Raw genomic sequence first — 121,896 nt, 5'->3', positions numbered from 1 at the left:
ACCCATATTACAGCTGAAACCAACGATAGAAAGTTCCAGGCAGAAAGAAGAGCTCTGAGGAAGTACTGAAGGAGTGAAAAGAGGGGTTTATATATAAAGTCTCTAACGGAATTCCCCAGTAGACAAGAATGGCTCCCTCAAAGCTACTGGGGTTTTGTGGTGTGTTTTTTGTTTTTAATGAGCAGTTCATATTTAATTACTTACTTACAATTTTCTGCTTTGCTGATGCATCCATCTCAGAAGAGACTTTATCAAATTAAAAATAAAAAAACATTTATTCAAAAAGAATCATTACTTTTTCTTCTCTGTTTCAGTATGTAGATCAGTAACATGCATTTAATATAATCTTGCACAGAACTTTTTTTTAAAGAAAACAGAACAATATCCCTAAGAACTTTAATAATCATTGCTCAGCGTGTGCCACAACCAGCCAAAACCCAGTAAATCCAGAGAGAATGCTGGCACTCCCTAAATTCACCCATTTGGTTGTGTGGGGAGAGATGGAGCAAATGCAGTGTGTGAATTCAGGACAAGCATGTCAGCCTTAGCTTTGAATTTCCTGGCTCTGTTTGGTGAGCTCGATTTTATTTAGATCTGGGGAGAAGATTACACTTATATTCTGCAAACCCCAGCTTAAGGAGAAAAGTTTGAACTCCCCTCAAGGTGTGAAGCACAGGGCTCCCACCTCCTCTAGTCTTGAGCTTCAGTGCTCCCCCTCCCCTGGGCTGTGAAAGTGGAGAAGAGGAGCAGGAACAGGAACAATGTCACATGAAGGGAATGCTAACTACACTGCAACCTCGCTGCTTCCAGGCAGCTCCTCCAGCCTCAGCCTCTCTTTCTCTCTGGCTGACTTGGTTAAAATCATTGTTTGGCTCCAGCATTAACTACATTCCAGAGGGACGCAGCGCCCAGTCTCCTTCCTCGCATTCCTGCCCCACACAAAGGAGTCCCTCCCTCGCCTGGCCTCTGTGCATCTCTTCCAGCGCCACAAAGACCCTGGGAGCCGGGAGCTGCACTTGCCCCCAGGCTCGGAGTTTGTCCCCGGCGCTTGGTCTAGGTGCAGCTCTGCTGGGAAAGGGGAAGAAGGCAGGCAGCTCCTGAGTGCAAATTCCTCCGCGCAGCGCGCCATTGACTGGCCCGAGCAACTTATTTAAGGCTGGAAATTGACACACGGGGGCTTTTTCTTCTTGCCTCTCCTCGTTCTGCTCGGCGAGCGGGCCGGGCGACGGGCTTTAGAGCAGGGATGCCTTCCAGGTGACCTGGTGCACGGAGCGGCTGAGTCACCTGGCTGCAGATCTCTGGGGCAGGGGAGCAGCCGGGGCAGAAAAGTGCCTTTCCCTGCTGCAAACTTCCCAGCCGGCGGCTTTCGTGGTGTGTCCGTCCCGTTCCCCCCCCCCCCCCCCCCCCAGCGCGGGGCCGGCGGAGCATGGAGAGGTACGAGGAGGACTTTGCCCGGGCCAGCAAGTTCATGGAAGATCTGTCCCTCTACGAGGCGGGCCAGGAGGGGCTGTACAGCGGCCGGGGCTGCAGCAGCAGGAGGGAGCTGCTGGAAGACGCCCAACGGGCCATCGCAGCCCACATGACGGCGGACCCGAGAGGCAAGAACATGAATGGCACCGTGGCCCCCCCGGGGGACACCCCCGCCGCCTCCGGCAAAGGGTTCCAGGCTGCGGCCGCCCCCCAGTTCCGCTCGCTGAGCGCCGGCAGCCGCGGGGGCGGCCCGGAGCCGGGCTGCTGCGAGGACGGGCTCTGCACCCGCTCCGAGGTGGCGCTGCCCTGCTACGGCGGCTTCGCGGACAAGAGCCGGCGCTATTCCTCCGAGAGCGCCCGGCACAGCGCCGGCAGCGCCTGCGAGGGCGTCTACGTGCCCAAGCCGGGCGGCAGAGCCCACGCCGGGCCAGAGGGCAAGTACAACGCGGCCAGCCCCAGGGCCAGCCTGGCCTCCTCCTGCCAGGAGCAGCTCAGCCGCTTCTCCAGCCCCCGGTCCAGCCTGAGCAGCAGCGGCGCCCCGGGCTACGAGAAGTTCTCCAGCCCCCGGGCCAGCCTGGTGGTGCCCGGGCAGGAGAAATACACCAGCCCCCGGGGCAGCCTGGTGCAGTACGAAAGCAGCGCGCTGAGCCCCAGGTCGAGCTACGCCAGCACGGCCAGTGATACCAGCAAACACTCCAGCCCCCGGGCCAGTCTGAACAGCTACGACTGCGGGAGCAAGCCCAGCAGCAACCGCACCAGCGGCATCAGCATGGGCTACGACCAGCGGCACATCAGCCCCCGGTCCAGCACCGCCAGCCAGTACTCCTGCACCACCAGCCCCCGCTCCAGCTACTCGGACTCCCGCTACGGCCCGTCCGGGAATCCCGAGCTGGACGGGGCTGGCGGGCCTGGGCTCTCCGTGGTCAGCCCCAGGTCCAGCCTTTGCAGCCAGGACGGTCGGACAGGGGCGGTGGGGAACTGCAACCCGTCCGTGATCAGCCCCAGGTCTAGCATCTCCAGCCATAGCTCCAGAAGCTCCAGAGGCTCCATGAGCGCTTACCCGGAGCTCCAGCTGCCTTCGCCCCGCTCTTCCATGCTGGGACCAAGTTTACAGGAAGAAAATCCCACGCAGGAGCATGGAGATGCTTATCCCAGGCACGAGCAGCAGCATCCTGCTGCCTCCAACCCCGACTCGGCTTCAGGAGCGTTAGCATCCTACACCTACAGCCCAGCCAAAGGGTCCGCTGCAGCTCCCAAATTCAAGCTTCCGTATCAGGTCACCCCGTCCAGGGAGAGTGGACCCAGCCAGGCAGAGAGGAGGTTGGAAGCGTTGACGCTGGAGCTGGAGAAGGAGTTGGAGATGCACATGAAGAAGGAATATTTTGGTAAGTGTCATCCTCTTGCTTGTGCCTGGGAGTGCCTGGCCCTGGGGGGGGGGGGAGGGGGGAGAGGGGATTGCATTGCTGTGGCCGCAGACTGGAGCTTGGAGTGTACCTTCCGCTCCACACGATGAGCGGAACTGCTTTAAAGTTGACTTGCTGTGTACATTCCACAAAGGCATGGGGTGGGGGGAGAAATCCAGTCATGCCGTGATTTTTAACCAGCCGATTTTTAGAGTCTTGAAAGACCCAACATTAGAAGCATTAGCCTGTAAGAGTCAAACTATTCAAGATGATCCCTTATAAGACCTTATTTTTACTAACAGTTTTACCTGTAGGAAAATAGTCACTGACATTCATGGCCATTCTCTATGCAGGTTATTTACCCAGGAACATATTGTCAAAGTCTGCTATAGTCCAGAGCTAAAGGACCAATTTAAAAAAAAAAAGTTTTCTTAATGGTATTCCTCTGGCTCTAGATTGCATTTCTCCTGATCCATTCCACTTGTTACACTAGATCTGTTTTTTTTAAAAAGCTGCTTTTTATCCCATTCCTCTGTCAAAAATCTGCGGTTTGTTTGTTTTGGACCTTTTCCCCTTCTGTTTATCCCTTCTGTAGTTCATTTTCCTTGTTTTTCCCCTCTCTGGTGTGACTGGAAACAATGCACAAAGTATTATTGAAGCACCTGTTTGTGCCAGTGTGGTTTGATGTGGTAGGTTAATTCTCTTTCCATTATAAACCAAACTTTTCTGGACTCCCTAACTCTAGCATACAAACAGGTTTCAGAGTAACAGCCGTGTTAGTCTGTATTCGCAAAAAGAAAAGGAGTACTTGTGGCACCTTAGAGACTAACCAATTTATTTGAGCATGAGCTCACATCCGATGAAGTGAGCTGTAGCTCACGAAAGCTCATGCTCAAATAAATTGGTTAGTCTCTAAGGTGCCACAAGTACTCCTTTTCTTCTAGCATACAAGTTAATGTAATCTGAAATAGATATGTCTGAAGTCTTTTGCCCAGTATTTTTGTTTTTTATAAATAATGGGCAACCTGGAGAAGCCAGTCTTAGTACTTGCTTCCATAAAATCTTTGCCCCGATTGAACATGAGAGATGCTCACAGGAGCCTCTGGCATGGATTGTTTCTGGCCTGCAAGGCCTTGCTTGGCTCTTCACAGCACACAAGTGTGACACAGCTTGGATTCGCACCTAGAAAGCCAGAAGAGATGATTGGGGCGATGAGATCCTTTCCTGCCAGGCTGCACCCTGCCTGCATATGTTCTCCTTTCTTCTCTCTTTTTCTGTCTTTCTGAACAATAAAAGTGCTGTGAAACAAATGAATGCATTTTGCAGTGAGTCTGCAGTGTAAATTAAGACCATTTGGTATTTTTTTTAAAGTGAAAGGAAATAGCCAAGATATTTGCATTTGAAAGACAACTGCAGAGAGCTTGCAAATACTGCCCCATTCTCTACAGGTGCTGGGGATCTCCCAATGCAGGCAAATGCGGTGTGGGGTAGGGAGGGAGGATTTTGGAAGATCTCATATAGACCACCGCATGCGCTCATTAGAGATCCAGTTCTGCAGAGGGTGCGCTGCTTGGTTGTGTATAGCAGGCTCCATGAGCGCTTACCCAGAGCTCCAGTTGCCTTCGCCCTGCAACTTGGAGGTGGGTCAGGGAAAGGCAAGTGGATGCACTGATGCATCCGTCCGCTGGTCATTGCTCCCTGTGGAGCAGTGAAACAGATGCTGTGGCCTTTTAGGGGAAGGTTCCCCCCACAGTGCCCTGCCCTTTTACTCAGACTGGGCGCAGAGGAGAGACCGACCTTACCTATTAGGTATGTTCTTTTTAGTTCATGTGAATGTTCTGGAGGACCAGGATCCAGTTTATTTTAATGGATTTAATGAGCATTTTGGATTGTGTGTTAGTGTTCCACAGGAGAGGGAGGAGCCGAGAGAGGGACACTCATGGCCACAGCCCTGCAAGGGGTTGGAGTGCCAATGAGGTGCTGGCTGGCACAGAAAAGGACCGAGAAGGGCAGCTGTGGTAGTTGAGAACATTCCAGAGCAGCAGGAAGGACCTGTCTTGCACAGATATTTATGCTATTTATAAATACATTGCTTTGTGGTTCTCAGACTCCTGTGAATTGAAATAGGAATTTTAATGCTGGTGAAACAAGAGAGTGAGCAATAGGAATTGGGTTAAGAGACACATGCAGGAGACAAAGATGGGTAGGAGAGCAGATTTTCATTCACTACATAGTTGTACAATACCTTCCATCTGGTTGGAAGTCTGAAGGGGCTACCACAATATAAACTATCATAATAATTATTCTGACTCATTAAGTAGCCACGGAAGCTGAATTGTGAAGTTAATTATCACACTAGGCAAAGTAATGTTTGTCTTGCAAATCTCAATGGATTTCAGTGGAAGTGCGAGCACTAAGATGCTTTCAGAGCAGAGGATATTAGCCTGATAGCCCTGGCCCTCTAAAAGCTGCCTTCTGGTGCAGTGAAATGGCATGGGAGTAACTCAGAGAGGATGGAAGAGTCCATTGGGAGACAGACTGGCACAGGGTGTATGGTGGGGGTGTGTGTGTGTGAGAGGGGCTCTATTCTACAACTTTTTAATTTACAAGAATTTGCCTGTCACAACTGTTGCTAGGTGCATGTATATTCTATAAAAACACGTTACAATATGCCCCAAAGATCAACAGACTGAGGCTCTGTCAGACGGATGGGAGAAGCACATTTCAGAGTCTAGGACCCTCTTTTAAGAATGTCCTGCCTCCATTGCTCAGAAATTCATATCTAGGAGAGTTTGAAAACCTCCCAGCAGACCTTAACTAGTGCAATGACACACAGAAATCTGTCTGGTAGCCAGATCGCACACCAGATAAGGTTTAAAACGGCATAGCTCAGATTATCAGTGTTCTGTAGCACCTATTTAATTAAATTACTGCTGTTTTAGTAGGACTATGTGGGCTTGATCCTGGAGTTCTTTCTGAGTCAAAGCAAAGGGTGAGTTTTGCCTGAGCGAGCACTTCAGGGTTGCGCCCTGTGTGACTAAAGATTGAAAGGGTGAAGAGAAATATAATCAGAGCAGTACTAGGAGCTGCAAGAGGCTCAGAGTGATGGGGTAGAAAACGGTCTTCTTCTGATAGATATAATGGCTTGGCTAGTCACTTGGATACTGCTTAAGTGGTCTTTGGAAGCCTCTCCTAACACTCACGGCTAGTAAAGCAAAGGCAATAGAAATTCATTACTGCATTCAGTACTAAGCGTCTGGCATATACCTATATAAATGAACTTAAAGGTCTGGCTATCTAGTCACTGTAGCCTCTGTACCCAGATCAGTACGTAAAAAGAGCTTTCCATTAGGAAGTATCCAATTAGTCTGGAAGACCTTCAAACACCTGCAATATTTAGGCATGCTATAATTTTACCAGTAGAAATTGAAAGTGTTAACCCTAATAGTCTAACAAACAGGGCAATTGGTTTAAAGCTCCTTAACTGGATCAGCCTAAGTATCTAGTAAGTACATTTACATGTTGTGACATTGCTAATTTTAGTATCTTTCAACACCAGTCCTCATAACCTCTGTTCAAAATGAAGGCTTGTCTACATGGGGTGTTACATTGAAGTAACTTTAATTTATATGCCTGACGGTACCTTGTGTACAATCTTTTTTAAAGCAAATTATTTGGCATCTTTAGCTATTGCAGCAAGGGTATGTCTATACTGCCCATGTTACAGTGCGGCCGCGGGAGTGCTGTGATGTGGATAGTGTACACACGGTTTATTGCCAGGGGAGAGCTCTCCCGATTATTTAAAAAACAACCGAATGAGAGTGTCTATACTGTCACTTTTTAGCGCTAAAACTTTTGTCGCTCAAAGATGTGTTTTTTCACACCCCTAAACGACTAAAGTTTTAGCTTTGAAAGTGACAGTGTAGACTAATCCTCCTTGGGACAGGAGTAACTCCACTTTGCAGTGAGTTTGCTTTAAAGTTCAGATGATTCCATGACTCTGCTGCTGGCAGTCATCCCACTGCTATCGCACGCTGCATTGCTTCTCACCTGGACTGCTCTGTCTGTCTACTTGTATGGACACCACTACTCCAGGGTCATCTTGTCACTTCTCCTTTACATGCTGGCATTCAGTCAGGTGAGCCCCTTCTCAATACCAGGTAATGGTGAGTTCACCCTTCCAGAGTCACATCCTCACTATAGCAGCTGTGCCCTGAAGCCTCCACATGGATGCCTGCAGAGCTCCTGGACTTGATTGCCCACTTTGGAGAGCTGCGTGTCCAGTCCCATCTGTCTCCAGAATGCAGGCATGTACAAGACCGTGTCAGAGCAAAGGAGGAAAAGGGCATGCCCGGAGCTAGTCCCAGTGCCAAGTCCAAGCAAAGGAGCTCCAGGAGAAGAACCTGAGGACAAAGGGCCAAGCATGGCCACTCTGGTAATGCTCCACTGCCTGCCCAAACTGTGAGGGCCTGGATTATGTTTTTGCAAGCGATGCCAACGCTATGCTCAAGAATTACGTGGTGGACAGTTTTCCAGAAGGCACCGCAGACAGCATGGCAAGCTGGAGCCCGTATAGACCATAGGGTCTGACAAGGAGCAGGTTTTTCTGGATGGCCAAGAACTGCGTGACCGTGCGGGGACAGCTAGACAAACTGCTGTGCAGACCTCTACTATCAGCCAGCCTGAAAACACGGCCGGGGGAGCTGCTCAGGAAGTGTGTGCTGTATTACAAGACAACAGCATAGGGGGATTTAAACTACTTTTTGCTGGGTACTGGCTGTCTGCTGCCTTGTTAGGTGGGGCTAGAAGCCTCTCCCCACCTAATGGGTGTTTAACCCCTTTACTCCTGCACTGCGCTCAACGTGACATCTGCACCGGAGATGTAAAGCTATATACTTTTAGTTCCTGGCCATACCAATTTCCACACCCATCAGCCCCATTTGCCTCTATGCACCCTTCTCAAATGGCTGCTTGCTCTCCTTCCCTTCTCCCTGTTCCCTGCCACCCTCTTTCCTTCTCCACCCAAGAGAGCAGCAGCACGGGGGTTAAAACAATCAAAGGTGTTGCATAGCAGGCATGCTTATCATAATGGCAGACCTGGAAAGAGAAAAGAGCAACAGAAGAAGTAATTTGGCTCCTGGTTCTATAAATATCCTCAACTTGAACTTGAACCCAAATCAGGCTTCACAGATGTTTCAAAATGCATAGGCAGTACAAGGCATTCGTGGGTATTTGACACTCTCTTGGATTCGGAACAATGATTGCAGAGTTCTGTTTATTTTGTAATGCACTGTATGGTGATCTGCCAGTGTCATAAAAGAGAATTTAAGGCACAGCTTGTATTTTGGCACACACATTGCAAGGCAGTGCTGCTCCCCTAGGACTGACCATAGCTACCGTTTCCCTTCCACGCCTGCTGCAGATGGAGGGACACCATCCTGGCAAATAGCCACGCTGCATATCTTCCTGGTTTACCCTTTGTCTTTTTGGAACAAGACCCTTCTATGTCTCCTGAGGATTTGCCTCAGGGAACATCCTCCAACTTAGTCGGCCTGCAGGGGTGTATATGCAATTACTAACCTGCCCTCTGCCCACCTAAACCCACAGAGGTCCCTTACAAAGGGGAAATAATCTGGAATATGTCTAACCACCTTGAAGAGAATCCCCTCCCCGCACGGAGTGGGGAATGGCATTCCAAAATTGTTGGGAAAGCAACATTTTGTGATCATTGGCATGGAGACTAGGAGTGGTACAATAAGTCCTTGTGCTTTACTGGTTTCCCTGATTTCCACGGCCCTGCTGAGAAGCTGACAAACCTTGGAAGGAAGGAAAAAAAGACGAGAGGAAACATTCAAGGTACTAGTGACTGCATCCTGACATGGGGCTGGGGAGGGATGGTTTCCAGGAGCAGTTGGAATGGAGGATATGGGTCTTGACAGGGACACAATGCGGAGGCAAATCACTATGTGGGAGCATCTTTTGTTACAAAGGTCAAGCACAGCAGCCATCTTGGCAATGGCCTGCACACTATGAAGAACACATCATACTGCGACCTCCCTTTCAGTCAGCCACTTTTCATGCTCTTCTCCCAGCAATCTAGCTGGATGGAGAAGAAAAGGTGACTGCACCTCACCTGCAGGACTTTGTGAGCCTTCTGCATTTTGGGCATGCCACAGTTCTGTTGGTGTGAAGTCTGTACTACAGTCTTTATTCTTCTTTTTTTTCCATTCAAGCAGTGTTATTTATTATCTGTGCTATTGGAAAACTCAGTCACTTTTTTCTTTTGGTTCCACTCAGCTGAAAAATGTCATTATGAACAGCTCCCCCCATCTTTCATAGAACATCCTCCCACCCCCACCCCCACCATAGAGTCAATTCCTAATAAAATCGATACACAAGCACATTTCAGTCATTTCTTTGGTTACAGCACGTTCATTATTCACAACTACTCTCTAGCCTCAAAGTAAGAGCATAATGCATCCCTGACCCCATTTCCCTGGCCACTTGGGGCATTTGTCAGAGGCACCCTCTCTGGCTGTCCATAAGGATCGGAAAGCCGTTCCACATCCTGCTCCCGCCCAGACTCCCGCCCTCGGATCTCACAGATGTGTGCAAGAGATAGCAATCCCTTATCCCACGAGCCACATAATGAGAAGCATCCAGCCTTGCAGTCATTCAAGCTCATGCTCCACTGTCATTCAGCAGCTGCTCAGTTAAACTGTTCCTTTCTCTTGTCAAGTGTCCGGTAAAAGGCTTCATCAGCCAGGGAAGCAGGGATAAATAAGCTGGGTCTCCCAAAATAATGGGAAGAATCATAACTCCATTTAATGTCCGTAGTGGTTCAGGGGAGCAAAAATTCCCTAGCCCATTCCAGCAAATGGGCCTGATTCTCTAAAGAAACTGGTATCATGGACCTTTCCAGAGCTCACATTAATACTGGTGAACCTTCCACAATGGTCAGTCAGGTCTTGCAGCACCATGGAGAAATACCCCTTCCTGTTGTGTTTGGCCTGGTGTTAGCGGTAAAGAATAGGCAAGTGTCCCATCAATAGCCCCTATACAGTTTGCGAACACCATCCGTGCAAAGCCACCAATAAGCTTCTATTTATTGCTAAGTTTTATGACCCAGCCCAGCAGCACCTTCCCCAGGGCATCGTAAATCTCCATGACAGCAGCCCTAACACTTGATCTACCAATACCAACTTGATCAGCTGCTGACCAGTAGCACTTTAGGGGTGAGAGGCTGCCAGATGGGGCTAACAACATGCTGAGGAGAACTCTTACGCTGGTGTTCTGCCTCTCCAGCTCTTGGGTGAGTGCTGCACAGGTCTCTAGGAAAGTAGCCTTCTGCACTGTGAAGTTCTCCTGTCACTGCTGGTCAGCCCAGTTGTGCATCACTCTCCCATCCCACCAGTCTCTTCTAGTTGACCAAGTCCAGGAACATGACTCCACTCAGTGAAGCTGCTCCAGATAAAGGCTCTGCAGAAGTAACTGCTCAATTTCACCCTCCTATTTCTCCTCTACTTGTAGCTCTATTGCGTCTGAAGCCGTCCAAAGCCACTGAGCCACCCATTCGGCTGTGTGACTGCAATAGAATGCTTGTTAGTGTCAGTGACTCTCATGATTGCGACTCTCAGCAGTGTGTCATCTATGCTGCCTGACAGCCGCTGGAAAGTGGCAGTGGCAAAATTTGGATGAATTATGGAGTGCCAGGAGAGGAATCACGGGAGTTTGTTAGTTTGACCCACAAGTCCCACAATCCTTGTAGGCTCTGGTAGACATTATGAGAAAAATCCCAGAGCACAGGGCTGAGTGATGGAACATTGCACCATTGGATATCTACCCAGAATGCTGTGTGGTTAATTTGAACATATGCAGAGTTGTGTGGGCACAGTGATTAATAAGGACAGAATCTTAAGCCAGCATGATGAAGTTGTGGGGGTGCCTTTCAGTTCACATGTCTAATCAATGCAATTACAGCAAACAAGCTAGATCAATGTAATATTGCCAGGCAGACAAGCCCTAAGACACTTGTTTGTTTTTATTGTTCTTGTAATAGAAATCCGTATAACTAAGACAGTTGTATATAATCATGGTATATGTGGCATGTAACATGTACATGTGCAGGTACGTGTTCCAGCAGTGAGTCCATTCTCTTGAAAGTGCAGGCTGCAGTCTCCCTCAAATGATGGCTTAAATAGGGTCTCTCAGTCAGTGTGTAGTGTAATTTATGAATTTGTGATATAATGTTGAACAGAGCCACGGGGAATGTATGAAGCTCTAAAAACGTACTAAGACCATTAAGGTATTTGTTAGTTTGTATCTTCTGACAAATTTTAAACATTAATTTAGTATTTGTATATGTAGGTTTCAGAGTAGCAGCCGCGTTAGTCTGTATCCGCAAAAAGAAAAGAAGGACTTGTGGCACCTTAGAGACTAACACATTTATTTGAGCATAAGCTTTTCGTGTAGCTCAGGAAAGTTTATGCTCAAATAAATTTGTTAGTCTCTAAGGTGCCACAAGTCCTCCTTTTCTTTTCTTTTTTTTTTTTTTTTTATATGTAGAGACATTTAAATGACATCAAGGAACTGATCTGGGGCCTCAGACTTGACTTGTTTGTGAACAGTTTTGTGCAGCCACACTTCCTTTTCACAGGCACCCTCATGCGCAGGTATTAATGTGAAGAAAGCCTGCATGCACAAGTGGAGGCTAGGTTGAGACTAATAGTGGTATTCCAGCCCCAAATGTTGTTTGTCACTTACCAGCCCAATTTGTAAATCTGAATGAAATTTAAAGGAACTGGGCAAAAGGCTGCTATTAGTGCCCAGAACACTTCTGCTAAAATATTACTCTACAGATTCTAATTTCTTAGGAAACTTTAATTATAAACTATTATGTCTCTCCTATTCCCACCAACACAGAAAGATAACAATTGATACACTATAGTTGTCTTTTTAAGCAAAATCGATTCTGGGGATTATTCTTTAATTAATCTTTTTTTATCCAGGGCATGAAAAATTCACTCTCCTTTGACTAGGAAGCTACCGGGTGAGTGCCATCAATGTCTACATAATCTAAGCATTGCTTTAAAAGAGTGTCTAGACATTATGGTTACAACAATAGCCTTCCGAACATAAATAAAGTGTAGAGCTGTGCCATGCTTTAAGCCTGTTGTAGCTCCAGTGCCTCTGGGTTGCTCTCAGCTTTGCTAAATTACAGCAGACTGAAGGTGTCTCAGTGCTGCTACTGGAAATCCTGTGGGTACCCATGAAACTGACCAGAATCGTGTCAATTTCATGCTGCCACCCCTTGGAAAGCTCTCAATAGTAGAGTTAGATCTGCTCACAGGAGAGGGCCCCAAAACAAGTAGATGCTGGATGGGGGGAAGCTGCAGCAGTGGTTGATTATCAGAGACCAACCATCACCACCGCATGAGAGTGTGAATGCTGCTTCTCTCTTCCAGAAGCCAGAAGGATGCTCACATTTATCAGACACTTTCTGCCTAGAGACAACAGAAGATGGAACCCAAAGTAGGGCTCAGGGAGCCCCCTGATAGCAATCCCATTACCCTCCCCTTCATAGACACTGGGGGTTAGAGGAGATTTGACTTTGCACCTAGGTGAGACTCCTGGGTTGGGAGATGGGGGCTCACTTTAATTCGGGCCTGTGTCTGAGGGTGTGGATACGTAAACAGATGGGGCGAGGGTGTGTGAGATGGGGTACATGGATCTAGATGGGTGGGAGAGAGGGAATGACTGATGGGCTAAGTTAGAAGAGAGAAGTAGGGTGAGTAGATAGAAAGAGTAGGGACACAGGGGAGGAGGCAGAGCACATAGCTCAAGGAAAGAGAGGGAAAGGGCTAGAAAGATGGAGGGGGAGAGAAAGAAAAAAGGGCATGGGCACTGGAGACTGTGGGAAAGAAATGGGATAAAAAGTAGAGTGAAGCTAGGAAGGAATAGAAGGCCTGAGGAAAGCAAGAGAAAGAGATGGTAACTTACTTTTAAAAATATATTCGTCAAGTGACCGTACTTTACAATTGACGGTGTATACTATAAATGGTGACAACTGTCATTCCTTTAAATTGCAGGGAGCTTGGCTTTGGGGGTGGGGTGGGGTCCATAGAGCAAGTATTTTTTCCTCTGTCCTAGTAAGCTTCCTTCTCACGAAAGCTTATGCTCAAATAAATGGGTTAGTCTCTAAGGTGCCACAAGTCCTCCTTTTCCTTTTGCGAATACCGACTAACACGGCTGCTCCTCTGAGACTTGTCAGACTAGTGAGTAGGTCTGTCTCCAAGGCGCTTCCCGGGGAGTGAGTTAGTGTCGGTAGTGCCTTGTGGTTAAGGCCATGAAGCAGGATGTGAGCAAGCTGGGTTCTCAGTTTTCTGGTTCTACCACAGACTGTCTGTGTGACCTTGGCCAAATCATTCAATCTCCTTGTGCCTCAGTTTCCCGTCTGTAAAGTGGAGATAATTCCCTCCGTCACAGGGGCATTGTGAGACTAAATCGATTCGTGTTTGTGAAGTGCTCAGATACTACAGCAATGAGCACCCTAGAAAATTCTACAAACAAAGTGTTTTTTAAAGCTTTGTGTACACTAGCAGTAAAGCTTAACTGGTTTTGTAATTGATTTAGTGCATCCGTGTCCCATGGCATGAAGAAGGCCGGATCCTATTTGCTGAGCAGTAATTGACTAAAACCATATCAGAGTCAGAATCCTGGTTGGGGTTCTGCCTCCTGACTCCCCCAGGGAAGTCTGAACACAGTTCTGGAACCCACTGATTGCGTGATTTATATTTTGAATGGGTATAATGTGGCTACAGAGGATACTTCTAAGCCATAGTCACACATTGACTTAGGGCTCTGATCCTGGGATTTGGATTCAGTACAGTTGACTGTGACTTGCATTTTATGGGCATGTGAGCTACCACGCTGAAAGTAAGTCTCGGTTTAATTCTTAGAATTTACACCCCCCCTTCTACTATCACCATATGGTTTGGAAATTCTACCAGCACACATGTCTGTGAGAACACCGTGGCTGATTTTCTAAGCCACATGATGATTCAGGCCATGTGTCAAAGGGGTGGGGGAATGAGGCATTCAGTCCTATAGATCTGAATTAAACACTTTCATTTATAGTTGAAATGTATATAGAGAAAGAAGTCTTTTCTGTTTGTCATTGACAATTAGTACCTTCAGAGAGAAATGAGCTTATAAAGACTGAAGATCAGTCCATGCTTCAGATTGCTTTGTTTTGGGATGTGTTAAGCCTCCTATGTTGTTGGTAATTCTGAAGTGACAAGTTCTTATGTATAAAACACTGAGGAATTTATTAGATCTGTTAATCTCTAGGACATAGTCACTAGTTTGAAACTAGATTTATATTATGCTCCTAGCTGATTTACAGTGTGTGTGGGGGGGAGTCAAATTCTTGGATATAACTTCAGACCCTTCTCTAGCATTCTCTGTTTAAAAACAAACAGCAGGATTCATCTTCTCAGATGGTCAAGGAAACATCTTAAGAAACATTTTAGCAGCTTAAGAAAGATTCAAAGTGAGGACTTTTTTCCATCCGAGTTTAACTCCTGTTGGCAGCTATTAGTATAGTCTTTGTGCTTGAGCCTCCTCAGAGATATGTAGGGGTATATAACCAGTGTGGTGTTAAATCACCTACCACACATTCACAGTTCACACACATTAGCAGTAAATCATTTTATGAACTACATGGCAGTGCCTAGCTGTGTATCTAAGAGTGGAGCTTAGCCCCACATGAAAGAGCCACTGTCTAACTGGCTATATTTAATGTGTGAATAAAGCTGATACAGTTTGGAGGGAAATCTCTTCCAGATTGTACATTTCTATTTTCAGAAACAATAGCCAGTTTTTTATGTGTGACTCAGGTTTAAAAAAAATTGTGTTTTCCCCCATGCGGGTTCTGCAGCAGCAGCAAACTGACAGACCCTATATTCAGTGCTGTGCTAATATAATTGATGCCTTTGATTAAGAACGAGGAAATAAACAGCCATGTTGATTTCAACTGCTATTAAAAAAACACACCAGGATTTGCCAAATAATAAAATGACAATTTTGGCAAGAGAAGACATATTTTTATTTTCAAGTGTCTAGAAGGATTTTGCAAACAAAAATCAAACTATAATGGCAGTGAGCCAAAATCTGAAATGTACCTGGGTAAAACTCCCATGTACTTCAGCTGGAGTTTTGCCTGAGTAAATAGTGAGTTCAGAACTTGGCCTAGTAACAATTTTACATCCCAAAAGGTATGAAAGGACTGCACTCGACACCATCTGTTCGACCCTGCAACAAAGTTATTGCATTATATTTTTCACCCACCGTCCCATCCTTCTCTGCAAGAAGTGAGCCGTAGTGCTCTGTTTCCTCAACCTCACTGTGTTTAAGGTGGCTGTGTTCATTTCCTGGGAAACATACAGTGTCCTGTTTGTGCTAGGTTGAGATTATGATCTTTTTGCATACGATGAGAAAGCAGACTGCATTAGTATGAATCCGATGTTCCAAGGCTGCCATTTCTTAGTTATTGGGATTCTTTTATCTCCTATTCTGCTGTTCCATGTCTCAGCAGGGAAATGTGGGGTGGCTGTATTGGAGTAGATCTTTCGGTAAATTGCAGTTAGCCTCTTTCAAAGCACATGTGATTTATTTTGTAGGGTTTAATGATGCAACAGTTCTGCCTTCTGAATTCATTTGGGTCCAATACTGGTTTTTAATTTGTAGATGAAGAGAACGAATGTCATTTAAAATGATATAATACAGTATTTGACTTATGCCAAACCGTGGATAAAAAGTTTGTGATGACTAGAATTGGTAATAAATTATACAGAGCAAAACTGAAACAGCATAAAGGAATTCACTGAAATGGTTGGTGACTCCAAGCATTGTTGTTAGTTTAAGAAGGCATTTGCCATTCATGTCAGAGCACTGCATTTAACTGCCTGAAATGTTCAAGTTCTAACAGGAAATAGGTACCTAAAACCTGTGTGATGTGGCATCCCTTGGAAATACCCCAAGGCCATGAGCTACTCCTTTTGAAGTCAGTAGTGGAACTCCTATTGACTTCTTTGGGAGGGGGATCAAACGCCAAATGCTGACAGACTTAAAGATTTGCTAATAATTACAGAAAGAAAAGGAGGACTTGTGGCACCTTAGGGACTAACAAATTTATTTGAGCATAAGTTTTCGTGAGCTACAGCTCAAATAAATTTGTAAGTCTCTAAGGTACCACAAGTCCTCCTTTTCTTTTTGTGAATACAGACTAACACGGCTGCTACTCTGAAACCTAATAATTACAAGTGACTGAATTATGCAAACGAATGTCCAGGAGCATTTGGTTGAATTTTGAATTGAACTTGCCCTGTGCGCCTTTCATCAAACCTTTGAGCAATGCAAATGTTGTGGGAAGCAAATTTCATCAATTACACGCTCATCCAACTGGTGAAGCAGAAAGAACGCCACGTGACTTTACCAGGCCAACTGCAGCTGAGCAACACAGCTCCAAATTAGAATGTTCAGGGTTATCTGAGAGAGCAAAACATAAAAAAATATTTAATCTCATAGCACATGTGAGGAAACTGATCTTTTTGTGGAAAATTCATGAAGAGAGAAAAGTTTGAAACAACCATATTGTTAACTGTGGATTATACATGCACTTCTCCTAGTAATGTACATAAGAGCCTAGTCCCCCAAAGCCCCACAGATGTATTTTCACAGTACCATCTCTCTTCCTGATTTCTGGCATTGACTTGTGTGCTGTATTCTTTGTCTACTTCGGTCCTTCCCCAACCCCCAGCAAGGTTTTTCCTCCTTCCTGTCCTGCAGTGAAGTCACGAGGCCAGAATTTTACTTATCCTGTTTTGCAGGTACAGTTTTGTGCCCCCACTTTTGAACTGATAAGGATTTTGGGTGCAAACATCAATAGTTAGGCATCTTATACCAAGAGTAGGCACAGTATTTCCAGGGAGCAGTGCAAGTTTAAGCTGAATGCCATCTCATTTTAAAAAAAAAAATCCACCACCTTTTTGGTGTCCTTGTTTCTGTACTTTAGCAGATGTTTCTTCTGCAATGCATGCTACATTTTTCACTACAGTTGATTTAACTCTATCATGCTTTGTTTTAATTTTTGATCAGCATAACTCAGCAGTGCCTTGCTGATCATCTGAAATCTAAGACAACAGCATAACAGGACATTGAGTACTATAATGGTTTGCAGTGCAGCAAAGTACGGCATTCTCTTCCTACTGGAAAATTTCACTTCTGCTAAAACCTAATCCCAGATTTCTTTGGAATGGTTTTATTAAATCAGTAATGTCATCACTGATGTGTGCCAGCAAACTTTTAGAAAAGACCCTATGACTCATAAGGGAAAAATACCAACCATCAATGTGGTTTCATTTAGTGATCAACCACAAACTACTGTATTTATCTTTTTTCCTAAACAGTCTCAATTGATAAATATCTCTGATTATATGAAACATTCATATTGTCTGAAGTTAAATATGGATGCAGCTAATGAGCAAATTATCTGGCTAGTCACTGTTCAAACTGGGAGCAAACCCAAATTGGTTACGAACACGTAGACCGGTACAGCTTCCTTGATCACTGTGACCAGAGTTTTTTTTTGTCTGGGAGCAGAGTTAGAACAATATTATCATACATGAATAGACTATTTGGAGCCCTGTCTCTGTAAGAAAATTAAACTTGCTGAAAATGGTTTTCCACAATGACGCCCTGTGGATTTATTTTGAAAATGGGGAAAGTGCTAAGTGTAGATTGGGCAAAATCATTTTCAATACCATTTCACAAAGTGGGACTGGGATTTGGTGGGAGTGATGAACCAGATCCATCCTAGTGTAGACAAGATTGAGGGTGCATAACATGTTCCTATGGCTTTCATATCTGTCAGCAATATTTGAATGAGGGCAACCTTACTTATGTCGCCAGGGTGTTGTGGGGATTAATTCACTCATGTCTGTAAATGCTTTCAGCTCCTCAGAAGGCACTGTAAAAATGCAAAGTGTATTAATATTGCAGCTATGATTAATATGCCAAATAGCCATGTAGTGCACAAGGTAATGGCTAGCTATGTTTTTGTGTGTGTGTTTTAATAGCTTGTCCATAGTGGTCAGATTTTCAATTAAAAAGTTTACAAATGTTACCATTTTTGTGGAAAGTTGAGCTACTGGGAATTTTCTGAAACATTTTTGTAGCCCTACAAACTTTTGCTTAATTGGCAAACATTTTCACTGCAGGCACCGCAGAAATTCTGTAAAGTGAAAACAAGCTGTTTTCTCTCTTTTTATATGGTTACTTAAAAAAAAAAAAGAGAGAGAAAAGCTGTCCTCAGATACAGTTTGAGCCCTTCAGGTGTGGGCCATTTAACAGTCACACTGATTCATGGCATCCATGGATACCCCATGGCCTCTCTCAAGCATGGGAAACACCCATCCTTTCATTGCCTGGGCACGTGGAAAGAAAGACAGGATTCAAGGGATGTGGCTTAATTAGGCCACAACTTTATTATTTAACTCATCTGGGAACTAACAGGGAGTAGTTCATACAGTGCAGGTCATGATTCCTTCCTTAATCATTTCCATCTAGTGGGGGGTGGTCATCAGCCTCCCCAACTCTAGAGCTGGTCCCAACTGATTGCTGGACCCCCACTGCTCTATGCCCATATTGAGGGGGAAGGAGCTATAAGCAGGGAATTCTCTCCCAGCTGTTCCAGACATTAGGAGATCCAACTCCTTCCCCCAGAACTCTTAAGGGGATGCTTTTCCCTGAGCCCACTTCCAATCCAGTTTATCTGGGAACTGGCGCCCCCTATGGAATGAGTGCCTGCACTGGGCATCTGCCACCTGCTGCATTGTGACCTCTTGAACCTTACTTAACTCCTGATATACACCACCAGGTCCTGGAGCTGCTGCAGGGAAGGTGAAAAACCCCTCCCTTCCCTGGCCATTCTGATGGTGAGGGAAAAATCCCTTCCCAGTCCCAAATGAGGCAAGGAGCACAATGCCCACAGCAGACCAAACCCCCCGCCCTCCAGGTCCCTTCCCAGCCATCTTCTTCCCAATTCCCAAGGGGGGGGGAACCTTAAAAGAGCCTCCACCCTTTTTTTCCTGCCAGTCCAGACGAAGTGCCCCTGCCTTGTCTGCATCTTCTCATCTGTTACAGACCCATTCCTGTTCATAGTTAAGGAGTACTTCTGGCACCTTAGAGACTAACCAATTTATTTGAGCATAAGCTTTCGTGAGCTACAGCTCACTTCATCGGATGCTCACGAAAGCTTATGCTCAAATAAATGGTTAATCTCTAAGGTGCCACAAGTCCTCCTTTTCTTTTTGCGAATACAGACTAACACGGCTGCTACTCTGAAACCTGTTCATAGTTAGTGCACTGACAACTCTGACATCATCAATAGAGCATGGAGTGGGACTAAAATGGTTTGATGGTAATAGGTGCTGCAGCTGGCTTTCTTCTCCATTACCGTGAGGATTCTGGCCTCCATTGCCACAAGGAGCATCAGTAACAAGGTCACTCTTGAACTTGGGTTTCCATTTTGTCAACAGGAGCTGTTGTCAATCCCAAATGATCCATGGAATTTTTGTGAATTACAACAAAAATAACATTGTGAATGTTCTGAGCTAAATCTTTGATCATTTGAGACCTGCATGCATGCCCAAAAATTAGGTACACACATCTACACTGCATTTGCACATGCAAGCCAGGTCATCACACACACAACATTCCATTTACAAGCCTATCTGGGAGTTTTGTACCTGCAGATGCATGTGAAAATGGATGGAATTTTTGGGCATAGCCAGCTGCATTCTGAACATTTGGCTATAGGGTTTAGTATCTCAAAGATGTTATGAAATGCAATGTTTGTTTTATACAACCTGAAATGTACCTTGCAGCTTTGTCAGCATTTGAAATAGGGGTATTTGAGGGGACAATAGGAGCAGTGCGTCAAGTTCTGCTCGTATTTTATACTAGTGACACTGATATAACTAAGAGCCATACTTTTTAACACCATTGAAATGTACTGGAACTGGAGAGCTTCTGCAGAGACGTTCTGTGGAAAGTGCTATTTTGCTAAAATAAAGCAAAATGTGGACAGTCCCTCCTGAATTGGGACAGTTGGAATTTAGGCTTTTAGAGCCCAATCCTGCATCGTGGAAGCCCATGGAAACTTTGCCAATGACATTAGTGGGCATAGAATGAAGCCTTTAAGGAGCATATGTTCTTGCTCCTTGTATAGAATTCTTCCTGAGATCCATTTGTGTGTGCAGAGCAAGTCTGAATATCCCCCAGAGCAACTGATTAGAAACGAAACATTGAGGTGATCTGATTAAGGGAACGTCTACACTGGAGCTGGAGGAGTAATTTCCCGCTCAGATAGACATACCTGTGCTAGTTCTAACTGAGCTCTTGTGGGTTGCACACACTAAAACAATAAGTGTGGAGAGACTAGCTGCCCCAAGTACAGTCCCTTCCAAGATGCTACATATTTACTAGCAGTAGTGGGTATGCCTTCCTGCTGCCCTGGCTACGCTTCTATTTTTAGTGCGCTAGCTTGATTTGTTCTAGAGCAAGTATGGCTACTCAAGCTGGAAATTACACCTTCCAGCTCCACTGCAGACATACCCTTGGAAGAGTAGCTTAATAAATAGAGAGTGGACTCTAGTTTTGTCTTTGGATTCCAAAGAAACATTGCTTACTTTACCTGGCCATTTGCTATCTAGCTGCTTGCTCAGCTGTTTTTGCCATTGACTTCAACAGGAGCAGGATTTGCTCCCTCAGTTTACACAGAATCCATCATTAAATCACTTGCACCCCCCAAGGAATATTAAATTTCCTTTTAAAGAGCCAAGAAAAATGGAAAGAAGCAAAACCTGTTCTAAGAAGAGCATTGGAACCTAGAGTTATACAAAATTGCTACTTCTTCTCCTGGACAGTTGGAAAGAACAACAGTTGAGTCAATGCTGATGCATCTGTTCCTCTCGGAAAATGTTTATCCTAGAGCTGTGGCAGTTGACATGTTTTTAACCTTTTGTGGGTTGCACAACCTTCAGGAGCAGAATGGGGAAACAGCTAATTGCTCAGAGGCAAAAGAGGAGTTTTAATGAATGGCAGTCATGCAACCCTTCATGCCAAGCAGTTATTCCCCATAATTGGTGTGCTGGCCATTCGTTAATCAGGGCCATGTTTTCCAGATTTAAACACTAGAGAGAAAACAGTGCTATACAACCGGCACGTGTATTAGATTCCAAACTTGGAGCTGGTCTGAGAAATCAGCATCTAATTTTTTCCATAATCTATTCAAGCACATATTGTTGGTATCCTTAGAAACTGAGATTTGTTTTACCTAGTCCTTCACATAAATCACAGAGACAGTGCAGGTTGTTTTCCCCTCAGCTTCAGCAGTGTAAATCAGGAATAACCATTTAAATCCATGGAGTTATTCTGTTGTAAAACCAGTGTGACATGAGGATTGGGCCATGTTTAGCTTTAGTGCCCTAGGTGGGAAAACGTGCTGAAAGATCGGATTTTCTTGAGTCACATCTCATACTGTGATACAACTGATTTTGTGCTGCATTTTGCTGTGCAGCTTCCAGAATGTGCTCACTATGATACTACAGAACTACCCTGTTGTATAATACTTAAGGCAAACTGTGCCTCATTTAGACCACTTCTATTCTGTTCTGAGTATCTTAACTTTTAAGTAACTAATCAGTTTTATTCCTTGAATTGATACAAAAAAGCAGTTAAAGGGACACTGAACACTTCAATCTCTCTGGTCGCGTGATTACAGACATGAAAGTTGCGATATTACAACAGAAAAACTTCAAAACGAGACTCCAGCCAGAGACTGTTGAATTGGAATTCATTTGCAAATTGGATACAATTAACTTAGGCTTGAAAAGAGACTGGGAGTGGCTAAGTCATTATGCAAGGTAACCTATTTCCCCTTGTTTTTTCCTACCCCCTCCCTCCCCAGACGTTCTTGTTAAACCCTGGATTTGTGCTGGAAATGGCCCACCTTGATTATCATACACATTGTAAGGAGAGTGATCACTTTAGATAAGCTATTACCAGCAGGAGAGTGGGGTGGGGGGGGAGAGAAAACCTTTCGTAGTGGTAAACACCCATTTTTTCATGGTTTGTGTGTATAAAAAGATCTTCTGTACTTTCCACAGTATGCATCCGATGAAGTGAGCTGTAGCTCACGAAAGCTCATGCTCAAATAAATTGGTTAGTCCCTAAGATGCCACAAGTACTCCTTTTCTTTTTGCGAATACAGACTAACACGGCTGTTACTCTGAAACCTGTCAAAATGAACTGACCTGCAATTGGAACTAATATAAAATAACATTAAAATAACAATCCTGATTCATGTGTATATATATAAGGGCTACAGTCTAGCAAAACTCCCAGCTTCTCAGGTATGTCTGAAGTATAGCTGCACAGTTGTGGAACTGCAGCTACGCTGCTGTAGTGTAGATGCGTTGGAAGAGGTTTTTCTGTCCATGTACGAAATGCACCTCTCTGCAGGGTAGTAGCTAGGTAAACAGAAGACTCCTGTGGGGACCAGGCCCTATATGGATACCTGATGAATGGCTAGTTTGTTTGCAGTCACACCCATGCACACAAGCCTTGGCCCTGCACTCTGCTGACAAGCAGGCAGCTTTTTGGGAATGGGATGTGCAAGAGGTGGAGATTTGTAAATGTGTTAAAAGTGCTTTTCAGACAAAAGGGGAAGGTGCCAGTTTCACACCCCTGCAGAGGGAAAGCCTGCATCTTATTGTTTTAATGATTGAAGCCCTAATGTTGCTCAGCATCACAATGGCCCTGTGCGCCCTCAGGACTTATACTACCCAGTGTCTAGTAAAGTGGTCATGATAGGGTTAATGGGGTTACCCAGAGTATTATGGGATGGAGCCATGCCCCATTCCTCCCTTACTTCCTGTTTGTTTAGTCAGTAGGAGCCCTCCCCATCCCCATTGTGATACAGTTGGAAAAAAGTGTCATGGGCTCAGCCTCCAGTCCTGTAAATAGATGGACTTCAGTTGCATTGAGTAGGCCCTTTACAGAACAGTGAGTATGTGAAATCTGTGCTAGAACGGGCAGCTCACTGGCTCTGCAATCTTCCTTACACTGTCCCCAACCCTTATCTGCAGGTGCCACCTCTGCAACAGAGAAAATCCAGGCCTAGATGGCTAACATGGGAGCTGATGTAATGTTAACGTCTGATTACTAGGAAATGGACTGGCACCACCAGTTCATTTTGCACAGATCAGCTACCAAATGTTAATGCCTTTTGGGGGCCTGATCCTGCAATCTTCTCTGATCCCCTAATCCGATATATAATACTTCCGGGGGAGCGAGGAATGCAGGATCTGGCCTAGAGTGGAAAGGGTCTTTAGCCCATTCCCCAGTCTCCCACCTTATGTAAGCGTCATTACTCTCAGATTTCAGAGGAACAGCCATGTTAGTCTGTATTCGCAAAAAGAAAAGGAGTACTTGTGGCACCTTAGAGACTAACCAATTTATTTGAGCATGAGCTTTCGTGAGCTACAGCTCACTTTGCTGTAGCTCACGAAAGCTCATGCTCAAATAAATTGGTTAGTCTCTAAGGTGCCACAAGTACTCCTTTTCTTTTTGCGATTACTCCCAGAGTAACTTTGCCCTATTGACCGGGACACTGTCCCTTTATCTGGGGTACATCAAACACTACATTTTCATATGTGCACATTTTTATTAGGCCTAGCTATTCTCACATGCTGTTTCTGTAGCATCAGAGTACTGCGTCTGTACGTTGGTGGATGATATATGATGTGTTTGGAGTTCTTGCAACAGCACTTCAGGGAATTGCAGTTTTACTGTGGACATTTTGAAGTGCTTGATACAAATTTCAGCCAAGTGGTGCCAAAAATAAATGCTCAGATCACACATTAAAATTCTGGAAAAGGAGAGAAATCAACAATTAAACAATTATGATATGTTTAATGGAAACACAGATGGTCACATTAGTCATACTTAGCAAGGCTCCCACTTCAAGCTACACTAAACTTAATGGAGTTGATTCTGTTCTCTAATAAAACAAACTCCCCACAAGGTACCAACTTATTAAACTTTTATTTTGAAATTGCAGCTCTGATTTGGTAAATTAAACCAGACCTCCCTAATTGCTGACAGTCCCATTCTTGTGTCGTTGGGGCTAGTTAGAGGAGTTTTTGGGTCAGTCTTAAAACGTTTTTGTTTCTTTGTGTTGCACTATGAGAGATAAGGGAATAAGTTAAACTTGCCTTTCCATCTTATCTTTAACCTTCTTTTCTGCCATGCCTGCTCACTCCATTTCAGTATGTGGATATACATCTGGCTAGATATACAGAGTAATCTGGTATGAGATTACTCTCTGCTTTCAGGCTTTGGTGGGAAAATCTATGCTTTGTTTTTGTCTGAATAGTTGGTATCTTGACAGATAGACATAGTGAGTTCCTAAAAATTACTACACCTATAACAAAGAGCAGATGGAGCAGATGATGTAAATAAGAGAATTATGATGCATTAATAAATTCATCTGCCCTGTCTATGCTGATACTGTACAAAACTGGCTATCGGCTTTAGGTTATCTAATCATTCCCTGCCTTGACAGGAGATGAATTTGAATACCAAGAAGACTCACCCTTGAGAAATCCAGGATCACACTGATTCATGAACACTCCCTTAGTGCCTGTTTGAATGGTGCGGGTCCTGAGCAGCTGTAAATCAGTGTGGCTCCATTGTGACTTAATTTACAGAAGAGACCAGCAAACCTCTGCTTTTCTTTTATGTTCTCATTGCTGGAGGGGTTTGTTTGGTTACTAAGGCCAGATCTCCAAAGGTATTTAGGCTCCTAACTTCCATTGATTTCAGTGCAGGTTAGGAGCCTAAATACCGGCTGGGCCTAACCTTTTACTACAGGTTAGAAGAGGGTCTCACGCTTCATTGCATCTGTAGGCTTAACTCATTGCCCGCACCAGGAGCATCTTGCATTCCTCCATTTGCCCCACCCACCCCACCAGCTCCCTGCACGCCTCCTCCCTGTATTTCAAGGACTCCCTGCAGCCTCCTCTCCTCCCCCCGCCCCTTGTGCCAGGGGCTCTGTGTCTCCTTCCCCCATACCGGGGTCCCTCATTTCCCCTCCACCCATGCCCAAGGGCTTTGTGTACCTCTCTCTCCCCCATGTCCAGGGACTCTGTGTGTCCCCATGACCTCCTCCCCCCCATACCATTGTCCTCCAGTCTTTCCCTCCCCCCCCATTTTCACTCTGCCTTGTGCCGGGAGATCTGTGTTATATCTCCCTCCCACCGCTCCCATACTGCTGTCCATCTTTCTCCTTCCCCATGCCAAGGGCTCTGTGCGCCCCTTTCCCCCAAGCTAGGGACTCCAGGTGCCCCTCATTCTTCCCCTCCCCCATACCCATTTCCTTCCATACCAAGGGCTCTGTATGGTTCCCTCCACACATGCTTCTTTTCTGTCTGGGAGGTAAGTCATTCAGGCTGTCAACATTTTACACTTCACTGGGATATGGGTGGAAGGGCGGGGGAGGGGGTTGTTGTGCTGGAAGGTGTGAATGGCTGCTATCAATCAGTTCTTTGATCTATAGACAATTACAGAGGTGTTGAAGCTGGTGGTTGTACTGCCAGGGCTGCGTGTGCCCCCCATTTCCAGGCTATTAGACACAACTCTGGGGAAGACAAGGTGTTTTTGTTTTGTTTTGTTTTTTTACTAAGGAGAGATAGTGATAGGAACCGTGGAGGAAAACCCAGCAGTGATGAGAGTGTACTGACCAGCTCTGAGCATCATGAATCTTGGGTCCAGCAAATACAATCCCTCAAAATGGGTTTTGGCAGATTCTGAAAAACAAATCCAAGACTTGGCATACTCGTGATATTTACAAAAAGAAAAGGAGGACTTGTGGCACCTTAGAGACTAACCAAATTATTTGAGCATGAGCTTTCGTGAGCTCACGAAAGCTCATGCTCAAATAAATTGGTTAGTCTCTAAGGTGCCACAAGTACTCCTTTTCTTTTTGCGAATACAGACTAACACGGCTGTTACTCTGAAATCGTGATATTTAGGGCTCTGAGATCTGTGATATCCCTGAGCAGAGCAGGGCATGGCACGGTTTGTCTTTTGCTATCTAATCCACCCACCATTCTTTGTAGGAGTGGGAGAGGCGTGGTGATCCACAACTATGTGCATCCACTGACTAGCCAAACCCTGGGGGAGGGGGCTCAGTGGCCACAGAGGTTAGGGCAGCCCTGAGTGGTTCTGCTACTCCTTCTCATCCCTGGATCTTGCCAGACCACAAGAGCAGCCCTATTCTGATCCCCTTCACTTAGGCTTGACTCAGGACAGAGGATTTGGCTTGTTGTGGTGGGGGGAGCTCCTGAAAAGGCTCTTTCAGAATTTACCAACCAAGTTAACTTTCCGTTCATTTTCTGATACCCCAACGCTAGCACCAGCATTTCCCCCAACCTCAGCTACATGCCTTAAGGGAGCTCAGGCCAGTGAGGAGCTGGCCCAGAAAGAGGCAATCTCCGGAGGCTAATTTGCATACATTCACAAAAAGCAAATACTTTGAAGATGTTCCAAAACGCAGACTTGCAACGCAGTCCCCCTGCAAGCCCAGCATGTGCAGTGCTGGCCTTCCCTGCTGCCTCTGCTTAACACTTTGCAGGGTGTTTACTTGGTGTCCTCCTGTGGAGGAGGAATGAACATTGGAGGGGTGAGTTCGAACCAGCTGTCTGCACTGCCGAATGACTCCACGTGTGTTCTGACTCAGCTGTGGTCACCCTCGCTTGGGTTGTTTCCAGCGAGTTTATGGGGAAAAAAACCTTGATCCCAAGTTTGTCTCTTAAGGCCAAATCCTGCACTCCATACCCAGGCAAAATTTCTATTGAAGTGAGAGGGAATTTTCCCTAGTTAAAGACTGACTGTCTGGGCCCATAGAGCATTCTGTTGTTCCTGAGTCAGAGAAAGGGGGTATTATAGTGTTGAATAGGAAGTATTGTTTTGACGAAGTACTAAACTGATCTTAAAATACTCAGCTCCCGTTTGGTTACTCTGCACAGCACACTTGCGAGGTAGGCAAGTGTTGCTCTCTCTGTTATGCTGATGTGGCCACTGAGGCTGATGACTTGCCAAAGGCTAGAGGGAGTCAGTGTCAGACAGCGGCTGCAATTTACATACTCCACTGCTCAGACCAGTAGGCCTCCCCTCTGTCTAACTAACACAGTATTTTGTGTTGTACCATTGTTCGCGAACCTTGTAAATACAGAGCCAAATCCCACCCTCTGGCACTTGAAGTCAGTAGGAGTTTGGCATGGGTGTGGCAGAAGGCAAATCTGGCCCACAGCTAGAATTCAACAGAGGAGGATTAAGACTAGATTGGGCCTGGATCCACAGATATTTTGTGGGGAAGGGGCAAAAAAATTGAGATGCACACTCCAGATTCTTCCACCTGCCCCCCCCCCATGTTCCTCCTCTCCCCCCCCCCCCCCCCGCATATCTTATGGTTCTTCGCTCCAGGCAGCCGGACACTTTGTTGGCTCCATCCCACACATTCTTGTCTTCCTAGCCTCTCTCTCTTTCTCCTCTTCCCCCAGGGAGAACAAGATCCCCAGCTGCATAATTCCATTAAAATCCATGGAGTTAGGCTGATTTACACCAGCTGAGGATCAGCACCAGAGATTAAGTCCCTTACTGACTCTCTTCTTCTGCATCCAGGGGGACCTGACCCCAAGTATACTGCCTTGTTCCACCTCTGGGAATAACCATGGCTAACATAGGGTGGGTAGATTGTCGTCTAATAATTTCATTCACTTGTTTTGTGCTTGAAAATCAGGCAGCTCTGATGCAGGAGATTTCCATAATTCATTGATCTACAGTGGGCCTCCTGGTACACATGTCCCAGCCTTTGCACATGAGGTAACTGCCCTTTTCCTGGGGGGTTCCAGCTAGTTTTCTCTTTCATTCTTTAAAACTCGCCTGGACAAATCACTCAACAGTACAGTAAAGGGAGCAGTTCTTCAGGAGCCACTGCAGTGTAGGCCCATATCCAAGGATGTGTGACTATGTTATGTGTCCACCCTTCTCTGCACCTTCTGTCACATCAGGAGATCACTGGGTGGACAAGGCCAGAGGGGCAAAGAAGTGAGGGAATGACAAAGTTTCAGCTTGTCTGAGGTGCGTTGGGCCATTGACTTTATATTCCAAATGTAATATTTCAAAGCACTCTTTGTCCCTCTTACTTGCCTCATTTGCTGCCTGCTTTTATTTAGTGTGGTTTTTTCCTCTAACTTCTGTACGTCTCCCCCCTAATCTCATCTCATCAGTGAGGCTTCTGCTCCATTCCCCACTAACAATTTGTTGTTTGTGCCTTCAAGAAACATTATTTACAGATTGCTGCCTGCAGCACTTTTAAAAACATTTTGAAGGAAACAACATGCGCCTTGTTCTCCGTTTGTAAACAGTCCCCAGTTAAAGATGCAATTTAAAGGGATGCTGTCATGTAGAGCAGGCCCAAATTCTATTTTGCTAATTTATATCTATGTATGTATTTTCTGATGTGAGGCTCCCTTCATCTCTCCTGCTGAAGCTGTTCCTCTCTGGATAAATAATAAATACATGACAGGAGCAGGATGACGAGACCCAGGGTCTCCCAGCTTGGTGCCCAAACCACTGGACTACAGAGTCAGTCTCATTCTCTTGGGCCCCATGACTATTCCATTGTGGATAAACACTTGCTTCGATCACTCTTGCATTATCTGTCCAGAGTGGAGGGAGCCCCACCTCAGAATATCCCCTGGGTCAATGGTTAGCGCGTTCTCCTGAGAGGTAGGATTTGAACAGGGGGTCTCCTTTTTTCCCCTTTGGCAGAGAGGGGGGGCTTGAACTAGTCTCCCACATCCCAGATGGAAGCTCTTATGACTCGGCTAAAAGTCATAAGGTGGGTGGCAGTACCAGCATCTCCTCCAGCTGTTTTGTGTGGACTGGGGCAGGTGCCTAACTCAATCCCTCAAGATGTGACTTAGGCACCTAAGTCACCTGACTCCAGGAGAGGGGTTCCTATTTGTGGCTAGCTAAGCAGAACTAGGTACCTCTCTGTAGCCTGGACTTCGGCTCCTATTGCGGAGAGAGGTAAGTGGGACTCGAGTCAGCTGACCTGTGTTAGGGAGCCCTGTGCTTGAGCAGTTACATTGTATTTTAATCCTAGATTAAGATTTTTCTAATGTGTGCTCCAACCTTGGGCTCTGGCATTATGACTGCAGTGCTCAGACCTGAGTCAAAGTAAACATATCTCTCCTCCCCCCGCCCCCCCGAAATATGGCCACTCTAGCCCTAGGACCATGGTGCACTGTGGGAAAACTTTACTGCCCGCCCTGTTTGTTTCCAGGAAGCAGCTCACTTTGCAAAAGGCTTGATCCCTTTGCCGTCCATTGCAAACCCAGGAGGCTATCTGATAGTCTGTTTGCAGGGCTCAGAAGAGAATGGATTAATGCTGACCTGAGCTGCTGCCCTTTGCAAAAGGGAGGTGGCTTCTGTTTTCAATAAAGTGGACTGCAGATTGTTGAGAGAGAGAGCTAAGGAAATTTACCCATGGAATTGTGGGATATTTCTGGCTGATTCATGGAACCCGAGTCAAGCGGGGCTGTATCGTGGTTTAACTCATACTTGGACCTTTCAGTCTTGCAGCCTGGGTTGGTGCAATTGCAGTGTAGATGCAAAGGGGCTTAGGCTTGAGCCCATATCCATAGGTGCTTATCTCTCCCCATTCGTTGTATAGAGAGCTTGTGCACCTAGCTCGGCTTGGTGGTTTCTGTGATGTTGTACCTGTGATTTTCCAGGTGCCAAAAAAGTTAGGCATCATGATGTTCGGTTATGCAACACCTGGTCCCTTCGTGGATCCCACCTTTAGTCTCAGCTGCATCTCACTTTCCCCAATTCTAAAGTGAGGAAATTAATACATGAAAAATAATAACCTGGACCCTCATGCTCTGGTGATGAGCACTAAGGCAATGCCTTATATAATAACACTACCTATCCCATGGGGCTTTTGTGAGGCTTAATCAATTTAAGTCTTTAAAACACTTGGACATCCTCAGAAGGAAGGTGATGGGTAAGTGCAAAGTCCTGTTATTATAAGTATTAGCAGCTCACAGTGGTAGCAAACATGACCTCCGAGCATCATTGTCATAGAATCAATTCTCTTCGCGTAACACTTCATCCTGTAATGTTATTTCGCAAAACCTTCCCCCCACCACCAAGTAGTAAAATAGGTATTTAATAAACCCACAACAAATTGTTGATTGAACTTGTCAGATGGCACAGCTTGAGAATCTCACCACGGGCTTAGTTTGAGAGAACAAAGGGAGCATTGTCTCAAAATTTAAATTAGAATAAACTGTCTCTGAGGTCAAAAGTGATAGTTTTCATCACAAATCGTCTCGGTGCATTTTCCTCCCCCTGCTCCAGGCCAGAGCATTGACTCTGAGGTTACAGAGAAAGCTGGGTGGAAAGGTGGGGCACGCCCTGTTTGCGGGGGCAGAAGCAGGAGTGCAGATGTATAGAGGGGCCAACACCACACATTTAATCATAAGTAGGAACAAAGTACAATTACAGATCACCTTTCATCCTAAAGGATCCTGAACTGCTTTGTACTTCTCAGGACCCAGCCACTGGAAAACAGTCCCCTCTGGGTTAAAGCAGTGGTTCTCAACTGGGAGTGTGGGGGTCCCTGGGGGGTAGTGGGCAGATTTTGGGGGGCCCACCAAGCAGGGCTGCCATTAGACTCATTGGGGCCCAGGGCAGAAAGCCAAAGCCCTGTCATGCAGGGCTGAAGCCCGAGGCCCTGACCCCCACCACCTGGGGCTGAAGCTAAAGCCTGAGCAACTTAGCTTCATGGGGCCCCCTGCGGCAGGGGGCCCCAGGCAACTGTCCTACTTGCTACCCCCTAACCCCAGCCCTGGCTTTTATATGTAAAAAAACCAGTTGTGGTGGCACAGGTGGGCTGTGGAGATTTTAGAGCATGTTGGGGTGGGCCTCAGAAAGAAAAGGTTGAGAGCCCCTGGGTTTGAGGGCAGTCGGCAGTGCACGTACGGGGGGAGGGGGGAAAGACGACAGCGTCTTTGTCAAAAGACACATCCCTGTTTGTATGAAAAGTGCCTTGGGATTTTAGATCTCCCGACGGAACCTCAGTATATAAGGGCTGAGCCGAAGGATGTGCCTCACCCCCTTCCCCCCCATGTGAGCATCATGGATCTCAGTTTACCTACTGTAGAAGACAAAGGGCTGAATTGCCTCTGCTAGGGTTTGAACCTGGTGTTGTAAGAATCCAGGTGTTTCACAGGTGAACCATTCCCATGTTGTATAGATATTGCACATTTTTACGTTATGTAAGTTTGTCCCCGGAAAAGCAGGGGAACGGGCTGCATTGTCAGTCTTCTCAAATCCTCCCAGCAAACCCACAGTGGTCCAGTACGCCAGCAATAAAGCCAGCTTGACTCATAGAAATCTAGTGATAGCTAAAAAATCAGGGCTTCCACCAGACACCATCACGCTGGGAACTACTGTTTCAAGAGATCAGTTAGTTTAGTGTTTCTTACCCAGCCTGAAGAACCATCTCTGTTTGTTTCTGGTCAGGGACAGTCAGAGAAGCCTCTGTGTGCCTGGTACTAGATTGAAACAGCCTCCGTTGAATGGCAAGTGAACAATGATCTGCTCTGTGAACAAACAATTCCTTTCCCAAAATGATGGAATCATCAGTATTACAGGCACCGAAGGGGGAGGCGGAAGGACGTGTAGGCATGGTTTCAGTGCTCTGCTCTTAACTGGTACAGAAACAACACAGCAGTGTTTTCTTCATTCACTCAGCAAAAACTTCCCTTATGTTCATAGGTATAATTAGGGTAGAGGCTAGAGTCATGGAGACAAATACTCTGGTAATTAACCAAATCGCCAGTTCTCTGCAAAAGTTTTAAACAGAGCAAGTTCTGGTAAAAAGGGGAAAAGTGACATTTGCAAATGGATTCCATAATGGTGTAAATGAAAGCGAGGAGTCAGAAGGGACTTTGAAGTGAAGGGAATAATCCTATTTAGTTTGGCCAGTAATAATTTACATGGTTAGGATTGAAATCTTAACTTGTATGATGCTTCTCAATGTTTTGATTGGTGGTTTACTTTTTGGTGTGACTGTAATGCCTGTGGAAGGTATCAAGGAGGTAGCCCTGCAGAACGACGTTCTCACTCTATCACAGAATAGGTACAGTGTGGGTAAGCATCCACCCTATGCCATCAACATGCCTCACTGCACTGTAGTCCATGTGTGGAGAGTAAGAGGATTGAGTTTCCATGTCCAGTCAGTCCTTGGCCTCTCTGCTGAGTCTGCTAGCAAGGATTCCAAATGGTGCCCGTTGTGATGCTGGCCATGTGGACATTTGACTACTAGTAACTGGACTGGGACCCCTAAATTCCCCTCACATAAGTCACTGAATGACCATCAGATGAGAACTTCACTGCCACCCTGAGCTGGGTTTGAACCAATGATTTAATAATAATAATTTTGCATTAATATTGTACCTTCTGTAGGAGGCTTTCAACATGCTTTATAAGGGTGGATACATACGAATATTGCCAGTTTATAAACTGCATCACTGAGGTGGAAAGGGTTACATCTCCTTATCAGTTCCATGTGTTTGGCTAATTATTTTAATTAAAAACAGATAGAGAAAATTATTCAGACTGTTTCAATTTTTTCAGTGATTTCCCCTGGTGTTGAAAATTGCATCGACACACCATGTTCAAGGGGTGATGTAAAATGGAATGAATGCTCCTTTTAGCTGCTATGAATAGAGGCTCCTCAGATCAATTAAGTGTTGACTCTATAATTGCTGTAGGATTACGCATTTCTGTTATTTTTTTTTCCAATCCTCTAAGTCATAAATTAACAAATATTTCAACACTCCATAGAACCTTTCAAACCGGTGACAGCTGAATAAAATCCCATTTATTTGGATGAGACATTTATTGTAACCAGCAAAGCAGCTAATAACCTTCCTAACAATTTACCCTTTTTTGGTCTGCTCAGTCTTTCCATAGTTTTTCAATATTGAGTTTGTTTTTAGCTGCTTCCAGAAAGGACTTAAATAAATAATTGTCCCAGAGGTGTTTCTGAAAAAGCCCTGCTACACATTTAGCCACATCTGCTCCTCTCTGCCTGCCGTTGGTGTCGGAGGAATTACTCATTAAAGTGAGTAATGTATGGGCAGTGGCGGCCCATGGGATTATAGAGCTTTTCACCTCTAGTTTACCCGTGTGAGTCCAATCCAGGTCTTCTGTCTGCTGCCGCGTGGAGAGCTGTCCATATTCCAGAATTCCACTTGATAATAAGCACCTTTGTCAGTATCAGTACAGAGTCTGAGAGCAGCATGGACGTGGAGGATGAAGTGACTGCCTGCTTCTAGAAGTGATCCCTGCCAGTCACGGTGAAGGTGACCGTGCTGCTGTGAGGTAGCTTTTACTCCAGCTGCCCATATGGCCTCTTTTTCATGGCTAAAGGAGATCTGTCTCTGGGGTGACCAATCCAGCACAAGTGCTCTATTCAGTTAAAGGACTGTTTTATTTCTCCAGGAAATCCCCTCTCCTCTAAAGTAGAGAGGCTTCGATGTTCGCCATGAAATCCCAAGTAGTTCATCACTGTTTCCCTCTCTGTGCCAAACAGTTAGTTCGCGATGCATGTTCTTTAATAGGAGCAGCTTCGCACTTGTCGGAATGACCACAGGCTTCTTTGTAGAGGTTACAGGCCAAGTTTTGCCTGCAGGCACAACAGGTCACCTGGAAAAATGGGCACAGGCATGTTGCATTTGCAGGTCTTTCCTCTGCAACCCACTGGCCCATGTGTCTTGTGTGTCCCCCTCTGTACCTGATCCACATAGGAGATAAGTGTCTATAGCTTGAGTTGAAGACTCAGGTGCGCTTATGCAGACGTCTGTCAATGCAAATTTAACATGTGGGTGGCACAACAGACATGGACACATGTTTATGCAGACCTCTTTGTGCCTGGGGATGAAAATTTGCACCAGTCTCCCCTCAGCAGGCATGCTAATTTTCATGGGCATTAATGGGAGCTACTCAAACAAGCCAACGGGAGAATAAGCCCCTTGGGCTGTGCTAATGCAAGTCTGTCTGTCTGGGCTGGGAGGCTCCCTGAGAGCTGCAGTGTAGATGTACCCTTAGACTTTCCTAGCGGCATAGTGCAACTTTTAATCCTTCCAGTGGAGGTCATGGGTTTGATTCTCCTTTGCCTTGTAGCCTGTGCCATCTTTTTCACCTGGAGGAAGAGGCTGTAAAACAATTCTGATTTGCTAGCATTTTATACCCATTTTGTTCTCATTTTTCACGGGATAAATGATGACACCAGGTGCCAGGGAGTGGTGAATCAGGCCTCTCCCCCACAGCCACTCACCGCAAGCAAAATGAGGTGTGTCCTTTCCTACGGGGCTGAGCAATGCTACCTTTGCAACCCTCCCAGCTCCCAGGCACAGCTGACTCATGGGGCAAGCAACCAGGAACAAAAACTGAAGCCATCTCCCTTCGCAGCTGTACAGAGCACCAGGCTGTCCCCTAGTGAGATGTTTATCACAAACGCAAAACTGATAGAGAGAAACAACAAATACCGATTATCTATCTTAGATCTCAGCTCAACAACTGCAACAGTGTACACATGGGAATGTGGCCGAGTCTACAGAAGCTTCCTCCATGCTACGGAAGCTGGCTGTGTGTTTTTGTTGAGCTGGACCCATAGGAAGGAAATTATCCAGCATATATAGCAATGTATTTTATTGTTTCTCTGGGGGAAAAGTAAAAAATTAGAATTTCCTGTTTACTTATTGCTACTGCTATATTTGACTGAATATCCCATGGGTTTTCCTCTTGTTGGATCGGGGCAGGCTTTTCTGGTGGTCTGATCCTGCAGAAAGCTGTGACCCTCCATTTAGGGTGACCAGACAGCAAATGTGAAAAATCGGGACGGGGGTGGGAGGTAATAGGATCCTATATAAGAAAAAGACCCCAAAATCAGGACTGTCCTATAAAATCGGGACATCTGGTCACCCTACCTCCATTCCTACTGAAGCCAAATGAGACAGAAAGGTGCTCAGTACTTGCAGTATATGCTGGGCCACTCGCAGGATTGGGCCTTGCAAGGGCAGAGAAGAGTGTTCTCTGTCGAATAAAAAGCTCAGGGAAAATGGGGTGGGTGTCAGAGGAGTTATTTTAGAACGAAAATCCTTCTCGAGCTGTAGATGGCAAAACCAGTACTGAAAAACAACACTCTGAAACTGTCCTTTATAAAGGGTGTCCTACAGGAGGGCATAAAGTTTCCTTTGTTCATCCTTACGGTATTTACAGGCCCTCCAGAGCACGTCTACACAGCAATAAAAGACCTGCAGCATGGCTGTGGCTGGCCCAGGTTAGCTGACTTGAGCTTGCAGGGCTTGGGCTCCGGGGCTAAAAATTGCAGTGTGAATTTTTGGGCTCTGAACCTCATGAGGGAAGAGGGTGAGTCTAGGCTCCAGCCTGAGCCTGAATGTCTACTCTGCAGTATTTAGCCACACAGTCCAAGCCCCATGAGCTCAAGTCAATTGGGCTCTGACACTCGGTGCCAGGGGTGGTTTATGCAGTGTAGACGTACCCTCAGAGATTCACTTTACTTGGAGCAGCCTAGTGGATTTCAGCTTATGTAAGGAGACATTTCTCAGTAGTGTATCAGCTTCCTTTGAGTGAGTATCTATCTATCTATCTATCTATCTATCTATCTATGTAGCTATATAATTTAACTTGGAAGGATTATATTTTTATCAGTAAATGTCGGCAAATGTCAATATTTTTTTTTTAACTGTACACGCACAAAATGGCAAAACAAATTTCCATAAATAATAATAGAAATTTACAGATTGGCAAAATAAGAAAACTACTGCTTGAGAACTTCTGAGGGTTTTTATTTGAGGATATTTACTTTGTGTATTTGGATATGTGATATTGACAATATTTTAACAGTTATAAAGCTTTACCTTTTTGAATCTCAGCATCTCCTCTTATTAAATGATTTTGTGACCCTCCCATAATTTAAATTGTGAAAATTTAAAATGATACAAATGAAAAGATGCTTAAAACCCATAATTTTGCAGAACTGAACATTTAAATAGATAAAAATCTTAAAAAATTAATATAATTCATCAAAATTATAAAAAATAAAAGTTGAACTCTGCCAATCCTATATATAATCTATGTACATTTACACACATTTTTAACTATCTTATTTATATCCCTGCACATCTAAAACACACACACAATTGGCAAACCAGTGACTGTAGTGCCTTTAGAGTGTAGGTGTCAAAATTACATGTCAGCTGTAGAGGATGGAATGACCTGTTTAATTTGTAACCAAACATGGTTACGTAAGACATGCTTTTTTCAGAATGTCATGCTGGTTCTGGAAATAGACCATTATCTAAGAAAATAGAAAAGTGCACCTGGAAACTTTTAGACTAGACTCCCTGTTTAATCATGAACCCATTTTAAATATGTCAAGTAAGGCAGCTGTAATATGACCTTTTTCTGCCATATATTAAAATGATGACTCACAGTTGAAATGACAGACGAATGTAATGAAAAGAAAAAGTCTCTCCAGCTTAAAGAGTGTGCAACTGATATTCTCAGATCTCCGACTTGCCTGGTAGTTTGGGGCTGTACTGGTGGATTGTTAGTACTTTTGGTATCATTTTTGCTATCTCTGGTTTCACAGATGCCCAAATACGTGGTATATAAACTTCTCCAATTCCCCCCCCCCCCCTTTTACCCCTGAAAGGTCTAGCTGGCTGTTCTCTGGAGATTTGCATATCATTTCCCAAAACACTGGGCAAAACAATTATGCTAAATTAATTATTAATGATTAAATATTAATTATCATCCTCAAAGCACTTTATAAACATTACCTGGTTAATGCTAACAAAATCCCAATGGGGCAGGTATTGTGCTCCTCATTTTATATATGGGGAAACTGAGGCACGGGCCAGTTAAATTGTTTGCCCAAGACTATCATGGGAATCGTCAGAAAGGGCATTGGAATTTTGGTGTTCCTAGCTTAGTTCAGTGCTGTGATCACTAGATGTGTATATTACAGGAATGTAATTGCAATAAACACAAAGGGCAACATTTTCAGCAGGCTTCTTAAATATGCCTCTATAAGGCAGGTTTTCTGCCTGCAAAACAGATATGCAAATATTAAAAGGGCATGAAACCCTCACAAAGCCAGAAAATTCATAATTATTGCTTCTAATTTCATCTCCAGGTCTCACTGCTCTGCTTACTTATTGGCCAGTATAGTAAGCAGTCACATGCTGTTTTAAGGTGTCTGCAAAGCTACCAGAGACAGCAGCATAAACTAGAGACAGAAGGCCAGGTTTTAGCCTCATTTATGCCAGCATAAATGTAGACTGACTCCATGGTCCAGAGCAAGCAGTAGCCTTAACTCCGAGCTCAGATGATCTTCTCCACCTGTTGCTGCAGACAACCAAATGGGCTTGTGCATATTAAAGCCCTGGAATGTATTACCATATTTTTCTTCATTAAAAACAAACATTTCCAAGCAAACTTGATTATACTTTCATGTCGCTACTACTGCAGTTGTAGTCTGAAGCTTTGGACAAATCCCTTCCATTGCCTAGTATGTGTAGCATGAGCAGTGAATTCTCATTTCTTTTGCTACTTTTTTCTTTCCTTTGGAGAGCACACAGCAAAGAACTACTGTCTCCATAAATCTGTGTGAATGCACAGCTGGGCCGACTGCCTGCCCCCAACCGCCCCAATCAGCTGAACTGCACACCTGCTTCATAGCCAGAAATGTGCAGAGGAGTCAGTCGTGCATATACAGTACTAGTGTTATACCCTCTGCTATTACGGGCTGGAGTGAGAGTGGCACTTTACTCTGTCTCCCTAGCCTGCTGACTGGCTTCCTTGCTTCCCTCAGTTTGGCTTGAGGCAGTCTCAGAAACCCAAAGTTTGGGCCCCAGGTGATGAGTGGGATAGGTGAGCCTTTAGGTTTTTAACGAGGCATGTTTCCATCTTATGTCCCCACCACAGTCCGCTCATTCCACTGGGCATCACCCCAGTACTCAGTGTAAGTGGATCTCAAAATTCCCTCTCTGTGGTAAGCACTGCAACACTGGGCCTGTTGGAATAGTGGAGAGACGTGAGGTTTCTCTCTGAAGCATCACTCTCCCACCTGTTATCCAGCGTAGGTCATTATTGCTGCTGTGAGTGTTCTCTCGAAGGCTCCTCTCTTCACCCTCATGTTTGTGAATCACCAGTGGAGCTGCCCCAACTCCTGCTGACTCACCTGCGAGAGACTGTGACCCAGCTCCAAACTCTGATCCCTCTGCAAGGCAACTCAGAGTGCTGCAGCTGAGGGACTGGGCCCCCAGAACAACTCTGTCTTCCAGTGCTTAGAGAAGGAAGGTCCTTGGCCACTGACGTTAAGTCTCAAGTGAGCATGAGTCACCCCGACATTGCCTGACACAGGGCCAAAAAGTAGAAAAATGAACGACTGTTTGTAAACCAATGGGTTGATGTCACAGTGCCGATCAGAACAAGAGGGCTGTGAATCGCATCCTGTGGAAGTGAAGCAGTATCAGCATCATGAGCATCAAAAGGCAGAATAAAGGAGAGTGGTGTGGATGCACCCAAGATATATTCTTTCCCAACAGGTAACACAGAGTCAACTCAGTGCAGATAGTTAGTAATTTCATGGTTCACAGCAGTAATTTCAGGTACTATATGAAGCAATGAGCATTTACTGCACTAGCTTCAGGCTTTCATAGAAGATTAGGGTTGGAAGATATCTCAGGAGGTCATCTACTCCAACCCCCTACTCAAAGCAGGACCAACACCAACTAAATCATCCCAGCCTGGGCTTTGTCAAGCCGGGCCTTAAAAACCTGTAACGACGGAGATTCCACCTCCTCTCTAGGTAACCCGTTCCAATGCTTCACCACCCTCCTAGTGAAATCGTTTTTCCTAATAGCCAATCTAGACCTTCCCCACTGCAACTTGAGACCACTGCTCCTTGTTCTGTCATCTGCCACCACTGAGAACAGCCGAGCTCCATCCTCTTTGGAACCCCCCTTCAGGTAGTTGAAGGCTGCTATCAAGTCCCCCCTCACTCTTCACTTCTGCAGACTAAATAAGCCCTGTTCCCTCAACCTCGCCTTGTAAATCATGTGCCCCAGCCCCCTAATCATTTTCGTTGCCCTCTGCTGGACTCTCCCCAATTTGTCCACATCCTTTCTGTTGTGGGGGGGGGGGCAGCAAAACTGGACACAATACTCCAGATGTGGCCTCACCAGTGCCGAATAAAGGGGAATAATCACTTTCCTTGATCTGCTGGCAATGCTCCTACTAATGCAGCCCAATATGGCAACAAGGGCACCCTGCTGACTCACATCCAGCTTCTCATCCACTGCAATCCCCAGGACCTTTTCTGCAGAACTGCCGCTTAGCCAGTCGGTCCCCAGCTTTTAGCAGTGCATGGGATTCTTCCATCCTAAGTGCAGAACTCTGCACTTGTCCTTGTTGAACCTCATCAGATGTCTTTTTGGCCCAATCCTCCAATTTGTCTATGTCACTCTGGACCCTATCCCTACCCTCCAGCATATCTACCTCTCCCCCCAGCTTAGTGTCATCAGTTTAGTGTCTTTCACTTTCATTTGATTAGATGAATCTACTTTAAATGGCAGAAAAGCCTTCCAATTTCCAACAGCTGCTAATCAGAACTGATAAGGTCTCCCATGACATCCTCCACTTTGCTGTGCTTGTAGTCCACTTGACTTGTAGCTAACATACCTCAATCCATCTGTCTAGATGTTCTTTGGGCTTATAACTGCTAAAACGTAGAGCCAGGGAAATGCAGTGTTGGACGTTCTACAGCAGTGCAGTTTCAGATTCCCCACCATCATCTTTACTGTATCTAGGTATGAAACCACTTACCCTGAAAATACTCCAACTGGTATAAAATATAGCCTCCCATCTACTTACCATAGCTGATGCCACGAACAAATGCTTCACCCTGGTGCTCTGCACTGACTCCCCAATGAATATAAAAGAGAGTCGAGGTTCTGTGGCCTGATATCCAAAATCCTTCATGGGATTGGCCTAGCATCTCCTTCGGTGGCCATGATCTCCCATGACAGCTATATCCTACTGGAACAATGAAATTATTAGCCAATAGACAGAGGCTCATGGGTGAGAGAATCAGAACTGTGATGGGAATTGGAGGTAGACTGTAGAATTCATTTCTGCAAGAGATAAAACTGAGCAAAACTCATCTCTCTAACTCGCTTCCCCCCAACCACACACACACACACACACTAAAGTAATCAAGCTATTTCTATTATAAGACACACAGATGCTATGGGGATGGAGTGCATTTAAGTTAGTAGATTGATAAAAATAGACAGATATCTGGAGGCTGTAGCCAGTTAGTGGCAATAGCTTTATCCTGTTTCCATGAGGAAGAGAACAAGGTTGGTAGCAACCCCGAGGAAGGTTTAATAATTAAAAAAGCTTCATTTCCTCGCACGTGACCTGATTCTAATTTTGACTTCATTTAAACAGTAATTTTACCAGGTACCAATGTAGCCTGGACAACATTTCTTCTCTCAGTGTAGCCAGTTCCAGCACTCTGGCCTGTGTGAGCTATTGTTCTATTAGTTTGCACTGCCATGTTAAGTCATTACTTTCTAAAGTATCATACAGAGCTAGTTTCTGTTGTTTAAATAGAGCCAGACCACTGTTAGGCTTAGAAGCCTCAAGATTCCTGGCATGAACAGCCTATGATTTAAAACAGGGATTTAAAATGTTTACCTGCAAATGGTCTCCATTCTTTCCTGTATCACTGTGGGGAACTTCTGCATTCTCAGGTGTATTCACATTTGAACCGAAGGAGCGCGCTCTGATTTTTGTGCAGTCATGTGTGGTTACTATGCAATTGGGTATCCTCCTGCTGGATCTGTTGTGAATTGGGCTTTTACTTATTTATATTGTATATTCAGGACTGAGAAAACTTATTAGAGCCTTAGTAACTGGAGGATTACAACCTATTGGCAAGAGATAGTTTTGATAGATGAAGGTGGCGGGAGCCCTGAGAATGAGAGTTCCAGAAGCTTGGCTTTCCTCCCCCACCATCCCCAGCCACTGGAGCCTGAGTAGGGAGTGGGTTTATACTTCCTCTCAGCCTCTGAGTGGCATGTGACTTGTACATTTGAAGATCCCTCCAATGTTATTTGCTAAAAGGGAAAGGAGTTTTTCTCTCCAGTCTGTTCAGAATCTCCTGGCTGCTGCAATCCAGGTTAGACTCTGGTTGTGGTACACAAGCATTTAATCCAACTCCCTACCTCACATGTCCTTCTTCTCTTCACTGGTTGGGCCGCTGAGCACATATTCCCTTCTCTGGCTTTTTACCCTCAGTCTTGTTCAGTTAACTGTCTCTTAATTGAATTAAGACATGTACTTGACCCACGCAGCTTCTCTCTCCATGTCCTTGTGTGTTTGAACCTCCTGCCCTTCTACAAGCCCTGACCCACCTCTGAGCTGATGTGCAGAAAGACAGTTCTCAACCAGTGTGAGAGAGAAATGGATCCTGCAATAACCCTATGTTATACATGCCCAATCCTTTTGCTCTCCCATTGCTTTGTGAATGGGACCATGTAGCCAAAGATTTATCTGTGCCATGTGTTATTTGTTAATGCTAAGTTTACCCTAATGTATAATGACAGGGCGTGGGCATTTCTTACTGTACACTGTATGTAGCATTTATCCCAGTGAGAGATGATGTGGGGGGAAAGAAAGCTGCGGTTCGTCTCTGATTCATGGCACACTGTCAAATTAAAGAAAAGAGAAAGAGGGCCAGATTTCCGTCCAACTCACACATGCTGCTCCCATTGAAGTCAGCAGGACAAATTCTGCTCCCTTTCTGAGACTCACGTTACTCTACTGACTGCCGTAGGGCTGTGCCGTTTGAGTGAGGGCAGAATTTGACCCAAGGAGAGTTCCATGCATGTAATTGAGGACGGAGGTGGACCTAAAGTGTATTTACTCACCTGCTAACCCTTTAACTGGATCACAGAAAACATGGTACCAAATTCTGGCCCATTGGTTTCTCTATCATTAGGGGACCTGGGGAAATATGTAGATCTCCAGCCAACAATTTGATGGTCCAGAGAGCACTGTGAACACCTGTCAAGAGTAGATATGGGCCCAGAAAATGCTGTTCACCAAGTCCAGGGGTGTTTTTATTACAGGCTCCAGACTGGAACTATCTCTGGTCAAAGTGCATGCTGGGGAATTCTCCAGTTCACACTGGGTCTGTCAGACTGTGATTGATACCTTTGCTCATTACATAGTGCTGTCTTCTTACCGTTTCAGTTTGGAGTAAAGTCACTGAATATATCTGAAAACATTGTCCGGGTTGATAAATTCTTAAATCAGCAACTGTCTCTCTGTGTATTAGACTGAAAACGTGTCACTGTTCTGATCTTCCAAAAAAGCAGTCACTGAGCATTATTCTTCAGCTTTGGAAAGACTTGTCCCAGTCACATTCAGATCATTGCTTTCTCAGTAAGGCAGCTTTGAGAAAGTATGTGCAATTCATCATCAAGAGGAACTGGATTAGTTTCATACTATCTGGGGAGCTGTGGGGAGTTTGCTTAGCTAATTTCAATCAAAAGTCTCAGTTTCCAGCATTAATTGTTTGTGCTCTTTTGCCGAGGTCCATTGTGCATATGTGCTTGATTATTCTCTACTTTGATTTTTTCCTTATCTTCAAGCAAATGTTAAAGTGTATGTAGTATGAGCTCAAGGATATGCCCTAATGGAGAGCAGCTATCCCATACTCACGCCCACAGAACCTTTATATTAATGCCAGTAATGCCTTTACACACAGCACCATGTAATATCTCTCCAGCTAAAAGTGATACCAAGCATCTATCAGACTCTGATCTCCTTGTGTCTGTATTATCTACATATGAAAATGCAGTCGATTCCATGTTAATGGGCTGTGAGGTCACACTGACTGCATTCTTTCACTGCTGAAGGCTGAGCTGGCTACTCCAGAGGAGAATTAATGGCCCCAATCCTCAGATGCGTTGGGGCTGCTTTGCACCACGCTGGCAGTGCGAAGCAACCCTACACCCTGATCTGGATACTGGAGGATTCTCCCTGCATGAGGGGATACTTGGATCGGGTAGAGTCATTGTGGCAGTGCCTATCTCATCCCTGCTTTCTGCAGCCAGGACATCCCTGTGATCTCCTAAAGAGGCTGTGGGTAGCTGGCATAAATTAGCACAATCCATAAAGTGCTCTAATTTACAATGAGCCTGGTATCAGGATAGAGCACAAAGGACACCTTTGCCCATTCAGTTCCACTCCATCCTGAGCAGCTCTGAACATTCTCAGCTGTAGGTCTGGAATAATCACACTGATGGGAAAGGAGAGACAAGAAAAGCACATGAGTTGTACAAAGGTTGGAAACAGTAGATTCAAACAGTGACACACAATAAAATTCCAGAATGTGATATGCCTGCTCCATAATAGCACATTCTTCATAGGAAATTCAACAGGCATTTAGAAATAAAGCTGAAACAAAATGCAGTGTTGCTATTAAGTATGGCCTCTTACCAAACTAATAACACACAGCCTGGGTTGCGATTGGTGGAAAACTGATCATAAATAACCTACAGATTAGTGATTTTTCCAGGGCATTATGAGCTCACACCACAGCTGCATATATATTTTTCAAAATATATAAATGGAATTATACATGAAATCTTATTAGAATGCCAGTCATCTCTGTGGTCATTCATTCCTGCAATAAATGACCAATCTTTTAGAGAAAGTGAACTAAAAAACTGACAGCTGCTCATAATGAATCATATGATGGGGAGAGCTGTGTAAATAAACCATTCACAATCAAAAAATTCACTTGCTTCTGATGGTGAGGGTGACCAGATGTCCCGTTTTTAAAGGGACAGTCATGTATTTAAGCCCTCCTGCTGTTGTCCCAACTTTTTCTTAAAAACAGAAGATATGGGACAATTTGCCCATCTCCCCACCATCACTACTGGCGGATCCTGCTGCTGGCCAGATCCCGGCACACCAGCCACCCGCCCACCAGCAGTGATTGGGATGGGGGGGTCCAGTGGCCGACGATGGGAATGGGTGTGCAAGGCTGGTGGTGGGGCGAAGATGCAGCGTGCGGGGCCAACCGCTCCCCCTGCTGGTCCATCAGCACTATCTTAGCTGCATGCAGACTCTCGGCCAGTAGGGCCCTGTCCCGTTTCTGGCCATCTCTGGCTGTGAGCTGCAGTGGCTGGTGAGTGCAGGAAGGCACCAGGCAGCGGCCAGTTATGTGTTGCTTCTGCAGCCCACCCATCAACCCTTTATGTGCTCCCCCTCTCACTGTCCTCTCCCTGCTTTGCCCCTCCAGCCCTGCTGCTCCACCAGATCCCCCCGGGCAGGGTGCATCCCACTCCCAGTCCTGCATGGAGAACCAGACACTGGTCAGAGCACTGAGCTCACCAGCAGCCTGGCTGGCAGGCTCCTTCCTTCCCCCACTGCCTCTGGCTGGGCTGGTGCCCCAGGAAAGCCCAAGACCCTCCGGCCTGGGGTGCTGGCCAGGAGGTGCTGAGACAAGCATGTGCCAAAGCTCCGCAGAGCATTGGCATGGGGAAGACTCCACCCCTCAGCTAAGTTCTGGAGTGGCAGGGGCAGGGGGGAACACCGGTGGGGGGGAATTTCCAGCCTGTTCATGTCCCAAACCTGCAGGCTCAACAGCTTAGCACCCTCTTCAGCCCCCAGCCCTGGGTCCTGCCTTGAGCGAGCACGGGACTGCTCCATCCCCTAGGCGCCCTCCCCTGCTGAGTCACCTCTCTGGCTGGAAAAACAAGGAGGAGTCCTTGTGGCACCTTACAGACCACCTCTCTGGCTGGGTTCGCTGAAGCCCCTGCAGTCAGGTTCCAGGAGAGGTGTGTCTGTCCCGGAGGCCCAGCAAGGCATGGAGGGCAGAGAGTGCTGGGCAGGGAAGGTCAGGTCGGTTGGTCGGTCGGTCAGTCACCCCTGCTGTGTGAGAGAGGTGTACGGGAGTGTGTGTGTGTCACTCTCCCTGTGTGGGGGGGGGAGAGGGAATAGGGGTATGTGTGTCACCCCTCACTCTGTGAACCCTAAAGCCTTAAAGATAAGAAAGTAAATAAAAATAATCCAACGACGCAGTGTTTCTTTTTAACGGAGGCTCAGTCAACTTGATGTCCATTTGAACGTTTGTACTGCAAAGTTCTGACTGATTGTTATTGAACTCGCTTGAATACAAGTAATTTTACCGGGTGTCCTGTATTCAGCATAGGGAAATATGGTCACCCTACTGATGGTCCAGTGGGTTAACAGATTAAAAAAAATGAGGTGATCGCTTTTATATGCCATGATGGTTCTTGACTGTAGTAGGTCTGGCATTTAATGACATTTGTGAATGAGATCGCAAAGAGAGACATTTCAGGAAAATGTAGACTATTGATTTCTGCCATCCTTGAAGTACAAATCAGCAGGAAAAGGGCGAAGGTGTGTCTGTATACATGAATATTCCACCTCCTAGTTGAGATGTCAGTGGCAGTCAGTCACAAGTGCACTAATGTTATGAAAGGGCGGACAGAATGGGTGAAGATGGCTGGTGGTAGTGACAGGAACTCTGAAAGGGTTGTTCTTATCTGGGTCTCTTACCCCAAATAAAATGAAAGGTTGACCAGGGCCTTAAGCTAAAAGAACAGACTGTGTTTCAAAAGTGAATGTGTGACTATTGTATTGTATGTCCAACCCTTCCTGCCCCAGGGTGCCTCTAGGGTGTTGTAAGGACATAAGAGACCAGGCTGATTCTAGAGTTTCCAGTAAGTTACAGGGAAGATAGAGGGGTTCACTGGTTACTCTCACTGCTCTGACAGTGGCTTTGTCATGTGTGGGGTCTGTTGCAACATTAGTTGAGTGAAGTGGCTGCACTTTTGGATCAGAATGTTACAGAGGGATCAATAACTTTCACCAGCAAATGAATCATTAACTTATAGTAAATAATAGTCCTCTTACCTTTTGTAATCATTGGTAAAAAAAAAGAGGTAATAGTTGAGCTCCTGCAGGTAGTCAACCTACTACAGTAAAGTTCTCATTTATTATATTAAATCTGATTTCATACTTAGCCCCAGAATCAACATTTTCTTACAATTTTGTTTACAGGGCAGTTGGATAGATCTCTCTGGAGGAGTTTTGGTATCACAGGGTTAATTTAGGGCATTGAGATTCAATGGTATTAAAAGGAAATTGTCAGGTACTTCAGCACCAAAAACTTTAAAGGTTTCATAAAATCTAATATTAATAGAAACAGCTTCATTATTATTTTATTTAAATGAAGACAATGTTTTGCTTAGGTTTAAATATTCCCCTGCTAGCGCATGGGAATCAGACAACAAAGGTGAAACTGACTAGTCTATTTTCATGATCTGAGATAGGTGAAGTCAGTTAAGAGTATAAATGTTGAAAACTACATGCAATTTGTAAAACTCTTTTTATTTAAATATAATAATTTGTAACACAAAGGAGTTTTTTCAAAATATACTTTTTTAACCCATTATCCCTGTACGTTAGTCAAAATACACAACCATAGGGAGAGACAGCAACATTAATGCTATACCAAAACTGGTAATTTCTACTCCAGAAAGAGGAGGAGGGGGGAGGAGAAATCTCTTTGGAGGTATATGGGGAGGCCAGAAAAATTGGTTTCAGAGTAGCAGCCGTGTTAGTCTGTATTCGCAAAAAGAAAAGGAGGACTTGTGGCACCTTAGAGACTAACAAATTTATTTGAACATAAGCTTTCATGGCTACAGCTCGCTTCATCGGATGCATTCAGTGGAAAATACAGTGGGGACATTTATATACACAGAGAACATGAAACAATGAGTGTTACCATACACACTGTAAGGAGAATGATCACTTAAGGTGAGCTATTACCAGCGGGGGCGGGGGGGAGAAGACGGAGATGGAGACGACACCCTTTTGTAGTGATGATCAAGGTGGGCCATTTCCAGCAGTTGACAAGAACGTCTGAGGAACAGTGGGGGGTAGGGGGGCGGAATAAACAAGGGGAAATGCATCCGATGAAGCTGTAGCTCACGAAAGCTCATGCTCAAATAAATTTGTTAGTCTCTAAGGTGCCACAAGTACTCCTTTTCTTTTTAAGGGGAAATAGGTTTACTTTGTGTAATGACCCATCCACTCCTAGTCTCTATTCAAGCCTAAGTTAATTGTATCCAGTTTGCAAATTAATTCCAATTCAGCAGTCTCTCGTTGGAGTCTGTTTTTGAAGTCTTTTTGTTGTAATACTGCGACTTTTAGGTCTGTAATCAAGTGACCAGAGAGATTGAAGTGTTCTCCAACTGGTTTTTGAATGTTATAATTCTTGACGTCTGATTTGTGTCCATTTATTCTTTTACGTAGAGACTGTCCAGTTTGACCAATGTACATGGCAGAGGGGCATTGCTGGCACATGATGGCATATATCACATTGGTAGATGTGCAGGTGAACGAGCCTCTGATAGTGTGGCTGATGTGATTAGGCACTTCATCTGGGTTCTAGCCCATGAAAGCTTATGCCCAAATAAATCTGTTAGTCTTTAAGGTGCCACTGGAATCCTTGTTGTTTTAATAAGATTTAAAGTTACCATATGTATAAATGTTTGCAGGAAAAGGGCCTTAACCAGCATACAAGTAGCTTAATTACAGAAGATAATTGAAGCAAAAGTGTATTTTATGTTCTTCTAAAGTAATTTCAAAATCACATTGACTTTATTAATTTACACTACACAATTAAAGAGACAAGGTGGGTGAGGTAATATGTTTTATTGAGCCAACTTCTGCTGGTGAGAGAGACAAGCTTTTGAGCTACATAGAGCTCTTCCTCAGCATCAAAAGCTTGTCTCTCTCACCAACAGAAGTTAGTCCAATAAACGATATTACCGCACTCATCTTGTCTCTGTAATATCTTGGGACCAACACGGATACAGCTGCACTGCATACTGCACAGTTAAATCAGGCAAGTCATGGACCAATGGACATATCAGGAAAACAAAAAATAATCTGTATGAAACAAGGTAATTTTGTACCAGTGTTTTATGTATTAAATTCCTTATTAAAGACACAGAGACAAATTAATCTCTGGTGTAAATGGCCACAAATCCATTAAAATCAAGCATGTCAGGGATTAATTCAATGTTGCTTCAAGAGTTTTAGGAGACATATTTGACCTACCTTAAAATAGTTACAATCTCATCAAGAAAAGTATCTGAACAATGGAAATTTGCCAGTTCTATATAATCAGCCACCTATCACTCCCTTACCATGAGAAAACTAACCACACTCTTTGTAGCACCTACCCAAATCACAAATCTTTCTCTGAACTCTGCAGCAGCAGTAGCTAACTGGCATTGCCACAGCTATGCTGGGATCTTCAACTGTTCTCTTGTACAAAACTGATACGAATTGCCATTGATTTCAATAGGAGCAGGAGCAGATCTTTAGGGTAGAATCCGGACACCACTGAAGTCAATGGCAGAACTCCCTGCCAGGTCTGCACCATTAGGGTCTGTCTTCAGTGGAGCCTGGAGGTGTAATTCCAGCTTTGGTAGACATACGGGTGCTAGTTCTGAACAAGCTACCTTGCTAAAAATAGAAGTGTAGCTCCTGCAATATGCACTAGGTAGCCCGAGTAGAATCCGATCTGAAAACCCAGATTCCAGGGGGTAAATGTCTTGCCTTTTGTTTTGTAAAATTCCCAGTGTGTAGGGGCTAAGTATTACTAACAACAGAAAGTTAAAAAATGTTACATATGACTGACAGGGTCATTTCACTGAGCTCCTTATGGACTTCAGTTCACTATTGATATGGTGATTACTTTATTGGAGAGAACAAAATAAATGCTTTTTTTTCTATGACACTGTTTGACCATATTGTTTGTTTTACTGGTAATGCTGAATGTAACATGTTGTGCTGAGATCACTTACCTTGTATAGAAGACCGCTGCTGTTTTTCTTTGGAAGTCCGAATTCTTTCCAGCGGGCATTCAGATTTCCTGTCCCTTCTCTACCTGTCTCCGGGGGATTTCTGTGCTTTTTGGCCAGCCTAGCTCTTCATACTTTGTTTCACCAGCCACGCTAGGATTTTCTGCCTTTTATTTTTGATTGGTTTTAACGTAGTCATTTCACTCAAGATGCCTGCCACCAATTCTGGTGTCTGGATTCTATCAGGATCATTAGTTCATGGTTTTCGGGCTTGATGAGGGTACAATAAGTGTTTACAAATCAATAGCCATCAGTTGCTTTTTAGAACTGCTGAGGATTCTGATGTTAAGTCTCTTTCTTCTTCCTAGGTATTTGTATAAAGTGTGGAAAGGGTGTCTATGGAGCTAGCCAGGCTTGCCAAGCAATGGGTAACCTCTACCACACCAACTGCTTCACATGCTGCTCTTGTGGTAAGTCAGATCTATAGTGTCTAGTGGCTTCCTTCCAATGTATGTATTCGTTTAACATCTAACATACAGCCTAAGGCCTGATCTTGCAGTCCTTACTGAGGCAAAATTCCCACTCGCATCACCAGCTTCAAGGCTGGTGATTAATGACACTGAGCATGCTCCATCTCTAAGCATCCAGCTGCACTTCCTTAAGCAAGAGGACATAAATCTAATACTTCATTGACATTAAGTGTTACATTTTCAAAGGGGCTTCGGCCTGGCCTCTGTGGTGCTTGGTGTACATAAATCCCTTTTTGTGGAGGTTTATGTGCATTATAATTTTTGCACACAAACAATAGAATTGATACAGGCAAAATTCATTTTATGCACATACAAATGTTTGTGCATTCAAGCATGTACATGCACACATAATAATGCACAAAAATTGCACGTGCATGTTTGAATGTGCAGAAATGGAGACCGCATGTTGAAAATTCAGCTCTAAAACTGCTACAGCATTTGGTGGCAGTTGTTCTTTAATTCTTTCCTCCAAAACTTTCCATGCCCCTTCCAATAGCTTGTAGGATTTCTTTGAATCTGCAGGCATGTCAAAGGAATGGTGTCCACACACTGTATGTGATTTTTAGCAAAAAAGCATGGCTTTGCTACTGAGAAACTCGTCTGTTTTCAATTCATGGTGACTCACATTGATGTATTTTAACAAGACAGATATTCTCCCTGGTCTGAAGACCTCATAAATGTTAGAAAATGGAGCCAAAGCTCTTAGAAGTGGGTGCCTAAAGTTAGGCAATGACATCCATATTTAGGCACCTCAGTGGCCTGTGTTTAAGAAGTGCTAAGCACACACAAATTCCCATTGATTTCAATAGGAGCTGCCAGTCATCAACTCTGAAAAATCAGTTCATTTTTACTGAAGTGCCTCAATATGGATTTACATTTGTAATTTATGAATGTTAGCCTTGCTGTAAAAGATCTTGTTGCGATACATATACACAGACAGAAGGCTGAGCATCAGTGGAATATGCAGCACATAAATTGTTTTTAAAAGGGATTAATTAAGGATTAGAAAAAGAGTAAAAGATCATTGGCATAGAACCAAACAACTTTCTAGTGAAAAGACCATTGTAAAGTTCACTTATGAAAGGAGAGTTGAAGGTTTGGCGTTTTTTCTCTCTTTCAGGCTTTGTACAGATAGATAAATATCTGTTTTAAAAATGAACATAGAATTTAAGGAACCTTATAAACCACTTTGGACCATGATCAGGTTCTAAAATAAACTTGCCTAAAATTTAAGGGTAATTTGCTCTCCAAATATGCCACTGACTGAGCGGCAATTTTGCTGGCTCCCACAGTGAATGAAGTACTTTAGGCAACCTGCTAAGCAGAGGATGACAAAATACAATATCAGATAATATCTATCCTGTCATCACCAAAATTAAATTTAACCTAATTACGTGGAGCAAATTACAGCTCCCTCCACATGGCAGAACACAAATGATAAAAAGAAGTCAGGACATATGTTGACTGTCATAAAGATTTCTATGTAAGTCATTCTATTTTTCAACAGAATGTTTAGAGGCAGGGGAAGGTATTTTATTAACAAAATATAATTCTCGGTTAGTTGTTGAAATGCAGCAGTAAACTTTCAGACTGACCTCCCAGTATGTATGTAGCCGATGTACATCTAGCTGAATGCAACGTAGGACTTGACCTCGCATAACCCCAAATAGTGCTAGCGGAATTCCGTGATTCACATTATGGCATATGAGTCACTGCATATTACACTAGGTAACAGTGCACCATGTTGTCCTGTGAGCTTATCATTACGGTATTCTTATGCTAGAATGCCCAAACCCTGATCAGAAAGAAAGAACACTTTTTAATTTCTTTTTGTCTACCAGCTTGATTTCTGCAAGATTCACGTTAAAACAAAGTTTGTCATGGATCCTTTGTTCTCTCTAACATAGTGCATTTGAATGGTAGCTGTGTTATTGATATTGCAACACAGGTCTAATTGCAGGTGAAACATGTTTAATCAAAGCATACATTCAGTTACTTACAGAGATGAGCCAAAAATTGAACCATTTCTCTGGACCTCACTTCCCTGAGCTTTGGAAGATTTCTAAATAGGACCAAACCCAACCCAACTTGACAAGATTTTTACCTAAACAAAACCACTCATCAGCTTCATTCTTTATTTAGGGTAATGTGATTCTAGGAATTGCTTTAAAAAACAACAACTCAACTCCCCTCAAATATTAGGCAAACCAGTACTGGAAGGAGGGCTAGTGGATCCAGACCTAAGGAACAAGGAATGGAGGCCATACAGGACTGTCTTCTGGAAAGCAGTGACTCTAAAAAGGATTTAGGGGGCTTAGTGGACAAACAACTGAATGTGAGCTACGCATGCAATACTGTAGCAAAAAGGGCTAACGTGATCCTTGGATGTATAAGCAGGGAAGTAGTGAGTAGGAGTGGGGAGGTGATTCTTCCTCTCTGTGTGGCATTGGTGAGCTCAATACTGGAATAGTGTGTCCAATTCTGCCATCCATGTTTTTAAAAGAATGTTGGAAGACTGGAAAGGGTGGAGAAAAGAGCCACAAAAATTATTTGAGGGCTGGAGAAAATACCTTACAGTGAGAGAGCTCAATGTGTTTAGCTTATCACAAAGAAGACTGAGTGCTGACTTCGTATCTGTGTATAAGAACCTTCACAGGGAGAAAATACTGGGTAGTAAACATTGCTTTAATCTAACCGAGATTAGTGGCAAAACAAGAACCAATGGCTGGAAGCTGCAGAATTCAAATTAGAAATTAGGCACACATTTTTAATAGCAAGGGTGATTAACCATTAGAGGAAACTACCAAGGAAAGTGGTATATTCTCCATTAAGACTGAATGCATTTCTGGAAGATCTGTTTTAGCCAACACAAGTTATGGGGGTTTAATACAGACATAAGTGGGTGAAATTTTATAGCCTACGATATACAATATGTGGGACTAGATGATCTAATGGCCCTTTCTGGCTTTAAATTCTGTGACTCAATGAAGAGATACGATCAGGCATAGATACAGTTCTGGTAATTTGGCCTAATAAGGGCAGCAGTAAATGCTGTGCAGAAGGAAGATACTGCTACTCCTTTGGAACATTAATTTTCCTTCCGAAATTCCAAGATCTGTGCTTTCCACTTACACAGATCTTAGAAATCTCGGATAAGCAAGGGTCATCTTTCCTCTTCCTTCTTTGAAAACAATAAGACATGGTCCAAACTTTCATCTAGGAGATACCAGTCCGGTTTTTCACTAAATGGTCTAGACAGTGTAAGGTAGTTAGTTAATGGGGAGAAATATGCTAGACCTGGAGACCTCACAAAGCACATTTAATTAAGATAAACGTCCAATATTTAACTATTCAAAGATTTAAAAATTAGATTTCAAACCTTAGGGAAATGTGGCTTGGAGACTACTTACAGAGTTTGAAAGGGTGATAATGAGCCTCCATGCTTGATGTGGAAAACCAATGTAATTATCTGGATAAATGGGAAAAGACTCTAGATGAAGAAATTCCCCTTGAGTAACGAACGGCACCTGAGTTGGCATCGAACAACTTCCACTTCCACATGTGAATTTTTTGTTTCAATGGTAACCGATACATTATTGGCTAAAGAAAATCTACAAGGAACATCAGGAGATTGCTAGAAGGACCGTTTCCTGAAAGATACCTTCAATTCATAATTAGCAGGAAAGCTCAAAAGTACAAAAATATTGGTGAAGGATTCCTAACCTCAGATGGGCTAGCACAGAATTATTAGGTTTTAGGGCCAGATTTTAGCAAGCTCAGCACCCAGTGTGTATTGATTTCTTTTGAAAATATGGTCCCATTAGGTTAGCTGTGCTCTAGAAATATATAAGATAGATGCAAATATTAGTAAATGGACAAACATGGAATTACTTTGTGATTAGGGCTCCATGTCTGTCATGGAGGTCATGTAAGTCACGGATTCCATGACTTCTTCAGGGGCCAGTGTGGTTGCCCAGGGCCGCCCAAGCAGCAGTCCCCGGCAGGCAGTCTGGAGCAGCTGCAGCCCCGGGCAGTGGTCCCCATCTGGTGGGCCAGAGCAACCGTGGTCCCCAGCAACTGGAGCCACTGGCCCCAGGCACCCCCCCCCCGAGTAGCCACCACCCCCACATGCCCTCCAGCAGCAGCAGCTCCCCACACACACACCCAGGACCCCCCTCCCCCCCCCCATTTAAACATAGGCATTTTTACTATAAGTCATGGACAGGTCATGGGCCATGAATTTTTGTTTATTGCCCGTGACCTATCCATGCCTTTTACTAAAAATACCCGTGACTAAATCGTTGCCTTACTCATGATACCCTTGGACTTCCTGTTAAAAAAACACAGAAAATTGTAATTCTTCGATACACCACAGTGTTAGCCCATTTCTAGTAGTCTTGGAGGAGGCCCCTGATCATGTCTTGATTCAGAAGGCCTGGGACATCCTCATAATAAAAAAATCTTGCAGATCTGAGCACAGAGAGAGGATGATAAAGCAAAAATGCCAGAGACCTGGGAAGTAGAGACCTTTTAATGTAAAATAATGACCTATGTCTGCCTCTCTGTTAGTAATACTTGGAATAAGTGAACTTATTGAATGTTAAACCCTAGCTCCTGTGATCTGTGGCAGTTGAGGACATCTAGCATCTGAGCCTCAGGCTCCTTTGGACAGTTTTTACCTATATGTGGCATTGCTCCATTTTTGAATGGGGCAGACCCTCAGCTCCTTTCATAATAGGACATGCCTCTGAGAGATGCTCAGTTTTCTATACGTCAGGTAACCCCCTTCTGGTAAGGTGAAAACCAGAGCTCTCTGGTTTCAATGGGGTGTGACTGCACAATGTAACCCTTCCTACAGAATCACTCAGAGAAAACTATTTCAGCTTGTAAAGATTTTTTTTTTTAAATGCTGGGCCAAAAATCTTCTCTCAGCTATTACAGTGCTGAAACCGTATTTTGGCCTTGATTCAGTAAAACACGTAAGCATGTGCATAAGTGCTTTAGGTTACTCATGTGTTTAAGTGCTTTGCTGAATCAAGTAGGCTTGGAAGGATTAGATTTTTATTGGTAAATGTCGGGAAACTTTGGTTTCACAGTGCATACACAAACCGTCCTCCCGCCCACACCCTACCCCCACCCCTCTCTCTCTCTAGATAGATAGAAAAACTGAAAATTTAAATCGAGACAAATCTAAAAAAAAGCTTAAAAATAAACATTGATATCTGTCAAAAAATTTTTTTTAAAAATCAGCTTCTGCCAAGCCTATCCTCAAGTAGCAGAGATGAGAATTTACCCGGCAGCATACACTGTTCTCTCTCTTTAGAATTAAGCATTCGTATGGCCAGGAACACTTGCAGAACACAAGAGAATAGTTTATCCCTGAAATGTTCAACATCTAATCCCAAGTGGTGGTATTTCAGAACATGGGAGCCCTCTTGAAAGTGTAGTGTCCTTGCAGTGGTGTACTCTTAAGTGTGGGTGATGGGATACAGCTATTTATGGATTGTCTTTGCGAGTGATACATGTTGCAGAAAGTAACAATGCCTTTAGTTACTGTTCCGAGTCACCAGGTTTCAGCAGACAAGGCACTCAAACCTTTATGTAAGCAGTATCACACTAAAATGTTAAGCTATTTTAGTGATGTTTTAGTCCAATATTAATGGAAATGCTCCTGTTGTAAGAGCTATAGGAAAAGAATCTTTATAGTGAAGGATATCAATTTTATATTTACATTAGTTTCAGATGATGATGGTAAATTTGCAGAAAATGAGCTACAAGGAACTAAGTTTAAATTCCATACATTTCACCAATGACACTTTCTCCTCATTCACATAAAGGCAAATGTTTGAACATTCCTTTTGCCTTTAATCCTCTCACCTTCTTATCTACGCACTTGCTATCCATGGCTCCACGAAGTCACAGGACCTCCTTTTCAACCTCCTCCTAGCCCTGGCCAAAATGGCCATCTACAAGACCAGGGAGAGGAGGTTGGCAGACGGGATCTCCTGTGACACTGGGGCCTATTTCCTATCCTCCGTCCACTCACGCATCTAGGCGGAGTTCCTGTGGGCGCTGTCCAGGGTTCTCAGTTTGGTGTCCTCATCAGGTTCCCTTCGTTTAGCCCTCTGACCTCACCCTTGTCCCTGTTCTATCTTTGTCCCCCGTACTCACTTAGAATCCCGGACCTGTGGATACTCCCCTTAGGCTGGGAGGAGGTCCTTGAGTAGTGGGCGGGCTCTCCCCACCCACTTCCTGGATCCCAATAGGATCTCTCCTTCAATGGGTGATTTTAAAAGGCCCAGGAAATCATAGCAAGATAAATCAGAAGCCTACAGCAAATTGTACAATCCCAAAGGTGTGCAGTGCGTTTCTTTCCTAGCTGTTGTTAATCAGACTGGAGCACTCACTTGGGTTTTTATACAGAAGTTGAATATAAAAGTGACAACGTGCAAGATCTCACAATTCCAGCTGATAACTGACAGCCCTGGCTGTTTCCAGCGTTTTGAACTCATTGCTGGAACCAAGTATAAACGCACAAGGGTGTATTGTGAGATTATAGGGGAGTGTGGCAGCACACAGCCTTGGCAGCAGCTCCAAGAGGCATGGTATGGGTCTGCACACAACAGTGGTCGCTGCCAGCCTCAGAGCATAGTCTCCATTCCTGAAATAAGAAAAGGAGTACTTGTGGCACCTTAGAGACTAACCAATTTATTTGAGCATGAGCTTTCGTGAGCTACAGCTCACTTCATCAGATGTATACCGTGGAAACTGCAGCAGACTTTATATACACACAGAGAATATGAAACAATACCTCCTCCCACCCCACTGTCCTGCTGGTAATAGCTTATCTAAAGTGATCAACAGGTGGGCTATTTCCAGCACAAAAAACCTGGCTTTGTGCTGGAAATGGCCCATCTGTTGATCACTTTAGATAAGCTATTACCAGCAGGACAGTGGGGTGGGAGGAGGTATTGTTTCATATTCTCTGTGTGTATATAAAGTCTGCTGCAGTTTCCATGGTATACATCTGATGAAGTGAGCTGTAGCTCACGAAAGCTCATGCTCAAATAAATTGGTTAGACTCTAAGGTGCCACAAGTACTCCTTTTCTTTTTGCGAATACAGACTAACACGGCTGTTCCTCTGATTCCTGAAATAGTTTGTGTCCTCCAGCTGGCATAAAAAATGAGTGAGGTTTTGACTTTAGATTGCAAACTTTTCGGGGTAGGGATCATGTCCACATTTATGTTTATATAGGGCCTGGTATAATGGGGCCCAATCCTGACCTGACACCTTTGGGTGCTATTGTAATATAAATGGGTATTAAAATAATTACAGCCATCCCCTGCTTGTCATGCCTGCCTAGGGGAGTCTATCAAAGGCTAGAGTTACTGAAAAAGTTCTTTTGCATATTAGGTAACTGGGAATGAACCTTGTTTTTTCCCAATAGTAATATCCATAATATCTTTGCCTTCATGGCGTGTTTCTGAGAGCTCGGATGATTTTTAAAATTCTTGAACTCCCAGCAGCATATTCGTGTTCTTCTTTTCTCATGGCACATTTGTAAGTACAGTATACAAAGCCCTATATAAACATTGAGGCTTCCTAGCCATATTCTGAAACACCAGTGTGTCTTGACACATCCTGGAAATGTGATGTGTGTGAGGCAGGTGATTGATGTGGGACTCAGTGTGGGCTAAATATTTTGGAAGGGAGTGAGTTCAGCTAAGAAGAATCACTGAGGCAGCTAGTAAAACAGTAACCTCTTAGCGATAGATTAGGTCCAGGTCAATATGAAGCTCAACACTTGTCTTCTCTGCACTTGGAGGGGATGGGACAAGTAGTTGGCAGAGTTCAGAAAAATATAACACATTTTAGACCTGCTTTTGATTGCACCCTGGTGAGATAGCCTGGAAAAAGGAAATGAAGGTGAGAATTGGCTTTGACTGCATTAGACGCTCAATCAGCCAGTCACTCAGATTTGTCTTTCTGAGGCTTTGTAAATCTTTATAGAACAGAACACACAGATACTATAGTAATGCTAACCGCGGGGTGCAGGTAATTTATGTTCGCTTACCTTATGGTTCCATTATGAATTAATATCAGCAAAGGAACTGAAGCCTCTCTCCAGTAATGAAAAGCCCAGCTGAGCACCTCCTATATCAGAGGTGGGCAAACTGCAGCCCATGTGCCACATCTGGCCCGCGGGACCCTCCTGCCAGGCCCTTGAGCTCCTGGCCGGCGGAGGTTAGTCCCCTGCTGCCAGCTCCCCTGCTCTCCCGCCTCCCCCACAGCCTCAGCTCACTGTGCCACCAGCACTCTGGGTGGCGGGATTGCGAGCTCCTGCCAGGCAGCACGGCAGCTTGGCTGGCTCTGGTTGGGTGGTATGGCTGCCAGTCCTGGTGCTCTTAGCGACATGGTAAGGGGGCGGGGAGTGGGGGGGTTGGATAAGGGGCAGGGAGTCCCACGGGGCAGTAAAGGGACAGGGAGTAGGGGGCGGTTGGATGAGGCAGAGGTTCTGGGGCATGGATGGGGAACAGGGGGTGTTGGACAGGTGTGGAAGTCCCGGGGGGCCTGTTAGGGGGCGGGGGTGTGGATGGGGTGGGGCAGTCAGGGGATATGGAGCAGTAGGGGTTAGATAGTGGGTAGGGTCCCGGGGGGGGGGCGGTCAGGGGACAAGGAGCTGGGGGGGTTGGATGGGTTGGAGGTTCTGAGGGGGGCAATCAGGGGGCGGGAAGTGGGAGGGGGCAGATAGGGGGTGGGAGCCAGGCTGCTTGGGGGGGGGCACAGCCTTCCCTACCCGGCCCTCCATACAGTTTCGGTACAGTTTTTGGCCTGATGTGGCCCTCAGGCCAAAAAGTTTGCCCACCCCTGTCCTATATGGTGCTGGGTACCTTAATCTCCCATTGACTTCAAAATGTTTCCTTGGTCTATGACCCATTACTAATCTGACATCATTTTTGGCTTTAGGAAAAGCAAGAATATTGCAACACACAAGTAGATTTGAGAGGGCGGAAGTGTTAAGTGTTTCAGACGATCAACACAGGCACAGATTCTGGTAAAAATCTCCTGCACCCCAGCACAGTTTGCAGTCTTGCTTTCTCAGACCTTGTGCCCCTCTGTTTTCTTAGCTGTGCCCTGACCCAGCAAACCGCTTATGCACATGCTTGGTTTTAAGTAACTGACCTACCTTGTTGGTCATGCCCCTTCCACCTCCCAGGGACAGCCACTATGAGCCAGTATGTTTTTAAAGGTGTTAAGCCCCCTCTTCATAAGTGTTTAAAAACATGTGAGTTAAAACCTATTAGTTAGCACGTTTTTACACATGACTAAGTTTCCTAGTCTAGGCAAGGCCCTTGTCTTCAATGGAGTACCTCAGGTGCTTAAAGTTAAGCAGGTGGTTAAGCTCTTCTTTACTGGATGGACATCTTAATGCATGGCATCTCTTGTCTCCAGTGGCTATATTAACAATCAGTGTTCACAGAAATGAAGAGAGAGTCCCAGTGAGAGGTTGTCTCTAGGTAGCTAGACTACTGGAAAGTGGAAAAGCAAAGCACTTCCCGTCCCTATTTTTCATTATCAGAAAGCAAGTGATGAATAGTTGGTGGGTGGTACGCTCTCTGTCTCCTGGTTTCTGTGAAAGATATTAATTGTGCTCTGCTATTAATTATTCCAGCATTAAATGCCTGGCCTTTGATGGTTATTTTAATTGGTGGGGGGTGCTCAGCAGCTAATGATGGAAACTTTTCTCTGGGTACATACCCATATTTTTATTTCTCTCACAGTATTTTTGTATTCCTAATGTGGAACTGATTGCCTCAAGGACCTATAGTAAAAACAAACATACTATAATTAGCAAAATTTCTGCCTCTGCTTTTTATTTTTAAGAATTATGGTAAATGCCGTGGAGAATTTAATCATTTTCCTTGCAGAATTTGTGTTTGGAATACCACCTCTTGTTAACTGGGGCAATAAACTCTGCTGAAACCCTCTTATTGTCCTATCAGCATCGTGTCCGCCTAGTAGCTGCTGGTGTATGTGCTGCCTTTGCTTCTCTTAGTCTGAATCCCACTTCTCTCATGACTCATCCTTTTTTTTCTTTTTTTTTTCCTTTCTTGTTCTAAATATTTTTCTTGGATCTAAATAGTAACACAGACCTCAGTTTCTCAAAGAGAAAACATTTCCCTATGCTGCAATCAAAGAGACGATCCACTTCTCAAAGTGGAAGAGGTGCAGATAAGCCAGAGGAGAATGGAAGCGAGTCAGTTGACATAATCAATAAATGTTCATATCTCTTATTTTCCATGAGCCATAATTATGGGCACCCTGAATTCTGGCATTTCCTAACTTTTGAGTGCTTTGAATTTTCAATCTTTAACATTCTTTTAACATAGTTGTTTTGGATGTAGAATATAGGAAATTAAAGGACAATAATGAAAATAACTATTAAAAAAGGTACAAAATGAAAGGAAAAACAAATAGGAACAGTCAGGAGGAGAGAAACACTAACAAGGGAAGGATCAGCCTCAGGAAATTTTTACTTTCATGTAATTTTTATTGTTCTAAATTTGTACTATTATCTGTCCCTATGTGTTCCAGAAAATGTCTCAGGCAAGGGTTTCCAAATGTTCTTGAGCCCCTCCTCCTTTGAGGACTAAGCATTAGCATGGGGGTAAAATAGCCACACTCCAGAAGGTCATGGCTTCCTGAAGCCACTCCTAATTAATTGACATCCTTACTCCCTCACCAGTGAATCATCCCTGTTCTCACACATACCAGTTCATCAATTCTGTCTGGTCAGATAAAATCAGTTCAATCTCCCCAGTAAATCAGTGCTTCCTCCTGACACTAATTAATCAATTCTGTCCTCACCCCCACCCTCGTAAGCTCAGTTCTTACACACATTCCAGTTCATACATTTGGGGCTTTTCCTTAAATGCATGAATTTTGGGCACCACACTCCCCTCCCCATCAGATTGCATGAATTCTGGGCTCTCCTCTGTCCCGCCATTCAGATGTACTGACATCTTCCCTATATAATTTCTGCTCTGCAGTGCTCCAAAGATTTGTTCGTGGCCCACTTCTTTTCTTTATACACCTTCCACCTTGGATACAACTTCCATGAAGAGGACACCAACTTTGTCTCCCTTGATTTGGTCTCTGATCCCTCTCTCTGCCTATTTTGACTCTGGCTGATACTTATTCTACTACAGAATAGTTTAAAGAGTTTGGTCCTGTTTCTGTTTAGAAATTCTTCTTTGTTCCTCATTGCAAATGTACACTAGAACTTACCTTAACTTGGACCTTAATTTAGCTGCCTCATCAGTAAATCCGCTTACCCCACTGCCTATGCAAAATTGCCAGAATTTGTCCTCACCTTGACCCTGGCATTGTTTGAATTCTTACTATGCCCTAATTTCCCATTTTGACTACTGTAATTGCCAGTTTTATGTTTTTTTCTGAATCCCTACTCTCTAACTTTAAGAGTTCCAGAATACTGCAGCATGACTTATCTTGCCTAAGGAAGCAAGACTGTGTCACCATCCAACTTTGATACCTTAAGGGTCTTCTACCCATTAACCAAGCTGCTCTCCTTGTTTTCCAAACTTGTTCAACTCAACCCTTTTCTGATCTTTTTCCACTTACTCTGGCTCCTGGGCTCTGTTTACTTTCTGTCTCCAGCCTTGACCTCCTCTCTGTCCCTTCCCACAACCTTTCATGGTTGGAGTTGCACTTTTGCTTATGCTGCCCCCTCTGCAGTAACTGGACTTCTCTACCCCACCCTCCCCCGGAGCCCTATGTCACTCGCAGTCTATCAGTCCCACCTCACTCTGATACTCTCTGTAAGGTATTTTGTGTAGCTCTGCCGGTAGATTACTATAAAGTTAAACTCTGTTGTACGATCTGTCATCCTTTTCCCGATATGCCCCCTATTTATATTGTCCTGCCCATCTCATCAATGCCTCTTGCAACTGCTTGTGTTACCACCTGTCCTACCCCCCTGTACCTGTCTAATACTGCCCTCATGCTGCTTTTCCTTTACAAAGTTTCCTGCAAGGGAGAGGTGCCTTGCTGGTCCTGAAAACTTGCTCAGACCCTCCATTGGAAAGTAGGACTTTGTTTACTGTCTAAGTGTATAAATGTAAAGAACTTTACAATCAAAAGGTCATTCCGTTTCCCAACCCATTTACTTCAGGTGACATTCCCCATGAAAGTATTTTTTTTGTTTTTCACTTGCTTTAAGAATTTTATTTCAAGGAGAATGTCACCTGATAGAAGGGGAAAAGGTGGTGGAAACTGAGTGATCTTTAGTTTGCAAGGTTCTTTACATTTATAAAATCGAACCGTGAAAGCAGGCCTGTTGTTAGTTGTCCCTGAACATATCATGAAAATTAAGACCACCCAGCTTTTTGTCATACAGGCCTACTTTTTTTCCAGTGGAGGGTATCAGCAAATTCTCAGAATTGATGGACTTCTGATTTAAGAAGGTTAAAGCACAAAATTGTGGGTTTTATTCTTAGCTCTGCTACAGACTTCCTGTGTAATCTTGAACAAATCACTTAAATGCTATGCCTCAATTTTGTCCATATGGAAATAATAATTCTTACCTACTACATATGGTTGATATTAGGCTAATTTCATTAATATTTGTAAAGCTCTTGGAGATGCTGAAATGGAAGAACTAAAGAAGTGCAAAGTCTTGTAAATCATTATTAGTAATAATTACTATTGTATTCTAGATATATGTATTTTATCTGGAGGGAGCATTCACAGTGTCTGTCAGCTGGACCCTACAGCTGCTGCAGTATGCCATTGAAAATAATGATTTGCTCAAATAAGGAACATTTACAGTTTATAAAAGACTATCTTGAAGATTATATGTCGTTAAATAAGAAGAGTAATGTAAGGTTTTCAAAAGACTATTTTCCCAGCACCACTCCCCAGAGATCCTAGAGCCTGGGCCACATGAATAACTTTCTCATTCTTGTGTCCATGCTGAAGGTTGTGTTTTTAATTTAAGTATCCAAGGAATGCTGTCTCCAATGTCCATAGGACTCTAAATCGGATGTGAGACACAAACGCACCCGAGTAGCTTATCAGAGAAACAGGGTTGGCATGAGGCCTACATAAACAGCCATAAATTCTTTCTCATTTAAATGAAAGGACCCTGGAGGATTGGCCAATTATAACTACAGTGGGCTGTCCTTGGGCACCCATGAAAGTGCATCAGTTGACCCCTGGTATTTAACATGCGTTGAATGTTTTGTTTACCTCTAAACTTAGCGTTATAAAATGATCAGGATACAACTTGGTTTGGGTAAAACTGACTTCTGTGCAGGTTACTTTCCAGAGATATTTACCAGTGATCAGAACTGTTTCCCATCATTCACTTCTTAGTGAGTTTTAGCCAGACTGTTGCCCAGGTAAGAAAGAAATTGGAAACCAACCCCCACCCCACCCCTAACACACACACACACATGCACTCTCCCAGAAATCAACAGGACAGGAAGAAAGTCGGTAAATTTGATTTTAGCCAAACAAAAAACAAAAAAAACTTTTTTTTTGCTTCAAGTAACTATCTCATTTCCTGAAAATCCTGCGTCTAACCAGAGCTTCCGCTAAGGCCTTTTAGACTTGTCTTTTCTTAGGGTCAAATAGTGGTTCAATTGCAATCAGTGGCAAAACTTTGCTTGACTTCACTGGGAACAGGACTGGGCTCTTGACTTCTCACATGCTCAGTAGAGGCCTGATCCAGCTCCCACTGACTTCAATGAAGCATGAACAGGCTCTGAAAGAGTAGAGTCAGAACTGAAGCTGTATGGTGGGGTTCTCTCTAGACAGGCCTATTCCACTCAGCTCGGTGAGAGGAGTAGTTTTGAAGTAAAACTGTTTTATTTTGATGTTGAACACTATGCTAATGCTGGTAAGAAAACTTCTGTCAGGTGCTACTGAGTTAAGTAACTCCCCTGGTCTTACTAGGGTGAACCTTCTACATAGATGCATTGGAAAGGTTGCATCATGTTGGCTTGATGCACATTGGAATTTTAAATCTTTATGCCCCAAACACAATCCCACTGTGATCAATTAAGTACATTAAATAAAATTTAAAAACAAACCTCCAGAAAACCTCCCCACTTCATCCCAGCTTTCATTAGAGACTCCTCCATGGCCAATGTCCAGATCTCATTCAGTACCACTCGGTCTATACATTACTGAGTCCATTTGGCAGTCAGCAAAAACTGTGTGTCTTCTTTAACCCAGCCAATGTGCTTTGGCAGCTGACACAGATAATGTGATCTGCACTGGAATATCTGTGCATGTCTAAAAATTAGTGTTCTTTTGTGTGTGATGAAAGCATTCTAACACACTGGAGCTGATCTCTAATACATGAACTTTATATGCTGTATCCTAAAGCTGTCATCTTGCTGTTGGGATCTCCTAGCTCACAAGATTAGCCTGGTCAGAATCTTTCTTATTTAAAATTGAAATAAATTAGAAGAAAGAGATTTTTTTTAAAGGGGAAGAGGGATGTTAGAATGTAAAATGCAGTAATTCTGCGCCTAATCCTGCATTCCTTGCATACCCCAAACTCCAACTGATCTTGAGACGAACTTAGCCCTGGTCTACACTAGGACTTTAGGTCGAATTTAGCAGCGTTAAATCGATGTAAACCTGCACCCGTCCACACAATGAAGCCCTTTATTTCGACTTAAAGGGCTCTTAAAATCGATTTCCTTACTCCACCCCTGACAAGTGGATTAGTGCTTAAATCGACGTTGCCGGCTCGAATTTGGGGTACTGTGGACACAATTCGATGGTATTGGCCTCCGGGAGCTATCCCAGAGTGCTCCATTATGACCGCTCTGGACAGCACTCTCAACTCAGATGCACTGGCCAGGTAGACAGGAAAAGAACCGCGAACTTTTGAATCTCATTTCCTGTTTGGCCAGCGTGGCAAGCTGCAGGTGACCATGCAGAGCTCATCAGCACAGGTAACCATGATGGAGTCCCAGAATCGCAAAAGAGCTCCAGCATGGACCGAACGGGAGGTACGGGATCTGATCGCTGTTTGGGGAGAGGAATCCGTGCTATCAGAACTCCGTTCCAGTTTTCGAAATGCCAAAACCTTTGTGAAAATCTCCCAGGGCATGAAGGACAGAGGCCATAACAGGGACCCGAAGCAGTGCCGCGTGAAACTGAAGGAGCTGAGGCAAGCCTACCAGAAAACCAGAGAGGCGAACAGCCGCTCTGGGTCAGAGCCCCAAACATGCCGCTTCTATGATGAGCTGCATGCCATTTTAGGGGGTTCAGCCACCACTACCCCCGCCGTGTTGTTTGACTCCTTCAATGGAGATGGAGGCAATACGGAAGCAGGTTTTGGGGACGAAGAAGATGATGAGGAGGAGGAGGTTGTAGATAGCTCACAGCAAGCAAGCGGAGAAACCGGTTTTCCCGACAGCCAGGAACTGTTTCTCACCCTAGACCTGGAGCCAGTACCCCCCGAACCCACCCAAGGCTGCCTCCTGGACCCAGCAGGCGGAGAAGGGACCTCTGGTGAGTGTACCTTTTAAAATACTATACATGGTTTAAAAGCAAGCATGTGAAAGGATTACTTTGCCCTGGCATTTGCGGTTCTCCTAGATGTAGTCCTAAAGCCTTTGCAAAAGGTTTCTGGGGAGGGCAGCCTTATTGCGTCCTTCATGGTAGGACACTTTACCACTCCAGGCCAGTAACACGTACTCGGGAATCATTGTAGAACAAAGCATTGCAGTGTATGTTTGCTGGCATTCAAACAACATCCGTTCTTTATCTCTCTGTGTTATCCTCAGGAGAGTGAGATATAATTCATGGTCACCTGGTTGAAATAGAGTGCTTTTCTTCAGGGGACACTCAGAGGAGCCCATTCCTGCTGGGCTGTTTGCCTGTGGCTAAACAGAAATGTTCCCCGCTGTTAGCCACAGGGAGGGGGGAAGGTTGAGGGGGTAGTCACGCGGTGGGAGGAGGCAAAATGCGACCTTGTAACGAAAGCACATGTGCTATGTATGTAATGTTAACAGCAAGGTTTACCCTGAAAGAGTGTAGCCACTGTTTTATAAAATGTGTCTTTTTAAATACCGCTGTCCTTTTTTTTTTCTCCACCAGCTGCATGTGTTTCAATGATCACAGGATCTTCTCCTTCCCAGAGGCTAGTGAAGCTTAGAAAGAAAAAAAAACGCACTCGCGATGAAATGTTCTCCGAGCTCATGCTGTCCTCCCACACTGACAGAGCACAGACGAATGCGTGGAGGCAAATAATGTCAGAGTGCAGGAAAGCACAAAATGACCGGGAGGAGAGGTGGCGGGCTGAAGAGAGTAAGTGGCGGGCTGAAGAGAGTAAGTGGCGGGCTGAAGACAGGGCTGAAGCTCAAATGTGGCGGCAGCGTGATGAGAGGAGGCAGGATTCAATGCTGAGGCTGCTGCAGGACCAAACCAGTATGCTCCAGTGTATGGTTGAGCTGCAGCAAAGGCAGCTGGAGCACAGACTGCCACTGCTGCCCCTCTGTAACCAACCGCCCTCCTCCCCAAGTTCCATAGCCTCCACACCCAGACGCCCAAGAACGCGGTGGGGGGGCCTCCGGCCAACCAGCCACTCCACCACAGAGGATTGCCCAAAAAAAAGAAGGCTGTCATTCAATAAATTTTAAAGTTGTAAACTTTTAAAGTGCTGTGCTTAAAGTGCTGTGTGGCATTTTCCTTCCCTCCTCCACCACCCCTCCTGGGCTACCTTGGTAGTCATCCCCCTATTTGTGTGATGAATGAATAAAGAATGCATGAATGTGAAGCAACAATGACTTTATTGCCTCTGCAAGCAGTGATTGAAGGGAGGAGGGGCGGGTGGTTAGCTTACAGGGAAGTAGAGTGAACCAAGGGGCGGGGGGTTTCATCAAGGAGAAACAAACAGAACTTTCACACCGTAGCCTGGCCAGTCATGAAACTGGTTTTCAAAGCTTCTCTGATGCGTACCGCGCCCTCCTGTGCTCTTCTAACCGCCCTGGTGTCTGGCTGCGCGTAACCAGCAGCCAGGCGATTTGCCTCAACCTCCCACCCCGCCACAAACGTCTCCCCCTTACTCTCACAGATATTGTGGAGCACACAGCAAACAGTAATAACAGTGGGAATATTGGTTTCACTGAGGTCTAAGCGAGTCAGTAAACTGCGCCAGCGCGCCTTTAAACGTCCAAATGCACATTCTACCACCATTCTGCACTTGCTCAGCCTGTAGTTGAACAGCTCCTGACTACTCTCCAGGCTGCCTGTGTACGGCTTCATGAGCCATGGCATTAAGGGGTAGGCTGGGTCCCCAAGGATACATATAGGCATTTCAACATCCCCAACAGTTATTTTCTGGTCTGGGAATAAAGTCCCTTCCTGCAGCTTTTGAAACAGACCGGAGTTCCTGAAGATGCGAGCATCATGCACCTTTCCCGGCCATCCCACGTTAATGTTGGTGAAACGTCCCTTGTGATCCACCAGAGCTTGCAGCACTATCGAAAAGTACCCCTTGCGGTTTATGTACTCGGCGGCTTGGTGCTCCGGTGCCAAGATAGGGATATGGGTTCCGTCTATAGCCCCACCACAGTTAGGGAATCCCGTTGCAGCAAAGCCATCCACTATGACCTGCACATTTCCCAGGGTCACTACCCTTGATATCAGCAGATCTTTGATTGCGTGGGCTACTTGCATCACAGCAGCCCCCACAGTAGATTTGCCCACTCCAAATTGATTCCCAACTGACCGGTAGCTGTCTGGCGTTGCAAGCTTCCACAGGGCTATCGCCACTCGCTTCTCAACTGTGAGGGCTGCTCTCATCTTGGTATTCATGCGCCTCAGGGCAGGGGAAAGCAAGTCACAAAGTTACATGAAAGTGCCCTTACGCATGCGAAAGTTTCGCAGCCACTGGGAATCGTCCCAGACCCGCAACACTCTGCGGTCCCACCAGTCTGTGCTTGTTTCCCGAGCCCAGAATCGGCGTTCCACAGCATGAACCTGCCCCATTAGCACCATGATGCATGCATTGGCAGGGCCCATGCTTTCAGAGAAATCTGTGTCCATGTCCTGATCACTCACGTGACCGCGCTGACGTCGCCTCCTCGCCCGGTATCGCTTTGCCAGGTTCTGGTGCTGCATATACTGCTGGATAATGCGTGTGGTGTTTAATGTGCTCCTAATTGCCAAAGTGAGCTGAGCGGCCTCCATGCTTGCCTTGGTATGGCGTCCGCACAGAAAAAAGGCGCGGAACGATTGTCTGCCGTTGCTCTGACGGAGGGAGGGGCGACTGACGACACGGCTTACAGGGTTGGCTTCAGGGAGCTAAAATCAACAAAGGGGGTGCCTGTACATCAAGGAGTATTTCAGGCAGGACTTCACGGAGGGTTCCAATAAGAAATGGTGCACCTAAGTTATCGTTCTTATTGGAACAAGGAGGTTAGCCTGGCCTCTGATTGATACATGGCTAGATTTACCTCGCTGCACCTTCTCTGTGAGTGACTGCAGTGTGACCTAGAGGAATGAGTCCCCTAGACAGGGGAGGAGGCAAATGAGTACAAAACAAATCTGGTCTATTTCTTGTTTTGACCCACTCCATCTATCTTTTACATCTTTGGCTGGCAGCAGACGGTGCAGAAGGACTGCATGCCATCCACATCTCATGGCTGCTCGGCAGAAGATGGTACAGTACGACTGCTAGCCATCCCCATCTCTTGCCTGCCTGGCAGAAGATGGTACAATACGACTGCTAGCAATCCTCATCTCTTGCCTGCCTGGCAGAAGATGGTACAGTACGACTGCTAGCAGTCCGTATCGCCTGCCCGCTCACCATAAGACGGTTCAATAGGACTGACTGCAGGCAGGACTAAAGAGAATGACCTGGTCAAGTCACTCCAAATTTAGTCCCTGCACCCATGTCTGCCCAGGCGCTCCCAGCCGACGTGGCCAGGAGCACCTCGGACATGACGATGACGGCTACCAGTCGTACTGTACCATCTGCTGCCACAAGGCAAGGGGTTGCTGCTACTGTGTAGCAATGCTGTACTGCGTCTGCCAGCACCCAGGAGACATAGGGTGACGGTTACCTGAGCGGGCTCCATGCTTGCAGTGGTATGGCGTCTGCACAGGTAACTCAGGAAAAAAGGCGCGAAATGATTGTCTGCCCTTGCTTTCACGGAGGGAGGGAGGGAACGGGGGCCTGACGATATGTACCCAGAACCACCCGCGACAATGTTTTAGCCCCATCAGGCATTGGGATCTCAACCCAGAATTCCAATGGGCAGCGGAGACTGCGGGAACTGTGGGATAGCTACCCACAGTGCAACGCTCCGGAAGTCGACTCTAGCCTCGGTACTGTGGAAGCGCTCCGCCGAGTTAATGCACTTAATGCACTTAGAGCATTTTCTGTGGGGACACACACACTCGAATATATAAAACCGATTTCTAAAAAACCGACTTCTATAAATTCGACCTTATTCCATAGTGTAGACATACCCTTAGAATGCAGGAGCTGCTCCTTAGTGTGCAGCATTTGCACAATCAGAAATTCAGCAACTGGTTGACACACAGGTCTGCTTTCTTTATGCAAAAACATTCCATACACTTTATACTCAACATAGAGGCCCCTGTCCTGCAGCCCTAACTCAGATGTAAATTGCCACCAACTTCCATGGGAGCCAGGGGTATTTCATTTCAAACTTTCAGCCACTAACCTATGGGGCATTAATAATCAAATAATTCTGTTACTAACTAAAAAGGTGAAACGTGTGACTGTGTTGACACCACATCCTTGTAGGCCCCCATTGTTTCACAAAGAGCAGAATGAGGTATAGTATCTTTAACGCTGTAGGGCTCAATCCTGCAAGGTGCTGAGCACCTCCAGAGAGATGCAGAGAGCCCTCAGCATCATGGGTCAGTGATGGCAGTAGGTGAGGACAAGCCATAAAGTCAAAGACAGTAACTATTACTACTGCTCTAACTAAAAGTCTTCCAATTACTTTTAAAAAAGAAAAGCCCTGAAGTTCTGAGATTCAAGTCCTGATCCAAAGCCCACTGAAGACGAAGGGAACCTTGCCACTGACTGCAGTGGGGTTTGGATAGCCTCATGCTGATAACAGCATCGTTTTACAAGGGCCTTTAAAGAGGCTTCTTTTCATCGGAGGAAAACTGTGCTATGATTGAAGTGACATCTCAACAGGAAGTTGTAACTTTCTGAACTCAGGGAAAGGCAGAAGTGTCAAGAATACAAGGCACTAGGGGCTTTAAAGCTGTACAATGAGACCATAATGGAGCTATGCAGCAGCTGAGGATCTGGCCCAATAGGTTTTATGTTCCCATTAAGTTCTACTTTTATCCTCTTCCAACCTGGTTACTCTGAAAATTATTTCCTCTCCTGCTACTCTGACCACGCCAGCCCCTCCCACCCCCTCCTTCCTTCATTCTTCCATGGTCTCCCTCAGACTTTGCACATCAAGTTCATACTCCTTCCCTTCAAGGCGCTACATCGTCTTGGCCTCACCTACATCTCAGGTGCTGTTTCTTCCACCTCACCCACTCACACTGTACACGCTTTGCTATCCTTTCAGGTTACTGCTCCTTTTGTTTGTTTCATGCACTCTTCACTTTGTACCTTAAATCCTGTGCTTGGAACAGTCTCCCACTTCCTTCCTTTTCTCCTTCAAACTCACTTCTTTCAGGAATATTTCCTTCCTTGTTTTCCTCACCAGTAAATTTTCATCACTCTCCCTTCCCTGGGCTTTCGTGCCAGGGTTCATCTCCTGTTTTACTTATCCATCTTAAATTGTAAAGTCTTAAGGGCACAGACTTTCTTTATCAGGCATCATGTAAACTTAGGGCGCAATACATTATTATGAATGATAATACATGATTGTGATACCACTAGCAAGATTCTGAATTCAAGTGGGTAATAAACAGTGAGAGTAGATGAAAGGAACAAAGAACCTGTTTTCAGATGTCTCCTGGAGGAAGAAATAAAATCACCAGCTAGTCTACTGACTTCTAAAGTCTTCACTAACTCAAGTGTTGTGTGTGACTCAAACTTGTCCTGCACGTATGCAGAATAAAGCCAACAGCAAAAGGTCTGCTAGACCTTTTAATTCTACATATACTGCAGAGAGCAAAGGGCATCTAAAGTGAACACTCCTGCAAAAATAGGAATGGATTTGCAGTTCATAACAATAATTGTTAATAACTGATAGCTATGTCTAAATGATAATCGATGAATTTTAACACAGAATTGTCCTTTTAGTACCAAATTGGTTATGGTAATGTGACTATGACCATTTAATTCAATTTACTGCCTAGGTATTCTGTACTGTAGCTCTTCCAGCTGAGTTCCCTGGGAAATTCCTGCCTGGAAATAGCCCAAATAATTTCTTTGAAAAAGTCAGTGGGTTACTGACCTTAAGATCTGCAGTAATGTAAAATCAAACCTATGGAAACAATTTGCTGGATCAGTATTAACGGCACAGCAGTCTTCTCAGAAGAAAAAAGGTAAGTAGCTTAAAGAATACATAGCCAACAGGGACTCAGTTTGCTGTTTCAGTGAGTTATTTAATGAAGGGGAATTTGCACACTTTTTGGAGGGGGGGGATCATCCAGTTAGACTCCCAAGAAGGTGTGTAGAATAGAGCCAGAGATCATATTTTCTAAGCCTTACTTTCAAAAGAGTCAAAAACATATATTTTTTATTACCCCTGGGTTAATACTAGTAGCAAATCATCTGCTGGCTTTACAAATGTTCTTCTTTCAGGCAGTGTGGCTCAAAGGGGACTTGAGCTCTGTGAGAGAGCCTCAGCAATCTTACTTTACTAAGATTTATTTGGGGTTTTTTTTGGGGGGGAAGCTATTAAAACACAGCAATAGCATATTCACAGCAGCAGCTTATAAAATTAAAACATGATAGCATATTTTTAAGAGCAGTTTGGTGTCTACAGAACTCTGTTACTGACATCTTTTACTGGACTAACCTTAGATGTTATGCTGATTGTATATTTACTATCTGCTATATAAAGGTAGAAGATACTCCAATATTAGTAGAATTTACAAAGTTGATTCCCTACATTTTTTTGATGATTGACCCCATGATTTTATAATAACCATTAGGTGTGGTGTTTGTGGGCTACTGTAGTTTTGTAAAATATCTGCATTTTGGTTTGGGCTAGTGAATAGGATAAGAGAATATGGAAACTGGAAAAAATCAAGAGGGAGTGGCCAAGCTAGATATAAGAGAGGCTGAAAGACATCCAGAGATTTTCATTGTCTTAGTCACCCATGACTGGTTATAGCTAGTGGTGGGCTGATGGCTCATGCTGGGTAGGGAAGAGAGGAAGGAAGTGGATTTAGTGGAAAATTGATTGCATCTACTTGGGTTCTTTCCAGCTGAATCCTGAGTTAAGTACATTCATCCTGAACTAATCGTTAGGGAGAATTGGCTGAAACCTCACATACTTCTTAAAGAAAAGAATAGTATTAAAGAAACAATATCCTCATTGTACTTGAGTGCCAAAAGAAGTGAGCATACTATCAGAGTCCTACCAGTGCAGTTCTTTATTCTATGTCTTGAAAGTTGCATATATTTTAGTTTTAACATAACCTCAGAATATCGTCCAAAAAGGTGGAGAAGACTGGATCATTTTTTTTCACAGAAACTTGAGCATGGTACATTTTAGAGAACAGTTTCCTGATTAAAAAAAACATTGGGTGACCTGGCAAGCTCCAACTCTCTTTTCATTGCTCATAAAGTATGTTTAATTAAGATAGTTGTCAGTCATTTTTGACCACAACAAAACACACACACAAAAGGTGATCAGATAGATATCAAAGATCATAGGCCAGATTCTGCTCTCATTTACATGAGTATAAATCTGGAGTAACATCACTGGCTTCAAGAGAGTTACTCCAGCTTTACACCAGTGTAAATAAAATAAGAGTTTGTTCTGTTGTCACTGAGCTGGCAGACTGCAGTCTGTTTCCGAAAATTAGTAATAAATAATTGACTTAGTAGTAAATATTCTGTAACTAAGAATATGTGTTTTTGAAAATGTGTACATTGTTTTACTGTTCCACTATCTATCGTGATACTATTTCAAAAGCTTATCAGGCTGTTGAAGCTTTCCTAAGCTTCCTTAACCATTTCGGTTTCAGATGTGTCTGAATGAGAATGCTTTTCGGTTAACAAACCACTCTATCAATATTCTCAAAGGCCTTTTGTGCTCAGCTATTGCTGTGGTGTCCCCTCTTCCTCTGCTTCACTCTGCCATGTCACCATGGTATACAGATGACTCCCAACAGATGAAGGGAGTGGGAAGGTGGCTGGGAGGCTGGTGGTGGAAGTTAGTCTGAATCTGACCAATTGCAAGATAAAGAATTTTTGAAGGACTGAGTATATAAGAAGCAAAGAAAATTGCTTTGCCTTTACTATGGGAATCAAAGCAACTGGCCTGAGTGACAAAGTGCCTGGTGAATCTGGGATGTCTCTGCTGAAATTCAGAGTTGAGGATTTCACACTATTGAGAACTTTCCACCTGCTGTGTTGATAAGACCTCTTAAACTGGGACAGGATCGCCATCCTCCATCGTGGCAGAACTTTGCCTATGGGAATGGACAAATGCAGAGCTTCAAAGAGTGTCACGCACTGAAGTGTGTGGGGTGCTTGGGTCTAACTCACAGCTGTAGTCCCAAGTCAGTGACTGGCAAAGTGCAGCCGGGCATCATTAGGTCTGTTGTTGCTGGAGATGGTCAATACCTCCTTTCAGGATGGGAAAGGGTTTCCATCATTTAATGAAATAATGGCTGGGCTACTGCTTGCGAATCTCAGCATCATTGTCTTGTTGCTGATGTTCCACTGTTGTGGAAATGAGAATTCAGTATTGAGACAGTGGCACAACTCTGGCCGCACCTCGGGTCTTCAGACATGGGTGACCTCTTCCTATTTGGTTTTACACATGGATACGGCACAGGGACTGTACTGGCTGAGGATCTCTTTCTGGATATGACTCAGATAAAGTGTCCATACTGATTCATTTAGATTTGTCAGCAGCATCTTTTGATGCCACTGACGGTGAGGAGTTGATGCACGTTCGTTTGCTGGCAGGAAAAAAAGCAAGCTTTTTCTTGTGCAGATCTGTTCTTGTCTTAGAGGACTCAGAGGGTAGTTTTGGGCAATTGCCTTCAGGAATATCTGTTGCAGCTTGCCACAAGATTCGGTCTTGTCCATCCTGTGTGCACAGTGTGTATATGAAACATTAGCAGAGAGAGTGAGGTGGTATGGGGTGCAGAGCCTTCAGCGTACAGAGTATGCAGGTGACACTCTGCTCCTTGTCTTTATTTCATCAGATCTGTCATTGTCTAGACAAGAGCCCAGTTGTGCTGAGGGCTAGCTAGTTTGAGGCTAACTTAAGTGACGGAGAGGTGATGTTAATAGGCTGGGGAAGGAACTGGAGGCAATGCGGGAGCCCCCTCAGCTGAGAGAGTTTGCAACATGAGGCTGTGTTGGCTCCCCAGCTGATTCTGGTTATTCAAATAGCAAGCAGGGACCAAGAGCGCTTGACTAGAAGGTTGCAGTCTTTTCCTTTGGATAGAGACCTACTGCAATAGTCACTTTGCGGGTGGATTATAGCAGTAAACTGTATGTGAAGGCCACTTGGAAACTTCAGCTAGTGCAGAATTCAGTGGTCCCCTTATTTAGCAATATTCCCCACAGGGAGCACATACATGGAGTATAAACTCTTTGGGGTGGAGGCTACTTTTCAGGGTCTGTCTGCATAGTGTCTAGCAAGACTCCTGACTGAAGCTCCAAGGTACTATTGCAAAACAAATAATGGTTACATTTGTGCTCTGTAGTTTACATGGGCTTCCACTTCAGGTCTGCGTCCAGTTCGTTTCCATGTGCAGTTCAAGGTGTTGACTTTGACTTATAAAACTCTAAATAGTTTGGGTCCTGGCTTATCCCTCTAGGACACTACAGCAGCTGCGATCAGCCGATGTGCTTGAACTAAGAGCCCCCATGTTAAATGGAGGGGGCTGGTGACAGGGCATTTTCAATGGGAGCAAGGAGGTTGGGAGGTGAGGCAGAGTTTTATTTCCTGAGTCTGGCAGGCTGGAAAAGCACCAGCTTGATTTTGTATGTATTCGTTATATAAAATCAACATGCACTCAGATGTTGGGTGGTGGCAATGTATAAGACAACCCCTTGAACTCCAGCATGTAACGGGTTACACAGAAAGCCCAGATTCCCCGCCTGTCACATGGGGTGATGGGGCAGGGCTATGAAGCAAAGGGAAAGCTGCTGTAGTGGGAGCTTCCTAGGGGGGTAGGAGTATCCTCTCCCAGCTTGCTGAATGCTGGAAAAGGCTGTGGTGGTTGTTACCAAGTGTTCTGACTCGCTTTGCCTTTGTTTTAATCTTCTGTGTTATTAATAAAGCTAGCCCCGTGGAAAGGGACCTGAACTGAACTATAGTTTGGGGCTTTTTTGTTTGTTTTTTTGCCTTTCTCAGCCAGTGTATCCCCTTACTAGTTTATAGTGTGGTATATAGATAAAATAAATAGCTATTAAAGCAACTCAAGCTGTTACTTCTCAGTTTTAAAACACATGCTTGACTTAAATTTTATAAATTCTTTTTCAATATAAGTTCTTCCGTTTAAGATCCATGGAAATAATTTATGTCCTTCCCTGGAAACAAAGGGTAGAATAGACTAGATAAATAGATAAGAAGGAGAGAAAGGAAACATCTGCCAAATTTTCAGCTTCTCACATTGCAAGAAAGATTGAAAATGTCTCCTGGGTTCACAATGTACCTATAACAACATTCTTTCCCCACCTAAGGGCCACAGAGTCCCTTCTTGTCCCAATAGCATTGCGTTACTTTGGTTTAATAACGTGACTGGAGCGTAGGAAAGGGAGAGAATTCCACACTAAAGCAAACAATGTACTTACGGCTCTGTCTGCACTGCCAAAAAACGGTGGGCTTTTACAGTAAGATAACCAATGCGTGAGCGCTGTCTTGCTGTATGATCCTAGTGGAGACAACGTGCAGGCAGTTTTTACCACGATGTAGCTAGGCGAAGTGAACACGATACCGCCCATCACGGTTTGACTTGGCCTAATTACATTGTGATCACTAGCAGGAGGTAAAATCCTAGTGAAGACGAGACCGGTTGTTGTTTTAAAATGTTAGCACATCAAGGGAAATATTGGTGGGAGCATCTGGTTGACACCTTGACCTGGTAATGTGTTAATACTACAGCCCCCTGGTCTCCACTTGGATTGTACCATGCGCTAGCTAACACATGGTAAGAACACAGCTTTTTCCGAGTGAAGACAAGATCTGCCTTGGGGGAGCTCCTCAGCAGGTGTACATTGTCATGGCTCCATTGACGTCAGCAGAGCTATGACCATTTCTGCTGGCTACAGATCTGCGCCGATGTAGACTCCTGTAGACCCCTGCAAAATGGGCGTGGAACACAATCATTTTCTTGTCGTAGAAGTTTGCAATCACTTTGCATGGATGGAAATGACCACACGCAGTGCAGGGCAATGGACAGTTAGGCCAACAGGCCATACGTTGAATTTTGTTCTAAAGAATTTTATACTTCTGTTTGCATCCAGATCCCATAGTGTGGACAAACTACAAATGGACAGACAGATAGAGAGCCTAGATAAAAACTTTTGACCTGCTAAGGTAGACTGGCTTGATGTAGAGATACAAAATGAATCTTGATTTTGTAATAGCTGTACAACCACAAAATCAAAATTAATCTGCATTTCTGATCCAAAGACACATTAAAATAATAATGTTAATTATAGGTAGCAGTCTGAAAATTTGGGTACATTAAATTCAGAATTTAAAAAAACATTATTTAATATTATAACTTGAAAATGTTTGCTTTGATCGCCCTGCATGAATATTTTTTTTAAAAAATCCTACTTTTTCTATCTCCCTGATAATATTTTATTAGAATTTGTTCACAGGCTCTGAATGCTCTTTCCTGAAAGAATCTATGTAAAGGGAGAAAACAATACACATCCTGTACTCCACCTTCACAGGCCTCTAGCATTCGATGCCACCTTTTGTTTGCAAGAGTTTAAATTTCAAATAAAATCCCAGCATTCTTTTGAAAAAAAGGAAAGGGCCTCTCCCCTGCTTAGATTGTCAAATCCCAGACTCGGCTGAAATTGAATAGGGCAAGTCAGTGACCTCAGGCAGAAAGAATGTTGCTTATTTACGTAGGGCTTCTGCTATTTTAGCAGCAAACCTTTTCTTCTGAAAAGACAATGTACACTGCTTTGTGTTTATGGCCAAGTAAGGAGCTTGTACATTTGAGATTTGCATCGTAATAGCCTAGTAACTTAATATACAGCAGCCTCAAAAATAGCAACATCAGACATTGTTTTGTCTTAATCAACTCAGTGGGTTGTTGTTTTAAAAGGGCTTTACAAAAGTTCTCTGTAAAACTAAGCATGGGATACAGTTGCTCGTACGCTGGGTTTTGTTTTCTAAATAGCAAAGTTACATTTAGTTCCTTCTTTATTCGACATCAGGGCAGAGCTCTGAAATATTTTGCTGCATCTTGATGCTTGGGGCAGGTGGCATTCCTTCAGTCTGGATCCAGAAAAATGTGTGACTCTGTGTGTATACACACGCCAGGCATTTCCCCTGAAATAATGAAAGATCATTACAACCATTCTGGCCCATCAGATGAGCCTGCAATTCCAAATGGGTTTTCACTTGTGTGTTGCTGCTCAATAGATCGTAACCATGAGGGACTACTACATACTTGAAGCACACATTTAGGATCCGATCCTGCATTCCCTGAGATCAGTGGGAGTCTGGGTGTGAAAGGAATGCAGGATTGGGTCCTAAAACAGGGGAGTAAAATTCTGTGCCAGATTTCTTTGGAAAGAAGAAAACAGCACATCCACAGTAGCCACTTCTCAGTGTTTCAAATTTCAAACTGCTGAAGCCTGTGAAAAATGGCTTCTGCCAACATGCAATATCTTCTTTTCAAAGGAATTTGGCACTGATTTTTTTTTCTTTCCTGAAATAATCAAAAGCCCTAGAAATTCACCCTTCCCTGCACAAAGCCCGAGCGATTAAGCTTGGTGACTGGGAGACTGGGGGGCAGGGGGAAGGGAAGGGACACCCATAGAGGCACTGTGATTGCAGTGCAGGCTATGAGCTAGGCTAACCCTTGCTGTTGCCCTTCCATGCCCCAATATGGTGTTTGTTTGTTGGTTTATTTGACCCACTGGATCCTTATAATTCTCCCTGCTTTGCCGCCACCCCTGTAAAGCAGCACTCATATTGCTACTGGGTCTTGTGCCGGTCCTCTGCAGGGGGACTGAGTGTGCCTCCCAAGGTTAATAAGTCATATGAGTGCAAAAGGGCCCAAAGCAGGTTTATAGCTCCCTATGAGTGGCATGGGGTAAAACAGTGGAGAGTCTTCCTCCCCCCCGGCCCCTACAGAAAATCTCCATGGCAGATGTCCACAGCTAAGCCCAGAGGGAGGAATGTGGATGTGTAGGCCACAAACCCACAGGTGAGTTTAGGAGAAACTCAGAAAGATTTTGAATCTTTTTGTTTCCTTTTGGCACTTCTGTAATTTTACACACAGGGCGAATTGTTCTTTTCTTAAGACAGTAAAAGAAAGCGGGCCTCCTAGATGAGACTCATCTACTAAGTTTTATCCTAGGGTAAATTTAGAGATGAGGAACAGATCCCTTGATATTGATGGGTTTGTTGTTGTTATTTAATAATTAGTATTGCCAACTATTTGTTTTTTATTATATGTGGTATTTGGAGTTTTACATAAGGCCCCAGCTCTTGTGATTACCTGAGAATCTCCGCTTCCATTTCTTTTTTAAAGTAGCTTTCTAGCCCGCAGGGATGAAGAGAAAAGATTGAAAATGTGACCCTAAACCTGAAGCCGAATAAAAAATACCCAACATTTATTATTTCTAAAAGTCTCATGTTTTTAAGCCAGTGATTTTGAGGTCTTACTCATGATTTTTGAATACTTGGGGTTGGCAGGACTGGTACCATAGGAATGCATGATGCCTTACATAGCAAGTAAAGATATAGTCCCTGTGTCAAAGAGCTCACAATCTAAGGCACCAATCCTGGTGCCGAGGCTGAGCCCATATGCTATTCTGATATTGTGTAGGAGTCTAAAGGAGACACAGTGGACCGGGGAAGAATTCCCCTGGCACAGGGGCAGCACAGGGCCAATTTACTGTTTTCCCATGATGGCTGCAGCATAGTGAGCAGGGCAGAAAGAAGCCTGTTTGTAGTGCTCAGTGCTTCAGGGATCCTGCCCTGCAGAGGTAAGGCTGTTTTAAGTTAGAGCAGCCCTATACTAATGCCAAGGGGCATTTGGGCACAAAGGTTGGCACCTCCTCCTGGGCTGTGCCTTCTGGGCTGAGTCTCCCAGGAGGGGCAGCAAAGAATCTGGTCCCAAGTTTATAATGGAAATGCTAATAGAACCTTAAATTGGACTCAGCCTATGTGCTGCTATGAGTGTAGTCCAAAGTCAGTGTGCAGAGCTCCAGAGCTTTGCTTCCCTCTTTTGAGTCAGATGCAATATAGTCAATTCTCTGCTGCTGCAACTTGGCTGTGTGTGTATGTTTACATGGTCAGGTTAGCATGCAAACCTTCAGATGTCACCAAATGCAAATGCTAGTATGTAACCTATATAATGATGCTGTCCTAACATCATTCATTACAAAGATGACATCTTAAGCTGTTAACATTGCTCAATAAAACAAATATGCACAATTCATTTATCAGTCAGGCATGAGAAACCAGGAATTACTGTGTGCCTGGGAAGCCTTGTGAGTCATGAATCAGAACTCTTAGTGGTTGTATCCCTCAGAGAGGTGTGGTAATTCCATGTCTAGTGAAGTGGAAATTATAAAATAAAACTAATAGTGGAAAGGATGCCTACTAAAAATGCATCATTATATCTTGCATCAGTGTCTCATGTTCTCCAGAGGAGTCAGTTATAATAGGACACCATGGTTATATTCATGCTCTTCTAGCAGGGACTCCTAGTTTATAGGTGCAATTTCCAAAGTGCTCAGTATAGGCATTCCTCTGCTTCCATTCAGCCATTGACTTCAGTGGAAGCAGAGTTGGACCAGTGTTGAGTGCTTTGAGAAATCCCACTCTATATTTCTGGTCATTAGTTGCAACGGGGCATAGCAGCTGTTGCAAAAGAGAAGCCACAGCTCTCCCTAGCACTTCTGTGTGTCGGCTCTTTTCTTATTGCTGACAGTGCAGAAGCTCCCTGGGTGACTAGGGGAATGCATGATGCCCTCTTCTGGAGAAATGGTATTAGAACTTTAGGTTCAGGGAGCTCTCCACCAGCTTTGTGCACAGACCCACGCAAGAGTATTCCTTATATTGTACCTTCAGACAACAGGAATGAGAGGTGAGGATTTCACTTTCTACATAATAGTCCAGGTTGGTAACCTTAACAACTGAGACATTTATAATCAGATTTGCTTTAATTAGGGAGCTGTTCTCACCTCAGGAAATGATGTACCCACATCTGACTTCTGACTGTTCATCACACCAGGATGTGCTAATTAGATTTTCTGAGCAAAATATAGGCTTCTTGTTCCACACAACAAGATTGTGATTGTGGGGAGTGTCGCTATGTATTTTCTTCCAAATGGACAGACAGTCTTGGAGGTGTGTCATGTGTTGTCCTGGGGGCTGAAGTTTAGATGCATGACATTCCCATTATATGGAAATAGTGGTATGTTCTTAACCAACATTAGTCAGGCATATAATACAGGCTTTTCATATGATCTCACTCATAATATGATACTAGTCCATTCTAATTCCCAAAACGTGCATGTTTTTACTCATGAAAGAATTTTACACACATTATAATAATATTTGGCACTTTTTAACTTCAAAGCACTCTACAAATAGTAATTAGGCTAATAACAGCCGTGTCACCCAGGGAGCTATTACTACCCCCATTTCACAGAAGGAGAGGTTGAGTCGCTGGGACAAATTCTGATTTCAGTTACACCCATACCCGTGTAACTGAGATCAGAACCTTCCCCACTAAGGCCATGTCGACACTTACAAGCTTACAGCAGCGCGCTGTAAGAGCGCTCACATCGCTGTGTTTTGCCAACGGAAGAGAGCTTTCAACAAGCAGGGATAGCTGTGTCGGCAGGAGAGTGTCTCCTGCTAATGTAGTGCTGTGCACATGAGTGCTTATGCTGGCAAAACATATGTCACTCAGGGGGGTGGGTGTTTTTCACATCCCTGAGCAATAGAAGTTTTGCCATCATAAGTGCTAATGTAGATGTGGCCTAAGAGTTTGTGACTTAATAAAGGCAACTTTACATCTACATCGAACAACTAGCGCATTGCTGATAACAGGTTTTCCCGTCCTAAATGGCACTGAAAATGCTTTAGCTACTAGCATAGAGGGGACTGGACAATTTTCAGCAGTTACAAAAAGCTTCATTGAGATCTACTGCGACCAGGCCTCAATCATATTTTGTTTCATTAGGTCTAGATCATGCTTTCCGTAACAGTATTAAAAAAAGGAGGACTTGTGGCACCTTAGAGACTAACCAATTTATTTGAGCATAAGCTTTCGTGAGCTACAGCTCACTTCATCTCTGCTAACAGTTTGATTGTTGTCAACACCAGCTGAGGTGTGGGGAAGGCAGGGGTGGACAGCCAGTGTCAACGGTGGAGAATCTTATAGGCAGTCTCTTTGGGTAAGTGTACACTGCAAGTGAACGTACGTGTGTGCGTGTGCACAGCCACACTAACTTTAATCAAACTAGCACAGGTAACAATGGTAGTGTAGATAAGGTGGCTCAGGCTTCAGCACCTGCTAACGATCAGACTGCACATCCAAGCACCCTGGCAGCTTGTACTCTGGTAGATGGCCTGCAATAAAGCCCGTGCCACCACATCTATGCTGATGTTCTTACCCATGCTAGTGAGATTAAAGCGACCACAGGTATGCCTACCTGAGCTACAAACAGGCTGTGTCCCAGGCTGACCTGTTGTTTTTCTGGTACCAGGCAGGTGTGAAACTGAGAGTCACTTCCTCTGTGCTGTTGAAAACTGGTCAGACAAGGCAGACGTGCCAGGGTCTCTATCCAGCTAACCACAGAAGAAGGAAGGAAGGAAGCACAGTGTTTATGAAACACAACTGCAGTGATGGTACAAAAAGTCCCACAAGCATCTATGGACTGACTCTAGGCCAGGCCATTTATTATAACTGATTTAGTGATCTATCTGCATGTTGCTTCTGGTTTTGTCAGTCTCTGACTTTTAGAAAGTGGTTACAATACGCTGCAAAAGAGGACAGTAGCCGGCAGTGGGGTACACAGATATAGTTGTTAGAAGGGGAAACTTAGCAGCTATTTTTTGGACCAATAGGTATTGGCTTTTACTCACTCTAACTGGCTGAGCAGTAACTATAATAATTTTTTGGGTATTCAATAGCTGGTCAACAATAGTGGAGGGTTTGGAGCTTAATTATACTGAATTCAGTTATTCAGTACAGTGAATGGAATGCACATCATTGCTTATTTTTCTGAAACACATATGTAGAGACCAAAGTTCTGTAGGAGTTTGTGGTGTTTGGATAATACAAGGATTGTATTATCCTTGACCAAATAAACTCCTCCAAGGTAAAAGTCTTGTTAGGCTTATTAATTATTATTAAGAATACTAGTTGCCAGGTGAGGAAGCATTATGCTATTGATATGTTATGTGAGCTAACACAAGTCGCTTTGTCTCTCTGTGCCTCAGTTTTCCCATCTGTAAAATAGGAATTATCATGTTTGCTTTCATTTGTAAAGCACTGTGAGATCTCTGGATACAAGGTGCTATATAAAAGTGTGAGTTAAAATCATGTTCAGAAATTGACATGTTGTATTACATCAAAGGGGAGGTTGAGGTGGCCATCTTTGTTGTGGGCATATGGAATGGTAACTTCTGAGAGCAGTGTCTAATCAGGCTGCAGGGGGTTGCATGTTGTACAGTTGGTGAAAACTACCACACAGTGGCGAGCCACTAATAATAGAGTTTTCCTATGCTCTGGTTTGCTGAAGCTATATTATTTCACAGGGCGACCGGCTGTCAGTCAATTGAGGGCTTTGGGGCTCAATTTGCTCTGGGCCACGTTGTGCTCCCTTCTCTGCAGTCCTGGAGAGTCCTGACACAGTGGAACTGCTTCAGTTGTGCCTTGCTATAGAAAAAATTGGGGTTGGCTTTGGGGACTCTCCATAGAGTTGTGCTCTGCAGGGCTTCCTGTATCCCAGGATGCAAGGCACTTTGGAGTACAGGGCAGGGCCTGTGGATCAGCGCCATTCTCCCTGACACCATTTCGACTGTGCACCATGAGGCTGCCATGGCTGCCCTGGCCTAGGGCGAGGATGCCTTTCCCTGCAGAGATCACATCAGGCTAGAGTCCAGGATTTGGCACTTCATTGCCTGGGCTGCTGGTGACAGTGACTATGGGTGAAGGGGGGCGAGAAGGAGAGAGAGAATTACCATTTAAAATAGTAATATGAGTTTTCTGCACTGACTCACAGGTTGGGTATCATTGTGTATAACATGGGAATGTTACTTAGTGGACAAGCAGAAGCTCCTGGCCATAGTGAGGCCACTTTATTCCTACTTGCTTTCAGATGGTAAGTGGCAGGTACTTACGCCCGCCCGCTCTGAAACCGAGGGTGTGCACAACCATGTCACAGTGTCAAGAACCACACAGGAGCTCTTTTTTTTGGTTTTAGATCTGTGACTGCCACTTGGCTCTGAACTGGGTAACAGAGTCTGGGCAGACAAGCCTGGGCCCACAGTGGGTGTAACTCCTCTACAAGCTGGCACAAGCCACATGTGTTTAGGGGCAAGGCAGAGGACTGGAAAAAACACTTTTAGAATGAGCCAGAGTGACACTTCAGGAGACCCATGGAAACCAGCCTTTGATGTTGCCTGGATCCCGGTGGCTTGTGTGATTAAGGGATAATATGGATGGCAGAGGAGTACAGCATATGCGGCAGTAAAGAGCTTTACCCGGTGATTAAAGATGCAAGCGAAACAGAGTTTCATGTTCCCACAAAAATCATTTTTGTCACGCTTTGTGTGGTTTTGAAAGCAGGGGAGGGGGAATGGGATGTGACCAGTGCCTCCTTGTTCACTGACTTCAGGCTGAGCTCAGGACTCAGGTGAGTAATTGTCAGGGTGGGTGGTAGGGGTGTGAGAGAAGGAGTTGCCTGGAAAGGAGTAAGGCAGCTGCTCATGTAGAGCTGTGTCCTGTCAGCACAGATTTGTGTGCCATTTACAAGGCGATAAGGTGAAATGTGGCTGATCTGTGATTGGCTGAGATCCTTGCCTTGGCAGATGGTGACACATGTAGGGTACTGTCTCCGTTACACAAAGCAAGCAGATGCACATTGGCCTGAAGAAGTTTCTAAGGCAGGTTACAGGTGACTGGAGCCTGAGTGGTTGCAGTGATTTGGGTCTTTTGTCTCTGGAGGGCGAATGCACTTCGATAAACTGAATTTTGTGAGTGGGCTGTGGGATGGCCAACTGGATTGGCGATGCTGCCCCGAAGGAAGAGGGGGCAACAACTGCTGGGATGGGGAGCAGGACCTAGGGCTCCATCTTGAGGGGTCAGGTAGGGTGGAAGGAGGGTTCCAGCCTGGCTCCGGCTGCTGGAGGAGGCGTGGAATAGAGAAGGAGGGCGAGCAGTGACAGCTGCGCCCTGGCTTCTGAGGGCAGGGATAAGAAGCAGGTTTCAGGGAATGGCAAAGCTCTGGGCGGTGGGGAGGACACGCAGGGGAGAGGTATCTGGGAGGCAGCTCTGCAAGCAGAGCAGCGAGGCAGGTTGGAGGGTTACAACAGCTAAGACGAAGCTAAACGGGGAGAAGACAAAGATCACAGAGAGGGGGGAGTTGTGGGAGGTGACATAGGGAGAGAAGGACAGCTCTTACACCTGGGCCACACCCCCAAGAGGCAGCATGTTCACCACTTACATGGCACACAGTCACTACAGGGTTAAATTTCAGATGAGCACAAGGAGGGCTAACCAATAGGTAAGACTGCTCTAAAGAGCCTATTGCTGTGACTCAGGCTATTGGGCTGTGTCCTCATAGTGGTAATCTTCCAAAGTGCTGCCTGCCAAACACCACAGTATATCTGCTGCAGGTTGCATTTTGAGTGAGGATCTATAGGAGTCAGTTCACATTGAGAACCAAATTGTCAAAGGTCATTTGAATGCACACACACATGCAGAATGAGGAACTGCACTCAGTCAAGAGCCTTGTTTTGTGCATGCAGGCAGAATCAGGTGCAGCAACAGTGTGCACAGTTTAACACATACACTGCTTTGAAAAACTGTCCCTTAATACTTGTGTAAATGGTCCTCTTGCAGGTCTATCTACTGAAGAGTAGTCTGGCTGAAGGTTTATAAGTCAGTCAGATAGCGCAATGACTTGTTTCCATGAATGGACCCGTTTTACAGAAGAGACTATAAACACGAGTGTCCACCTACCAATAGCACCAAGAGACAGCAGCTTGTGAGAGCTACACTTCAGAAATTTGTATTGAAAGGAAACATTTCCCTTGGCTATGCCAACAAACCTCCAGCCAACCACATACAGCCTGTGATTACCCAAAAGTGTCAGCTCCGGTCCAAATGTCTCCGTGCCACACACAGGTTCCCATGGTCAGACCACAGCAGCTCTAAAAGACATTTTTAAGCATTTAAAATTAATCACATTTTCCTCAATGTTGTTTAGAGAAACTGTAAAGATTTCTCTCGGCCCCCCTCCCAAGTGCATTCTGCTAGCTGGCTCACCAGCACACAGCCCTCAGATTTAAACTACTGGAGGCTGATAGTCCAGGGTTTATGGTGGAGCAGCTCATCTCTGGAACTTATTCTTTTTCTGGGTCTGTGAGTATCCAAGTTTGTTCCTTTGGGGTGCAGGGAGGAATAGTGCATGTTTTACACAATAAAAGTAGTTTCACTGTATATATAGTTAGTTAGTGTATTTGAAGAGCATCATCATTGGCCTGTAAGCATAGGGTACCTTTGTGGTGTTCAGAGGTCTGTGGGTTCAATCAAGTTGTTGTGCACTGCAAATGGCTTCTTGTGTGTGGCCCTTAACGGGGCATATTGCCATCTCTTCACCCACGCTGCTGCCTCTTAATGGTTTGATGGGCACACCAGAATGGGTGGTAGCTTGGGCCAGTTAAATCCCTGGTGATGAACAAAGTTCAGTGGACAGGAGATGAGTTATAACAGGAAGAGTTTGGCTCCTTTGGCCTGATTCTTCTCTTACGCACACTGGGTTTGACACTGAAATAACTCCTGATATATGCCAGTATAAAAGAGAGAGGAGACTCAGACCCTTTGTGTCTCAGTGACTGGTTGGTTGTGGCGTGTCCGAGTTCCTGTATATCACAGTGTTTGTTGAGATTAATGTGGAGCCTGTCCTATATTTTTAAACTGTAAAGAGGTCCAGAGTTTATATGATGAACACACATGTTCAATTAAAAATACAATTAAACTGCTACTCATAATATAGTAAGCGCTCAAAGGTTGAAACTGAGATCTGTTTCCCCCCTCCATCACCTGAGCATATTGCCAGTTTAAGGTGCTTGCGGGTGTTAATAAAATGTTCTCAATTTACAATTAGAAAAAAGTTAAGATGCTTTTGTTTCTAATTTCTTATACTGGGATCTGAAAGTCAAGCTGGGTTCCATGACCACTAATAAAGATCCTGCAGTTAAAAGTTAGCTGTCAATTTTGTTGATGAACAACCCAGACTACAATCCAGTTCACTCTGTTAGCTGTATCGTCACTGACATGATAACAAGAACAAATGTGATGGCTGCCATACTAGGGATTGAACCCGGAACTTCAAAACTAAAAGTAAAAGCTACTACAGCTTGAGCTAAAGAGCCACAAGTTTCTAGTATGTGTCTCTAGCAACTCATATCCTCTGTGGATTGGCACAGCAAGGGACCCATAACATACACTCACCAGTGGATTTTACACAAGCAGTTTTTGTCAGCAGCATTAGCAGATGCAATTGGGTCTGGAGATGTTATGTAAGAACATGACATTTATTTCATACTTTTTGGACAATAACTGTTCTTTAAGAAAACAAGCATTCAAGCGGTGTGACCCTTACAGCCAAGGATCGTCTCGTTTCTGTGTTTGTAGAGTGCCTAGCACAATAGGACTCCAATCCCCACTGAGTACGGGGTACTATTGTAATATAAATATTAACTAATAATGCAAATTAGAAAAGTGAAATAATGGGGAGGGAGTGGCCCTGAGGTCAAATGTTGAGCATATCATTCTGGATGGTGTTCAGTGCATCATCTGTTTAAAAAAAAAATTCATATTGGAGACTCTTGCTATGGAAATGGAGTACAAGACTCTGACAGTAAAATATTTTACTAACAGGGAGAAGACTGCGAGGAAAAGCCTTCTACAATGTCAATGGTAAAGTGTACTGTGAAGAAGACTTCCTAGTAAGTAAGATTTCAGGCCTTTCTTCTGTTTGCTTGTTTTTAAAGTAAACGCTGGTGGTGGTGTTTTGTGCCGGCTGATGTGTAGCGTGAGACCAGTTAGCCTTTGAGCCTGTCCCTGCACCTACTGAAGTCAGCGGGAGTTTTGCCATTGACTTCAGTGGCAGCAGGCTCAGGCCCTTAGTCTGAAGTTGTAGACATGAACCCAAGTGCATAACTGTCTATAAATCATCTCACAGTATAAATTATAAGAGTAAACACGAGCTGTTCAAGCTTTGGGCTTGAATTGCAGCCACAAAGCTTGCCAAGCCTAAGCTCAGACTCAAACAGCTGGGGAATACCAATCATAACAAGAGGGGAGACTCCTTAGACTGCATTATGGCATCACTGTATACAGTGTTGCTTTATTAAAGGCATAGTTCTAATCACTATTCTGCTACGAACTGCGTGGAGCTGCAGTGTGGTTCGCTGAAAACTGTCCGCCTCGGAGGAACCACTAATTTTCTCTCGACACACCCAGTGACTTTGCAAGTGCTGTAGGGGCTGATTCATGAAAAGGAAAATGGAGCACGCTGCTCAGCTGTGCTCCAAAAATAAAATGTATGTTCAGTTAAGGGGAGGATTCTACAAGTAATTCAACAGACAGAAAGTGATTTGATTGAATGACAGTATCAAGGTTAAGATGAGATGATGTTTGGGAACTGAAATCAGAGAGGAGTGTCAAATGTTTGCTTACAGGATGACAAACGAAAGAATCAATATGCTGAATTTACAGCATCTGGCTCCTTATTTATTGAAACAGTAGCATCCTTTTGGAGGCTCAGTGTCTGAGGTTACCCCCTTCCCTACGTAATGAGGTTATCTTCTTCCCACAACCTCAAACAATGCTTGTCCCGCACCAAAAACTTTAACTGGCAGTTCCGGAGCTTCTCAAGGGCATTTCTCATCAATTCAACCCATAAAAATCAGCGAAATCTCTAGTGTAGGAATCATATCTACCTTCATACTTGTATAATCCCCCAATCCCATCCTACCTGTCACCACAACTAGAACCGCTTGAAAAAAGGTAACACTTTTTTTTTTTCAGAATACCAGGAACATTTTTACATTTCATTTGAAATTTTGGTGGGGAAAATCCCATATTTTCTCACTGTTTTTACTCCCCAACCCCTCCATTTTCCAGTGGAAGAAAGGGGAGGAAAGTAAAAAATGTGAGTGGGATTTTACCACCAAAAGAAAACACACTGATATTTTTCAAAAATATTTCCAGAATTTTTTTGTTTGTTGTCAAAAACAGGAAATTCTGGAGAAATCAAAATACTTGTAATTGCACTGAAAAGTTTTGCAAAACACCATATTTCAAGTAATTCTTGTTTTAGTTGAAAAATGTTAGCTTGCTCGGATTCCCTTCCAATAAAAACTACTTCTCCTGCAAGCCAAACACCTGCTTATTCAAATGCAAAGAGATGCCCTATATTCTGACCTGGTAATTTCTCCTTTAAACAGCCTACAGGTTTTATATTACTCTCTGCAATCTCTGAAATACCTTCATCTTCCAATCTGCCAAATACAATGAACTGTTTTCTTAGCACCCCCGCCCTAACCCTCCTCACAATATTATATTATTAATGATATTATAACGTATATTATATTAATAATAAGCAATACTCACCTACATTTTCTAGGGGTATTTCTTGCTGCTTATTGCAGCACTCAGCAACTCCTGATCTTGTTGTATAGCGATGAAAATATAAGGGACGTCCCTTGTAATAAGGGACTGTTGGCAACCCTGCCCTACTTGATGCTTAGAACTGGTTGAAAATTTTCCATTGAGACTGTTATTCAATAGAAAATAGGGACTTTGACTAAACAAATTGTGCCTGGATGGTGCCTGCTTTCCTCAAAACATTTCAGTAATTTGTTGAAAAACTGAAAACCTTTCAGCTAAAACCCCCAAACTGTTAGTCCAAAACCTTTTTGGTCAAAATCTTTTGGTTTTCAGGAGAAAATGTTTTATTTTAATGTTTTAGAAAAAAGTTGAACATTTCTGCTGAACCCCCCCCCCCCCATCCCACGCATTTTCTGAGCAGCTGCTCTTCCTGCGCTCACCCCCACCCTTTGTTCTAGCTACAGGGGTCCTGGAGCAGGTAAGTTGGCAGCAAACACTCCCTAGGAAGCAGAGGTTGTAGGGATTCTAGGGTGAACTCTGGTCCACTCAGGACTTCTCTTGGTACTAGTTTGTGAGGCTGGAGCTTTTACGGGTGAGCCCTAACAAGTCCGCAGGAGCCTGGGGAGGGCTTGCTGTGTGCTGCCTCAGGAACAGGCTGTGGGAGGCTGCTGGGGAGCCAGGAGATGCAGTGAAGCTCTGAACCCTCCATTGTTTGCATTGTAAACTGATTGCTTTACAAAGAACACATCCTCCAGCAGCTTCCCGTGGCACAAATCACAACAAGAATGCTGGGAATTGTTTATATATTAAAATCTAGCCTATTTCTTTAGTCTAGGCTTACAGAGGGCCTAAAGTTTGAAATGCTACAGCGCAGCTATTAGTTAGCTGGAGGCAGCTAAAAGAAAGGTGAGGCTGTAAGCCTTTATTTAAAGAGAACCTTTTAACTGCTTCTGACCCCTAAACTACTGAACAGAGTTACTCCTAGCTGCTTTGAAAAGCCAGTCGTTCCCTTAAGAGTAAGTGCTATAAGGCTGTAGCTGATATGCAGGGCTTTTTAGATGCAACAAAGCAATTTAATCTCCACTGTAGGTACAAATCTCCATGCAGCTTCAACTCTGGATTCCCTCCGGATGTCACCATAACACTGAAGTAGAGATGTTAGAGACAGGGACACTACTGAAGTATGAGATCATCCAATCCACCCCCCCGCCAATGTTGGATTGTTTCCTACGGTCTGTTTTCTAGTGTTTTGTCCAGTCTGGTTTTAACCGTGCCAATGGAGAGAGCTTCTATCACCATGCCAATGGCAGATGTTAGTCTGAAATAATCCTGGGGGGATGTGTTTGGAAAAATGGTCACATTTAAAGCTTAAACTGTGTTAGGCTAGATTCTCTGCTACGTCCCTAGCCAGGCCCAACAGAGACGACCCCCGCTCAGGCACCAGTGGTCTGGCCACTCCTCCTCCCACGACAGCATGTCCCCAGGCACGCCCCTAGGCTGGACAACATCTGCCACACTTACGATGCTCCTGTGCCAGGGAAATTCTCCTTTAGCTTGCTGCAGCCTTTTTCTGGTCAGAGTTAGAGCAAAAAAAAAAAACACCCCACTGATCTAGGCCAACTTCTGGCCCCACTCCTATATTACAGCCATAAATTTCAAAAGGCGATGACGGAATAGCTGCTTTCAGGCTGCCTATATTATAATTCCAGCCCCACCAACAAGCAGTTGTCTAACTCAGGCACCCATGTTCACGTGGCTTTTATTTGCAGTGTGAACAGGATAATATGGTTATAAATCATGTTAGGAAAACCTTCATTGAGCTACAGCACAGCCGTTCTGTAACCGTGTTACCCTGTACATGCGACAAACGCAATGAGCCGTTCAGGGCAGGGACTGTCTCTCCATCTGCATTTGGAAAGTGCCTAGCACACTGTGGCTGTGGGTGAAATCCAAATAATAACTCAGCCGGAAAGCCCTGTTCTGACACAGGCTTGTGGTATAGACAGCAATGTAGCATTTCCATTGATTCCTAGAGGCAGCTGCATGGTTGTCAATGTTTCATTGCCCACAAACCCTTAGAAATAGCAATTGTCGCTGCCTCTCGTCTCCCTCCCAGCAAGAGACACAATGAGGGTCGGCCGGCTGAAGTGATGTCTCCTGGTCACCTGGCGAAGAACTCCTCACAAGCCGATCATGAACCAGAGTGGTGCTATTTTTAACAGAACAGCTTTGAGTTCAGTGCAGCTTTCTGTTTATGGATCTTAAAGTGAGACTGTAAAAACTGATATTCTGTCTGATCTGGGAGAACATGTGGCACTTCTCATAAGAGTGTAGGTTTCCCCTGGCATGCTTGGCCAAATTGTCCCCTCCTGACACAGTCATGGAGCACGCTGGCTCTCTCCACTCCAGAGGCATCTGCATTTCAGTGATGATGCGATTCCTGGGCCAGATTTTCAGAAGATTTCCACTCCCATTTGAGTAACAACATAGGTGGCCAGATTTTCAAAAGAGCTCAGTGTACTGACTGCATATCAGATGCTGACCTCTCTGGAAGTCTGTCCATAAGTGTCACAACAGGAGATGCTAGGCACTGAGCATTTTTTGAATATGGCCCATTGTCTGTAAAGCACTTAGAGATCTTTATGGATGAAATGTAGATGTTATCATGGTTATTCACTATGAGCAAGTTCCTCTGCACCACCAAACCTGAAGGCAGGACATAGATACACCCAGCAAAACTAGGGGCAGGTACATTCTTCTCAATTCTCCACCTGTTTTCTCTTATTGAGGGCATGGATTCTCTCTCTTCACCTGTAGGGAGGGAGTACTGCAAGTCTTTAGTGCTATTGGTGGAGTTGCAGATGAGAGGGTGGAGTGGGACAAAGGGGTACTAGAGCAGCGGCTTTCAACCTTTTTGGGCTCAGGACCCATTTTGGAACGAGTGACTTTCATGACCGAGTACATAAGAAAGTGCTACCCCTGAGTAGGGGGTCCTGGGGGTGGGTAGGTGGCAGACCTAGAGGGGGTTGCAGAGTCCAACTTACACTCACCCCACAGCAGCAGCTCCTGTCCTGTGCGGCTGTCTGGGCAACCTCCAAAGTTGCAGCACTGCTCAGATTTGGCCCTGCTCCCCTGACAGGGGACCCCTTGGGTCATATTTGTGTGAGTGGTGCTGTCAGCTTGTGCTGAGGGGCAGCACTACTCACTCAAATTTGGCCTGGTTGGCCCATCATCAGCATGAAACATTCCAGTGACCCAATTTTGGTTTGCACCCCACAAGCTAAGAATCCCTGTACTAGAATGAATGATGCTGTGGCAGTAGTGATGCTATAGTAGGTAAAGGCTCTGCTTGTACCCAGTGTTATGGATGAAAATGCTAAAGACTAGGGCTGGAAATCCAGGGCCACACAATAGGTGCATGGCTCACTCCATTTTTGAATTTGACATCCCGATTCCAGCTCTCCATAGCAGACGCTGCACCTTGCCACTGCTATAAAAGTTTAAACCTGCTTAAATTCAATGAGTGAATCAGATAAAAAATACAGTATAAGTACATTCTTGAGATAATTAATCTCTATTAAGTGCCAGTGGGAGCACTTAATGCAGGGCACTATTGAACATAAACTTTAAAAAAAAATTATAAAGATTTCTTTTGGTTTCAGGGGAAATGCCAGTGCTCCCCACCCTCTCTCTTTTTAAGGTAGCAAGTCTAGCAGCATGCAGGTCTTGCCTCACTCCTGTTATGATAGTTACTTCATGAAAGGAGATAAAACAAATGACAATTTAATCCTCCCCTGAAAGCTCGTAGAACACAGATGGCTAACTAGCCATAACAGGGACACCGTTCTTGGTGGAGTAAAAATAAATGCCTTCCACTATAATAAATAATCCTAGTCAGGCGTTACTTGTTCCATTTTATTGATAAATTGCTGTATAATCTGGGGGGGGAAAAAATAGTTCAGTAATTTTTAATCAGGGCCAATTTGTCTTTCCCCATCAATGTTTAAATTCCCATAAAGTAATTTTAAATAAATTTATTATTGTTGTTGGCAAAAACATTTAGAAAATGTCACCGAAGTCTGAGACCTTTTATCTTCTTTGTCATTCTTTTAGAGAGGGTTTTTCCCCTTCTCTCTGCTGAGGTAGTAGTATTGAGGGGCGAGGCGGGGAAGGAAGGGAGGGGATCTTGTGGAGGCTGAGACAAGAGAATTTTCCCCTACAGAGGGGATGAGAGAGAAAATGACCCACACATGACAGATGTTAGTCACATCGCTTAATACACTAGTAGAAAGTGCTCAATACTATGGCAATGAAGGTAGCACTGCCAACAGTTAAGGTTACCTGACACTTCCCATTATAAGGGTCTTTTTTCAGTTACTTGTAACTTTGCCAGACTTTAGCCATTTACGCTGAAATTTTCCACACCAGGTGTCTGCCTCAGGCTAATAATAATAATTAAAAAAGAGTTGCAACTCACACAGTTCAGCCATTTCTGTGAAAAAGATTAGGGAAAATGCATTGCCTTTTGCCATCCCCGTTGAAAAAATAAAATCACCAAATTTGACCAAGTTATAAGCTGCTGGGGGAAACAAACCCCTCAGAATGCACATGCTCAGTAGAGTTTGGCAGCTAAATGTGCCAAAGATTCCATCTGCATGGCGCATGCTTCAGGTTCTAATGCTATCCAGATTGCAATGCACCATCCCCATAAAATTACTGAGAATGCACCAGCCTACACTGCAGGGGCTAAGCAGAGATGTCCGTCCATGTGCGCCTCCTGGCTGCCAGGGTCCTACTGTGCACCAGGCACAGGAACTGAGCGCTTTCTCCTCTGCTTTCAGTGCACCCCCTATTGGCATTGAGGCAGCATGGAAGAGGAGAAGGCAATGAAAGGTGGGGGAGGAAGGGGCAGGGGCAGGAGCCTGGGGGAGGAAGGGATTAGAGCAGGACCTGAGAAGGCAGGAATAGAGGTAGTTGGGGAGGCAGGAACTGGGTCATAGGAAGAATAGAGGCAGGAGACTGGGGGGAAGGATTAGAGCAGAGGAAACAGGTAGGAGTTAGGGGGACTGTAGCAGGAGGGGCGGTGGAGGGGGAAGGGGAGGTAAGAAGCAGGAGATGGGGAGGGGCAAGGGCCTATAATTAAAGAGTGTATCATACTGCATATGCACAGGGGGGGCCAAATTAAAGTGGTGCCGAGAACCTCTGGCATTTCCTAACCTTTGAGTACATGACTTTGCAACGTTAGCATAGTTTTACCATAGGGTATTTCTGTTTTAATGTGATATGGAATAGAATAGAACTCTCATTTGTAGGTTTGGTTAACCAGAGAGTCTTGTACTTATACACAGAGGTATGTGAAACTGTTCAATAACTCCCTCCTACAAAATGAAGCCTGGGCAGGGAGTATGTTATCGTATATTTCTAAAGCACCTGGCATCATGGGGCTCGGACCCTAATTTGGGTCTCTAAGCACTATTGCAGTAGTAACTATCTAATAATTCTTTGTAGTTTTTGCATATGCTATTGCTAAGCCTGGAAGTGTGGAAGATAGAGAAGCCCCATCCTGGGAGCTGGGCCCTAGGAAGATAGTTTTTATTTAGTGTAATGGGGGCTAGTGTCAGCTGAAGTCAGCGGTTTGATTTTCCAGCTCAGCAAGTATAAATGGTTGTAGGTCTCCCTTGAGAGGTGAGCTTTGGAAGCAGTGCATTAGTCAAAGAGCACTCTCTCTGTTAACTGAGATTCTCAATCAGAAAATAGACTTGTGTTGAAAAGGTAAATGGCAAAAGCTATAGCTTGTTAGTTAGTTTCCCGTCTAATGGGAATAGTGTAGTAAATGAAGATTTAGATAAGTATGTGAATGTAATATTTACTTTTAAATGCAGTCTACCTAAAAAATAAATTAAAACACACATTCCAATCATAAGGCAGATAAGGGTATTCATTAACACCTTTAAAAAAAAAACAATGGAAAAAAGGCTTGGAAGGGGATCGGCTAATCTATGAATGTTCTATAAACAGGGGACTCAATTCTTCAAGTGCTCTCAAGCCCTGTGATCATCCCATAGCAAGAATGCTTGTAGGATCTGGTCTATTATATATTCAAAACAAAAAGAAAAGAAACCACTTGTGTTAAAGTATCATTAGGACCCCTGATGATACCACTGAAAACAAAGACAACTGATATATTATGCATTAGCATAATCCGTTTGGGAGGAAACAAGATAAAATAGTTACTTATAAAAAAAAAAAATCTGAGGATTGTCCCAGTTTTCTTTAGTTTTTCTCAACAGCTTGCAAGATGCCAGTGGGGTCCCAGTTTTATATTGTAAGCAGATTTGACAGTGGTGAAATGAATCATCAGAATATCTTGCTTTAGAATGTTGCATCAGAACTAGAGATGGCCCGAACTGCACAATTCCTTAGTGTTTTGAGGTGTTTGGATCTGGAAGTTTGATTTGCCCTGTGAATTTCGGATTTGGATCTTAATGCAAAATTCTGGAGATTATGGAGCTGGCTGTTGTCTGGGTTCATCTCAATGCAAAACGTTTACACGTGCAACAAAAGAGGTGAATTTTTGGCTCAGTGGAAGTCAGTGACAAACCTCCCACTGACTTCTGTGGGGCTGGGATTTTACCCAAGGAGCTAATCCTAGAGGACAAATTTTTGAAGATGAAAACTCCTAAACAAGAGTTCATATAAAAAGCATGGAGACTAGGAAAGGTAATGATGAATGCTGCCATTGGTGAAATATTGCCAAGCTGCGCACCTGAAGAAATCCGAGTCTTGAAATTTGAGACCAGCTAGAGTCCAACAAAATCTCCAAAGTCCACAAAAGAATGATAACTGCACATATTGACCCCAATACTGTAAATAAGCTAGGGAAATGTGTGGATGAAGGAAAAAAGGAACTCCGCATTTTCTGAATAATTCAGCATTAGACAAATTTTTTTTAAAAGTGTGTCATCTAGTTAGGAATGAGAGTTCAGACCAGGCTGATGGTTTGCCTCATAAGGTAGAAAAAGTTGTAAACATTTAAAGATGGATCCCAAGAATCATACTGCAGAAGAGTATCCCAAGAATCTGCAGAAGAGACAGGAAAGAGGAGAGATGAAATTCTGTTTTATGGAAAGGTTCTTCTAACTGTACTGTGCTCTACCTTGGCTAGCACTGTGTCCCGAAGAATGTGTTGCAAAATCAAGTTGATCACATGCCAGTCATCATTTCACTATCCTTTTCCTTGGTAAGATTCTGATAAAAAGGCCACGTTATCTTTTCCTGTTCTTAATGTTACACTGAAACCTACATTCGTGTAACTGAAGTGCACTTAAAAGGGAAATAAAGTCCTTGTAGTTGCGTATAACTCATGCCAAACACTGGGTCAGTAGAGCACGCTAATTTTTTCTGTTTGAGAGTCAGAAAAAAGGCTAGTGAGAAAGTGGTGCTTGTCCACTTCTGAAATAATTGTTTGTATTAGCTGGTGTGTGTTTTGAATTGAATTCTTTCTGACACCTGTTTTGAATAAAATTGTATTAATGTTTTAGGAAGATAAGTTCTGACGTACACAACTTCTTACCCATCATTTCATGGTACATAATTTGTGTATCTGAAGTAAATGGTATTACATCTGGAGCAAGGTGCTACTTAGCATGAGTAAGAACTGCACAAGTTGCCCCTTAGCAAGTATTGAAGCGTCAAATTCTTAAGCCTTCATTGAATTTTTCCTCTTTCCTTATTCAAGCAAAACTCCCACTGACACCAGTGAAATGCTCTTCACATAGAACTAAGAAAGAAGTCACAATTTGGCCTCTACCTTATAAGACAAAAAACAGCCCCAGTGGGTGTTGGGACATGGAGGTCCTCAAACCTCCTGTGTAGCACAGGTTATGCTGTCTGCAGAGGTCACCAGATGCCTAACCACTGAGGCAAAATTCTGCTCCCAAGGAGTGTCCTGCTTTTCAGCAGAGGTCTGTGCACAGTTTGAACCAGTACTCCTTGCTCTACCCAAAGTGCATGGGCAGGGGAAGGAAGGGATCTGAGCACTAATCAGAGGAGTAAAGCAGAAGCCAAAAAAGCAGGAAGAGGGACTGATGCCATAGTGTGGGAGCAACATGAGCCAAACTCCCGAACTGTCAGCAAGACAGGGCAAGGCAGCAGGACACAAAGTATTTCAGGGAAAATGCAGAACACGGTTGCAGACCATTCTGCCTCAGTTTAACCCCTGCCACGAGACTCCAAAAACCTTAAAGCCTGAGAAGTTCCCATTTTGTTCAGTGCAGTTTAATAGCTTCATTTAATTGTGTGTAAAATAAATAAAAAAGACCATCTGCATAAAGCAAAATTTTATATTCTTTCCCTCTCCGAACGTGATCCCATGAATTTCTTGCATTGTTGTATTCCATGTACTAAGGGTCCCACGCAGAGAGCAAACAATAAAGGAGAGAGAAGACAGATGCTCTGCTAATGGGAAACCAAGGAGCAGAGACTCTGAGGGATTACAGACTGCCTGGGGTTGGAATACATTATTAGCATAGCACCCAATTCAGAAATGAGTTTTCCGAATTAAACGCCTGAAGCATCTTGGCAAAAACTCCTGGTCTACCCTCTCAAAGGCCTTTTAAGCATAAAAGAGAAGGAATCTCAAATCTAGGCTGAATGGATGAAATTCAACAACTTTTGCAGTGCCATATCTGTGATTTTTAAATAACTTCCTAACATTACTACAGCCAGGTCACCTGCAGTATCTGCCAAAATCTAAGGTATTTGATCTTTTCCCACTAACCTTTATTAGTTTTTAAAAATCTCCATTGAGAAAGCAAAGGTGTCTGCAAGCATCCATCAGAGAGAAAGCAATTTTTGTCACAAGCACACTGGGGGTGGGGGAGTAGCAGCATCCATTTCATGGACATGGTTAGGCATGCTAAGAAGACATAATGACATGTCTCTAATTTAAGGTAGAAGGTCCTGAAGCCTTTTCCAGATGTATTATTTCTCAATATGTTCTCTCTTTAAACTTCTGATGCAAGCATCAGGGTTTAAAAGATCCGATAGCTGAGGCTGGTTCAAGAACTGATTGCAGAAAGGAGAAATTACTCTCAGTACTTGGTGGGATTACCCTCCATGCATAATTATTCATTAAATGCCCCAAAAACATTGTTGATTTCTTTAGAATATGTTGCACGTTGGACAGAGGAGTCCTTAAAATTTGAGATTATCGGGGGGGAGGGGGGCAGGGGAGAACAAAACAGATTTAAGTAATCTGGGCAGAATGTGACCTCTTTTTTTCTCTCCCATTGAAACAAAGGCTTTTGGGAAAAATCATTAGTGATTTCTGCCTGTTTGGTAATTAAAGGCTGGGAGACCGCAAACAAAAGAAAGTTCAGCTAGCTAAGGCTTTACCTTTTACTCTTGAACTCCAATATAATTTTCAAGATCTGTATATTTACAAAAAGAACTACCTGAGAAGCTAGAGATAAATAATGCATAGATCATCAAACTCCTGAAACAAGGTATTGACTCTTGCACAGAAAATCACAGATTATAACAACACCTGGAGAGATGGGTGTGAATAAAGAGTTAAATGGGGGAGGAAAGTTAGGACAAAATTGAGATCCCAGAACAGTAAATTGTTACCTCTCCAGGATCCATTTGTTTTCTTTGTATTTTGGTAAGGAGTATTGTACTTTAAAGTCACAAGAGTGGGAGTGAAGGCGGATGGATGCCTTAGGCTGAGCATTGAATTTTAGAGCTTTCCTCTGCTTGTGTAACAACTTTAACATTGTTCAGTGTTGTTCATGGTATTAGTAACAAAAACCAAACACCTCAATATTTGTGAATATTCAAAAATGTGTCTCATTTATCTTGGGTACATACTGTACATGGGCCCATGCAAGTACATTTCTAGTTCTAGAAGAGTATGTAATTATATTTATCTGCTTCAGAAACAGTAATAGGAGAAAAAGTCACTGGCATGTTCAGAAAAGCTAAACAAAATCCTCTCAGTGAATTTTAAAAGATGGCCAAATATGTGCAGTGTCAGAATTATAAACTCTTGGTACATAAAATGTAAAATAAAACAGAGCTGCATGTTAATGAAAGCATTGAAACCAGTGGTGTCTGTAACAAAGGCACAGGCAAGTAGCCCAAGCCCAGGAGTAGGAGCCAGGAACTCTTGAGTTTAACCCCACCTGTGACTCTCTTGTAGATCCACCATCACTATGGTCTGAGTGATTTACGGACATTTATCCACCCAGCACTCACATGAGGAAAGGAAATATTCTCTCCATTTTGCAGGTGGAAGAACTAAAACATAGGATGAGATTTTCTAAAGCACTTGAGGTTATCTAATGGTTCCCATGGAAGCTATTAACTTCCTTAGGAGCCAAGTTAGACCAACCAAGAGCTCTTTTGAAAATCCCACCCAGTGGGAATGAGACTTATCAAAAACCATACTGGGCTTTGTTGCAGGAACTGAACCTAGTTCTTTTGAGCCCTAGAATTATGCCTTAAGTGCAAGACCATTTTTGCCCTTCTTCAGTCTTGAGCAAGTCACAACTTTTCTGCCTCCGTTTCCCCACCTGCAACATGCGGATAAATATTACTTGACAGGAAGGTTGTGCAGTTTAGTATTAGTAAAGCACTTTAAAGAGGAAAGGTGCAAAGTGCCAAGTATTATTACTGTTTCAGAGTATTGTGTTTTGTGCTCTGTGTTCCTAGAATTTAAAACCTAGAACTGATGTGTGAGCCCTCCATCTTTAGCATAAACACATGTATTGCAGGATTGAGTTATGAATACCTGGCAAAAGCCATTTATTGTCAAGGATAATACAGATTTAATAGAGCAGTATCCACCATGCTGCTTTACTGTAGAAAAAAGTGCTCCTGAGAGGAGAGGCTATCATTCTTCTCCATCCTATATATATTTAACTCACCAGGGGAGACACATCCAGATCCTAATTCTCATTGAACCAAAAGGTTTCAGGCTCTTCCAGATCAATACTACAATCAGAAAAAGAGCACAATATAGTAGTAAAGAGGGTCATTTCACTGAGCTCATAAGATAGTTTGTCAATGTGATTGGACTTTGTGCCATTTTGTAGCATTTTCTTAAATTGGGTAATCATTCTCTTGTTGCGTTTTTACAAATACAATTCCCCCACTAGAAACAAATTATGGTTTTAATTTAATAGGTTTAGTGATATAAAGAGAGATTGTGTGTCAACAAAACCCTGCCTTCTGACAAATGTAATTTACAGCAATCCAGACAGCAATAAATGACATTAACCTGACCACAAGCCATTCAGTTCTTTGGGAATATGGTCCCTGTTAATCAATAACTGGGTAAATGCTCCTTTGCATTCCTTATCAAATGACAGCCAGATGGTACTGTTAAATTCATTCTGACAGGGTTTTGGAATTAGCTGGGTTTATACTATTGTTAATCTTCTGCTGTCTGCTCAGCTAGGACCTCCCCACCTGTTTCCAGCAACCCCTGAGGTCGCAACCTTAGGAAACAGTCTAGCCAGATGGTCATTCAGATACAGTGGAACCAGTGAGATTACCGGGTAGTAGCAGCATCTTTATCTGCTGGAATAAGAATAAGAAAGCAAATATTTTAGTCTTAAAGCTGTTGACAGTAAGGTGGGGAGCGGATCCCAACCATTTCTCTAGGTCTAGACAATTTCACACTAATTCCATTACACAATGCAGCAAAATGACTTGCAGAAATATATGAGTAACATTCTATGGACACTGGTGTATATGAAACAAACAGTCTGAGATGGTCATTTGTTACAATTTAAAAGGTTTAGTTAATCTAAGGGGATTTTTTGTTTTTGTTTTTTTATCATTACATGTGCTGTATTGTCCAATACATAGGAAATATTAAAGCAGACAAAGAGAAGGCTGTGAGAATTGAAATAGCATATTATTTAATTAACAACGTATTTGTCCATTGTGACATGTGAAAGTGACTTCAGTTTATAATTGTTTATAACCATGGCCCCAATTTACCACTTATCTGGAAAAATAAAACAAAGAGAATGTCTTGCTAGTTTAGGAGCTAATCCAGTGATCACTGAAATCAAAGAAACAGTTCCCATTAACGTCTCTGGCAGTTGGATCAGGCCCTTAGGCCTTGTCTACACAACCGCGGTAAGTCGACCTAAGTTGTGCTACTCCAGCTATGTGAATAATGTAGCTGGAGTCGACATAGCTTACGTTGACTTACTGCGGTGTCTACACCATGCTATGTCGACGGGAGATGCTCTCCCATCTACTTTCCTTAATCGTCTCGTTCCGGTGGAGTACTGGAGTCGACCAGAGAGCGCTCTGCAGTCGATTTAGCAGGTCTTCACTAGACCCGCTAAATTGACCCCCAGGGAATCGATCGCAGCAACGTCAATCCCCAGTAAGGGTAGACATGGCCTTAGTCTCTGTTAGATCCATGGCTGTAAGAACACACCATGCTCTCCAGGCCCAAAGAGCTGGGCTGTGGCACATGATCTACACGTTGAGATCCTACCCTTGGCCTCATGTTCCAAGTCTAGCTCCAAGACCACAGCATGTTTTAGATGAACTTTGCTATAACCCCAAAATGTTCAAATAAACAAATGTTCAACTTACTGTGCAACCAAACGTAAACAACTGAGCAATCATTCCCTGCGATAGGAAAGAGGGCACATGGAGCAGTTTGTTTATATTGGACTGAGGAGGGGGGAAGATAAAGTTCAGCTACTGCAAATAACAGTTTAAAAATTACGTTTGGAGTCCTTCAGGCAAACTCTATGCTATAGGGTATCACTCAGTAGGTCAGCTGTCAGGCTGATAAATTGGTTTACGAATATGCATCTTAGTTCCCCCTTCTCTCAGTCTCTAAACAAGACAGGGTGACATCCTGACCCTACAGCACTTAATGGGAGTTTTGCCATTGAGTTGAACGAAGTCAGGATTTCACTCATACATCCTTACCCACTTTTTATCTTTTTGTAAATACACTTTCATCTGTCCAAAAACAAAATGGAGTTATAATCAAGATTTGAAGAGTGTAACTGTGCTCACAGTCCCCATTATCATAGAATCATAGGGTTGGAAGGGACCTCAGGAGGTCATCTAGCCCAACCCCCCTGCTTCAAAGCAGGGCCAATCCCCAATTTTTGCCCTGATCCCTAAATGGTCCCCTCAAGGATTGAACTCACAACCCTGGGTTTTGCAGGCCAATGCCCAAACCACTGAGCTATCCCTCCCCCCATTATCCTCAATGGGAACTGCATGCCTGGATCAGAGGGCAAAACTAACTCAAGCTATTTAAGACTAGTACCTGAAAATGTTCAAAGTATAGTGTGAAACCCTTTGAATCAGTGTCTTCCAAGAGCATTTCAAAGTAGGCCACCAAAAAAGTATTTGAGCCGACAGCGCAGCTTGGTTTGTTTCATCCCAGGTCAGATGGAAAAAACAACACAGCATTCATGTGACGGGTGTAGTTTCAGAAGGAAAGGAAGCGAGATTAGCAATTACTAACAATCCTTTCTCTTCTGTCATTTGAACAGTATTCGGGCTTTCAACAAACAGCGGACAAGTGCTTTGTTTGTGGACACCTCATAATGGAAATGGTAAGAGAGTTAATTCCTTAATTGTGGAATACATTTCTGTTGATGCATTTCAGGGAGTATATTGTAATGTGCGGTTTGCTTCTGACCTAGTCAGATCATAGCCATGTGTCCACTACTGCCAAAGACATTTTAATCAAGGAATTATCACGATTAAAATGAAAATAAATTCACACGGTGTTGCCATTATCACTTAAATGTATAGAGGGGGCCCTTCTCCTATATCTGAACTTGTGGAACTTCGATGTTACTGAGGTCTGCCAAGCAGGGAGGAGGGGATATAGTCAGCTAGCAGTGAAAACACTTTGGTACATTTTAGTATCACGCCATAAAATATAGAATCTTTTCTGGGGGAAACAAAACAAAGGAATGCTGTATAGCTAGGTGAAACAGCAGGAACCGTATCATATGAGAGGGAGCGTGGTCCATTGGTCAGAGCTGGGGGAACAAGGAATCAAGTTCTGAGCTCTTTTCCCTTCTCTTGCATTGTGATCTTGTGCACCTCACTTAACCTTTCTGTGCCTCAGTATCCCATTCTGTAAAATGGGAGTAAGAGGAGGTTACTTACCTGTATCTGGAGGTTCTTCAAGATGTGTAGTCCCTATTTGTATTCCAAATGTGAATGTGCAGCGCACCATATGCTGGAACAGCTCTGTAGCCGTGTCTGTTGACCCGCACTTGCATCTTCCTCACGTGCCCAGCCAAGGCTATCAGAGGTTGTGTGGGTTGATGCCGCTCTCAAGCCCTCTTACCGCTAAGCATATAGTCTGCAGCAGAGGGGATGGAGAGCAGGGACTGGAATCCAAATAGGGGACACATATCTTGATGACCCTCCAGTTACAGGTAAGTAACCTCCTCTTCTCCTTGGCGTGATGGTCCCTATATGGATTCCAAACATGGGTGAGTAGCGAGCAGTGATCAGCATGAAGGTGGACACAAGGACTCGCAAGAAGTCACAGACTGCAAAACAGCGTGACCAATGGCCACATCAGCCCCCGCTGCCAGAGCAATAGCATAGTGAGAGGTGAAGGATGGAGTTCCACGTGGCTGATTGGCAAAAGGCAATTCTGCGAGGCAGGTCAACATGGTGGCTTCTGCTTGTGTGGAGTGAGCCGTGAGTCTGGGAGGTGGAGTTATGTTGGAGAGAATGTAGCATTTGTAAATGCAATGGGAGATCCATTTGGAGATGCGCTGCGAGGAGAGGGCTTGGCCCTTGCAGCGTTTGGCAACAGAGTCTGGGTGAGGCATGCCCATGTGCGTTGGAGGTAGAAGGCCAGTGCGTGGCAGACGTCAAGAGACTGCAGTGTCCTGGCTCTGTTGGAGTTGTGGGGGTTTGGGATAGAAGACTGGCAGGTGGTTGAGGTAGAACGCGGACACCACCTTAGCGATGAATTTGGGGTTCAGGCATAAGGGGATCTTGCCTTATGAAAGACAGCGTGGTAGGGTCAGCTATCATGGCTCTGTCTGGGGCTTCTTAGGAGATGGACCAGCCAAGTCCACCTGCAACTCGCCCAACCTGGCCCGGCTCAGCTCAGGGAGGCAACACTGCATTTAGAGGCTGTCCCAGACTGGGATCCAGCCTTAGGCCCAGGTCTCATAGACATTAAGGTCAGAAGGGACCATTATGATCATCTAGTCTGACCTCCTGCACAATGCAGGCCACAGAATCTCACCCACCCACTCCTGCAATAAACTCTCACCTATGTCCAAGCTACTGAAGTCCTCAAATCATGGTTTAAAGACTTCAAGGTGCAGAGAATCCTCCAGCAAGTGACCCGTGCCCTATGCTACAAAGGAAGGTAAAAAACTCCCAGGGCCTCTTCCAATCTGCCCTGGAGGAAAAGTCCTTCCTGACCCCAAATATGGTGATCAGCTGAACCCTGAGCATGTGGGCAAGATTCACCAGCCAGATACCCAGGAAAGAATTCTCTGTAGTAACTCAGATCCCACCCCATCTAACATCCCATCACAGGCCATTGGGCCTATTTACCATGAATAGTTAAAGATCAATTAATTACCAAAATCATGTTATCCCATCATACCATCTCCTCCATAAACTTATCAAGTTTAATCTTGAAGCCAGATAGGTCTTTTGCCCCCACTGCTTCCCTTGGAAGGCTATTCCAGAACTTCACTCCTCTGATGGTTAGAAACCTTCGTCTAATTTCAAGTCTAAACTTCCCGATGGCCAGTTTATATCCATATGTTCTTGTGTCCACATTGGTACTGAGCTTAAATAACGTCTGTGTCTCATGCTCACGGCGGGGCTTGTATCTATGCAGAACGCTAACACGCTACAAAACAAGAAAAAATTAGTATCCACAGCAATATACACAAGAAGGAATGGACAGCCAACTCTCCTAGTGAGGCTAAGAACCAGGAGCAAGGGGGGTTCCAACTCTGATCATGTGGCGGTGAGAGGGAACTGGAGCGGTGGCATTCCACACGGCCTCTCCTAGCCTCAGCTGCACAAGGCGGACGCATGTAAGAGTCAGCAGACGCGGCTACAGAACTGTTCGGGCACACGGCGCACGTGCGCATCCACGTTTGGAATCCAAATAGGGACTAATCACTTGAAGAATACTTCCTGGGCACAGCAGCGACACAAGGCTGCACTGATTATTGTTGGTAAAGGACTTTGAGATCCTCCAGTGGAAATGTAGTTGCTATTACTACCAATCCAGGAGAATAAAACTGAAAGGAGGGAAAAAATTCACAATTTATAGATCCATGAATTAGTACAAAACCACAAGCTCTTTGGTTATACCACTGACAGGACAAAGAAGCTGGACTTATTTTCTGGGGCTACATGCTGTCCTTCTGTAGCCGCAGCAGTCCCCCCTGCTGGCCCATCAGCAGCTCTTGCTCTCCCATTGATTTACACAGTTTACACCTATTAAAATAAATGAGTGCTACCCATAAATTCCCCTTCTGTACACTGATGGGAGAACAGACCCCAGCAGACAGCAGCAGTGTGGCCCACAAAGCTACGAGCTGATTTGATGTCTGTGTTAATGAGGAGGGGAGCTTACAGCTGCGGCTTGAAGAGAGCTAGCATCCAGAACTGATTTTTTTTTTAAAGTGAAAGAAAAGGGGTATATTGAGCCAAATGCACCCTCTAGAGTTAGACCAGGGTTGAATTTGGCCCAAGCAAAAAGTCCCAAACAAAATGGATTAAATGCATGTTAAAGAACTCTGTAGACTATAGCTGAGTGTTAATAAGATTCTAGTACACCAGTGTTATCCTCTTGGCTTAAAATGTATTAAAATGTTAGCACACAGTTGTTAAATAGCGACTAAATTGCAAGCACTGACGTTTGGGAGGGTCTGGAAATGAGAGTTGGCTGGGATGACTTAGCTAATGAGGATTCTTACTCCTATCTGGGTGCCCCAGTTGGACAAGGATATTGTTCGTTTTAGCCTGAGAACAAATTTCTAGAGCTGTGAAGGAGGGGAAGGGTCATTTCAGGAGTCCATAGTATCTAGCTGGTGGAGCTCTGTAGTGGGAAGCTTGGCAGGTGATCATCTGCCTTCTCCTATCAGCAAGCATGCTACAACAAAAGGAAATATTGCTGTGAGCTCCAGAAATTAAGCAGTCTTATTTGGCTAATTCCTTCAAGCCCTTCCCCAGTAATGAGTAGGAAAACAAACATGTCTGTGCAGTAGTGGGAATCCTGCTTATCATTGCACAAGGTAAAAAAAAAAAAAAAAAAAAAAATCAGACCTATGACACCTCCACAGACTTGGGCCCGAAGCTGCTCAGTAGTTGGAATTGCAGTTGACTCAGTGGTAGTTTTGTGCCCTCAATGTCTGCAGAGTCAGATCAATGTAATAATTGGTCCATTATCTGTATAGCCAGATACCAAGGCAATGCATGTGGTAAAACACAGAGAGAGAGAGAGAGAGAAAGAGAATATGAGTAGTTTCTGAGTAATGACAGACATACAGATCAAATTAAACTTGGTACCCTGTCACTGACTAGATAACCCTAGGGTATTCTTTAAAAAACACAATTGGACTGTAGTTCATACTTTTTCCTAGGCACCGAGTTTTATTGATTTGAACTTTACTCATAAAAATATTCACAGGGCTTTAGGACCTTAGAGGGGAAAGGATCTTTAACTTGTTAGCTTCTCAAGACTGAGCTAGGGGGGAATGTACTGGCAGATACAATTTCAAATTGCTTTCAGAAGGTGTCACCCACAAAAAAATCCGATGTCTGATGTAACTTGTTGTGAGCTGCGTAATGTAATGGTATGGGAGGCAAAATAAATTCCCAGTGTTGCCCCATATGCCTGGCACAGCCTCCTTGAAATACCACCGCTGCAATGGAAAGGTTTTATTTGCAAGGTCACCAGCAGCAAAAGGGGGTATAGAAGGGACTGTGCTGGAAGCCAGTTGCTGAAACACTGATTGGCAGAGTCTCAAAAGCCTGTGACAGTTCTGAGGTTCAGTGAATATAAACTGATACTAAGATAGACCTGATCAGCCTGTAAAAGAGAGAGCCATCACTGTGACAGTGAAGTAGAGGATAGCCGGGCTGTATTTGTGGTGGATTAGAGCAACTAATAAATATTTGTAATTTACCGTTTTTCATAGATTCATGGATTTTAAGGCCACAAGGGACCATCTAGACTGACTTCCTATATATCACACGCCATTTAATTTCACCCCTGTATTGAGCCCAGTAACTTTTGTTTGGCTAAAACATACATATCTTCCAGAAAGGCATCCAGTCTCCATCCAAAGACATTTTTACTTTCGGTTGTGCATGAAGAGTTCTGGTTTAATGTACATCCATTTGCAATATCATGCCTCCATAATGAACGGTGAAGCTACTTTCCCATTTTACTCCCAATTTTCACAGTCCCCTAACATCACCAAGGGCCTGGTGCAGAGCCCATTGAAATTAATGAGAATCTGGATTTGGATCAGGCCCTTTGCTGGTGAAGCCACAAAGTCAATATTTCTTCCTGAGGAGCATACCTTGATTAAAATTAGAAATGCTGATGCACGGGGAATGTTGTCTGGAAAACAAATACTCTCATTTTGTCATCTGGCTCTTCTTAAGATCTTACAGGCTCTTGGAAAGTCATACCATCCTGGCTGTTTCCGCTGCGTGGTCTGTAATGAATGTTTGGACGGAGTCCCCTTCACTGTAGACGTGGAGAACAATATTTACTGTGTCAAAGACTATCACACGTAAGAACACAGATGCACTGACTGCTTTTGAAAAGTTGTTCATATTGAATCATCTTTGCAATAGACACTGATTTCAATGGGAGCTAGGTGCCTAAATACTTTTAAAACTCTGGCCTGGAGTCTTACTCCTATTTGCCCCAAGACCCCTTTACACCACTCTGACAGCATAAAGAGTCACTTACATTTACATCCACTTAAAGGCTACTTTATAGCAGTAAAGAAGCATCAGGCTTAATGCACGAACCCTCTCCTGAGGGGCTGTTGAGGTTTCTCAAACTCATAGGAGTATGTGTTTGTGTGCACACAGGTAAATCCTCTGTTCCTGACAGAGCCTAGCTCTATTAATCATGGGTAGTAATGGAATATAATGGCCCATAATATTCCAGTTAGGGTTAGAATTGCGTGTGTCATCCTGATGACAACTCTTTGAATTGTACTGAGGTTCAGTAATCACTCTGGGATTCCCTTCTGTCAAAGAGAATGTGAAGGCTCTTAGGTACTATCACCGCTATATCACAAACCATAGGCCCAAGTCCTGCAATGGGATCTACTAATGCAGACCCCTGTGCCCAAGAGGAATCACACTGAAGTCAACAGGATTCCAGATCCACTCTAATCCATCCCAGCACGGCAGTGGAGTGAATATTAGCACAGCTGGTCTATAGCACAGTTGTAGGTAAGAATGCGTGACCAGTTCAGCGTGAGCAGCTTACCCCCAACCACCACTTATAGCCAGCACCTTTTCTTCAAGCCAACTGCGGCTTCTGAACACAGGTGTTAGAGCTCTAATCACAGAGGAAAGCTGTTCAAGCCCTGAGATGGACAAAGTCCTGGAATGATCTTTGCCATACAGTCCCTCTCTCTCACTGGTTCCCAACTTTTTCCATACCGAGAGCCCCTGGAACTCCCCCTCCAGTTACTTGGGACCCACTCTTCTCCCATTTAGCAGTAAGAGAAGGACAGGATGGTCATACTACCCTGACACCTGTTGGGTCACAATCCCCAAGTCAAGAAACACTTCTCTGTCTATACAGGTTCATGGAGGAAATGGGTATTGCATTTATTAATAAGAGTGTTGGATTCAATAGTCAACAGAGGAGGGGAAAAGGTACCTGTTGATGTTTGAGAGATCTGACATAGAAATAGAAGCAAGAGGTAGAGATAGGCTTGAATCAGCCCTTTCCCGGATCCAAACTTTCGCAGAGTTTGAATTCCTGATTTGGATCCATATTTTGCAGTTAAAGCCCATCTCTAAAGAGAAGCTATGCTTGAAATGCTCTCGGGGTTCTAAATTTTTTAAATTTAATTTGAACATTTTCTCTTCTTGACTCTTAGCGTTTTTGCACCAAAATGCGCTTCCTGTAACCAGCCAATTCTACCAGCACAGGTATGAAGTTTTGTGGGGGGGTGTGGGTGTGTGTAACTTGTTAGATAATGTGGTTGTTTGCATATGGACATTTTTCAAAGATCTGCTCAAACACAGTAAGAAATAGACACCTTGGCTATTCAAGACCCTTTCCCCATCCCCAGAATGAACTGTATATCTAATACAAAATTAAACACAGCTCAGCAATAATATAATTCTTATACAACTCCAAGAGTCATAATAATCATAGTACTTAGCAATTTTATACACTAAAGCACTTTGAATCCTTTGGGTGCTTCAGGGGTATTAATTAACATTGCTGTACATCTGATTCAATTCAAAGCCCTGGCTAGAGAACTGAGAACAGACTGTTTATTTTCAGACTCTCTCAACTTCCCATTCATTCAAGAAGTACACTTTGATTGCTAAATATGATGTTAGCTGTTAAGATATCCAGGCTCCAAACAGGGGATGATGGTAACATTTGCCCTGTTCAAAGAGCACATGGCCTCAGCCATGTCACAGTGGCATGGATGAAAGTGCTGCAGAAAGTTGGCTATGATGTTTGAGGCAGAGCTGGGGAACCAGGTATTTGAGATGGATCTGAAGCAAAACGCTGGTTCCAAACCCCACCAAGCTTTGGGCCCATCTCTGTCTGGTGAATTGAAACCAGAACTCCAGAACCAAACCTACTCAACCTTTCGAGGAAGACAAGGCTTCAGAGCTTGTACAAGCAGCACTAATATGGCCTGAACGTTAAACTGATTTTCAGGACAGAATATCATCACTGTTCATGGTGATGGATATGACAGACCTTGTGTTAGTTTCAACCTGCTGCACAAAGAAGTGAGGATGCAAATTAACTGTAGGAAAGAGGTCTTACCAAACCGTGCAAAGTGAGGATTTACGGGATTTTATTTTCAATAAGCCCACGAGCAGGTGCTGTTTACTTAATAAGAGTTTACTTTGCCAAAGTTACACATACACAGCTCAAGTAATTTGTTATAGGTCTCCCTGCCAGTAGTTACAATAATGATACCAGAACTATCTTGGGGCCCAGTCCTGTAAGCAGCCTCCCAGGAAGTGCTGGGTTCCCCCAACTCCATGGAAATCAATGGAAATTGGGGGCGCTCAATGCATTGCAACTGTAGCTCCTGGGAAGCAGCTGGTGTTTCAAACCCATCTTGAGTATGAAATGTATAGGGCCTTATTCGACCACCTTTACGCATATTGAGTAGCATCTTACTCTGTGAATAGTCCTATTGATTGCAAGAGGGTACTATGCAACATGAAAAGAAGTGGCAGAATCAAGCCAATAACAGCAGGACTGAACTGAGCAAAACCAAAATTCAGATTTATTTAAATTGTCTTTGACCAAATGGTTGAATACTTTGGCATTTGATCCCTGCTTATATGTTTATCTTTAGCTGGAAGTGGCACTTTGGCATAGAACAACATTTGTACATGAAGAGAGGATCTGTTCACCCACATACCTTCTTATTGTCCTGTCTGCATGTGACACGAACGCATACTCTGCTAGTAGTGACATGAAAATGGCATAGAACCAGCAGCACTCTTATCATCCAAGAGGCAGTGACTAGTCAGCTCGAGGTTATAGTCCAGGGCCTGACAATTCCCCCCCCCCCCCCCCCCCGCACACTTACTTCCTGGTGCACATTCCATGTTTCCAGACTAATAGTACGCATTGTGCAGGCCACATCATGTTCATCCCATATCCCTTTTGAGCCTGTGTCTGCCATGCACAATGGGGAATGTGACATGCCATAATTCTGCTCCTCCAATGCACATCAGGTATAAGCGCCACAATCTTACACATATTGCTTCAGTGAGGTGCCTGCATCTCTCATACTTGAAATGCTTCTAAAGAAGAGCCTGCGACAGCATGCCCGGATTCCATGTGTTCTCTTTAGTCTCATCTATTTCCCTGTATTTTGCATATTACAGAGTAACCCTTCCCCTAAAAGCTTGGCCCATTCTATCCCATCCTCTGACTTAGCTGGCAGTTAACAAGACTTGCAGCAGACCTCCTCCAAGCACTTGATATGCTGTTTCCCAAGGAGGGTGTATGTGTTACTTCAAGTCTGGCAGGTCAGGTAATGACTTGCCTGCCGCTCCTCTCCAGAGAGCATCAGATGTGACGCAGGCTGTAAGCACACCTGGAACTAGAAACAATTCAAAGCAAAATTTTAAAGGAAGCTTCATTTTCAGTGGCTCAGAAAAGGAGCTGGTGAAGTTACCTGTGACGTACGTGCTGTTTTACAGGGCCTGGGTTAGCATACATGCACTAATGCATATGTAGCCACTGGCCAGGGTACTGGCCACTCACATAGCTAATAGTTGTGCTATCTGATTATGCAAATTTCCAGCTGGTGGTGATAGTGTGTGTGTGTGTGTGTGTGCGTGCGTGTGCACACGCAACTGTTGGTGGAAAGTCAAACCCAAAGCAGCTGCAAAGAACAGAGCTTAATAAATTGTCGTTTCTGGTTGGCAATTTATTCCAAATCCTGGGTTCCCTTTGAACATGGCTCATTTTCAAGGAGAGTCCTAGGAACTTGTGAACCATGGGCCAAATTCTGATCTTTGAATAGACATGAGAAGTTGCCAATGACTTCAGAGGGACCTGTGCATGTGAAGCTGAGGTCTAAACAGGGGGCTCCTAGAGATCAAGGATACCTACCCTGCCAGAATACTAATATGTTACAAACTGTAAGCAACAGGTAGAAAATTGACAAAATGCCACCTACATTCCTGATCTGATTTTTTTTCCTCTCTATTTTCCAAACCAGGGCTCTGAGGAGACCATTCGAGTGGTGTCAATGGACAGAGATTACCATGTGGAATGTTATCACTGCGAGGTAAACCTGTAGCATCTCTGCCACTGAGTTGGATCAAGGCAAGATCTGGCCTTTAGGAGCAGAGGATGCCTGAGTGTAGCAGTGAATCAGTGGCTGGGCTTTAGATGGTGATGTGGTCCATAGTGAGTAGTTCCAGCCAGCTGTCTGCTGGCATGGTCTGTCTTACTTGGCACTAAGAGCAAAAAGGCAGAAGAAGTGGGAGGAAGACAAGAGCTCCTCAGAGGAGTTTGTCAGGGACAGGTTTTCAAGTCAGGGAGGGGAGTGGGGGAGAGGAAAGCTAAGCGAGGGATCCTGAAATTCAATGAGTCAGTCTACCCCAGCTGTCTCTCAGATGGGCAAGCCATCCATTTCTGTTAATGTTTTAAGAAAATAACTTTTTAAATCAATCATAGGAAATCTCAATATCCAAGAGATGGCAGCTCTCTCGCTTTCTCTCCATGCCCCCTCCCCCGCAACTTTATATTAGAATGCCCCACTGAGGATTTATTTTCAGTTCTCTTTCGTTATTCAGTTCACCATTCTCCCTCCAGCTTGAAGCAAGTCAGCCTCCCTGCTTTCATCCAGGATGGCTAACTGCATTATGTGCATAGATAACATAGTTAGACATCTGCCTGCCGTGGGCATATGTACCCACACACCTTCTGGGGGTGGCGCTCTGTCCCATCTAGTGGCACTGAGACCACAGAGAGAGAGATGAATGAGTCTGTTCTACACCTGAGCTAAGGGCTGTATGGCTTTTAGCTCATGCACTAAGCTCCAGAGGTCCCGCCCACTGACAACTGGGGTCTGTCAGCGTGTTACACATACACAGATATTGGACAGAAAAAGCTGTGGGCTGTTTTGCAGGCTGGACTCGGGCTCCTTTGAAAATGGGGCCATTAAAATAGTGTATTTCAGCTGTCAAGGTTTCCAAAAGTGACTTGGGAATTTTTGGAGTCATTCGTTTTTGGGTACCAGGTTGAGAGACATTAAAGGTGCTTGGCTTCCAGAAGAGCTGAGCACCTGCTCCTGAAAACCCTTTCAGATGTCACCTTGGGCACCCAAACGCACTAGTCCCTTTGGAAAGCCTTCTAACTCAGCAGGAATTAAATGTTCATTCAAGAGAAGAGGCATATGAAAGGAATTTTCATAGTATTTGTGTTGCAAACCAAACAGCAGTTTGTAAATCAGTAGGGCTCCTTTTAAAACTGAAATTCATTAAGAGGACAGCCTTTTTTAGGGCAACTTTGTATGTTTGTGCAGCAAGATAGGAGAAAAAAGAAGAGGTGGGAGGCCAGGTATATTATTAGCATTTGGCATTTCTTTAGTGAATCCCAAGTCATTAAAACTCTAAACAAGGGACTGAACTAACAGAGCTTTGCCAGTGGGTAGCACGCCTGCTGCCATGACTGCAATTCGATACAGTGCTTGGCTAGCAATTAACGAGCCTGAGCCCAGACTCTTATGTCTCACTCCTGGTTTATTTCATTCTCAGACCCCCATCAAATCTGCTGTTCAGTCCACTTTTATGAGCCTGCTATCTAGTCTGTCATGATTCTAATTCAAGATCTGAGGCGGATGGTCTAAAAATAATTGGGCATTCAGAGTTTGCAGTGTTTACCTACACTGTGGGGAACATTTGTCAATATAGCAGAGTCTATAGGAGGAAGAAAGACGTGCCATATTCCAGCTACTGTGATTTCTTTACAGGGAAGTGTAATACATTTTAAAAAAGGACTCTGTGGTGGAACTGTTTCAAAATTTCCTACCTAATTAAATGGGAAAGAATGTGTGAGATTCATTTATAAACTGTGATGGAAGCTAAGTCATAAAATCTCAAGTTCCTTCCTGTTACCTCTGTATTTCCTAACTTAATTTATCAATGTCTGGCCAAAAAAAAAAAAAAAAAACCCAAAACCAACAAGATTTCCAACAATGATCTTTTTTCTTTACCAAAGTGTTCTCTTAGATTACTGTAATCTTTTAAGTTAAGTGATATAAAATTATTAAGTAAATATAGATTATTGAATTATCTGAATAATAAAAGGTCCCTAAACTTTTATAAAATGCTCCTGTATTGCCTGAAGCACATTAATACCTTATTCTTTCTTGTACTCTCACTTTAGAAATATGACAACTTCCATAGCTTACGGTAAAATGCTCAAATCTTAACAGATCACATTTAAAATATGATTAATTAAACTTTGCCTCATCTTTGATATTAAAAATATAAGGTGAGGAGCACTGAACATTATCTAGTTGCACATATTGCTCAGCTTCGTCAGGATTACCTAGAAGCTGGAATTTCTATGTACTCCCTACCCTCTTTCCAAATCCCGGAATCCAAATGTAAAACCTCCATGATTTGCCTGACCTCAACTGGCATGGATAAGTAACCAAGAGACTCTCTGAACACAAGCATTTCCCTGCTGCAGCACACAATTGTCACCAAGGAGGATTCCTATTTTGCTTGGGTTATTTTCTTTTTACCTCTGGTACTTACTCTTGGCTGAAATTATTGGCCATTCTATGGAGGTATTTTGTAAATAAGACCCAGACTCCCACCCCCCACAGATTTTGTGCGAGTCAGTTAGAATTTCAGTGGGAAAAAGTTGCCCGCTTTTTAAAAAACTGCTTTTAAAATATGGCAACTTTACTTCATCTAGTCTAAATTTAATCTGAGAAACGTACTATAGAAAGGGAAGAGACCTACTTAGTGAGAGGCCTGAATTGGAACATGAGGCCTGACACCCATTGAACTTTGCAACTTGCCTCATATCTCTAAGATATGCCCCAACCAGAACACCAATCTTAGGAAGTCCGTTCTGCATCACAATTCAAATGGGTTCTCTCTCGCCCAAATGATAGTCTGTCTTTACTCAGCTCTTCTCTGGTTCTCCAACTATCTCTGCTCTTCCTCACTCCAAGTCCAACATCATTCAGCTTGTCTGACCGGCTCCATATTTAAGAGGTCAGCGTGTGCTGCCTTACCATGTGATTAGTCTGATCTTTGTCATGGCTAGACCTATGAGGTGGACTGAAGAAAATAAATGCAGGTGTCAACCTGAGAAGATATGCCACAAAACTGCATAAATTTCACATTCCCTTAGATTTCAGTGATGTCACTCTTAATTTAATACATTATAGTCAATGTCCATCTACCAAATAGTTCTGAGATTGCTGCAGTTAACAGGAAAGAGAGAACAAGAGACACCTTAGAGGCTTCAAAGTCTGAATGATGTTTTATTGAAATGACAATCATTCACTAGTTAACTTGTGGATGTGTGTTTGTTTCTCTTAGGACTGCGGTCTCCAGCTCAACGATGAGGAAGGCCATCGTTGCTATCCTTTAGAGGGACACCTACTCTGTCATGGCTGTCATATTAGGCGCCTCAATATCAAAGTGTCACCACATCCACCTCCAAGCTATCCAATGCATGTTACAGAGCTCTAAAAGACACTTTCTGTAGCAATGAATCACTAGAAAGAAGATGGAAGAACTAAAAATGACTTTCCAGTTTTTAAAGATGAAATTTCTCTAATAACCATCTAAACCAGCTAAGTTATTTATTTTTTTTTTTAAATCATATGTCAGAGGGCCTCTATGATCATGTCCATGTTTCTATTTACCTTCAGCATTTTCACTGAGACACCACTTACTTGGAAAAAAAAAAAAAACGTGCGCACCGCTGAACTAACTGTAAGCAGCAACATTTCCCAGTACAGTGGTACGAAAGGCTCTGTTCTACACTCCTTGTTTGCTTCATTCCAGTGGGAGTTTTGCCCGAGTAAGAAGTATAAAATTCATCCCCCAAATTTAGCAACATACATATCACAACAAGCGTGATAAGATAAATACTAGCATTTTAGCTAGTCCCATTGCATCCTGGTCTTAGAGAATAAACATTCTCACATTTCTAGAATACTTAGATTCCCAGTAGTAGTTAATAGGAAGCAAAGTAAATATATATTTTAGTAAGAAAAATCTTCAAATGTGGGTTAATTGGTGGTATTCACACCTATGAAAGGCTTCAGGCCAGTGTCTTTTCCATCCTATTTGCTATCACAGTGAGCCAACAGAGTATTTAGCCTGCTGCAGAAACATGACAGGTGTCTTCTATAGGAAGCACATTGCAGAAGAATGTGTCCATTTGAAAAGTTAAGATTATTTCATAAAGGGTTATTGCACATGAAGAAAATTCTGGCTCTCCATAATAACTCGCCATTTACATGCTTGGTTTTTTGTAGCTTGTAGGGGCGCGAGACTAGCCACAGCTTTGGAAGCATTTGTCATATTCTTCTGGTGATTTGGCACTTACTAAGCAGTCCATCTTTTAAACCTGTTTTGGTTACTAGGTTTAGCAGTCCTTTTGGCTATGCAAGGAGACATTTCTGTGTCTTGATCCTACTTGTTTTATACAAGACTTCATTTGTTACAAACTGCTTTGCAATTTTTTGTCGTTACATTTTTTAAATGGGCAGCAGTTTTGTCATCTTTTCAGTTTGATGTGTTCTTTTCCAGATGTAGTTTTGAATGATTACAGTGATCATCTTCATTTGAAAACCAAGCATGATTTAGCAGAAATAATAATTTAGGGTTTCAGACAATTGAAACAGAAATTGGTATTTTATAACAAGTATTAGATGTACACAGAATGTACACACTTTCATCTTTTGCATAAGCTTTTACAATAACCTCAGAAGTCTGGGGTAATATATATCTTCCATATAGGAAGTTAGATGAATCTTTTTTTAATGTTTGTTTTCTACTGTGCTTTGATGATTTACATGCAATCACACATCTCTATGTTTAAATAACAATTCCATGTATTCTCATGAGAATTGAGCTACACTTTCCTGAAATTATTTTATAGTTTGAAATGTGGCCATCGCTCCCTTCCTTAGATATATTTAATTATGACAAAATTCTTTTACTGTGGATTAGGTGGAAATATCAGGCAAGATTCTCAACACATGCAAATTGAAAGAACTGTAGTGACTTCAATGAAGCTATGCAGGTTTATACCACCTAAGAATCTGGCCCATCAGTTTTAGGATTGTCACATGTTAAGTTTCATCAAACTAATTAAGGAAATAGCTATTTGGCGACTCCATTGATGCAATAAGGCAATTCAGGATATGGTTGGAAAGCACAAGGAGCAACCAATAGGCTCTGATTCCTGAACAGAATAATTAACTCATGAGATTCTCACTCCCTTTATACAGCTTTTTGATATTCCAAAATATCTTTATGGTAAAAAAAAATACATTCATTGATGATGGAAAGAGATGAATGCAACAGTTCAAAAACTGCTGCTGAATTGTCTGGTGGGCAAAGATTAATCTGCCCTACTGGATGCTCCTCAGTAAGTCCAATGCACATTTAACCAGTCATTTTATAATTAATAGCTGGCTTAGTTAATGTGAAAGCCATGTTTTGGAGCACTGCTAATGCTACAAATAACCTTTTCCTACAGTGGCTGATCCAATGGTTCTGATTTTCAGGAAAATGAGAATAGAGGCCCCTGTACAGCTTTGTGCATTTATTTGCACTACCTTTGTGTGCACAGTTACAAGGATTGCATGCACAAAGATGACCTGCAAATAGATGCTTGGGCCTCTCATTCCTGAAACCTAAGCTGTAAAAGGTAAAAATTAACCTTCGCACAAATCTGACTTTATTGAAGTAACTCGAGTATTGAAAGTATCAAATTGAGGGTGTCAAAGCTTCAAGGTAAATATTTTGTATTCGTCACAGCATAATACTTTTCCATTTCACAAAATAGCTTTGGGCTTCAAGGCATTGTATTAGCATGAGTTATTGTTAAAAATATTTGTATAAACCCCCGACATTAAGAGAAAAAATATTAAAACATACAGATGATTTGGGTCTGTTCACATGAGCAGGCCAACCCAGAACAGTGCTTTCTACTAAAAGGTGCATTTGCTCCAGGTGACTGGGAGCTAGAACTTAATAGAACCACAGAAAACAGAGATGAGAGACCAAACTAGGTCATTTAGACCATCCCTCTGCCAGTTTATTAACTAGTGCTAAGTCTATTTAAGTTTGTAAATTTTCACTCCTGCATTGCTTTTCAGTGGACAGCACTATCTAACATGTACATACAATTCTTTTTCGAGAACTATCATCCTTTAGAACAGAATAATACTGAATTTCACATTTTTATTTTTCAGTTCTTTCTAATAGTTCTACTCAGTTCCAATATGTGTTAAGTATCTTCATGGTAAAATGTTGAAAAATTATGTTTCAATATAGAAAGAGCAGTTTGTTTAAAACCAGAAAGCAGCAGTTGTTGTTCCAGTATTTTCTATAGACAGGGGCATTCTATTAAAACACCAAAATTACAGCTGGCTTTTAGAGAGATGAGGTGAGGGAGGTAATATTGGTTATTGGACCAACTTTTGGTGGTGAAAGAGACAAGCTTTCCAGCTACACAAAGCTCTTCTTCAGGTCAGCTGGCTTTTACACCATTAATAGAAGAGCTGGAGCATAGTTGGTATAATTCACCTATTATTATTATTATTATTATTAAGAAAGAATAAGGAGAAAGCTATAAGCAAATCTAAAGTGACATGCTGTACAACTTAGTATTAATGACCATTCCTGTACATTTTACCTCCTGTCTGGGGAATTGTATAAATGAAAGCGTCTAATGCTTTGCTTAAGGAGTATTCTTATATCAGTCAGTTCAACACAGATGTAAACTTCCCAGTATTCATTTTATAACACGATTATTTATTGGAAACCTTCTCGGTGTACTGTACTTTCAGAATATTTCCATAAAGTTTCAGCATTTTACAACTTCTTCTTGTTTTCATCATGAGAAGTCAGGACTACACCTTTCATGTTTCATTTTTGTGGAAGATTTCTACAGTGTCCCAAAAGGATGTGGCCATTTTAGGAGATTCACAGCGTCCCTAGTGCACTGGAAGACAAGTTCCAAAGAAATGACCAAAATTATGATAATTGTGGGGGGTGGAAATCTCAGATATTTGAAGTTTCAAAAAGGGGTTTATGTATATTTTGTAAAGTTGGGCTTCAAAAGTAAAGTATGGATGGAGGAGTTCTTTAAGACAAGAAATTCCAGAACAATTAAGTAAACCAAAGCTCTAAAGGAGGCACACAAAAGCTGCTTTCTTGTGTTTCAAGAAAAGTTTTAAAAAGTTTGTGATTCATCATGCAACTAATGCCATAACTAGAATATATAATTTGACTTAAATTAAGTTTTCCTTTGAGAAATATTTTCATTTTCTTTAAAAGAATATAGTTTCTTCCAAGAACTTGGACCAACGTTGATTTTTATTTTGTAGGAAATATATAAATGCCCTGTTTGTATATCATGTAACTAGTTTACATGCTGCAAATATACGTTAGTTTAACTATTTTTGTATATATCCTTGTAAAACTTCTAAATGTGCTTCTTTGTCTTTTAGTCCCTAGAATGACTTGTGGTTTTATGTTTCAGTGTTTGATTCCCTTGATTGTTGAAGAAAAAAGGTTGGGAAATGTAGATTTATTTATCTAAAGAAGCAGCTACTTGCTATCATCCTAAGTTATTTAATATTAAAAGTCAGAAGTTTCATTTAACCTTAGATGTTATAATCTGCTTTTTTCAATAAAGACATTTTGTAGTTATCTTTGATTTTGTAATTTGTTGCCTGGAAGTAAAGAGTTTATTTTGATTTGTTTGCCAGTAAAAACATTTTAAGAGATCCTTATGCTGCTTACAGAAATGCCAACTGATATTAACTGATTACAGCTGTATTCATGAAAGTGTTTGGTTCTTTAGTGCAAGTATAAATAATTAAGGTCTAACATATGCCCATAGCTAACATTTTGCAGCTCCACTTAGAAAAGAATTTAGCCACTTTGGCAATTTGTAATTAAACCTTAACCAGTCCGGCTATTTCATATTTGTAGCACTCAGTTTAGATAAACACATCCTTCTCAGGGCACCTATTGTTTCATAATGTGCACACTTCCATCAGAGAGGCACTGGCCTGGGCAATAATCCTGCAAAGGCTAAGCAGGATCAGGGCTCTGGTTTGGATAGTGCTCTGTATTTCCCTGATAACAACCACATTACCCAGTTACTTTGCTTTATGGGCGTGTCAATGAGTTTTAATGTTAGCTGCTCACATTGACAGATTGTGTTTTATCAGTTTAACACTTTTGCTAATCTTTCTATAGTGTCCCTCTCCTGCAGGCAAGTGAACATGACTCTTTTGTGGAAGATAAAGGTAATTCCCCCCCACACACACACACTTTGGATATTCCACCCCTTGTAATCTTCAGATTATCATTTTTAATTCCTGAGTTTCCTCCTCTCTAGACTGTTATTGTCCTTATTTATCCTTCCCATCCCATCCAAGAAGCTTTTTCAAAAGCTAGTGCTACTGTTGGCCTAATGGTATGAGCCGCTAGTATCAGGATCTTGAGCTCTTCCAGCCTTGAGCAAGGGACAGGAGAGCTGTAGGACATATAGTGTCATCTAGCCCCCGTATATGGCAGATCTATTAAGTACTGATATGCAATAAGACACCCTTATTGATGGCTTTAAGCTGCTGCTAATTCTGTCAGATTTCACTGGTATGTCTTCAGTTGCACAGGCGGCTATGGCAAGCTTTACAAAACATTATGTTTCTTTAGGAAAGAGCGGGGATTGCTTAGAACAGTGGTGTATCTGTCCCAAAAGCACCTCCCAAGCCATGTTCTCACCATTTTGAAGAGAGGAGGATCATTAATTCATCAATAACCTCATGCTGCTTGTTGTAAAGCCTGATGTAAAGGTGTATGAAGAATTTAACTAACAATCTTGCAAAGTGCTCTAACAGAAGAGCATCATTGCGGCTGCATCTCACAAACTAAGCCAGACTCCTGTTACAGCCAGTATTTTTGCCTACTTGTATGCAGCCTGGTTGACAGAACCATAGTACTTAAAACAATAACCTACCCGTGTGGCCATCTTACAGGAAACATATGCTGGAAAATTAATATAAATTCATTGTGGGGGAGAATGAGTCAGGGCTTCTGCCCAACTCTGAGTAGGAGGGTTACAGTCTTAATTAACAGAACCACACTGTGGCGTTTCATGTCCCTTGTGTGGAGGCTCACGCATTGGGTCAGTTTATAATTGCGGAAGCCTTTTTCATTTCACTAATGTACTTCCATGATCCTAATTGTTCAGGAAGGGAGAGTTGTTGCCAAGCTACTATCTGTCCTGCTTGCCACTTCCCCAGCCTTTTGGCTTGGATCTTCAGCACTGCACAGAGTGCGCCTGCATAGCAGGTGGGAGGTGATATTTCTACCCAAGGTCGATCAAAGCTAGCAAGAGTAACAAGAGCAGTGAAGCTGTGGCAGCACTGGCAGCTGCACGAGCGAGCCCTGCCCACCTTGGACCGGGGGTACGTGCTCAAGCAGCTGCCACCCGTGTTGGTGCAGCTTCACTGCCATTGTTACTCAAGCTAGCTGCAGTGTGTCCAGACATGCTGCAATCACACCTCCCGATTGTGGTGTCGACATGCCCAGCTTGCCGGATGAGAACTTGGACCTCTGCAGCTGGAAACTATCAGGACTCTATTAAATACTTGTCAATGAAGTGACAGCGTCTGCACCATGGGTAGGTAACTATAGTTTAGCTTCTAGCACCTAGAATTACTATAACTGCATTGATTCTTCCTTTTGCTAGGTCATCCTGGAAGCTGGGACAACTCTCCTAGCTATACTCCCTATGGGTATTTCAGATTCAGTCCAGGATAAGAGGGTGACTGCCAGGTAACGATAAAGCAATTGCAGACCTCAGTCTGTCTTTTGGAGGTGCAGGTTTCCCTGGGCTCATTGGACTATTCTCCATCTTTGCTGCTGCCCACATTATAGATGTTTTATGAGACAGGATGAACCCCTTCAGTCTATATCATAAACAAGAAACACGAAGCAATTTCCCATTTGAGAGAGGAAAGTTAGAGAATAAAGTAAAACC

The 121,896-nt window shown here is 43.7% G+C and overlaps 1 protein-coding gene across 2 annotated transcripts; it reads left to right on the top strand.

Annotated features, from left to right (window-relative positions):
• Nucleotides 1-785: 785 nt before the first annotated feature.
• WTIP (WT1 interacting protein) lies at nucleotides 786-119,552 on the top strand. Of its 2 annotated transcripts, XM_048816742.2 has the most exons (8): nucleotides 786-2,855; nucleotides 49,462-49,563; nucleotides 87,135-87,202; nucleotides 102,413-102,475; nucleotides 107,544-107,674; nucleotides 109,010-109,061; nucleotides 111,848-111,916; nucleotides 115,197-119,552. In XM_048816742.2, the coding sequence occupies exons 1-8, from the start codon at nucleotides 1,427-1,429 to the stop codon at nucleotides 115,347-115,349; spliced, it is 2,067 nt and encodes a 688-aa protein (XP_048672699.2). In that variant the 5' UTR covers nucleotides 786-1,426; the 3' UTR covers nucleotides 115,350-119,552. The 2 variants fall into 2 exon arrangements, with proteins under 2 accessions (XP_048672699.2, XP_074974518.1); XM_075118417.1 differs by lacking the exon at nucleotides 87,135-87,202 and having other exon boundaries at nucleotides 2,726-2,855.
• Nucleotides 119,553-121,896: the final 2,344 nt, after the last annotated feature.

The sequence above is a fragment of the Caretta caretta genome, chromosome 12, assembly GCF_965140235.1.
Source record: "Caretta caretta isolate rCarCar2 chromosome 12, rCarCar1.hap1, whole genome shotgun sequence".
Lineage (NCBI taxonomy): Eukaryota > Metazoa > Chordata > Testudines > Cheloniidae > Caretta > Caretta caretta.
Note: the sequence above shows the minus strand (reverse complement) of the source record. Positions and strands in the feature narration are given on the sequence as shown.

Coding starts and splice junctions, on each gene's coding strand:
- WTIP (XM_048816742.2), top strand. CDS start 1,427: ATGGAGAGGTACGAGGAGGACTTTGCCCGGGCCAGCAAGTTCATGGAA. Junction 102,476..107,543: donor GACACCTCATAATGGAAATG/GTAAGAGAGTTA, acceptor GCTCTTCTTAAG/ATCTTACAGGCTCTTGGAAA. Junction 111,917..115,196: donor TGGAATGTTATCACTGCGAG/GTAAACCTGTAG, acceptor TGTTTCTCTTAG/GACTGCGGTCTCCAGCTCAA.